The 113,683-nt window shown below is 36.1% G+C and overlaps 1 protein-coding gene across 2 annotated transcripts; it reads right to left on the bottom strand.

The window, feature by feature from the left end:
• Positions 1–11,496: 11,496 nt before the first annotated feature.
• On the bottom strand, positions 11,497–104,788 carry MICU3 (mitochondrial calcium uptake family member 3). 2 transcript variants are annotated; one of them, XM_028852366.2, is made up of 15 exons: positions 103,960–104,788; positions 69,530–69,683; positions 64,074–64,105; positions 56,091–56,169; positions 52,226–52,273; positions 48,616–48,698; positions 46,905–46,976; positions 43,357–43,395; positions 35,145–35,240; positions 28,873–28,973; positions 28,100–28,271; positions 19,641–19,749; positions 17,541–17,698; positions 15,383–15,451; positions 11,497–13,846 (listed from the first exon to the last, which is right to left on the bottom strand). In XM_028852366.2, the coding sequence occupies exons 1-14, from the start codon at positions 104,338–104,340 to the stop codon at positions 15,383–15,385; spliced, it is 1,593 nt and encodes a 530-aa protein (XP_028708199.2). In that variant the 5' UTR covers positions 104,341–104,788; the 3' UTR covers positions 11,497–13,846. The 2 variants fall into 2 exon arrangements, with proteins under 2 accessions (XP_028708199.2, XP_028708202.2); XM_028852369.2 differs by lacking the exon at positions 35,145–35,240.
• Between the last annotated feature and the right edge of the window lie 8,895 nt (positions 104,789–113,683).

Genomic DNA, 113,683 nt, shown 5'->3' with positions numbered 1-113,683 from the left:
AACATATTATAAAGTAATTAAAACAATGGTTACAAGAACAGCCAGATAGTCCAAATGAAGAGAATAGTTTATTTATTTACATCCCCCCACAAGGAGTATGTTGAAATAGATTTAGGTATGTAAAAATCTTTTTAAATATTTAAAATATAATTTGCATGATATTAGGTGGCAAAAAGGAAGAATTATTCCGTAAATAGTGCTGGATAGGTTGGTTAGATATTTGTGGGTCAAACAAACTAGGTCCTCATTTTTTACCATGTAACAAAATTAGTCCTAGGTGATTTGTTTTAGTTATATGCAAAGAAAATACAAACAATAAAATATATGACAGAATATTTATTAAATTGGAAGAGGTATTTCTAAGCTTAAAAGCAGTAAGGAAATGGGAACTAAAAAGATCACATCCAAATACATAAAAATGAAAACCTTAGAGAGAGAGAGAGAGAGAGATATATATAAATAAAACTGAAATAATACATTGGAAGAATACATGCAACTTATAGGACAGCCAAATGATCTATATATTTGATATACAAAAAGAGTGAATGAATAGATTTAAAAAATATATATGGCAAAAGACAGAAATAGATAATCCATAAATAACAAAAATCTTAATGGTAAGCAAAAAATGTCAATACCAAAGGGGTTTATTTCTAGTTTCTGTTAATAGTGGAGCAGTTTGATTGGACTAATCCTCCAATTAAAAACAAACAAACAACTAGATAGTGCACTTTCCCCATCATAACCGGAATACATGGGTTCAGGAATCAAAAGTAGGATGTAAGAATGGCTCCTCTATTATATTTGTCTTGGTCTGTTTCTGCTGCTATAACAAAATACCTTATACTGGGTAATTCATAAACAACAGAAACTTATTTCTCACAGTTTTAGAGACTGGGAAGTCCCAGATCAAGCAGATTCACTGTCTGCCAAGGGCTTGCTTTCTGCTTCCAATATGGCATCTTCTTGTGGCTCTTTCCCTGGAGGAGGGGGTGAACAGTTCCCTTGTACTTCTTTTACCAAGGCACTAATCTCATTCATGAGGGCTCCACTCTCATGACTTAATCACTCCCTAAAGGCCCACTTCTTAATACTATCACATTTGTGATTACATTTCAACATATAAATTTTGGGAGGTCACCAACATTCAAATCATAGCAACACCTAATAACACACTTGCAGAATATTTCCTTCTTCTTCTGGCATCTTTGAGCTCTGTCATTTCAGAGATCTGAGTTCTTAAAGGGAACATGGCTCCACCATGAGACACAATGATTCCACTGAATTGGAGAAAGATTTCCATTTGGCTATTTTGGACTCTTCATGCTACTGAATCAACAGGCAGAAAGGTGGATTGCTCTGCTAGGTGGAGTGATTGATCCCTACTGCCAAGAGGAAACTGGGTTGCCTTTATACATTAGGAGCAAGGAAGACTATGTCTGTAACCCAGGACACAGTTTGGGGTGTATATTAGTACTCCACATGCAACAGAAAAGTGTAGTAGAAAAGTACAGCAACCAAAATAAAAGGCAGGATAATTGAGGACTTGGAACTTTCAGGAATGAGAATTTGAATTACTCTACCACGCTCTGGCTGAAGGTGGACGAAATCAATCAATAGTAGAAGAAGGAAGCCATAGGTAACAATTATGACCTTGTGACCAACTGCAGCAAAAAGGGCTGTAGTCATTTTGCGTATTTCCTTTTTGCTTTTCATATGTACTTAAGTATATATGCTCACATTTTCCTCTTTTTGCTCCTTTTTATTAAAAAAAATTTTATATGCAAGTTGCTAGAGGTTAAGTTCACAATTAGTCTTTGGGCAACAGGCTATCCAGTGGAACTGTGATGATTCTGAAGGGCAATTAATATAGCCACAGCACAGTATGCAATGATTGTTGCATCTCCTCATTTTGAAGATGATGAGTATCCTGTTAGGTGAAACGTGGAGTTATTATTGTATGACATTCAATTGTGTATAGAAGGTATATATGGACCGTGAGCACTCATAGGGGCAGACTATGCTGTTTGATTTATTTCTTTTTAGCTCCAAATTCACCATATTTTGGCCTACTTTGTAATAAATGAAGATAGAGTTTGTAAATATTTCTCCTTTGCTAGCCAGGCTAGTGTTAAACCTTTTCAGTAGAGGGTTCTGGAGGGATGCTGGAGGAGGAAGGGATTTTCCTTTCCTGGTTCTGGTATGGCTCACTCTCTGGGCTCTTGTAGGGTACACTCCGCCCCCCCCTGCATGCTAATTCTGTGTGCTTTCTCCCATGCTGCAGGCTGCAACTTTCTCACGTGTGCTGCTGGAGATAGGGATAGGGTATCTGGGATTTCCCAGATAGCATGGGCCTGCACACCAAACCAAGTCGCTGCTCCTCACATCTTTTCAGCCCTAGAATCCCAGAGCCATCCTGCAAATATGCTGGGCTCTTAGAGAGGGCTGCTTCTCCAGATTTCGGTTTCAGCAGTCCCCAGCTACCACTCGCTCCCTCTGACACTCAGTGAGTTCACTCTAATGATTTAAGACTCCACTTTCTGTGGATGGCTTCCCTGGCACCCCAGAAACTTCTAGCAACTCGCAGTTATGCTCCCACTTACGAGGCACCTTAGTGACTTCTCCACTATCCAGTGAATCAAACGTGTGCCCTTTCCAAAGACATCTGGACTTCAGCCCTAGTTGGGGGAAAGCTCTATATTGGGAACTCTATCTCCGTCTTAGCCATAATGGTTGCTCCCGGTATCTTATATTTGTTAAAATTATCTTAACTTTCACTAGTCAGTTTGCCATTATTCCAGTCATTTCTTACATTAAAATTTCCCTGTTTAAATGGTGGTTTTTGTCTCGTAACTGGACCCCAACTACTACATCTGGTAATACTCCTTGCCTTGACATCATTTTGTCTGATGTTAATACAGCCACTCCAGTTTATTACTGTTTACACGGCATCTTTTTTCTCTATCATTTTACATGTACTCTATCCATGTCTTTATATATAAAATACATATTTTCTAGACAGCAGATAATCTTCATTAAAAATTGGTAACATCTAAGTTTTAGTTGGAATGTTTAGTGAACTTACATTTAACATAATTATTAATTTGGTTGAATTTATGTAATCACTTTGCTATTTTATTCTATTTGTTGTACCCATTTTTTTGTTTCCCACTTTTCTGCCCTATGGGTTAGCCATTTTAAAAAATTATTGCATTTTAACTCACTTATGGTTCTATGGGTCACAATCTATATTAACTGAATACTATGCTACAGCACATACAATCTTACAATAGTATACTACTACTTACCCCTTTCTGTCTTTTGCGATATTATCAAATACTTTAATGATAAACTTAGCAATGCATTATTTTCATTTTACAGAGTCAATTGCTTTTTTTTTTTTTTTTTTTTTTTTTTGGAGACAGAGTCTTGCTCTCAGGCTGCAGTGCAATGGTGAGATCTCGGCTCACTGCAACCTCCACCTCAGTGAGGTGATTCTTGTGCCTTGGCCTCCTGAGTAGCTGGGATTAGAGGCACGTACCACCACGCCTGGCTAATTTTTGTACTTTTGTAGAGATGGGGTTTCACCATGTTGTCCAGGCTGGTTTTGAATTCCTGACCTCAGGTGATCCACCACCTCGGTCCCCCAAAGTGCTGGGATTACAGGTGTGAGCCACCACGCCTGGTCTCAATTGCCTTTTTATACATGTAAGGGAAAACACTGTATATTTTACTAAACATTTATCATTTATGTGGTGAACTTTATTATTTTGTATACATCAAAATCTCTGGCTAGTTTCATTCCCCAACTGCCTAAAGAAGTTCTTTTAACTTTTCTTGTGTGCAGGTCCGCTGGTTACATTCTCTCTGACAATATTTATTGGAATATCTTTATATAACCATTATTTTAAAAGGCTGTTTTACTGAATATACTATTCTAGTTTGACACTTTTTTCTTTCCACTCTTTAAAGATGTTATATAATTATCTTCTGTTCTCCATTGTTACTGAGGAATAAACATCATTACCCTTGTATATATCTTTTGTCTCTGAAAAAAAATTTTAGTTTTTTTTTTGCTTTCTAGCCATTTAACTAGGATATGAACAGGTGTGAGTGTGTTTGTGGTTAAACTTCTTGAAACTCTGACTTATACATTTCTTCAAATTTGGGAAGAATTTTGGTGAGTACTTTTTCAATTTTTCTTTTACTCTCCCATCCTCTTCCCCTCTCGTTGGTCTCCAGTTACATTTACGCAGTCTGTTTTGTATGGTTCCATAGTTCACTGAGGCGCAATTATTTTCTTTTCCTTGGTAGTTTTTCCTCTTTGTGCATCAGTTTGGATAGCTTGTATTTCCCTGCCTCTAAGTTTACTGATCATTTCTTCTGTCTCCAATCTTCTATTAGGTTCATAGAATGAATTTTTATTTCAAGTATTGTATTTTTCAATTCTAAAATTCTCATTTGGTTTTTATAGTTTTCATTTTTCTGTCTGTAATTACTGTCTCCTTTCCTATTATGCTATTATTTTTACTTAAAAACCCTTGAACATGTTTATAATCGTTGTTAAAGTTTTTATCTGCTAATTCAAATATGTGGGTCTCCTCTGGGCCTGTTTCTATGAATGACTTTCTCCCCTGGTTAAGGGTCACATTTTCCTGCTTAGCCTATATAATACTGGCTTACTCTATAGTGGATGTTGTGGATACTACACTGTTGACAACAGGAATTTGCTGTCTTCCTGTACAAGTACTGAGTTTTGTTCTGGCAGGTAGCTGTAGTACTGACAGGATAGCTTGATCCTGTCAAGGCTCAATTTTAGGATAGGTCAAGAGTTGTCTTTACTTTAGAGGTACAGTAGCCTTACCCCTAACCTGTGACCTTTACCGCATGCTTGGGTTGTTGAGTTAGACCTTTGCACGCTGGCTAATTTGAACTCTGATGGCTCCCAGCAGTATGTGACCTCCAGTGGCTGTTTTCTGCCGTGCCCCAAGAAGTCTTGCCTTGCTTATGTACAGCTCAGTATTCAGTCAGACTTAAGAGTACCCCTATGCAGATTTTTGGTGCTTCTTTTCTGCACAGCTCCCCTTCCCTAGTACTCTGTCCCATACATTTCGGCTACCTGAGCTATTCTTAACTCTGGTCCCATTTCTGCCATCGCATGAAACTCTTTTCTGTCTGGGCTCCACTTACTTCTGCTGTCGTTTGGAAAGCCCTCCCAGGAAGAAAGCCAGTGAATGTAGAGGTCCACCACATAGTTTTCCCTTCTTTCAAGGATCAAGGCCCTGAATTATTTACTGTACAATGTCGTAGTTGTTTATGGTAGGATAAGTCTGATAGTCATGGCTCTCCAATGGAGGTTTTGATTTCAGCAACTGCTTATTTCTAGAAATTCTATCTCATATCTGTTTAATACCTACAGTTTTCTCATTTTGTATAACCATTTTTGAAATTTCAAAGTTAATTTCACACATAGCTTTTCTGTATGTTGTATTCAGTTCCAACATCTGCATTCTTTGCAGTCTAAATTTATTGTTGGCTGTTAATTTTCACTCATAGTGGATGGCTTTATCTGGATTTGGTAGAATTCTTTAAAAGTTTATGCTTGATTATCATCTAAGACTCTTTTAGGATAGCTTCTTCTGTTTCAGTCTGGGGTGTGTGTGTGTGTGTGTGTGTGTGTGTGTGTGTGTGTGTACACTAATCTCAGGAACTTTTGGGATTCTCTTAAAAGTTTCAACTCGGAAGAGGGGGTCCCATTCAGGTCCTCTCCCTCACTGCTGTTTCGAAGCTCAATATGCTCACATACTGTCAGTAGAGAATTCTCACTTGAGGGCAATCTCTCCTCTCTATAAAGCCCGCAGGCTCCCAACCATTCCAGTTCCAACCACCTGTGAGCTCTGTTGCTCTAGCTGAGGAGACTCCCCTTATATGGTCTGGATCTTGGTGACTGCTAGCAAGTCCAATTCAGGCTCTAAACTGATAGTTTCCACTCCTGGCTACTTGGGACTCAGCTCTTAGATTTTTTTAAAAAATTATTTTTCCCTCCTTTTTGATTTTTGTTTTTGAAGGGAAGAAATCACTGGACACTAAAATGGTTCAGTGTATGTTGTACTTGGGGTTTAGCTATTGTGGAGCAGAAATTAACCTAAGCTTTTAACACCTCACATATCTGGAAGCAAAAACACATGTGTTAATTTGCTAAGCAGTCAAATAACAAAAATAAAAGGCAACGCCTATCTCTATCTGAATTACTAACATACATCTTTGTGTGGCAATTTACCACTGTGAGAAACTGAATTATTAGCATAACCTATTTAGTATTTCCTTTTACTTAATTTACTTTTTAGTCCAAACAGTGAAGGATACTTTCCATAGACTGAATCTTTGTAAATTTTAGAAAAACATATTTAAGTTGACAAATGAAGGCTGACATTTGGCTATGCTTTAATAGGCTGAACACCAAGCAAATCCTATTTCTTTATTTGTTCATTTTGCAATACGTCTTGACATCACCTTCCCCTCTTTCTTAAATTTGCCTACTTAGCAGGGCACAATGCAGTTTTGATGTGCAATCTGATTTCAAAAGAATCTTTGTGACAGCTAATCTTCTGTACACTCACTGTAATTAAATATTACAGCACAAATGGTACATAAGATACTCACTTTCTTGAGAACCTCTTAGCACCAAACAGCAATGACACAAAAAAGTATAGATTTTCAGGGTGCTTTTTATAGATTTTTCAGCTTAAACGTTTAACTCTTATAGCACCTAGAGCTTGCAAAAGCATGACAGGGCATACACTCAAAATATCTTTACTGTCTTTTATTCTGTCCTAAACTCTCATTTTACCTCAGTTTAAAATCTGCTAGCAGACTAATGTGCTTACCTTTAAGCTAATTGCTTCATTCCTAAAAAATATGCATATAGGAAATGCCAAACTGAATGAGATTAATAATCAAGCTCAGCTGTCTCTGATGGTAAATGTGACCAGAATATACTGTGTCAGAGAGTCTGGCTGCCATCTTGACCTTTTTTAACCCCGTAACTGATTCCCCCTGATGTTCCCTGATCAATTAATTCCTTCTCCAGTCCTACCATCCAAACTTAAACTGTGTGGTAGTTCCACAAATTTACAATCACCATAATACTTTTATTCTTTCTTCAAACCATTTCTTCCCACTTCAAGTAGTCGTCTAACTCTAGATTTGGTGAATAAATTCACCCAATACATGGCCTTCAGAATTTATTCCCACTTTTACCAGACTGAGATCCTAAGTTTTAAACATGTACTTTTCTTGCTGGGCGCGGTGGCTTACGCCTGTAATCCCAGCACTTTGGGAGGTCGAGACGGGCGGATCATGAGGTCAGGAGATCGAGACCGTCCTGGCTAACACGGTGAAACCCCGTGTCTACTAAAAATACAAAAAATTAGGAGGCTGAGGCAGGAGAATGGCGTGAACCCGGGAGGCGGAGCTTGCAGTGAGCCGAGATTGTGCCACTGCACTCCAGCCTGGGCAACGGAGCGAGACTCCGTCTCAAAAAATAAAATTTAAAAAAAAGTGCTTTTCTTAAAAAGTAAACATACCCATACTAAAAACACTCTGATAGTTCAATAACAGCTCATTAAATATAACCATGCTCCCATCTTCAAAGATAACCATTCTTAAGTTCCTTGTGGGTACTTCCAGATATATCTATGTCTAACTATAGAGTTAAATACGTTGTTTTGGATGCCCATTTTTCCTCACTCCCTCTTGAAACCATACTATAAGGACAGAAAAGGATTTTTTTTTTAAAGTATAGTTTTCTTTCTCAAGGACAAGAAAACTAGAAGAGAGTACAGAGCCAAAATTTTTAAATTGCAGAAACATACGGTAATAAACTCATAGACCATAGAGAACTTAAATGCCTGCAATAGGGAGACACCTTGAAAGTGGCAGACTCACCCTGCAGAGTTCCTCAAAGTCTTAAGTGAAGGATTCAGGTGCCTCTGAAGGTGGTACTATAAGAAGGATTGATTGAAACTGTTTAGAAAGCATTTAGATTCCAGACTCCTCCCTGCCTGAAACACATTCCCCCTGGATCCCCCCTCCTAAACACATCAGCAGAAAACCCTTCAGTGTTCAAACCAGAGAGGTGTTTTTTATTGTTGTTGTTGTTGTTGTTGTTGTTGTTTGAGACAGAGTCTTGCTCTGTTACCCAGGCTAAGTGCAGTGGTGTAATCTTGGCTCACTGCAACCTCTACCTCCCAGGTTCAAGTTATTCTCCCACCTCAGCCTCCCAAGTAGCTGAGACTACAGGTGTGCACCACCACACCCAGCTAATTTTTGTATTTTCAGTAGAGATGGGGTTTCACCATCTTGGCCAGGCTGGTCTCGAACTCCTGACCTCATGATCCACCCACCTCAGCCTCCCAAAGTACTGGGATTACAGGTATGAGCCACCGTGCATGGCCATCAGAGAGCCACTGTATGCACAAGAAGAAGAGAGGAGTGGAAGTTGGGGGTAACATAAGAAAGGGGATTAAAGATTTCTTTTTCACTCTCAACTTTGAACAAAATAGCAGCCAACCTTTAAACTACCAGGCAGGAGAAATCTGGTCAGTCAAAAAGAAAAGACCTATATATACTGATAGTCAAAATTCCTCATATGGAATGCCCCAGCTAAAATAGCAAAGAATAAAATCCATCAGTCAAAAAGTTCATCTCAGTCACAAAGTTTCCAATTTCTTTGTAAATATGAACATATAGCAAAGGATTGCCTGATATTTGAGAAGTATCTCTAATAAGAGAAACCCAAAATACAAATGTGAAAAAAACAAATAAGGCAATGAAGGGAGTACAAGGAAACTTTAAATAAACCAAAATAATCAGAGAGATTAAAAGATAATAGATGAAACAAGAATGGGAGAAAATAAAAAAGGAAAACTCAGGAAAAAAGAATATGATGAAATAAAAAAACCTCAAGAAAACAGATGGAAGATTAAGAGGAAATCTTTAAAAAGTACAATAAAAAGACAAAGACATGAACAGCGGAAAAAAAAGATGACAGGCTGAGTACAGGAGATTCAATATCTGAATAATAGAAATACCAGGAAAACTGAGCAGAGAAAACAAGAGGGCAGGAAGTTCTGAAACAAATAATTACAATTTCTTTCCAGAATTGAGTGCCATGAGTTTTTAGGTTGAAAAAACTATTGAGTGCTCAGCACAGACATCAAACAAAATACCTTTATCGAGGTACCTTAATTTGAAATTTTGGAATAGTAGGGACAAAGGGAAGATTCTACTAACTCCTAGAAAGAAGAAAAAAAGGAAATGGATCAGAATAGCATCTGATTTCTTGGGAACAAACTGGAAGCTGGAAGACAGTGGGGCAATGCTTTCCCAATTCTGAGGGAAAAGGTGTACCATTCTCTATTTCTATCCCTGGACGAGCCGTCACCCAAGTAGGAGCGTACAATAAAGGCATTTTCAGCATAATAGATCTCAAAATTTACTGTGCAACCTTTCTCAGGAAATATGGAGGCTTATGTTCCACTCCGAAAAATAAAAGGTAAGAAACAGGATGACCTAGGCAATAGAGAGGGTTAAATACAATCTTGAAGAGAGAGAGAGGGGAGATCCTAAAATAACAGCTCTGGGCCAGGCCTAGAGGACAACCATTCTAGATGGGACAGTAGGATGGAAAGCTCTAGCAGGCATTTCTAACATAATAAAACCTTACCTATTACCTTATATATTCAAATATATTAACCATGCATGTATAGTTCTGGTGACCAGTCTGGGAGAAGTTAATTATAACTAAGTAAAAGGTAGACAAAATATTAGGCAAACTGAAGAGGAGAAAATTATTAACTCTAGGGAAAGTAAGAAGATGTATAAGGAAGCAAATATAGTAACTGAAGATGACATAATAATTAACTCGAGTTATACTCTATACTGAAAGGATAGTGGAGGGGAAACATGTCTGTGTGTCTTGGAGGGGGACTTGAGTAAGGGAGACAAATCCTTATCTTCCATTGTAGGAAGTCAATAGTTAATAGGCTAAAAATAAGACCAATCAAAAAAAATGTTGATATAAACATATTATCTTGAAATATGAAGGCAGACACCAAAAGAAACTGCCAAAAGATTTCAGAGTGCCTCTGAGAAGCACAAAAGACGGATGGTGTTTTTTTTTTAAAAGACTATTTAGAGTTGTCTTTTAAAAATATATACACATAACTTTAATAAAACTAAAATATAGTTCTATGCAATCAAAGTGTATTCTAAACACAAACTAGTAGTACAGTACACATTCTTTCATTCCTTACTGTGCTCCCATTAAAATATTTTACAGATCATGTCATATAAACATAAATGGATCTCCTACTTTTTTCAGTTATTATTTTAATAGTTATATAGTATTTCATTGAATGAATATATTTATTGACATGCAAATTTACTAACCCATGTTTTGGGATATGATAGTCCCACAAGTAAAATTTTGAGATATTTCTCTATTGCCCTCCAAAGATGTTGCACCCAAACTTACAGCTCACCAGAAACATTCGAGAGTTCTAAATTGCCCCCGACACTCAAGAGTATACATTATAAAACTATTCTTTCCATCTGCAAGGTGAAAGGATATGTTGTCATTTTAACTTGCATTTCTTTACATTTATTTTTCCAAAAACTGTCTACTCAGTCCATTAAAAAAAAAAATCTATCCTCATTCAGATCCCTCTCCATTCTCTTATCTTTTCTATTTTTCATAAGTACACCTCTTGCTCTTCCTTCACAGTGTTGGACAAAATTTGTCTTTCCCAGAAAACTTTCTCTGTGCATACAGTCACAATTATAGGTATATTCCTCCATTTTTAAGATGTGTGCCAAAAATACTGATTATGCTATATAGAGAATTACAAATAAAGTATTTCACAGAATCTAAGACAACATTGCAAGGTGTACTATTATTTTATGAACTACTAAGAAAGTAAAAATGCTACCAATTTTTTGACAAACCACAGTGATTTCTTATCACTTAGAATTTGTATTATACTTTCTGAATATTATGGAATTAATATTTTTATATCTTTTGGAAGTAAAAGCACTATATTTTAAAAAGTGTTAATTTACTGTATGACTATAAGTAGTAGGATAATAACTACTGTATTCTGAAACATTTCTAGTTGTTATCTTAGTAAGATGATACTTACAAAATTAATATTCCATTAAGTCACATGTAAACTTTCTGAAAAGCTTTCCAGTACCAATGACCATAGTTCTATAATTTAGGAATTCCTGCAATATACTTTGAGAGGCTTTATAGCTTTGTGATTTACTTACCTATAAAGTTGTTGATGAGATAAATGTCATTGGCATATGTTGCCACAGAAGAGGGAATAAAATCTAAAGAGGTTTAGTAACCCATAAAGATTTCCAAAGTTTGAAGGTTACATTTTCAGAAAGTCATTATTAGTCCACAGATACATATAAAAGCCAAGTACAACGTTTCTTGATTCAAGGGCAGGAATATTTATTTTAAGATAATGTAAGAACGTAAGACAGGTTGCTTTGCAATTTATAATAAGAACAGTAAGTTGGAACTTAAGCTAAATAACTTTATTATTATGAAATGATTCTGAGAAGTACCATAAACTTTTTATCATGTATGCTTTCTGTAAAAAGTTTAATGTGAATTTTATGTATAACTAAATTTTTCCAAAGAACAGTCTATAGAACGAAACACTGACAATAACAGCATACATGTAGTTGGTACATTATTTCCAAACCATTAGCAAATTTTAAATTGATATAAGCAACAATTCAGTGAGATATTTTTATCTCTCATCTTAAAGGTGATAAAGTTCAAGAGTGAAAACATGAAGGAAATTACTGTAATTTACCACTTTCTTTTCTATTTTATCAGGATATTTATTTATTCACATTTTAATTTATGTTGCAGCCCTACAAATGTTTTCATCCACTCACTCTGATAAGCAATAAAGAATAAAATAAAGATTGCATATGTACAGTGGTATTCTTCCTTGGGAGAATGACAGAATTATAAAGGATTTCAATGGGCTAATTTAATTTTTAATCTATATTTGCAGGATTTGCCATGTATGCAACATACTCTAACTTATAGTCAAGGATTAAAGGAAACAGCATCTTTTTCAATTACTTTAGGTACCAAATCATACTGAGAACATTCAGTGTAAGGTACAATAGACCTGAGGTATGTTATATTAGTTGGCAGGCATTTTCATTTAGTCAATTAAATCAACTGTCAAAGAAAGTGAAATTAAATTATTATACTATATGGGATCCTTGAAATTATGAATAATATATTTTAAAGCTACTGTCATAAGTAATATTGGATAAAGAATGTAAAAAGTCTAAATACAAAATCAGTGCTAAGAGTAACATTTTCTTGGAAATAACATTACTTTTACAAATAAGCTGATGCAGATCAATTTCACATTTAATAACTTATAAAAACAAAGTCAGTGTTTTCTATTTTCATATGCAAAAGCAAAGTAATAGTTGGGAGTGTATGTAACCTACATTAAATATGTCTTAGAAAGGAAGATAAATGAACTTATCTTCCATATGTGATATGTAAATATATTAATTTAGTTGTTCTATTTTTGTGTAGTATTCTTGTATAAACTAAGCATTTTTAATTGAACAGATGTCTATTAAGTATTATCAAATTGTTTCTCTATGTACAAATCTAATTTTGTTGTGATTCAACAGAAAGTTTTTATTTTCCCTTTTAAGACATATTCTTTTGAAATAATAATTATATTTAAATTACTATTACTGGCTGTTTAGCATCACTTTTGCATGTGGTCCTTTTGCAAGAAACAAAATATTAGCTTCTACTTAATATATACATCAGTCTTATAAACCATTTTATATTAGTCTTTTACAATACTCATTTGATGCTAGACATATATTAACAATATGCAATAAGTTACAGAGTGTAAGACATTATTTTCACTAGTGTTATTAATGTGTACCACCTACAATTAGGAGCAGCTTCATGTTTAAGAAGATAATGACAATGACAATGATTACTGTTACAACAACTACCACTGCTTCTACTATCAACACATGACTTTTTTGGGGAAAAAAATTCTACACTTTAAATTGCTTTACTGTATACATAAAAGAATAACAGACATTCTGTTGACTTTGGCAAATGAACAAAAATTTTTAAAAACTTTATACAAGTCAAACAACATATGTTAATTACGTACTTTTAAAAGTTAAAAGTACATGTAAACAATCGTTTTATATAGTAGCTTAATTTCTATTTGTTTTCAAAATTATCTCAGTGTAATTAAAAACTGGGAAAATAACAGGAATTTAATAATAATTCTAAGGGTCTTATAAATCTCAAGCAATATTCATCTCCAAAAATAAGTTCACAGTCCAAAATCAGAGAAAATGCAATGTTCATTTTTAGGCGATCAACATTCCATGAGTCATAAATTATTTTGAAACGAGGCAAACTTCTAATGAATAAATTAATAAATAAATATTGAAAATACATTCATATGTAGTCACCGGAAGTATTTATGTACTTCTGAAGGGAATGAAAAAGTGCAGAGTTCAGCAAATCAAGGCAAAAACTCGGCTTGATTTTATATATATAACATTTGTAGTAACAAGATGCATTTTATCTGTTTTATATTTAAGAATTCAGTTCCAGAAAAAATATCAATTTCATAGCATTCACCTTTTCCTTCATCCTCTACTTCTTCTGACCTCAGACCTGCTTCCACTCTGAAAATTTTGCTTCTTGTTATTTGTCACACCGATAGTAATCCTTTAAACTTTGTTTTAGGAGTATCTAATTAAAAAAATAGTAACACAAAAGCAGTATTTATTTAAGACATAATTCTGAGGTGATAGTGTTAATCAAATATTCTTATAATAATATGAAACAGTAAGGAACTCAACAGAAACACCCTACATAAAGTATAAGACACAAAGACTTAAAAGCTGAGTGTTTTGTTTAGTAATTTGTGCAATCCTCAGTCTTAGGCTTAGAAAAAGGCAGCCACTTCCAGGTATGGCTCTATGCACTATTACTTAGAATCGGTGAAGCCAGTGTGATACTACTACAAGTCGGTCGGGGGCACTACCCGTGTGGACATAGCAGTCAATGGTCAATGGTCCTCCTTTTTTTTAAACGTTTAGTTTAAGAATTTATAAGGCAGTTTAAAATTCCTTAAAATGCAGATTAGGAAGACCTGACTTCTTTTGTTAACTCAGCTACAAGGGTTACCACCCTAGACAAATAAGTAAGCCTGCTTGCCTCTAAACATTTTAGATGAGTATTTCCCAAAATGGGCTCCATAAAACAACAGATCCCACACCTAATTTGCAAAATGCCGAATACTGCCATTTCCTTTTGGCAAGACAAAATGAATAGTAGCATATTACAATCTAATAAACTCTGTGGGGAAAGAAACTTATTTAACCATTTTTATTATATTTCTTAAACTTGACTAAGCAACTCTTTTTTTTTTTTTTTCCTTTTTAAGTATGCATTGATGTGCTGAAGAACCTCTTCGGGAAACACCTCTATCTATCTATCTATCTATCTATCTATCTATCTATCTATCTATGCTTCAAGCTTGAGAAAAACAGCAAGAAACATATACATGAATATACTTGCAAACATTTTTAAACAAACAGCAAAATCTCCATTGCAGAAATCTAACTAATAAAAACCCACAACTGACCAAAATTTTATAGCTACAGTTGACTTTTGAAAGAAAAAAGAAAAAAAAAAACCCTCACTTGGAGATTGGAAACAAGTTTGATGCATTTCTTTGGGTCATAAATAATACATAAAATGTGGTAAAGAATAATAAGATATAATAAATAGGAAATAATAAATGAATAGGATAGAATGAATTCTGGTTTTCCACTGACTAGCAAGTTATCCTATGCGAGTTACTTGTTAAACATTGATTTTTCTCTGCTGTTAAATGGGATATCTGTGAGAATTAAATGAGATACCACCTGTGGAAGAATACTTAATATAATGCCAGACAACTAAAATAACTAAAAAAAAAAGCTGTTATTTTTTGTGGATGCTCAGAATCATGATCCTATAAAACAGTCGCAAATATTCTTTGGGTGCTAATTATCCTATATTATACAAGTCCAATTTGGATTTATTACATTGTGTCTGCTCACATACAGAACTTCAGGTTTAACGTAAAATTTTTCCATCAAGATACTCTAATCACTTAAAAATTAAAAATAAATTAGATAATTGTATTTCTTTCAGGTACTTTCTAAATGTTATAACAGAAAAATAAATTATGATCCCTACTGTTACTGAACAAATTTAGACAAATAGAAGCTAACATACTTATCTGCTATGAAGTTCTTTCTTCAGGCAGGATTTGAAAGTGGGATACTTCTGGACTGTTTTATAACCCTGTAGAATAGAAGACAAAGTGTGCAAATGTACAGAAAGACAAATGCAGCATGATTTCACTTATATGTGGAATCTAAAAAGTCAAACTCATGGAAGTGGAGAGTAGAATGTTAGTTACCAGAGGCTAAAGGGTTGGGGGATTGGGGAGGAAAGGGGAGAAGTTGACCAAAGGATTCAAAGTTCCAGTTAGACAGGAGGAATATGTTTTTGAGATCTATCGTACAGTAAGGTGACAATAGTTAGTAATCATGTACTTCACATTTCAAAACTGTTTTTAAAAAGTACATTTAAAATGTCCTCAGAACAAAATAAGTATGTGAGCTGATGGATTTATTAATAAGTTTGATATAATCATTCCACTATATATAATCAAAATATCACATTTACCCCATAAATACATATTTATATGCTACTATTTGTAGATTAAAAATAAAAATTAAAAAAAGTGCAAATGTAAATAAAATGATAAAGGCCACAGATATGTAATAAATAAAAATAAAAATGTAACACTTAAGAGAGCCAGTGTCAAACATTTCTAGCGTACTTTATATTTAATTTGACTTTGCTACTCTAAAATTTTTGAGGCAAAATAAATGATTTCAATGTATGTTGTTTCAAGTACTTCTGGCACCATCGAAAATGTTGACAACTAACCACCAGGTGGCAGTTAAGTACACAGCATCTTTACTCAAGTAGCTTGGACTTAAAAGTCATTAAAAATCTGTAAAAACACTGTCTAAGATGAATCTTGAGGTTTTAGATATATAACTTTTTCTCTTTTAAAATGTATAATACTGGCCAGGTGTGGTGGCTCATGCCTGTAATCCCAGCACTTGGGAGGCCAAAGGGAAAGGATTACTTGAGGTCAGGAGTTTGAGACCAGCCTGGCCAAAATGGCAAAACCCTGTCTCTATTAAAATATTACCCGGGTGCGGTGATGCACACCTGTAGTCCCAGCCACTCAGGAGGCTGAGGCAAGGGAATCACTTGAACCTGGGAGGCAGAGCTTGCAGTGAGCCAAGATCACGCCACTGCGCTCCAGCCGGGGCAACAGAGCAAGACTTTGTCTCAAGAAAAAAAAAAAAAAAGTATAAAACTTAGGGATATTTTAGAAAGAGGGAAGATTGAATATTCTAGTTCTTAATTTTAATAGAATATTTTTTCTCTTTTTCTATTTGGGGCACATCCATAATATGTTACATGTGTACACATTTACTGATTCATACTATATTTCTAGCTTTAAAACGTGTTTCTTGGGGAAAAAAATCACTGAATTTCTGGTAATTAGTTTTTACTGTAAGATTTCAATAGACAAAAAATGTTTAACTTATTTTTCACATTAAAAAGTACTGATTATGCAGTAACAAAAGAGTGTCAAGCTACCTAGAGGTAATCTGTCTCATCTAAAATAAGAAATAGTGGCCAGGTGCGGTGGTTCATTCCTGTAATCTTAGCACTTTGGGAGGTCGAGGCAGGAGTTTTGCTTGAGCCCAGGAGTTCAACACCAGGCTGGGCAACAGAGTGACCTCGTTGCTACTAAAATAAATTATAAATTAGCCAGGCATGGTGGCATGCACCTATAGTCCCAGCTACTTGGGAGGCTGAGGCAGGAAGCTCACTTAAGCCCAGGAGCTCAAGGCTGCAGTGAGCTATGATCATGCCACTGCACTCCAGCTTGGGTGGCAGAGTGAGACCCTGTCTCTAAAAGAATAAAATAAAAATAAAACAAAATGACAAATAATGATATTTATTTGTATAGTACCAAGTCCAAAAAGCTAATATGCAGACTAAATTTTTTGAAAATATTTGGTAACATTTTTCTTCCAAAAACTAGGATGAAGACATTAGATTGAATATGAAAGTAAATTATTATAAGGTCAAACTGATTTCGTATTTTTAGAAAAGAATTCTCTTTTATCACCTCAAATTGTTTTTTAAGGGAAGTAAGACCTACGTTTTTTTCTTTTCAAATAAAGCATTCATGTTTATATCCTTAAGAAATTAAGACGAATTATTTTTCACCTAAGATGGATTTATTTCCCTCAGACTTTAAAAAGGATATCAATAGGTTTAAAACGTATAGGTTTACCCGGAATCCTCTATGGAGTCTGTCTTTCATAATTCCAATAAATTCTTTGTAACTTAATTGATCATCTTTGTCAACATCAAAAATCTTGAAGACGGTGTTCACTAAATGTGGTGAAAGTTTGAGTCCAGTAGCTACATAGACGGCACGTTTAAATTCATCTAGATAAATGTCACATAGAAAAAGAATAGACTTATTATTTTTACAGTATGTGTTAATTACTAGAAAGGCTGTAAAAGAAGTTGTTTTCTAAATGTGAATCATAATCTTAGGCAACATGGCTTTCCATTAATCATGCTGTCTTTCAGGTAATAAAAATTTTTGTGGTTTAAATGAAAAGAGCCAAGCATCAGCTGTATCTTAGGTTAATAATGCATTCATATTCAATGAATGTTTAATGAGCACCTACTCTCAGTGACAGATACTTTAGAAGTTAGTAAGACGAATAGGTTTTCAAGAAACTTACGGTTCAGAAGGGAAATGAGACCCTTGCCCAAATAATCATTACACGGGGCCACACAAAAAGTACCAATTAAATGCTATGAGAATCTGGAGATGAGTGATCGCTTCTGTGTGTAGCGTGGAGCAGGGAGAAGGGAGAGAAAGGCAGTGGTTAAGAAAAGGCTGTGATTTTGTCTTTGAGCTGAACACAAAAGGACAATTTCAGTTTATAGGGATGACAGAAATGGCAGATGAGATAACATGAATGAACCAAGGCATGCGGGGAGGTGGAAGGGCATAAAGTACTTTCAGAAAACAGGGAGGCTGGTCTGGGTGGAGCCGGGGACATCTAGGATACGGAGAAGCTCTGCACAGGCACTTTGAGGCAGGGAACCAGAACGTTCTTCAATAGGCAATCGGAAAACTTAAGAGTTTTCCATTGCAGATGTGTCATAGAAAAGTTAATTTTTTAAGGAAGATTATTCTGTCAGGTGTGTAGGAAACATCAAAGAGGAAAGTAATTAGTAGCAGGATTGTCACTTTGGTGGCTACTGCAATATTCCTTTTAAAAAGTAATAACCTGAATAAAGATACTTGTGGTGGCAAAAAGAGATGGATGTATTTCTAGCGCCTGCAAGACAGGCGACACCATCAACTATTTCATTTCCCGGTTCTAAAAAACAAACATCTTTTCTATTCTGAACCCAGTAACCAGATACTGATTTGTTTCTTCACAGGTTGATTAGGTTTATCACAGCAGTAAAGGTTAGTCTATAGAGGCAGAGTTCCCAAAGGTTTTGGCTTTAAAACACTAAAATGGGTTGAGCATATGTGTTATTTGAACATCCAAACTACAGAAAGGGTAAAATATAAAATTTTTCACGTTTCTCTTATTCAATGAATAAATGAATAAGGCCACATAATGAAATCAGTATCTATGGTTTTGGGAAAGAGATAATTATCATCAGCACTTAGGGACTACAGTTTGGCTTCTCTCTAAAACATAATAAAAAAAAAGACTGTCCTCTGGGGTTTAAGCTTGTGCATTAACATACATTAGATTATGGGAGAGACAGGTAAAATCACCTTAAAGACAAACAAAGTCCCCATATGGCAGGATGTTTTAAAAAGGACATGGCCATGAGGGGAGGGAAGGTGATCATGGCCACAGGATCCTAGGAAAAGGGCTTGGCTTCTTAGTCCACCTACAGCCAAAGACAGCTGGCTCTGCGGACACCAGCATTCTGAATTCTATGACCACTGTATTTCTTTGAAAATTACACAAAACTGATACTCAGTTTTACAGGTTAGTTGGGTAATGTAAGTCCATGGCTGAGAGGTTCCTCTGCTGAGAAAATTCCAGTTTCTGAGTCGGCAGGCATTAAATTAGTAAAATAAATACCATCCTGTGAGAACAGGGCATGACCAGCTGGTTCTTCCAAAGGTAGACGCAAGTCCCTCAAGGTCACCCAGTGGCCAAGAGGTTTCTTCCTCATGGCTGTTTTCTGACAAGTACCAGAACTGACTTGTCATTGAAAGTATACACCGGACTTTCACACAAGTTGACGGGTGATATGTCATATTTAATTAATTGGTTGACAAAATCTATAGAAACAACATAGTATTACTTCTTGCTTTTAATTTTTGTAAATGATTACTTACCTTGCCCTATAGAACGACTTGCAAAGTTATACATATTCAAGGCTATTGCAAAATCTTCTAGGTTGTTTAAAAACTGGAAAAATGACCTGAATTCATCAAATGTGATGCCCTGTATTAGGAAAGGAAATGAAAATACATTTAGTATTGCCAAATTTATTAAAATAAGTATCTACACGTAAGAGAAAAAAACAGATAAAGCATTTGCAATGTGTCTTGTAAGTAAACATTTCTAGGGCACATTTTGGAGTTGTTCTCCAACTGGAATGTAAAATTCACTCAGACTTAGTTACACTGGGTAGTGCTGCCTGCTACCATTACAATAATAGGTAAAAATATTTTTTAAACACTGTCCAATCAGCACAAAATTAAAAAAAAAAAAGCTCCAATAAAAAAGAATTAGAAAGTTTCAATTTTGAAAATTCTCTATTTTAGGCCTGATTTTTTTTTAACCTTGTAAGGTAAATACAAGAAAAAAAAAAAAAAACAGAAAAAAAGCCATAAAAAAGTTTGCCCTGCACATGTATTCCTCAAATGTGATTCAGCATCAGCATTAGATTATGAATGTCTTTATAATGACAATGCAAAATCAAAGTGCTGACTCCATGCCAACGCAGTGTATTCACACTTGTCCCTGTCACTATAGCACTGCCAGGGCAGCAGCAGGAAGTGCAGTGACCTCAGAGATACAGTTCTGGGTGCCTCCACACTGGGCTGCTGTGGGATCATGTAAAAGACCGGTGGTCAGGGTGGCCTCTTCTGGAATGTCATGTGTACAAACTGCAATTATTGCCATTGCTGTTACTTCAGTTGAATAGGGAAAGTCTTTGAAATAAGTACCATGTATCTCAGCGAATACACATTTGGACAAGAGGAGCTGCATTTAGGTAATGTGTTCTCCGCAGCAAATTAACATAATTAAGAAAGAGCACAGAGAGAAGATCAGAAGGCCGCGAGTTGAGACCTAACAAATTCCTATTTAATATGAAGGTGAAAGGGGAAGGGACAGTAACAAGGCTGTGTTGGAAGGCCGGGGAAAGAACCACAGGGGTCTAGTTCCATATAAGCCAGGTACTGATTAGATCAAATGGTTTATTACCTAAACACCCAGCTTTTGATACATGTTACTTCAATTACAACTCATCTTTTACTTGCAACGTGAGAATCCTTACTGTCTTTTCTCCTCACATTTTTTACTTTCCTTTCCTTACATTCATTTAATACCATTCCAATCTTGGATCCTGCTTTGTGACCCTATCCCACCCGTCATGTTTTCTGCAGAAGGCTGTTTGAATGTTAGGAGAGCTGCACCAGAAAGGGTGTCTTGATGTGGAGAGCTTGTTGCCAAAAAAACTGGTCACTGCTGTGGTTCTGCACCAGTTTATGCTGCGACCTGCTGCCATAACAGCAGTCTCTGGGTGACAGGCTACTGTTAGTAGGAGTAAAACACACGAGGATGGGATCTTTTTAAATAAAGGGAAAACAAAAATATCAATATATTGGGGGGCAGGCATGAAATTAAGAAATAAATTTAAAAATGATAGACTATAATGTTCAATGTCTGAACTTAACAGATTTTTCAACACATGGTTCTCATGTTTGGAAAGAGGTCATATTCAGAACATACATCATTCTTTTGTATAAACACTTCGTGTTTAGAAATATAAAATTATAAAATAACAAATGGGACATTTATTTTGATGGAGGTAATTTAAAGCAATGTTTCTTAATGGCCAAGAGGGACAGACAGTCTGGGAGAAGGGCAGACAAAAGGGGTGTGGCCATTTCTAACAATGATAACTGAAAACCTGAAAGCATCAAAAAACACATGGACTGAGAGTACAGAAATAAATATCTATGGTCAACTGACTTTCAATAAAGATGTGGGTATGGTTTGCCTCTGTGCCCCACCCAAATCTCATCTCAAATTGCAATCGCCATGTGTCCAGGGAGAGAGGGCCCTATAATCCCCACATGTTGAGGGAGGGAAGCGACTGGATTATGGGGGCGGTTCACCCCGTGCTGTTCTCATGATAGTGAGTGAATTCTCATGAGATCTGATGGTTTTATAAATGTCAGTTTTTCCTGTGTGTTCTCTCTCTCCTGCTGCCTTGTGACGAAGATACTTGCTTCTTCTTTGCCTTCTGCCATGAGTATACGTTTTCTGAGGCCTCCCTAGCCATGTAGAACTGGGTCAATTAAAGCTTTTTCCTTTATAAAAAGATGCCAGTCTCAGGCATCTCTTTATAGCAGTGTGAAAATGAACTAATATAGATGTCAATACCATTTATTGGGGAAGGAATTGTTTCTTCAATAAATGGTGCTATGACAAGTGGATATCCACATGCAAAAGAAAGAAGCTAGACCCTAACTTCAAACCATTTATGAAAACTAACTAAAAACAGATCAAAGTTCTAAATTTAATAGTTAAAGCTATAAGACTTACAAAATAACTAGACAAAACTTCATGGCCTTGAATTTCCAACAACTGCTTAAATATGACACCAAACACATAAGGAACAATATAAAAATAGATAAATTAGATTTCATCAAACTAAAAACATGTACATTAAAGAACACTATCAAAATTAGCTGGGTGTGGTAGCACGGGACTGTACTCCTAGCTACTTGGGAAGCTGAGGCAAGAGGATCACTTGAGCTGAGGAGTTTGAGGTTGCAGTGAGTATGATCGTGCCACTGCACTCCTGCCTGGGCAACAGAGTGAGACCCTGTCTGTAGAAAACAATTAAAAATAAATAATAAAAATAAAGTGAAAAGACAATCCACAAAATGGGAGAAAATATTTGCAAATAATATATCTGATAAGACTCTAGAATTCAGTTTATGTAAAGAACATGTACAAAGCAGTAACAAAAAGATAAACAACCTAATTTTAAAATGGACAAAGGACTTGAAAAATCATTTCTCCAAAGAAATGGCCAATAAGCATATAAAAAGATGCTGAATATAATTACTCCCCGGGAAAATACAAATCAAAACTACATGTACACATATATTCATAGCAGTACCAGTCACAATAGCCAAAGGCAGAAATAGCCCAAATGTCTATGGAAGGACGAATGGATAAACAAATTGTGGTATGTACATAAAATGGACTATTATTATTCAGCCATAGCAAAGAATGAAATAGTGATACATACTACAGTGTGGATGAACCTCAAAAACACTATGAGACCAGGTATGGTGGCTCACCCCTGTAATCCCACTACTTTGGGAGGTTGAGATGGGAGGATCACTTGAAGTCAGGAGTTTGAGACAAGCCTAGGCAAAAAAAAAAAAAAAAAAAAAAAGCCAGGCACAGTGGTACATGCCTATAGTCCCAGCTACCCGCGAGGCTAAGGTGGTAGAATCACTTAAGCCAAGGAGTTTGAGGCTGCAGTGAGCTATGGTTGCACCACTGCACTCCAGCCTGGTGGCAGAGAAAGACCCCATTTCTTGAAACAAATAAAAGTGAATAATAAAAATACTATGAAAGAAGCCAAACAAAAAGGCTACATGCTGTATGATTCCATTTATATGAAATATCTAGAATAAGTAAATCCACAGAGACAGAAAGCAGAGTGATGGTTGCCAGGGACTGAGGAGAGAAGGAAATGGGAAGGGTCTGCATCATAGGTACGGGGCTTACTTTTGGTATGAGGAATATGGTTTAGAAGTAGAAGGAGGTGGCAGTTGCACAATATTGTGAATTCACTAAATCCCACTGAATTATTCAGTTTAAAACAGTTAATTTTTTGTTACATAAATTTTACCTCAATAAAATAAAAAACAAAAGACTAGGAAAAGACTAACTCGAAAAATCCAAACAAATCATTACAATATAGTATTGACTAAATACAAACACATTCAGAAAACATGGTCTTATGAGGCTTTCAAGTGTATATAAGCCAGGTTTGTTTTCAGCACAAAATTCATGCTGATCCCATAAATTATGCCACAATACATACCGTTCAAAGTTAATTGGTAACTGATGTAAATGGCAACTATATAATAACTTTCAGAAATAGAAATGAGTTTAAAAGGTTAGGAGAAATAAATCCAAACTCCGAAATTTACTGGCTGAATGATCTAAGGTAAGCCACTTAAATCTTTCTGAATATCCATTTCCTTAAAGCTTAATAACAATAATTATACTACTTTCTTGTTAACATTTGCATTACATGGTTAGTATGAGAAGCCATCTTTCCATCCCTCTGGTCACTATCTACATTATCTCCTAGATAAGTTTACCTAGTCCCATGGCATTTAAAAAATTTTTAAATTATTTATTTAATATGACAATGTATTCACTTCTTCAAAATTCAAAAGGCCCAAAGATTGTATAGCACAAAATCCCCCTTCCACCCTTAGCCATGTAGTTTCTTTCCTTAGAGGAACCATTTTCTAGTCCCATGAATCCTTCTAGAGTTAGCATGTTTTTATACTCTACAAATGGCTCTAAATCATGCCCTTTTCACACTTAGTATATCTTGGAGATAGTTCTACGCTAGTAAAGAATTTCTTTGATCTCTTTTCAGCTGCACCATATTCCATTCTATAGATATATCATGATATATTTGATTAGCGACTTACTGAAAGACATTTAGGCATTTCCAACCGGTTACTATTACAAACAACATTATAATGAATAACCTTGTACATATGCCACTTCATCATGAGTGAATATCTCTGTAGGTAAAATTCATACAAACAAAAAAGCTTCAAGTTCTACATTTTAAAATACCATCTATCCATCAATTAACAGGAGTTCAACATAATATATATATTTGCATACATATACATAAAATATATTTGTATAATGAAATAAGCAAATTATACAGTATGTTAGAATATGAAAATGCTATGGAAATAAAAACAGATTAAGGTAGGAAGGAATAAGGAATGCCAGGAGAGGGAGTATCATTTATATAATAGGTTATATATTATTCATATAATAGGCTATTATTTATATATTAGAAAGGGTAGGCATCATTGAGAAATAGCATAATGAGCCATGTGGCTATTAAGGGAAGAACATTCTTGTCAGAGGGGAAAACATATACAAAGCCCCAAGACAGAAGATTTGAGAAACAGTAAAGAGTTTCTGTGGTTGGTGCAGAGTGAGCGAGCAGGATCAGAATATAGGAAGTGAGGTCAAAGGTAATGAGGGAGCAGTGTGTGTAGGAGCCACTGTAAGGATTTTGGCTTTTACTTTGAGAAGAGTGGCGATCTTACCGTGGTATGATCGAAATCACAGTCAAAAGCATTTCCGTGAATGCTAAATGCTGAACAGATTGCAGGGAGGCAAAGTTGGAGGATGATCTGGGAGGAAATTCCAATAATCCAGGCAAGACAGAATGATTACTCGGATGATAGCAGTGGAGGTGGCTAGGAGTGGTTAAATTCTTATACAGGTAGTATCAATAGGATTTGCTGATACACTGATTATATGTAGAATGTGAAAAGAGGGAGTCCAAAATTTTGGCCACAAGAACTGAGAAGAACCGAGTTTGTATGAACTGAAAGAGGGAAGATGGTTTGTGGAACAAGTTTTATGGGAATGACCAGTAGTTCAGGTTTGTAACCATTAAGCCTGAGATATCTATTGGATCTTCAAGTGAAGATGCTGAGTAGGTAGTACAATGTAAAAGCCTGAAATTCAGGGGAGAAGTTTAAGCTGCAGACAATGTGGAGGTTTAAACACTAATGACTACTAATCAGTCATCCTGACTGTACCCTTGACTGCTAGATTCACATATCCAACCTGCCTGCTTAATTTTTCATTTAGATAACTATTAGGAATCTAAAATATGACTGCTTCCTAAGAAAACTCTTGATTCCCTCCTAACCCTAAATTCATGGTTTTGCTTAGCTCAGCAAATGGCACTGTTTCAGCTTGTGGTTCAAGCCAAAGCCCTAGGAGTTCTTGATTCCTTTTTCTCTTATAATGAAATATAATCCATGAACAGGTACTATCGGCTCTACTTTTTAAATGATCCAATCAATATCTGACCCCTTTTCCCTACTCTTACCCTGGTCCAAGCCATGCTTTTCTATTGCCTGGGCACCTATAACAGTATCTTAACCTGTCTCTTCCTTTCAAACCCAGGCCACCTAAAACCTATTCTGTTATGTAGCAGCCAAGATATCTTTTGAAACATGAATCAGATATCTGGTGCATGAATTAGACCACATCTAAGTGTCACAGTTGATTGTCAATACTTGTTGAATATTTGCTGAATGAGTATCATGCCTATGCTCTAAAGCAAGGTTCACAAACTTCTTCTGTAAAGGGCCAGAGAGTCAATATTTTCATTTTCACTGGCTACATGGTCTCTGTTGCCTCAACTTTACCATTATGGTGCAAAATCAGCTGCAGACAGTATATTAAACGAACGAGCATGGCTGTGTTCCAATACAATTTTACTTACAAAATTAGGAAGTCGGGTAGTTTGCTGACTTCCTGCTTTAAAGTTTAAACATTATAATGGCTTCCCATCACTTTTAGAATCACTATTTGAATAAAGACTAAACTTCTTACCTTAGCCTACAGAATCTTAAAGATTTGACCCATATCCACCTTTCCTTACTCATCTCCAATTTTCCTGTCCACTTACTTTAACTTTTGGCATTTTCTCAAATAAACTGAGCTTTTCTGTCCTCAGGTCCTTGGCATTTGCTGTTACCTCTACCTGGAAGACTTTACCAGAACTTTGCATAGCTCATTCTTCATAGTCTCTCCCCAGAAGCTACCTTTTCACTCTTCAGCAAAGCCCTTCCTGACAGTCTACTTTCTTTTCCGGTCCCCATGACTCTTGCTCCCTTTCATAACATTTATCAGAACTGAAAGTATATCTTTTTTTACTTGTTTATTTTGTCTCTCCACTAAGATATATTTCCATGAGAGAAGGACTTTGCTTATGTTGCCACTTTAGCCCCAGTGGTTGGAATAAAGCCAAGCAAATAGTAGATGCTCAATAAATATCTGCTAGGTAAACAAATGAAAATGAAAGTAATTTAGAAATGTAAAGTGCTATTCAAATATTAGTAGCTGTTACTCTTCTGGAGAGAAGGAGATGAGAGATGGAAAGAAGGGGAAGAGTTAAGTAGGTGGAAGGAAGGGAAAGACATAAGTGGAGCGTGGTAAGAATATCATTGGCTTAGAAAGCCTTGGATTTGAATCCTTGGACAAGGGTCTAAGTATCTGAAAGCCTCAGCTTCCATTGTTGTAAAAGAAAGATGCCAAAGAATGCTGTCAAGCCTAGAAGGCTGCTCTGAGCATTGATGAGATAATGTAGAAAAAAAAAAATCAAAATCAATGAGAATCAATTAATTTTGGTTCACGTGCAAAATTTTCCATTTCTACAAGTAATCATTTGTGGTGCTTAAGATACATCTAGAAATTGGAATTGTTCAGAAACTGAATTTAACTTTAAAAAACTTAACCTTTTAAGTTACAGATTTTAATGTTTCCATTTAATAAAAGCAAAAAAAAATGCAGATTCAAGGCCCTAAGTAATACCCCAGTAGCTGGAAAAATTGCACTACTAGGGTAGTACGATTTTCAATATTTATTTTTAGGGAAGTACCTATGAATTGGAAAAATTCCGTTTTACATGGAAAACAGATAAAAAGTACTCTAATTCAGAGATATCGTAAACTAATTGCCAAATGTAACAAGTCTTTTTTTTTTTTTTTTTCCATTCCTTAGAGGAAATGGAGAACTGTTAACATTGTCACAGTGTATCCATTCTAAACAAAGTAAAACTATTTGCAAGTTTTTCTTGGATGATTAACCTGATCCTTGTCTAAACACAAATAGAAGGCAATATATCTAAAACATCCCACGCTTGAAGAGGTACTTGTAACACTAGTTCTATTTGGTTGCAGTGATGCATTCAAATACCACTAGATAATGCAACTGTTCAGAAGCGCTGACAACACATTTGTTACTAAACAAATAGACAATCAGTTGTCCCAGGTTCTTAACCATTCCTGCCATCCAAACTCTTTGAAAAACTTCACTTCAGCTGATGATAAGATCACTCACTCATCAATGGTGGTCTTCAAATGACCTTTTATTAAGGGTGTTATGGAAAGGAATAGAGTGTGACAGAAATGATGTCAACATAAACTTTTTTATGAGGTGATGTTTAGGTAGTAGTCAAAGCATATAGCTAAGTGGAATTCTCCTGAAAAATGATATTGTTAATTTGAATAAAACAATTGGTAGTAGCCTAAAGGAGTTTCGAAATACCTAAGAAAAATGTGGATATGTACCCAGAATTTACAATTAATTTATTTTTGAAAGTGTAGCCACAGCACTTAGGACACAGAATGAAATATATCCAAGATATCTTTTAATCCACAGAGAAGCAAAAGAACTAACAAAAGGGCAATGTGTTTTATAGGCACATATTACAAAACAGTAACATAACCAACTAAATATGAGGATGAGATACCTTTTCTTCAGGTATACTGTAACGCACATTTTCTAAAAATACTGACGTATTTTCCACATTTGTATATCGTAAAAGAATATGAGCAAAATCTTCTTCACTGATGGTATTCATTCCATTAGAGTAGGAAAGGAATTCTATTTCTAGAACTTCTGTTTGGAGATTATCCATGAATCTATGACAAAAAATGTAACAAAGAATAAAAAGATAAATAAAGAGTTATGATAACAGGAGATGATGAAATACTCACTGTCCCAGGAAAGGTTACATGGAAATAATTGTATGATGACACAAAGATTAACAAAGTTCCTCCCTGTAAATGAGAATGAAAAGAGCACAGGATCTATGAGGCTTTACCACTTAATGGTGGTAGCACCTGGGGCAAATAACCTAGCCTTTCAGGGGTGTAGTTTCCTCATCTATAACCTGGGGATAACAAAGTACCTTGCAGAGTAGTAATGATACTTAAACTACTTGTTACTATCACTGCAGCTTATTGAGACAAGGAATTGGTAACATACTTTCTTCTGACTATATAGAAGACAACAATTCAGATATCTGGAATTTTAAAAAATCGTTCAGTAACTTCCTGTTATAATTATCAATATAACCACTGGTATGTAGGTACTATAAATGTGGGTATTTATTATACAGAGGATCTTATTTAAGATTAAAGTAACAAAGGAGGTGAGTATTGCTGTACTAGACAATGTCTAAAGATCCTTCTGATTTCAGTAGGCTAATAATTTTTAATAAAAATATAAAAATAAGCTCACCTATAAAAATCTTCAAAGTTGAGCTCAGCTTTTCCTTTCTTTCCAAAAAAGTGTACAAGAAGTGTAGTATCTGTTACTAAACTTGTGATGTCATCAGCACGCTTAAAAATAAATCACAATTTGAAAGTTAGCTTCAATAAAAGAAACAGAATAGGGATACCCAATATCTCTCAAATAATTTTGTTATCGACATACAAACATCAAGAATGTAAATATATTAATATTGGAATGAAAAACACAGGCACATTAATACATGCAATTATAGTTAAAATAAAGCTCACATTTTAGTAATCGAACTTTGAATGAAACTGATCTTTGTACTCAAAAAATTTTGAAGGTATAAGAAATGTTCAACCTCAAATTATGCATATAGCAGTCTATCTTTTAAATTATCTAAAATAATTGAAATCCTTTAATAATCATCTAAATATTCTATTTTTATTCAAGTAATTCAGTTTGGATTTTCCTAATCAATCTGAAAAATTATTTTTTTTAAATGATGTTCCAAAGAGATATTGAATAAATGGGGCTGACACAAGAATGGTCCCAAGCTTCACAAAACAGCTTCCTTTAACCATTATATTCTGTAATTACGATACTTTAATGGATACTGTATTTGGAAACAGAAAAACTAAAGTAATAATATGATCTTAAAAATTTATATGATCTACAATTTTTTCAAAGTCTTACATAACTTGTCAAATGGATAAAAAATTAATTCCAGAGACTTTTCCTTTTCCACTCAACTTAATAAACTGAGTTCCAAGTATTTTCTTAAAACTGCTTGGTTATAGTCCTTATAAAGTATAATGGCCTATGAAAATCATCCACCTTCCTTTAATGTAGCTTTATAGATCTTCCTTTTCTCTCCTTCCCTTCCTTCCTTCCTTCTCCAGTTGGCCATTAACTCATTTCATAAACTTAGGTACAAAAAGCATAAAATTCAAAGGATTGTAACTTTCCTATACATCATCCTAGGAAATGTGAAAAAAAGAGTTTAAATAATCCTATTTTTTATTCAAGAAAAATAGCTGTAGATAGGCACATAGTTTTATTACTTTTTGTCCAGAACCCTGATAGTACTCCACAGAAAACATAAGACAGAAAACAAATACTTCTCTACAAAGGATCAGTCTTCTGTGGCTGCTGACCAAAAGTCTCATTCATCCATACACTAAACTTTCATATTCCTTGGATTCCTCACAGCCCCTCTTCCTAATCTTTCATAAAGATGGCAATTTTATCCTTCATAACATTTGTTAAATCTTTATTTCCTTTCTCCATGGACCAAATCTGCTTCTCTTTTAATGATTAACATGGAGTAACAGAGACCACATCTGATTTCCCCTGCACATGTCCCCTTTTAATGCATTAAAATCTGTTTCTAAAGTGACTAATTATTCACATTTGTCTTAAAAACTCCAGCATGTAGGGTATCTATACTTTAAATTATCTAAAACTGTTGACATTCTTTAGTAATCGTTTAAATATTCTACTTACATTTAAGTAATTTAGTTTAGATTTTCCTAATCATTCCAGCATATAACCTCCTTATCATTGGTTTGGTAGATCTCTACTACTACTACTCAGTTTACTCTGCTGAGAAATCCCAAGTATCCTCCATAGCTGGGATACCTGAGAAGTTGTCTACAATAAAACCAACTTCTTTGAGGATTTGATAGTGGTTTGATCTGTCTGCCAGGAGAAAAAAAATACAGCCAGGTAGCCAAGTGTCACATACTATGTTTTAAATGCATCTTCTTGAACAAGCTTCTTATGAAAGTTGAGGAATATTAGTGGTGCCAGTCTTTTGGGGATCCATAAGTGAGAGGAGACTAGTATAATTGGAGTAGCTCTAAAAGGCATTACTTTCCCCAGAACTTTAAGTTGAAGAGGCAGCCTGCTCTAATAGAACAACATTTAAAATCAGAAGACCTGGGTCACTGACTTTTTTTTACCTTCAGCTTTCTTATCTATAAAATGGGAACAATCCTAACCATAACAACAATTTTGCGGATAAAGTTAAAATATAAGCAATCAAATGTTCTTATTAGTAGTCATAAGACGCAAATAACTTTTGGGAAAAAAGAAATCTGATATTAATTATAGGCACTCTTTTTGTGATTTAATAGAGTCTAGCTTAATAAGTTTACTATCTTATTTATTATCAGTTTAAATTAGTAGGAGGAGGAACTATTTCAGAGGTTATTCCACCCCCGAGTGCAGCATAAGAGTAGAGGCTCTTGCCTCTGTCCGGAAGCTAGAAGAATGGGGTGAGAGGAAAGGAGACAGAGTAGATTAGAAGGGGGAAATGGTGGTTTTGAAAAAGTTGCTTACTTCACAAATAGCCAGTATTGTGGTGAGCAAATAAGATGGTTTAAGAGTCAGATTGCTGGCTTTGAATCCAGACACTTCTCATTATTTAAGTGACCTTACAGAAGTTAATCTGTTGAGGATATCACTATCTTAAGGAATAATAATAGTATCTATCCCAAAGGCTTGCGGTAAGGATGAGGTAACACATTTAAATCATTTAGCCCTGTGACTAGTGTACTGTAAATGCTTACTAAGTGTTAGCTGTTATTATGTATTTTTATCAAATATATTTCAGGACACTGAAAAGGGACTAGACAAGACAGAAAAGATAAGAACGTTGAGGCCGGGCGCGGTGGCTCACGCCTGTAATCCCAGCACTTTGGGAGGCCAAGGCGGGTGGATCATGAGGTCCAGAGATCGAGACCATCCTGGCTAACACAGTGAAACCCTGTCTCTACTAAAAATACAAAAAATCAGCCGGGCGCCTGTAGTCCCAGCTACTCGGGAGGCTGAGGCAGGAGAATGGCACAAACCCTGGAGGCAGAGCTTGCAGTGAGCCTGAGCTTGCAGTGAGCCGAGATAGCGCCACTGCACCCCAGCCTGGGCAACACAGCCAGACTCTGTCTCAAAAAAAAAAAAAAAAAAAAAAAAAAGGAAAGAAAAGAAAAGAAGAATGTTGAATCGTAATAAAAAAAGATTTTTACATCGTACACTCTTACTTCTTTTTTGCTGTTGAAATTACATATTATATACATCTGGAAAAAAAGCCTTAAAATGAGTGGTTATAGGAACACCAAAAGTTAGTGAATTCAGATAACATAATTAAGGAATGTTTTCTTACAGTGTGAGATGTCCTTTTCAAGACACAGTATACTAAAATAAGATGGCTTTGTCTTATACAGGTTTTAAATAATGACCTCATTCAGCCAGTTTTTGTCATGCCCACTGAGCAGAGATCTTCACTTAACAGTCTTTCAGCATCAAAATCTTATGAGATGTATGTTGCACTTATCCAGATAATCCAGATCCAGTGAGGCATAAGTAACAGTGACAACAGAGAGATGAAAATGAAAATGGGGAAAACTTTTCCCCCACTCAGAGAAACAGAGTACTGCTCAGTCACTGAAAACTATACCAGTGTCCTTGGTATCCTAACAGTGTTACATAACTTACATCACCCAAGGATTGAGATGAAAATAGAGACTTTAATCCTGTGATTCTTGTGCTTATTGTTAAAATAAACTGAATTCAGGTGTTTTCATAACAAAGGGAGAAAAAGCCACAAAAGAACCCCGTGGACCATTTATACAAAGGACATTATCTTACTTTGCTTTGATTAAAAACTATTTAAAATGATTTCATCAAAAATAAAATAAACAAAACTTGCATGAAATATATCAAACTATTAAAGGGCTTAAAAATATTCTTTTAACATGTTTTTATTGATTATAATGTGATAACAACCCTATGAAATATCCAAAGACTGGAGGAAATCTTCAAACTTTTCATTTTGTTAATAAAGTTTTTGAATAACCTATTGAAATTTACCAAGAATATGTAATTGAACGCAAATTGAAAGCAAAATTTTACATTTCATCTGTAGAACTCAAAACAGTATTTACAATTTTGACACTGACAGACTGTATTCAACAGTTGCATAATATACTCATCATACTGCACTAAGAATTTATTATATATGATCTTGGTTAGAAAGTGGTCTTAGCTATGATACTCAAATTTTCATTACATGGTTTCACAGTAATTGGAGACACAGAGTTTTACTGTAATTTTAAAAATCTATGGTTAGAAACAGCTCCAGACTAGAATATGAGGGGCTAATATCCAATTTCCCTGTACTATTTAGAGATTTTATCTCAGTAATTACATATTAAATATATAACAAATAAATACAAATAACAAATAGATTTCCAAGCCTTCTTTCTGAACCAATTTGAATCCTGAAATACTAATACTGTAAACAGTTCTGTATTCCACTGGTATTCACAGTAACCTATAAGGATTTATATAATTAGTTGTAACTGAACTGTAGTTAATTCTCAATTATTATTCTAATGTGGGAGGGTAGTAACAGATACTCCCCAAGTAATTATTTTATTTGGAACACGATATTTAAGTTTTGTTTTCTTTTCCTCTTTTTCCTTTCTTTCTTCTCTCTATCAGATTTACTTTCAGGGAATTTGATTCAATTCATTCATTAATTTAGCAGCTTAGAATCAGTATATGGATTAATTACAGCCAATAGTGTGCTGTCAAACTGAACTGTCCAGAATTAAAAAAAAAAAAAAGGCCGATTTGTAATGTTGGCCAGTTTCTGTGATATTCATATTCCTATTACAGCCACTTTCAAGTACCAAAGGGGGTGTCACACAGTGTTGAGTTGGGAAGAGGTGTGCAGAATTAATTAGCTCTGTAAAAGCCCACCAGCTCCGGCCTATCTACAATAGAACCATATACACTTTCCAAAGATCTTAAACAAATCATATAATTCTCTGAGTACACAGGACCTGACTGGTTTTCTGATATTAAACTTACCAAGATTTAAGTTAAATTCAATCTCTAATTAGCAGATTTTGTCTAACTGAGAATGTCTACCAGAGTTAAATGGGATTAAGATGGTTGGAGGCTGGAAGGTGGATACTCTAGTATGGGGAGAGACAATGATATGACCGTTGATTTGAAGCATGGAAGCTAGGACACAGTTGACTTGTAGGGACTCTAAGAGGTAATGTTCCCAGTTGCTCTTATTTTTAAGCGCTGACTACTACAATGTACCTATATAAATGATTACAAAATAAAGTGCTTCTAAAATATCTGTAAATGGAACATCTGCCATGTCATACCTAAACATGGTTCACTTTTAAAAGGTAATTTTAAAAGGTAATTGTTGGTCATAATTACATCACAGTTATATATCACAGACATATTAAACATAGGACAAAATACTTTATTTGCTTTGGGACTTTAAAATTGAGCAAGGGTGACAAAATTAACATTTTGAAGTGTTTGCCCTAGTCTAGATATGTCAATAGAGTAACACTGTAATACATGGATAACAGAAGTCACAACTGATTCCAGTTTACTTCTCCAGATATTTTTAGGTATAACTTTTAAAAGTTAAAGTCTAGAAAAAGAAATGAGAAGCCCACTTTAAAGAGAAAGAGATAATGAAAAATAAATCTCAGTATTTATGAAAAGTCTTTTCTGGTAAGACTGCTAGCTGCCTCTAATAAAGTTCTTAGGAAAAATTCTTAATAAGAAACACAAAACAGTGTTTCTAAGATACGGCCCATCTTGAAAAACTAGAAATCCCTATTGACAGTGTCGTAAGAATGGGATAATGGAAGCAGTCTACTCCAATGCAGCAGTAAGATACAGATCTGTATGAAATTCAAAAACGGTAATAAAACTGAAATAAGGTCGGTCTGCTTTTTATTTTCACTATGCACTGGCAATCTTAATGTCAAGGTAAAATATTCCTCCCTTCCTTGACTGGCTGTTCCTACTACCATACCTTCTCAAACTCCCATACCCCGGGCCCTTGGTAAGCCACTCACTATCAATACTGGGAAATTTGTTTAAATCTAACATAATTCTAAAGAGTCAGGTATCTTTTATTGGGGGAAACATTTCAGCACTTCATGTAACATGGTAAATTGTAAGCTTAAAAGATTCAGTGAAACTTTAGAATACATATATTCTAATTTCTACATAGAGATCCTTACGTAAAAAAAAAAGTCATTTCCTTTTAATTAAGTTGAACTGTCAAAGCTGACGTATTCAAATACACAGTTTATATACAGTAATTTTTGCTGTACTAAAAAAATGGAAAATGTAACATACATGTTGGGTTTCATCACTGTGACTCTAAAATGAAATGAGGACTAGATTAACAAGATGGCAAATAGTACAAGGACCTTGTTGAGGCTTAATTATACCTCTGCGAGGTCTGAAAACAGTGCTTGGCTTGTGTTACGTCTCAGTGTATCCCAATAGCTTCTGGAGACAAGTTCCTCAGCATCTGTTTTAAGAACCTGTAGAAGTTTTAAGAAGCACAACTGAAATCTAAAGAATAGTCACAAAGAATGATAATTTATACACTTTAAATCTAACCAACCTTGCAAAGGAAACACATTAGCTTACCTTTTTTTCTTGTTTGTTTTGTTTTCTGCTGTGCACAACAGTATTGTATTACACTGCTGGTAACTCACATACTTTCAAAGGTGTAATGGTATATAACCACTATTTCTAAGTACAATGTAGCTTTGTCGAAAAGAATCAAATTCTCCGATCTCTCCTTCTGCCCTTCTACTGAAACGTGTATAACTTCTAAGAAAGGGTGAAAAAAATTCTATTCACACTTTGTGTGAACTAAATTTGTTTGGGAAAAATTTTGGCAATTTTGTAGCAACCTATTAAAAGATAAATTATTGTTGGCTATCATACATCTTGCTGGTATATCAAAGATTCAAAATAACCTTATCTATACTTTACAGAAACAAAGTTTAAATTCATCCCAAGCTTGTCAAATATAAAATAGGCTTGTTTTAAGTCAAAGCACTCAAAACTACTTGAGATTTGGCAGGTGTTTCTATTGTGAATGGTTAAGGTACTTCTTATTCTTTTTTACAAGGACAGGATACTAAATTCTATCTGAGAACAGGGTGGTCTGAAGGAGATACCAGGAAGTGTAGATTCAGAAGTGCAGTCAAATCACTCTAGGAAGATGTCAAACTGCAAGCCTAACTTGGATCCCCATAAACAAAAATAATTAAACCCAGTTTCTGTCAGGATTTATCAGGGAAGATTTCACAGTTTCTCAGGTGATCTTTTGGTTAATGTGAGATGAAATGCTGCATGGTGTACTCATGAGTGACTGGATGAAAACAGAACTTTTCTTTCTTTCATTTTGCCTTAATCTTTAAAAGTCCAGTGCTACTAAAAAAATTATATGCATCTAGGAATTATTTCAAAGGTCCTCTAAGTTTTAATTCACTATTAGTAACTAGAAACACTGCCCACTGCCTATATTTTAATAAAATCTTTATAAAATGTTAATAAAGTATTATTTAGCAGGAACCATTTACATAACACAGACATAAATATTACTGTAACTATAAATGTAGCAAATTGACAGAGAATCTGCATCACTCCCTTTATATTGATACAAGCTTTAACTAAGCAGTTATAAATTAAACAGGTAAAACTAGCTAAATATAGAACTAATACAGTTCATTTTCTTTTACATAGATATGGAATAACCTCAGTAAATACCAGCTAGATCAAATGCTTGATCTGAAAATATTATTTACACATTTTGAATGTGGATGCATTTTAAAACTTCAATTCAGAAGGTTAAAATGTGATAAAGAAAGGGGTTGTTAAACCCACAAAACTAGAAAATACGGCTTACTGTGCACTATTATTAGAAGAGTAGCAGGAACGATTCACTTTGTGAAGCCATGCCTCATCCTTACTTCCAAACACTGTCCACCATCACACACACACACACAAATATATTTATAACATATTAAAAGCTAAAATTAGTTTAACCAATCATATATTTTGTGGGCAAGAAAAAAAAGTAAATATATTAATTATCTCCAAATGTTGGGGTTAGGATATTTTTAATTTTCGTCTTGCTTTCCCATATTTGAAAATATTTTGAAAATGTGTATTTATCTATCAGGATAATATACAACTTTTCGAATTTAAAAAGTCTTATTTAGAACATAACAGTTTTACAAGTGTCCTGCCGCAGAAAGCTTTTCTGGTTCATCATTTGGCCTCAGGGATTAAATTATGCTAGAATATACTACTGAATTGCTGTAACTGGATATATTTGTTTTTGTTTTATCTTACATCATCTTTTAAATAATTACAAAGTTTCGGAGGGCAGAAACAATATCCTTACAGCAACTATTGCTGCAGGAAAAAACAGCTAATAAATGAGTGATATGCCTGGCACTCTCACTGATTCCTATGTATGTATCTGTTCTGGAGACAGTTTTAAATTTTTTAAACAATTTGAACGACGAAGTTCAGAGTAAATTCTCAGAATACGCAAACTAGTAGGAATTTTTATCACCAGGAAAATATAATACAATAAGGATATTTTACATAAGCTTAAAGTAGCAATGAAAGTCAGACTAGATTTTAATAGCAAGAAATGCAAAGCAAATATAAAACCAGAACATATCTATGCATACAGGCTAAGTAAGGAAACGCTGATACAGAAAAATGCCCAGGTGTAACTGGGCACTGTGATGGCTGTGAAACAGACCACTATGATGCTTTGATATGTAAATAGGCCAATATGCCAAGACTTCCTGAAGTTTTCTCTGTTATCTTTGTTTGCTATCTGAGCTACTGGCCCCTTGACCAGATGTCATGTTAAGTGTGTAGACCTTCATTAAAAGAGGTAAAAGAATATACAGATAGGAAGCCCAGAACTTCACAAATGAAAGGCATAGGCAAAATGATGTCCTGGATGTAGTGTGTCCTGTAAGTCTGACACATTTTTTGCTTAAGTTCAGAGTCTGTTATTGATAGAACTTTCTTAAACTTTGTAGTTTTGGTCAAAAGTGCCCAATGCCTTTTTGGCTGAGCCAAAGCAGGATCCCTTTCAAGGCATTCCATGCCACATATGACTGAAAGGGAGGAAGGTAGCAAGAAAGGAAGAGACAAAAAAGGAAAAGAGGAAGGAAAGAAGGAAATAAAGAGGGAAGGAGGAAAGGAGGGAAAAAGGAAGTTAGGAGGAAAGAAGATTGATTTAGAGATGGTTAATATATCACTGTGGTAAGCAGAATAATGGCTCCCTAAAGTTCCCGTGTTCAGACAGCCAAATACCCTGTCTGAATAAAGGGTCTAAGAAGGTTCTATTCAGAGATTAAACAAACTAGGGGAAAATAAAGTAACAGTCCATAGGAACAGACAGTAAAGTACACTGTCTTTGCTATTAGTGATATTTAAACACAAACACACACACACAAATTAAAACTGTATCTTTATACTTCATGTCACCATGACAACCATGGCCCTAAAAACTGTAATCTGAGACTTGTTATTTAAAGTGACATGGGACTGCACCCCAGGTATATCATAGGAAAAAAAGAAAAAGAAAACGGAACACAATCCTCCCAGGAAGAACATATCCTTAATCTAGTCCTCAAAGAATCTGAACAGAGACAACAATTGTATGCTCACAACGCAAAACTGCTGAAGACAAAAGAACATAAGCCACCCTAAGTGAGAGCCAGCAGAAACAACAGAACCAGATGTGCAGACTTCCAACACCGAAATGGTTAGATATGAAATGCAAAATAACTTTGATAACTTTGAAAAATACGAAGCTAGATCTGAAAGGATTATTCAGGAAAAAACAGACAATCGAAAATTGTTGTACTCTTAGAAAAATAGCCAAGTAAAACTCTCAGAAATTTAACCACTGAAATTTAACATCAGATTACATATATCTCTAGTAGAATTCATGAACCGGAAGATAAATATGAAGAATGCAGCATGAAAAGATAAAAATACGGCAAACTGTTAAGGAGAAATTAAGAGGCAGAGAAGAATGAATTTTTTTTTAAATATTTGGTGTGAGTTTGCATACAGCACTACTGCTGCATACTCAAGTACCATGGTGGTTGTCTTCAGAAAGAACACCTGTGTGATGATTTGTGTTGCAAGCTGAACTAGCCACTTTTTTCATGAGCCACCACTTTTACTTGAAAGAACAACTAATAGACAAACCATGGTTATTCAGATTTCAGTATGTGGCAGACATTTTTTTGAAAATGAACCAAGCAAGAGCCTGTCACTTCAAAGTAAACAACTGACAGTATTTATTGCCAAAATAACATACTGCAACAGATTGAATGCAAAACAGCTATGAGAAACCAGCTGTCTTCTGGTAAGCCAGACATTAAAGAGATTGCCAAAAAATGTAAAACAATACCACTCTCCTCACTACATTTTTGAAGTTATTTTTCTAAATTAAAAAGTTTATGTTAACATATAATGAGTTTTTAAATTATTGTTTTAAAATAGACTAATATTTTTAAAAATCTCAGTTATAACTTCTAATTCGGTAAATATACAATATATAACCTATGTAAACAAAATCTCTTTTGGATCCTCAACAACTTTCGACATGTAATAGGATCACAGACCACAATGCTTGAAAGCCACTGTTTACAGTAAAAAAAGTGAATTAACTAGGACTACATACAACACAGATGAAACTGGCAATCATGATTTGTTGAGCCCAAGAAACAAGAGACAGAAACATTCATATAACATGATGCCAGTTACATAAACTACAAAAAGGGGTAAAACTAAACTATACTGTTTAGGATGCATAAGTAGGTGTTAAAACCATAGAACAAAGCAAGTGAGTGATTTACATAAAAGTCATGATTGTGTTTATCTTTTGAAAGACATTGAGGGATTATGAGTGGGGATACACATGAAGGGGATTCGTGGTATATGGCAGTATTTTACTTCTTCATCTATATGGTGGTTATAATTCTATCATTATTTATTTTATTGTATATTTACATTTTAATTATAGAAAATTCCTGAACTAAAATATATTTTAAAAATCAGGGAAAGTTTCATCATCACTACAGAAAAAAAAGAAAGTGGTATAAAACACTAAAATAGAGGTAGGTAGTATATTTATTCTGATAACTAAAAGAGATTTTAGGGCAAAAAACGTTTCTAGAGATCTAGGGATAGGATATAATAGAGGACTCAATTCACTAAGACGATATAAATAATCTATAATCTTATACAGGTAACAATTCAAAATATATAAAACAAAAATTAAGAAAATTGTAAGTAGAAGTTAACAAATCTATTGTAACGTATAATTTAACATACTAATTGACAAATCAAGCAGACAAAAACATTAGTAATGACATAGAAGATTTAAAACACATAACTAACATGCTTGGTAATATATATTTGTATATATTACAATCCTGTATCCCAAATTGGAGAATACACATTGTTTTCAAATACAGCTCATTTAAGAATATTGATATTGTTTTAGTCCATAAAAAAGTCTCAAAATACATCAAAGAATCAGTATAAAAACTGGTATATTTTCTGTCGGCAATGAAACTAGGAGAATTAAGAATATTATTTTTAAAAAATCCTGTAATGCATGCCAAAGTCAAATGTACTTGACTTTTGGCATTATTTATCCTTTTGAATTTTTGTACTTCTTTTCATCACTGTGCAATGATGAAATTAAGAGTTGACCACATGAGAAATATGAAAAGAATCAGGGTTATTTGGAACAGAAAAGGTTATAAGGTAACAGCTGTCTTCAAGAATACAAAAGTGTATGCTTAGTTTTATACTGTAGCAGGAAATACTGTGATGGAAAATAGGCATAATCTACTGTAAGAGTGATTAAATTTTAGAACAGTCCACTACAGGGACCACAGAATCTCTATCTCCATAGTAAAAAGCCAAGCAGGTCACTGCTTTCCCTGAGGAAACTTCTTCCTAAAGGTAGAAACTGGCTCTTATAAATTTCTTAGTTTAAATCCAGCTCTGTGATCTATACTCAAATTAGATACTTGAGTTAATTTACAACTCTGGAAACTAGCAGATAATTGCTAGTTAATTCATAACACCATACTAATCGATTTGTATAATACTTGTATCAATGATATTTCATATACATTTTCAGGCTGCTGGAATTTTTTTAACTGTAAATGAATTTCCCTTGTTTGCTTGTAGTTTATGAAAATAACTCCTTATTGAGCAAATATTTTTCTAGTATAGGAAATATAGTTTATCTAACCAAGTAAACTCATAAGGGAGTCGAAAAATCCTGTAACATTTAAGACTGTATGTAAAAATGACATTGTTACATCACTTTATCGTGTGCATTTTACATAAAAGCTGTCTTCTATAAAATGAAATAAAGAAAAAATATATTACCACAATAAAATGTAAAAATCATAATTTTTTTATTGAACAGGTATAATATAAATAAAATTTGTGATTTAAGTCTGCTTCTCAATATTATTCTCATTAATGACTGCAATTTGCATATGTAGTTTAAACTAGAGCAATATTAGCATCCATTTTCTTTTAGCAACATTATTCTAAGATGTATTTTTTTTTTAATGTATAATCACCCTATATGAAAATTTCTTATGAGATTAAGGGAAAAATAAAAATTGTCAAAGTTAGAAAAATGGTTCATACAATGATGACATATTACATTAGAAAAATAAATCATAGGTCAGGCATGGTAGCTCACGCCTGTAATCCCAGCATTTTGGGAGGCCAAAGTGGGTGGATCACAAGGTCAGGAGATCGAGACCATCCTGGCCAAAATGGTGAAACCCAGCCTCTACTAAAAATACAAAAATTAGCTAGGCGTGGTGGTGTGTGCCTGTAAATCTCAGCTTCTTGGGAGGCTGAGGCAGGAGAATCACTTGAAACAGGGAGTCGGAGGTTGCAGTGAGCTGAGATTGTGCCACTGCACTCCAGCTGGGAGACAGAGCGAAACTCTGTCTAAAAAAAAAAATCATAAAGTCTTAGGTATTGTATGGCATATGGCATTATAATCTGTGAGACTTTCATCTTACACATTCTAGAAATTTTTGAAATCATTAAGAGTAATCCTTTAAAAATTTAAAGGAAATGACAGGCTTTACTTAATGGAAAAGAGTAGTGATTTCTGTAGAAAAAAATTTAAAGGGCCGGGCGCGGTGGCTCAAGCCTGCAATCCCAGCACTTTGGGAGGCCGAGGCGGGTGGATCACGAGGTCAGGAGATCGAGACTATCCTGGCTAACATGGTGAAACCCCGTCTCTACTAAAAATACAAAAAACTAGCCGGGCGTGGTGGCGGGCGCCTGTAGTCTCAGCTACTTGGGAGGCTGAGGAGGGAGAATGGCGTGAACCCGGGAGGCGGAGCTTGCAGTGAGCCGAGATCACGCCACTGCACTCCAGCCTGGGAGACACAGCGAGACTCCATCTCAAAAAAAAAAAAAAGAAAAAAATTTAAAGTATCTTACGAGTAATCAAAATTATTTATATGGATCCTATGGACTTGGCTTGTTTCTCAACCCACTGCAGGTCCATTTTGTATAACGAGGAAAAACATCTTGGGTTTAGTTTATGGTGATCAGCCTCCAGTAGCTGTTTAAATCTAAAACAAAAGTTAGTTTTTATAGTTGGGAATTTTGATTACCTATCCAATATAGGAGGCAACACACCTACTTTTAGAATTGTACACTACAACTAGAATACTTTTAGCTGGATAATATTAAATCAAATCAGTGACCCTGAATTCAAGGGCTCCTATGATGGAATCTGTATAAATTGAGGGATCCTTGTAGGAGGCTTAAGGATCCTTGGAGAAATCAAGTGAACTGTACATGTTTACATTCAAAAAGGGCCATGGCCTGTTCTTCTTTAGTAGCTGGGCTAACCAAAAGTGCTGACTTTCTCAGGAGAAAAGAAAGAAGAAAGCTCAGCATAAGAAGAAGAGTACAACTAGAAGTTCATCTACAGAAATTCACAATTTTTTCAAGACAAGTCTGAAAGTCATTATCCTCTTTAGAAATAATATGATAAACTGATATAAGCATATCAAGTAGCAGCTTACACCAGATTATTGTGCAGAGCAGAGGAAACGGCAGGAAACAAAGGCTTTGAAAAAAAATTGTGAGCAAAAGTGAAAATGAAAAAAAGTCTATCCATTAAGACACTTCTTTATTAGAACTGAACAAAGACTGTACATAAGATGGATAGATCTGGTTCATAAAATACCTGTGTTCTGCAGGAACATAGCCTGAGAATCTGCTCTCTCTACATAACTCTTCAAATACTGCTAAAAAATATAAAATTTCAATTATTATGTTTTAGTTGTTGTACACTTACCTTTTCCTTATTTCAATCTAAAGTTAAAGATACATAATTATTCTGCATATTTTAGTCTTTGCATAAATCCAGGAATGAAATGTAACATTAAGGCTTCACTGCACGTATTGTATTCAATAAATTCTAAAACATTCTACGAATAAACAGCAGCTATAGCTTTATATAAAGAAATAACATTATCAAGTATAACAGGTGAGGGCTATATACATAAAGAACATTTAAAGTATTGTACATACACTATTAGTAGGAGAATGGTATCCATAAAGTTGAAGACGCTGACATACAGCACAAAGGGCCAAATGAAGTGTCATATTTCAGAATGAACCCAAGTACAGCAAAAGAAAAAAGGAAAAAGACGACAAAATAATCAATTAGGAAGGGCAAATCATTATGCTACATTTTATATACACACGAACAATACAAGTGGGATAAATGTTAAAGATGAGTAGCAAAGTTTTAAAAATCTCAGATAATTAAACATTAAATGAATTTGTGCTCATTTCAACCATTTCATTATAACCTTCGAATAGAACTACTGCTTTGAGTAAAACACGTTGCCCTGAAGTATGCAGTTTGATTTGGACATGTTTCCGCAATGCTACATGGCATAGGGGGAAATCCAGATGCAGCAGTATGGCAGTGGAAATGGTAAGAGAGACCTGTGCTGGAATCCTGCTCTGCTATGATCAGTGCTGTGACATTAGGCACATGAATCTCTCTAAGACTGTTTTCTCATCTCCAAGCAGGTATACTACTTACCTGGTAGAACTGTCATGAGGACTAAATGGGAGTAACATTTACAATGAGCACAGCATGGAGCTTAGCACATAAGGGTCCCAAGAAATGTTATGTTCATTTCCCTTTTCCCTTCTGAATCACAGTTTTATTTTGGCATATGAAAATTTTTAACTTTAGTTTTGATTTAATTTTTATTTAGGTATGTTAAGAATCAGTTTAAAGTAGCTGCATGGTTCTACTAATTAAAGAATAACTTTAAGTGTTACTACTAGCTAACCTTTGTGAGTGTTTATTACATTTCACATGGTTAAGTGGCTATGTGCTTTAACCTCCATACCAATCACATGTGGTCATCACTCCTAATGCCCCCACTGTACAAATGAAAAAAACAGAGGAACAGAGAGGTTAAGGGCATTGTCCAAGGTCACCCAGGTAATGAGTGGCAGGGCTAATATTCAAACCCCAAAAATCTGGTTCCTGAGCCTGTGCTATACTGTCTCTCTTAGGTAATTTATATATTTTCACAATAAGCTAAATTTTAACTACCTCAAAACTCAGCCAAAATATTCTAAGAATATGTGGAATCATATTGTCATTTCTATCACCTTGATAACATCACCTTACACTTTACATATTCTTTTCTAAGTAAAGTAGTATAACTAAAAAAAATTTTATAACTAAAATCTTTGATAACTAAAGTAATATAAAATAAAACCTCTCTGGTTCAGATTTGCATTATTTAAAATGTGACTAACTAACAATGTTAACACTAATTATCATTATCGCTAAACACAGTAATGACTATTTGGAGAGCTGTATTGTAAAGTGCTGTTAGTTTCAAAGATTAAAGTTCCAAAGATTAAAGATTATTTCTGAATTGCTTTAAGGAAGAGTTCTGATAGCTAAATTACGAAAGTAAGATTTTAGAAGCGCTATTTAAGTTATATAAAATGAATACTTCTGACATACCTGTGGCTATCAAAGACTTTAGTAAGCATTCATTTATAAATAAACAAATTATATATTATATTACTTAAAAGTTATTTTAATCTGTTCTTTAAATCTCCTTCCCCACATATTTGAAAGGGAATGGTTCATAAACCCATATAAACATAAAATAATACAATTTAGGGTATGCTGATATAATTTAGATTTTATAATTCAGATGGATTTTCCCTAATTAAGTTAACGAGGTTTTACTCTATCACTATCATAAAATATTTGCATTAAATCAATATTAAATTTCTTATACCTTGGCTGCAGTGATGCTCAGAGCCAAATTTTGTACTAACACTGTAGGCTTTCTCAGTGTGCATTGCCTGCTATAATTTTTCCCTTTTTTATCTCCCTTTATTACTTGATGGATTTATTAATAAATGTTAATGATTAGAATAATACTGTGTTTTTATTGGAGGATGCATAAGTCCTCTCTGGAAGTCGTATAAATAAACAAATAAATAAAACAATTATATTTATATCCATTGAAATACTATCTACTTTATCATTAAAGTATATCAATAGATTCATTAACATTATTCAACCTCCTTAAATAGTATTTTATTAACAACTTGCCTATTCAGTCAATTATAGTTAGAGGAAATATATCAAAACTAAAATAACTGTTTACTCATTTAGTATATTATTTACAAGAAATAAAATTTAAGAAAGCATTCAATTCTCTAGTGTTCTTTGCTAACACTCTAAACAGTTGCAATTATGGGACTATTCATGTAGTATTTATTAATTACAATTTGAAAATCATGAGACCTGAATTAAGTAGAGAACTACTATTGCCCCTTTTAATACTTAACTAACATTACAATCAACTCTTTGATTTTTTTAAGACTGTCTTCCATAAGCTTTATCAATAGTATACTGAGGGATGTTCAATGACTACTGAGAATTATAGCATGGTCAAATATCCTACAAAGCAGTATGTGCTACACAATCCTGATAAATCTGCTTTTATTCAACTAAATATAAATGTATACTTCATAAATATATTGGGATTGAATATAGCACCCATCTGCTATAGATAATCTATGTTAAGCAAAACCTAATATTCTTTTAAAAATGAGAATAACAAAAATAAAGTTTTAGCTCTCTGAAGTTAATCATCTGAATTCCATGTAGGACAATTAAACTACTGCACAGGGACATCAATTTGCAAATGAAACAAATATCATTTACATGCCAACAAAATTCACTATATTTCTGGTTATCTAAGTATCAAAGAAGTATGTCATAGTGGATAAAAGTGAAGTTTTGGAGCTGGCCAGACACAGGTTCAAATCTTTGGCTTTGCCATTTAATAACTATGTAACTTTGGACAAGATGCTTAACCTTCCCAATTATCAGTTTCCTCATCTATAATTAGGGATAATAAGAGAATTGTTGGATAGATTACATGAGAAATGTATGGAAAGCACCTAGTATAGTGCCTGATGGTAAGGCCTTAGTACCTGTTTGTTATTTTTATTGTGTGAACCTGGCCTATGGTCAGGCTGAAATACTTCAGACAAAAATAAAACTGGTTAGGAAGATGGAGGGTAATGTTGCTTGACTCTAACTTCAGAAAAAGACGAAAATATTATATATCCTAGAAGAAGAATCTCTAATATACACATCTAAGAATGCAAGAAAACATATTATTTCCTTATATTTGTTTCGACAGTCACATTGTTGTATTACCACTAAATTCTCTCACATTATAATTAAATCTTTGCAATTCACCTTTAAATTTTTACATGCATAATGATCTGTATTAATCTATTGTATGATATACCCTTCAAATCTCACAGATAACGATATGGATGACAATGATTTAATGAATGATTATGGATACGGATGTTTAATATCAATATTTGAAGTAAATATTGATATCAATGCATATAAATACTGAAGCAATTTTTCTACATAAAAACTTTACAAAGTTTTCAAGAAGGGGACAGCTTCAAAGTTACAAACTTTAATTACTGTTTCTTAACATGAATAAAATAATTGTTGCCTAGAAAACCCACCTAAAGCTACTATAAAGTATTCTTACCAGCACTGCACGCTTTTCTTCATCTCCTTTAGTTTCTCTCTTTTCATTTTTTTTCCTGAATATCTCTTGAAGCTGACGAAGAAATCAATCAAGAATCAAATATCCAACAAGAGTTTCTGGGCACCTATCTCCTATTCTGGACTAGGTATATTCCAAAAACAAAGAAAACAGCTTCATCCACCAAGAACATTTAAACTGCTATAGATTTATTTTCTGATATCAGTTTTTTTCCCCCAAGAAAATCTATCCTTTGGTATCGGTAACCCATAATTAAGTTAAATGTACTTAATATTACAGTTTTACTTTATCTCTAAAATGCAGACATCCACACAGGCAACTTCCAAAGGACTGAATTCCAAAAGCTAATCTTCTACTTTAAGTCAGGGGGATGGAACTTGGCAGTGTGGACATAGAACGTTCTGTAGAAAAACAGGCCCATTCTGAAAGTTCCTAAAATACAGTTGTGCACTATCATAAGAAAGCAACACTAACCTTGGCCATTTTCGGATGGCAGAAACACATCTATAGCTATTGTAATCAAACTGAAAACCGCCATCTCCCCATCACTCTGCAAAGCACTGGAATGAAGGCTCCAGCTCCAGCGGCTTGGCTCAGGGACTACACCTGGGCAAGGGCTGCGTGGGCGAGAATTTAAGCCTTCTGATAAATCCCAGTAATTAGTCTGCTTGTTTCTCTTTGAATGGCTACTAATTAGCTTCTGATGAGGATTTTTATATTTTCTCTTTCCTACTAAGAAAAAGAATGATGTCACAGACTTCCTCTGAGTTTCAGCTTCTGAAGTAAATATGAAGCTCTTTCAGAGGTTTTCTGAGGAATTTTTAACAGCTACGTTACAAAGGAAAAGTAGAAAATAAAATGGCTGTTTAGGAGGTAGGGCCATAATTTAAAAAGAAAACAAAAAAAGGAAAGAAAATGGCTGTTGATTTCCCTTCCTTTTTACTCAGAAAGTGTAGGTAAAGACAGAGTGTAACATACATGCTAAGAGCAGACCATGTTACTCTAAGGAATAAATTAATAGTATTTTCTATTTCAGAGAAGAAAACACACGAGGCATTTTGCCACAAAAAGAGATGCAAAATACATAGGTAAAAAGAAAGAGAAAAATTCTGGAAGGAGATTGTGCGAAGTTGAGGGAGCAACTGACCTCCCTGTCAGACCAGTGCCAGAGCTGGACCAGTCAAAGAAATGTCAAAAGGTAAATACCTAGGAACTATCAGCCTATGGTCAAACATAACATAAAGGAACAGGGAAGTGGGGACAAGACTGGAATACACGGCAGGAGTAAGTGGAAGAGAAAAGAGAAACAAAAATCATGAATCCTATATTGAGAAGGAAGAGAAGTTCCTATGGAAGGAGTTGTGCCTAGGTGGATGACATAATGGGGACTGATTATTAACTGGGCATATATAACCTGAGGACTGTCTGTTATCCACCCAACAGAAAACACCTGATACATTTCACACTTTTATGTAAAAACAACGATAATCATTATCATACACTGAATGTAATTTATATTTGTAAAATGTAAATATTGTTCAAAGTACCTGAGTATATACTTTATTAAATAAAGGCAAAAGTATACATTTTTCACTCTTTTCTCTACAGTAGTATTCCCAAGAAGGCAAAAACATAAAAATATAAGTAAGCAATATTTAATTATTGATAAAAACGCAGCATATAATATACATACCACCAAAAACTCTTTTTTATCCACCATCTCATTGCCATCGGTGTCAAACATGTTGAAAGCTATTCTGAACCCTGCATGTGGCTCTGCCAGAAAAAACAGAGAAGATATTCACAAAATGGAAAAATGTATTTTAAAGTACAAAATCCATATTAGTTGTAAAGTTACTCATATTCTATACAGAAAATGTTTCTTTAACCAAGAAATTAAAAGTTAACATGTTATTATTGGTTAAAGATAATAAAAAGCATATAAAAGTATTTATATTTCTGCTTTATACATTAGTACACTTAATAAAAATTGCTAATACACTTTACAAGCACTTCTGTGATACTTGTTGCATAGCACTGAGAAAAAATTTGAATACTTTCCTTATTTCTAAAAATAAACACTTCTCTTTTTTATCCAAAGTCTGTTAGTTTGTTTAAAAGGGAAATATCAACTCATCACATTTTAAATATATTCAGTATGTTCAGCTACTTAGTGCGGCAGAAAAAAAAACATGACACAATGGACTAGTTCCGATTCTCGGGAAAATTATAACTAAAATGACCTATGAAAATAAATGTTAAGCATAAGAGATTAGAGTTAAAACTTCTAGAGGCTTCAACAACAGAAATATAAAACAAAAGAAGATTGAATATGTAATCACCAATTCCCCCAAAATACAAGGAATAATTGCTTTTCTGAAAAAGACTTTGACATACTATGAAGTGCTTCAATTTCATGAACCTTAAAATAATAAGGTTCAATCTCTTTCTCCTTTTCACTTCTAGAGCATAAAGGAGAAAACTTGGACAGAAGAAAACTTGAAAGTGTCCTTCAAAGAGCGGCACAGTGGACGTGCCTTTCTCAAAACACTGAATCTTTTCTTTTGAGATGTGGGGGGAGGGGCACAAAGTTGAAAAAGGGACCCCCCACAGATACATTTGCTACCACCTGTTGTGAAATCTTGAACCTGCAAAAGAGGCACAGATAGTGTCCTACTTTCTTAACTGGTAACAGTTGTCTCTGAAAATAACAGAAACAGAAACCAGTCCTTTATGCAAGCTCACTTCTTGCATGTATTTTAGAAATCTAATACAAATTTACACCATCTCTAATAACCAAGTTTTACACTTTAAAAAGATCTTGAAAATACAGGAAAGAAGTCTTCCTTACAAGCATTGTTTGGAGGGAAAAACACAGTACAAAGTAAAGAGAGAGACACTTACAGACAGGTAACCAGGATTATGCAGCCCACTTCCTGCCAGCCCTCTTTTCACAGTTTTCTTAGTTCTAATGTAAACAACATCCCATAATTTTTCAATTCAAACTCCTTAGAAGCTTCGGTTGGTGAGTCCTGAATTCCAAAGAAGTTTCACAGCACCCAAGGATCCTAAGCTTTCTGTGCCAAAACCCACTATGTATGTTTTTTCTGACACTCCTAAACTATACCCTTGTCCCGTCTCAACAAGTAGCTTTCCTAGTCAACGCTTCGTATTCTTGAATTTCACTCCGCTGGTTTAGGTACTTAATTTAACTTCTAATATTGCAACCATGATTGTTCTGGCAAACAAGGTAACTTTTCAACACATCTATGAGTTGCATCCACTCTAATTCTCAGGGTAGCATCATTGACTGGACTTGCTTCATTACCATGGCTTTGCAGAGTGGATCAACCTCAGGTAGCCCTATTACAAAATGTACAATACTACCCCCAGCCCTAACATTTTAATTTCATTTTAAGTCTGAAACTGCCACTGCAAAATTATAATGGAGACAGTGAAAGAGATCTGACTAACCAACTCCATCTTGCTTTAATCTCCAAGCTATGTTTGCTCATTCAGTTGCTTCTTGTTTAGTTAGGCCAAACTAACTTTGGGAGGAACTTATAGTTTAAAAGAAAGATGATACGAGCCCTTTCCTGTAACAAACCCCCTTCTTGACTAGGGACTAGATTGCCTTTGTAGGACTAACAAATTAGCCACAAGATTAGAAATTATGGTTTAGGAGTCACGCAGCTGGAGCTACAAGATTCTGACCCTCCCTGAATTGCTCCTGGGGGTAACATTACTATTGTAAAACCTAAGACCTGTGCTTGAGATATTTTGCAGACCCCACACTTGATGGATCAGCTGGCACTACACAGAGCGATAAACTGGCTCATCTGGTCTTGTGGTCCTCAACCAGGAACTGACTCAGCATGAGAGAAAAGCTTTGACTCCCTATGATTTCATCTTTGACCTGACCAACCAGTGCTCCTGACTCACCCACCCCCTACCCATCAAATTATCTTTAAGAACTCTGATCCCTGAATGCTCAGGAAACTAATTTGAGTAATAATAAAACTCCAGTCTCCCGCATAGCCAGCTCTGTGTAAATTACTCTTTCTCTGCTGTAATTCTCCTGTCTTGAAAAATTGGTTCAGTCTAGGTAGTGAGGAAGGTGACAAGTCCAAGAGAAAAAAATAAAGATGTATGAGTATATGTACACATTCCTTCTTCTCAAAACTTACTGTAACTGAACTCAATGTTAACATCATTCCTCACTAAGTTACACAGTTAAGAATAACACAGTGGTGTGAATTTTTTAATCAAAGAAGTACAAAGTATTTTTAGACTTGTTTCTAATGACAGAGGTTTATTGATGTTCTTGTTTCCATGCATCTTCCCAAATCTCCACAACTGGAAATTCCACTAGCAATATTCTTTGATGTATTCCTTTCTTCATTCATTCACTCACTACTTTTTGGGAGGGTACCATGTGCAAGACATTGTTCTTGATACAGAGATGAACAAAAAAGATAAAATCTTTGCCATAATGGACCTTGCATTCAAGTGTGGGGAGACAAACAAGAACATGTAAACCAATAATACTTTCAAATAGTCTGATATAAAGAAAATGAAATGCAGCAAAGAGATATAAAGAGAGAGGGAGCTATTTTAGAAAGGCTGGCCAAGTAAGGATTTGCTAAGTCTTCACATTTGAAAGGAAACTTGAATGATATTTATTATCATAGGGATCTTGAGGATAAGTACTGATGGCACAGAAAGCAGAAGGTATAAATTCCTGAGGCGGCAATTCAAGGAACGGAAAGGCCAGGTGGCTGGAACCCAGTAAACTATAACAAAATTGTCTCCATTAAATGCAAAGAAATTTAACTGAAAATGTAGTAAACCCTTCATATATTTCCTAAGAAATGCTGCACATGAGAGGAAGAAAATAAAAGTTTTGGATGTGAATGTCAGGTATTCTGATAGACTCGATAGTTAAGAGACTCTCTCACATCAGTCTTGCAGAAAATATGACTCAAATGAGTACAGTAGGAAATTTACAAATTATTACATGTCATGACCTTTCGAGTCTGAGGTAGATTAAAACCACAAGAATGGATACATAATAGTAAATTTATAATTTATTAGCATTTATTACTACACCATAAGCTGTAGCATTTAACGTTTTTGACTCTTCACAGTGCTATGCTTAGCATTTTTCTGTGGCATTAAACATGAATTTTGCAGAACAGTATGGATATTGATTTTCAAGAGTAAGTGAATCTAAGATCTGCTTTCCAAGATTCTGTTTAAAAAATAAAGCTGCATCCAGAAATAAATTTAATAAGTATACTTACTTGTTAAAATACATAAAAGAAAAAGATATTCTGTGTAAGAAATCACACCTACAAGAAAAATAGTATCAGTTATATGTATAAAATGTTGTTTGAGAAGCAATAAATGCTATAATGAGCTTATAGTTTAAAAATAGATGCTATATATTATTTTAAATGACAATTATTATTATAAAATCAAAGCGAAAGAAGCAACAAATTTAATTTTACTTTACTCGTTCCACATGCCTCCATAGATACTCATATAAAATCATTATGCTGTCAAATACATTGGCAAAAAAAGCAAAATTATAATGCATAGCAGTAACTTTTAAACTTGTTGCTAGTTTCTAATGTATGACTCTTAACATAAAAAAGTTGTCAAGTCCAACAACAGAGGTTAAAGGAAAAAATAAGTAAAAATAAAAAGGTTGGAAATGGTTAATGAACACTGCAAAGTGCTTACTTTTTATTAACACTTGGATAAAACATTTAGACATTGTTACTTAGAAATTTGATATTTGTTTTGCATTTTAAGAATAAAGGTCTATAGTTACCACTTTTCTGCTTTCAAATTATCTTCAATGCTTCTATTATATGTACTTTAAGGAGTTTTTATTGTAATTAAATGTCTTATACTTTCTGTACATCACATCCTGAGTTCTCAGTAACTCCATACTTACAAATTTTAAAAGGAGTCCATTTGAAGTAAATAAAAAAGTGCATTCTGTTACTTGAATTCTTGCTTTTGCAATACAAAACCCAAAACCAGATTTAGTGCTTGAACTGACCTTCCAAGCAGATACTGAGAAGATTGACATCAGGAATCTGTATCTACAATACTTATTTAGATATCAGATAGTTCTGATGCTTGGTAAAAGGGTATAAAAATCCTTTAAATAACCAGATTGTGAACTTTAAAACTCCATTTTATATGATGTTCTTTGAGGCTGCCTTCTTTGTTACAGAACAAAGAGAAGAGGAGCCACTGTCAGGCAGTTTGTCAGAGACATGAAGGGCACTACCCAGGAAGCCCTGAAAGCATTCATTCCCTTCTTTTGTTTATACTAGAATATTGTGACCTATAGACAGATAGTTCTGGTTGATTGCCATGAACGTTATGGGAGAAAGATTCTGGAATGGTCAATGTATATAAAGATACAATACTTAAGAGTCCACAGGGATCCCTCAAAAAATGAAAGAAAAGCATAAAAGAAGGGGCAAAAAAAGGAAATGAGTTGGGAAATGGGCATGCTGTCGCCACAATCCTATCTCACTGACTGTTGTTCTAGTTGACCTGGTAGAATACACAAGAGATGCTGGTTGGTACAAAGAACTTCAGTAACTGCTATGCATCTTTTATTTGATAGTTAACTCAAGACTTCCCTCAAGTAAGCACTACTTCATAGCAAGTGTCCAGACCATGACTATCATGGTAGACACTTCTTTGCAGGACCACATGGTGATTGAGGTGGCTTAAACCACAGGGAAGAAAAATGAAGTGAAACCCATGATACACTATAATTTAATAAAAATAGTCAAGGAAAAGAGAAACTACTACTGAAGATGAACTGTATATTTTTAACGCTTTCCAATTATAAAAACAGAATACTATAAAACTTACTCTTCAATTTACTTATGGCATCCAGGATCAAAAAAAAAAAAAAAGCTAGGCATATAGTAATGGTGTGATCTTTAGAAACAGAGGATAAGAAAGATGCCAACTAGGTTTCTTTTGAAAATTCAATCAAAACAAATTTTAAGGGAAGTTCCTTAAAAGGATTACATTGTTTAATTCCTATACATGACACATTGCAGTTGGCTGTTATAATTAAGTCTCTATAATACATGTTTTCATGAATGCGTATCAATTTTTTATTATTTAAATGTATAACATTTTCTCTAGAGGTAATACTTTACATAGATAAACTTTTAATTTTAAAATTAGTCTTTAGCCAGGCATGGTGGCTCACACCTATAATCCCAGCACTTTGGGAGGCCAAGGCAAGAGGACTGTTTGAGTCCAGGAGTTCGAAACCAGCCTGGGCAACAAAGTGAGACTTTATCTCTACAAAAAATCAAAAAATGAGGGGGGAAGAATTGCTCGAGCCCAGGAGGTCGAGGCTGCAGTGAGCCATGACTGCACCACTGCACTTCCGCCTGGGTGACAAAGCGAGACCCTGACTCAATAAATAAATAAAATAAAACAAAGATAAAAATAAAATTATGTCTTCAATAGCTCTAAAGGTTTAGTCTTAAAATTTCTCTGCCACTTAATCACTATTTAAAAAAAGCAAGGCTCTTCTAACTTCTCTATTTATTCTAACTTCTCTAATGATTCTAAAACTTTCTGGGATCATGTATTACCCTGATGATCTAATTAATATGATACAGATACGCACTGTACTACAGGGTGTAGCTATTTAAATTTAAAATACTTAAAATCAAATACAACCAAAAATTAAGTTCCGCAGTTATGCCAGTCACATTTCAAGTGCTTAACAGTCGTATGTGGCTAGTAGCTACCATAAGAGACAGCACAGAAACAGAGTATTTCCGTCATAGTGGCGCAGAATAGATTCTATCCCCTGGGGAAAAAAATGCAAACATGTGTATAACATGAGAAGGATTAGGATATGCCTAAACCTAGGACTTCTAGATTTAACCTTCCCCTTAACTAAAAGAAGGCTTTTTCTTCCATGCGTTATTTTTCTCAGATTATATTTGATCCAATTTGTATTTTCCCATGAGGTATATATATTAAGAAAAATGTTTGAAATTCACCATACTTACTTGATCCTTCTGAGCTTTGAATTTTCCTCATCCTATTATCTCACCCTAAGATCTGAATGGCAATCTTTAAGACAATATTCAGGAAAAAAATTTCTAAGATTTTTTTAAGACACTTTGGCCTAGGTTTCTTGAAGATTTAACAATCTTACTTATGAAACACCTACAATAAAAGATACGGTGTCTCTTCCTTTCAGATTATATGTAAACCATGTGGAAGCAATACAAACTTTCTAATTCTACTTAAATAAAATATATGAATTATAACTACTCCTTCAAAGTATTTGTCTTCAGGCTGAAGTACATTATTTTCAAACCAATATTCGTTAAAACTGATGAAAAGGGAAAATATAACTGCTTAGATAATTTCTTTAATATATTGCATATTCCTGTATTTGAGGATACAAAAAATATATTTCCAAGAAACATTACTTTTTAAGATTAAAAAGACTAATACATTTTTTCTACAAATGTGTAAAAAGGTACACTGTAAAAGAAAATTACAATAAAAGCCATATAATGTGATTGCCAGGAAACGTATAAATTAATGAATTAACCTAATATTGATACTGATAATAGAGTAAGTTGAAACAGGTACATTTGCAGTAAGTATTGGCCTTTAAAGGAAACATGTCGAAACTAGGCTGTCAAAGGACGTATCCACTAAATTTTTCCTGTTGATTAGTTTAGGAGCATCTGTAATTCTCTCAGAGCGAAATGGAAGGAAGAAAAATATACCTTTGAAGATCTAGTATTTTTGTAAAATGTTTTCTTTGGGGAAATAGAGAATAAACTTTTCAATATGGTTAAAGAACAATTTGTTAAACTATGTAAGTCCATTTTGTTGTAAAAAAATTTGGAAGATACAAATAATATATAAACAATAACATGAAAACCACCCTTAATGAAGAGTGGAATTATCCGAGAACAACATTAATACTCAGAAATGTTAATATTTTGCTGTTTTCTTCTTTAGTTTTTTCTCTATGCATACACATAGATGTAATTTAAAAATTATTTTAGGTACGGGAAAATATGCATATACAAATAGTATACATAATACAGTTTAAAAAACGGACACGTACTAAGGTTAACTCACCTCTTTCTTTAAGATTTCGAAATAGCTTCGATGAGCCTTTCCAAACTGGTGGTGTTTCTGCGAGCATTTGATTTAATTCCTATGACAGAAGTTATTATACTATTGATGAATTGGTAAACCACTTGCTTATAAAATAGATCAAAAACACGTTTAAATGTCCATGCAAAATTCTCCACTTAAAAGACCTGAAACATGGCATTATTTATCCTATGTTATGCCTGTGGTTCATTCAAGCACACAACACAGTATTTGCCCATGGTTCAAACATAAAATAAATGATGAAGAGGCTACATTAAATTTAATTACAGCTACCTAAAATTTCAGATAAGATGAATAATGGGAGGTTATACATAAGACAACCAAATCAAGATAAAACAGTGAGTTTAAGTTCTGGAGCCAATCATAAAGGAATCGTTTTAGGAAAACCATGGAAAAATGTGAATTTCCATATCAAGATCAGAAACGGTCACATCACCTGGCTTCACATAATGTCTCTTCTTTGTAACACATTTGGATTTAGAGAGCTTCGTGTAGAGGAAGTAAATGAACAAAGGATTATGTTACAAAGGAATGAAAAGTATTTAATGGTTAGTGACTTAGAGAATGATAACATTGGATGAAACAGAAAGACAAGGGTACTGCATTATTGTGGTCACTGTTTCGTCACTGTTTCAATTTGTTTCTAGTTTTAACTTAACACAGACTTCAACTGCTGCTTAGCTTTTTCTTTTTTAAAAAAGTCAAAACTATCAGTGCTGCTCGGAAACTATTGGAGAACTTAGACATTTGAATCATTACTCATATGCTAAATCAATTTTGAATTTATTGTGTATAGTCAGTTAAAAACACTAAGTGAAAACTATAATTTGATTAATCTTGAAGAAAAATGATTAAAAGATTTGGTGAGATAACTTGAAATAATTTGAAATAATAAAATTAGTCTGCTTAGAAACACATTAGACAAACACAGAACCCACTTCTATTTTCAGATCTGATCCCCACTCCTCAGAGCATGTGGTTCCCCAATAGTTTGAGCATCACACCTGGGAGTTGGTGCGAAACGCAGAATCTCAGTGCCCATGCCAGACCTACCGAGCCACAACCTGCATTTTTAACAAGATCTTCTAATTTTTACACACATTCAAGTCTGGAAGGCATTTCAGACAAACCATTCTCGATGCAGCAGTACCTAAAAATGCTTTCTGACATTTATAAATCATATTTGTTTAACTGCAAAGCTGAGCTAGCAGAAGTATAATTCTTAGTATGTCAAAGGCAGGAACAGCATTAATTAGGGGATTTATGGACACCGTGAAGCCCATATGCGGATTCTTGTATTTGTTTTCTTCATGTTTCTATATCTGCACTGCAGGTAAAATATGCCACTAAATAATCAGTGCATCTGATTATAGAATAGCAATGGCACAGAATAATTCAGCTCCAAATTGTAATGAGAAACTGGGATATTTATTGTTTAGACAACAGTAAACTCACATATGATTAAATAAAATATTCTGGGCTGGGCTCAGTGGCTCAGGCCTATAATCTCAGCACTTTGGGAGGCCGAGGCGGGTAGATCCCTTGAGCCCAGGAGTTTGAGACCAGCCTGGGCAACATGGCAAAACCCCATCTCACAAATAAACAAACAAACAACAATTAGCTGGAAATAGTGGCGTTCATCTATAGTCTCAGCTTACTCAGAAGGCTGAGGTGGAAAAATCACTTGAGCCCAGGAAGTCGGGCTATAGTGAGCCATGATCACACCACTGCACTCCAGCCTAGGCAACAGAGCGAGACCTTGTCTCAAAAAAATATTAAAAAATTTTAAAAACAACATTCTGAATAAACTTTATGCAGCTTAGTTTATACCATATCTATTGTAACTGTATAAATATTAACTAATCTTTCTCCATTTTAACTGGTTCCATGTCTTCCAACCTCATCTGTTCTAGCTTAAACTCAGCTACAGTGTAAGACTGAAAAATCATAGCTACCTTTTATTGTGTGCCCTCTATGTGTTTGGCAATAGGCTCATACAATAACTTCATTCTAAAAACAATCCTCATTATGCATATTTTAACAAGACTTAAAGTGGATAAGTAACACCCAAGGTCACAGAACTACTAAATGACAAAGCCCAGATCCTTATTGACTCCAAGTAGCTTATTTTAGTCATAATCTAGTTTCTCCTGGTCTAAATCATCCAATCAACACATTCATTTTGTCTTCTCTTATTAACTTTAAGGACTTCTAAAATTTCTTAAAATCTTTATATTTCCACTCATGTCAGGAATCTCTCTCCCTACTCCCAATTCCCAGCTTGGTTTCATATGTAGCAGCGCTATATTACAAAGAATTTGGTCTTTGCCCCTGGGTCCTGGGAAGGAGACTCTAAATCCTTCGTTCATACCTGAGTTTGTGCTAAGGAGATCACTCAGGAGGGGAGCTGCTTACCAGAAACAATAACTGTGATTAGAGAGCTGGGGCTTTAGCGAGCCTGACCTCTGGGGAGAAAAGAGAGGCTATAGATTAAGTTCAATCACATGGCCAATAATTCAATCAATCATGCCTATGTAATGAAACCCTAACAAAAATTCTAAGCACTAAGCTCAGTGGCGCTTTCTGGTTGTTGAACACGCTGTTGTGCTAGGAGGGTGACACACCCCAACTCCATGTTCTCAAAGAAGGCATAGAAGCTCTGTGTTCAGGACCTTCCCAGACCTTGCCCTCTCTCTTCAACTGGCTGGTCTTATTCTGTATTCTATCTAATAAAACCATAACCATAGGTACTGCATTTTTTGAGTTCTATGATTCATTCTAGCAAATCATTAAACCTGAGGGGAGCTGTGGCAACCTCCTAGACTTGTAGACAGTAAGACCACAGTGTGGGTGGCCTGGAGCCCCCAAACTTGCAACAAGCATCTGAAATGAGGGCAGTCTTGTTAGGCACTATGCTTAAACTCAGAGTGGTTAGTGTTAGAATTATATTGTAGGTAGAAAATAAATATTTGCTGAATTAAATTCAGTCTCCTAGAATTATAGTTGCCTTTTAAAGGAGTTACACAATTTTCTTAAATAAGTACTATTTAAAAAAATTATACAGTTAGTAGCTATATATTATAGAAAAATTAGTAAATACAGAAAATAAAAACTAATTGTAACCCAGGGATGACAAACTTAAGTTTTAGAGCAAACTTAATTGAGTCTCTAGGGGTGGCAAGTTACACATACACACACACACACACACATATTTTAACATCATTTTAGTCTGATTCTCTAGCTAGGCATATTTATATAGTATATGGTATTTATATAGTATTTTGTTAATATTTGTTGCTGCAAATATTAAATCATTCTCTGCATACTGTTTTATAACTTACCCTTTGCATTTAATATATTATCATGAGCATATATATTTTCCTGTCAAATATTCTCCATTTTCATGTTAATGGCTACACAGAAGTTGTCTATAGTAGCAGTTCTGAAAGGCAACTCTTCACATTCTTAAAAATATTAGGGACCCAAAAGAGATACTGTTTTTATGGGTTATATCTATCAATATTTAATTTATTTGAAAATAAAAACAAATTTTTAAAACACAAGAATACACAAACACACATTCCATTAGTTGGGAGAGCAATGGCATCATTACCAAACAGCCTCTAGAAAACTCCACCACAAACTCATGAGAGAATGACAGTGAATAAAACAAGTATATTCTCAGTATTATGATGAAAATAGTTTTGACTTCATGGACCTTTGAAAAGGTCTTTGCAGTTTAAATGACTGTCAGTTAATATTATTTTGCAACTTGCTCTTTTACTCAACCTCGTTTTCTAGTTCTACTCATGTCAATGCACATAGTTGTAATGTATTTTATTCATTTTAACTCTGTATTTCTACACTTATCCTGGGTTTCTCTATTTCATAAATCTTTCATTCACTTGCCTAATGATTGACATTATATCATTCCCAAATTTTTGCTATTACAATTGATGGTTCAGGAAACACATACAGCAGCAATCCCCATCCTTTTTGGCACCAGGGACTGGTTTCTTGGAAGACAATTTTTCCACAGACCAGGAGCAGGGAAGGGGAAATGTTTTGGGGATGATTCAAGTGCATTACATTTATTGTGCACTTTATTTCTATTATTATTACAATCTAACATACGATGAAATAATTATACATCTCATCATCATGTAGAATCAGAGGGAGCCCTGAGTTTGTTTTCTTGCAACTAGATGGTCCCATCTGGGGGTGATGGGAGACAGTGACAGATCATCAGGCAGTAGATTCTCATAAGGAGCACGCAACTTAGATCCCTCACATGCCAGTTCACAATCGGGTCTGGGCTCCTATGAGAATCTAATGCTGCCGCTGATCTAACAGGAGGCGGAGCTCAGGCAGTAATGTGAGCAATGAGTGATGGGGAGTGGCTGTAAATACAGATGAAGCTTCACGGGAAGTGTCAGGGGGGGATCTGATATATAGGATTTCTGTGGCAAACATGAAAACATTTCTCTAGTATGCATTTCTAGAAGAGAGATTTCTCATATGCATTTTCAACATTATTAGGTATTGCCAAATATCACTCAAAAGTAAATATACCCCAGCCTGGGTGACAGAGCAAAACCCTGTCTCCACTAAAAATACAAAAATTAGCTGGGCATGGTGGTGTGTGCCTGTAGTCCCAGCTACTCAGGAGGCTGAGGTGGGGGGGTCACTTGAGCCCAGGAGGCAGAAGTTGCAGTGAGCCAAGATAGTGCCACTGCACTCCAGCCTGGGTGACAGGGACTGACTCTATCTCAAAAAATTTTTAAAAAGTAAATATACCAATTTACATTCTCACCTGGTTCCTTCTTGTTCTCCTTGCTGCTAATTGGTATTGTCAGATTTCTGGAAACTAACAACCTGGTGGGTGTGAAATAGTATCATATCATTGGTTTAATTTGCATACCCTAAGTTACTAGTAAGGTTGACCTCCTTTACATATATTCAGCGGCCATTGTAGGTACTTTTGTCTATTTTTTTCTATTTAAGTTGATTATCTTTTTTATAAAGATAAAAAAAGGGGTTCTACATGACTGCAAGACACTTACCCTCTTCTGTTAATATGCTGCATGCATATCCTCCCACCATCATACATCTTTTAACATTGTTTACACTGTCTTTTGATGCTAAACTTTGAAATATTTAATTTAGTAAAAATTGCTAATAATTTCAAGTTTTGCTTTGAGTCTTATCTAAAAAAAAAACTCTCGTGCCTCTCATTTTGATTTTACTCTTATAGAATTTTTGTCACAAATAAGAACTTAATCCATCTGAAATTAGTTTTTGTATATGGTAGTAAATCTGAGGCCTAATTTGCCCCCTCCATGGAAAAATTATTATTCAAACATCTATGATTGACAGGTCAATCTTTTTACCAATGATTTATAGATCTATCTATATATGCCTGGATCTGTTTCTGGATTCTATATTCTATTACCTTGATCTAGTTTTAAAAAATATCTTTGCAATGATGTAATACTACTTTATTATAGCTCTATTTCTAATCTTAATATGTCATAAGCCCCATTATTCTCATCTCAATGGTTTTTTTTTCCCTCTTTCCTTTTTGGAATTGTTCTAAATATTTTGGGGCCCTTACTCATCCAGATTAATTTTAAAGGTTAATTTCGAATCAATTTGGTTGGGATTTTAATTGGAGTTACAGTGCATTTATAGATAGATTTGGAGGATCATTATCAAAAGGAAATGGCTTATTACCAGTATGAACATGATATGGTTCTCCATTTACTTGTGCTTTTAAAAATATAATTTAATAATGTTTTGTACATCTTCTGTTATGAATTGCTTTTAAGTACCTAATAGTTCTTGTTTCTATGATGAAATGCATTTTATTCAATACTAGTTTCTAATTGCTCTCGCTGGTGTGGAGCATCTTATTAACTTTGGTTTACTGCTCTTATATCCAGTAGCAATCTTGCTAAACTTTTATTAAATTTAAACAAATCTAAAATGTATATATTTTTACATTTTTCTTCCAATCATATTCTATTCTATGCCTCTATTCTAATCCTTAGAGCCTCTTCTTTTTTTCATACTACATATTATGGTCTCAATTGTGCCCCTCTCCGTCATTCATATGTTGAAGTCCTAAGCCCCAGTACCTCAGAATCTGACTGTTTTGCAGAAAGGACCTTTCTTTAAGGAGGTAGTTAGGTTTTTATATAAGATCATCAGGATGAGCGCTAATCCAATATGACTGATGTCCTTATAAGAAGAGATTAGGACACAGACATACCCAGAGGAAAGACCATGTGAAGACAGAGGAAGAAGACAGCCACCTAAAAGCCAAGGAGAGAGGCCTCAGAAGAAACTAACCTGCTGACACCTGGATCTCAGACTTCGAGCCCTCAGAACCATGAGAAAATAAATGTCTGGTGTTTAACCCATTCAATCTGTGATATATTGTCATAGCAGCCCTAGTATACTATACTAGCCCAGACTTTCAGTAAAATGCTACGGAACAGTTGTGATAGCAGGCATATTTGCATTGTACAGTAGCTCCCCCTTATTTGTGGCTTAGTTTTCTACAGTTTCTGTGACCCTAAGTCAACTGCAGCCCAAAAACATTAAATGGAAAGTTCCAAAAACAATCCATAAGTTTTAAGTTGCACACTGTTCTGTATAGCATGATGAAATCTCACACTGTCCAGCTCTGTCCTATACAGGACGTGAATCATCCCTCCGCCCAGTATATCCACGCTGTATACGTTACCTACCTATTAGGCACTTAGTAGTTCTCTTGTCTACGACATTGAAAAAACATAGTATATACAGGGTTCAGTACTTTCCACATGTTCAGCATTCATTGCCAGGGGTCTTAGAGCATATTACCCACTGATAAACGGGGATTAATATACCTAACTTGAAAGACAATGTCTCTCAAGTTCCACAAATGACCATGAGCTGTAGGCTTTTGGAGGATTCCCTTTAACTAGTTAAGGACATTCCCTGGATTTCTAATATTCTTTTTTAAAAAAATAATAAAATCATACCTATAAAAGTATAAAAGGAATATATATGCAATTTAAAGTTAAGAAATAGTGAAGTTAAAAAATAGAAAATTATCAGTACTTTAGAAGCCTCTTTGAGCCCATTACTGATGATATTCCCTGCTATCATCCTGAAGACGAATACTTTCTTGAATTTAATGTTAATTATTCCTTAGTTTTTCCGCGTATGAATGTATCCTAAATAATATGATTTCATTTTCCCAGTTTTGGACTTTATACAAATAGAATTATACCTTGTATTTTTGAACTGCTTATTTTGTTTACCATTATGTTTCTGAGACTTGCTTAGTTAAAGCACTGTTATAATTCATTTGTTTTCACTATTGTGTAGTATACTATATGAATAAATCAAAATTTATTTATGGTATAGTATTGATATATTAAAGTTTTGGGGCCATGATATATAATCTATAAACATTCTTATGAACTTCTGTGGCATATAAGCAAGAATTTCCCTAGGTATATACACTGGTGTAAACTAGATACCAGTGTATTTAGTAAAGAAATTACTAGATCACAGAGTCTATTCAAACTCAACTTTACAAGGTACATGTGCATGCACTATTGCAGAATTTAAAGGCAGGTATGCATTTACTAGGTATAGGGTAGACATATCTTCAATTTTAGCAGACGATGCCAAATTGTTTTCCAAAGTGGGTATACCAACACATGAGATTTACCAGTAATCTACATTTTCACCAACCCTTAGAAACGTCCACCTTTTCATTTTCTGACAAACTGGAGGATAAAAAAAAGGGAACCCTAATGTGATTTGATTTGCAAAAAAATCATAAAATATATAAAAATATGTAATATATTTCATGAAATATATAATTATATATACATATATGCATGCACATATAAAATTTGTGTATATCCACCAAGAGCTTTAACTCACCTGTTTGGAAAGTGACTTCCAAGTTTTGGCAACTAAAATAAACAAATGTAAGATAATTAGATAATAAATACTTCATGGAATATCTATCCATATTTGCTAACCATCTACAGCCACAACTTATGACAAAACTTTTATGTCTAAAAGGCAAGGTTTTTTTTTAACCTCAAAATTTAGACCTGTGATATGATCTTATACATGTTATCTACTTGTTTTATATACTATGCACCGTTTATAGTAAGTATCAGTGACACAGGAAATATTTCTCCACAGCCCTATCATCTTAAATTTGGGCTTTCTGGACTAATAAAGTAAGTTAACTTTCTCCATGTTAAACATCATGCGGGCTTAAAAGTACAAATAATGATACTTACAAAATATTCAAACTAGAATATAAAATAATATTAACATAGATAAACTATAATTTTAAGGTATTACTTGTGATCTTTGCTGTACTAGTGCTCCATGACATAATTCACAGGTCAGGTCTCTCTAGAATGAAGAAGGATTGGGAAAAGAAAAAAAGAAAGGAAAGGGAGGCTAGGTAAAGTGATGGGGAAACTTGTCCTGTTCTTCCCTACAACTATTCAAGAAGCATCACTAAAGTAAGAGTGTTGTAGCTGAATAAAATGTCAGGGATCACTTTCTTTTTGTGATTCCTCCTCACACCCCCAAAGATCTCAAACACTGTAAAACTTATAACATTGGGAAAAATGTGTAGTCAGTATTGCTATTTCCTTTGCTCAGATTTGAACACTGTAAATATTTAATGCCTGCCTAGGAATTAGCACCAGGTTTACATATGACTAAGTTCTGTAATACAGCTATATTAGGAAACTGGTAAATATTAATTACTTCAGCTACATTACAATAATGCCAACCAACATCTTTTTCTACCTGGCAATGGGGCTATTTCTATATAATTAACAATATATCAAATTCAAAATTACAAAAAAAGCAATTTTTGTTATGTAATTTTTCTTTATTAGGCAACAAAACAACTCAATTTAAAATCAAAAAAGAAGAAATATGTTTCTAATGATAGATTTCTTCTTTAAGCAGCAACAACATCCTTCCTCTATCCAAGATAGTTTATACAAATGTATAATCAAGTGATTCAAATAACAGGTCTACAAATTAGAATTTAGCATATAACCTTAAGTATGATACTGTCTATGTTTATTTTACAAAGACACTTCCCTTTTAACAATGAACAGAACAATGCAAATAATATTTATTATTCTGTTGCTCTTAAAATATAGCAGTAAGAAAAGAAGAAAAATAAATGGTAGAAAAGTACATGCATATGCTCTTATGCAATGCTCAGAAGACACTTATCAAAAGAGGAAGTTAGACGTACTCTTGAGTTTTGCAGGGTCTATGAGATTTCCATGGTAAATTATTCACAAAAGACATATTCATTCTGTCGGAAATGTCACCATGTTCAATATGATTAGCTTTTTAAATAAAGACTAAAGAGCCATTAAGATTGTTCTTCAAAGGATTTTCTGAATTCCTTATTCCATATGAAGTTACTGCATATATAAATATAACTTAGGTGGAGAAGGACTTCAATTCTATTGGAAATATTATTTCTTAAGCTGTAGGTTGATGTTCATTATATTTTTAATATGTTTTTGCATGTCTGAAAAATTTAATTTTTTTAAAAATCTAAATTAAAATAATTCTTGATACTATGTTGGAAAATAATTACTGACTTTAGTTCTAGAAAAGAAAGTCACCATTTAGGTTCTATTTAAGTATGCAAAATAAGATTATAATGCAAAATCATAATCAGATATCTCAACATTTATTTGATCTATAATTTTTAAGCAAATATTTACACAGCGTACCATTTTTTTCCCTACTGAACGTCATCATAAAATGATATCAAAGACTTTTAAAAATCATGGCTATGATTTTAAACAGGGAAAAAATGGTATGCCATGTAAATATTTGCTTAAAAATTGTCACAGCTATGGGCTGCGCATGGTGGCTCACGCCTATAATTGCACTCCTTTGGAGGCCGAGGCAGAAGGATCACCTGAGGTCAGGAGTTTGAGACCAGCCTGGCGAACATGGTGAAACCCCAGCACTACAAAAATACAAAAATTAGCCGGGCATGACAGCAGCTGCCCGTAATCCCAGCTACTCAGGAGGCTGAGGCAGGAGAATCGCTTGAACCCAGGAAGCGGAGATTGTAGTGAGCCAAGATCACCCCCTTGCGGTCCAGCCTTGCTGACAGAGCGAGACTCCTCTCAGGGGGAAAAAAAAAAAATCATGGCTATGAATTCAAATGATGATGATGATGACGACCTATCAATATTAAATGTTTACTGTGTGCCAGGTACTATACTAAGCATAATTAATTCATTCAATCTTCAAAAAAAAAAAAAACTTCATGAGGCTGTTATTTTTAAAAATGAGGAAAGAGAAGATTAAATAACTTAACCAAGTTTTCAAAGCCAGTAAGTGCCAAGGTTTAAACACAAGTCAGATTTCATTATGCTACAGTTTTAACGTTTCTGATTTAATACTCAGTACATGAAACATTTTTCTGTTCTTTTTCTTTTCTAAAACCCCAACTTTCAAAACAGGCTTTATGAATATCTCGATCTTTTGTGATTGTTCTTAATTATGTTTGAAAAGTGCTGGTTAGAAATTGACTGAGGTTGTGGTTGTAAAATACCCTGTATAATTTTTTAAATAATAAAAACCAGTTTTTTACTCTTAAGTTATGGTTTTAAAATACCTATGAGAAGAATCACCACAAAAGTTATTTCCAAAAAGCAAAACCCAACAGTGTGCTTCCAGTGAATGTATTGTGAAGAAAAAAATTCTAGAAAACAATGAAGTAAAATTTTTTCAAAATATGAAACTGTGGTCAGGCACAGTGGCTCACATCTGTAATCCCAGCACTTTGGGAGGCTGAGGCAGGTGGACCGCTTGAGCCCAGGAGTTCAAGACAAGCCTGGGAAAACATAGCAAAACCCCGTCTCTACAAAAAATTTTAAAAATTAGCTGGTGGCATGGTGGCATATGCCTGTAGTCCCCGCCACTTGGGAGGCTGAGGTGGGAGGATCATTTGAGCCTCGGAGGTTGAGTTGTGATTGCGTCACTGCACTCCAGCTTGGGGGACAGGGCAAGACCCTGCCTCAAAAAAAAAAAAAATTATAGATTATTAAGTATTACTTAAAGAACAGCTTCAAGTATGTTTGAAAAAATTATAGAATTTGATATAAAATTCTATTTAGCATCTAAGAAATTCCTTCCTTCAAGAAATATTTATTGTGTACCTATCGTGCCAGGTAACCATATTCTACCTTGGAGTTGGTTGTTTCTGTATCTTATGTCATCTTACAATATTGTAAGTTTCCTGAGTGCACAGACTTTGCATCCCCCTCAGCACACAGAAAAGAACCTTAATACAGAAGTAGTCGTATAAATATTCCATACATTTTTATTTAATCGATTTGGTACAACATGGATTCTTTATATTTATTAGCAAATTAGTATTAAATCTATACTAACTCACAAATAAAGAATCTACAGTGTACCAAATGGATTAAATAAAAAGGATATAATCCTTATCATAGCCTTAAAATCCTAAATAAGAAAAAAAAAAAAAAGGAACTCTAATTAAGTTTTCGCCTTTCCTATCACTATATGGTCCTACATATTCCCAAAGTGGCTACTATTACTATACCATATACTGTCTTGATTTCATGTTTTAGCTTATGTAGCTTACATTTCTTTAAATGCTACTCTCATAGTTTCTGGTTAAAATCTTTTCTTTTTAACTTAAAATCTGGCACGATCAAAAGTGTCTACTTCAAATTCCATTCCAGCTACCTTTCAGTTCCTTTCTCTTTTGCAACCAAATATTATTGTAAGAGGGTCCTTTACACTCATCGTCTTCATTTCTTCATCTGCTACTCACTCCTGCAATTGCCCTAACGACTCCACTGAAACATCATTTTAAAAAACCATCAATAACCTTCATGTTATTAAATCTAGGGGACATTTTCCTGTCCTATCTAACTTGAATTCTCAGTAACACTGCACTCAATTGGCAATTCCGGCTATTTTACTTGGCTTCTATGACTACATACCCTTACGATTTTCTTCCTATGTCTTTGGCCACTCTTATGTCCCCTTTCCTCATCCTTTCAAAGCCTTTTGTCCATTCATCTTTTAAAGAGCAGAAATTCCTCAAGGCCAGGTCTTTGGTTATCTATATTCTCATCCTATACGGCTTCCCTAGGCAATTTCATTCATACACATCATATGAATTAGCAATAATGCAAAGATGAATCCTAAATATATACCTGAATCTATTCTTTGATATCCAGTGGAAATAATCCAAAGAATCAAAAATTCATTAAAAGTTAGTATGTCAGGTAGCCAATTTGCCAAATTACTGAGTATTTATTTTAAGGTTCGTTTTTGCCATATTGCTGACTCAGGAGAAAAAAATGGCTATAATTGTTCTAGTCTAAAAGTATTTGTGTGACAGTTTAAAGCAGATATGGGTCAAATGACTGATTATTTGTTATACTGATTTTTTGTGAGTGATCTTTCAGTGAACTGAAATGAATTATTAAAAAAAAAATCCAGCTGTATCCTTTTACATATCCAGGGTATCTCAAATAGATCATGACCAAAATTGAAATTGTGATTTTTCTCCTCAAACCTGGTCCCTACTCCCATCTATCCAGGTAAGCCAGTCAGAAACCCTTAGTTCTCATTATTCTTTTACCACCATCTGTAGAGACTTCTGAAGCCTCAACTATCACCAGTCAATTGTGATACAGTATCAAAGGACAGTATCTATAATTATCTAAAAAGGCGATTAAAATACTCTTTTTTTACTGTCTATATCTGTGAGGTAGCTTTTCTTCATATACTTCATGGAAAATAACATATTGTAACAGATCAAATAAAAAAGCACATATGAGAATACAGCTGTCTTCTGTTAAGTTAGATATTAAGAGATTTGCAAGAATGTACAGACTGCCAAAAAGTTTGAGAACTATTATTCTAATATATGAAAAGGTGAGAAACAATTAAACTATTAATATATTTACACTGCAGGAGCGATGACAAATGCAGAAGAGATACAGGTAGAATTCTTGCCCAGTGCTAACCTCAAAGCCAGTCCTCTGAACTACTCTGTTCAGATTTGATATAAGAATGAATAGGCAGAATATGAGTCTTTTATAAAAAGTATCAAAAGTAAGGTGGTGTTAAGCTGAGAAAGATAGAGCAATTGAAAGTTTCTGAAAAGAGACGTGAGTAAGAGTCTGTAAGAAATATCAGTCTGTAACACTGAATAGCACAATATCATGTGAAATACCACATTACTCAGTTCTTCTAAAAAACTTATACTGTTCCATACATTTACAAGCTAGTGATAAAAAAATATACAATTATTAAGATAATTTCAGAGGTATACTTACCTTTGGGCTCATCTGTTGTAACTGCCAAAATAAAATCATACGGAGTCATGAATAACTGCCCTTCACATTCTATAGAAGCAAATAAACGAAATCGCCTCTCCCGAGATGTGGCACAGAGGTCTAAGTCTTCAATGTCTGTTCTGCCAATAGCAACCTAAGTTAAGAAAGCAAATAAATTTGGATCATGTGAAGTAATACCTCCCTCTAGAAGATAATTTTAATTATGTTGAAAGTGAATTAACAGAGTAAACGAGGAAGTGTGAAAATAACATCTTTTGAAAAACGTTAATCACTTTATAAATAAATAATTCACATAAATAAAATTAATTAATATTCGAAAGATTCTACAATAAATATCATTAAGAGCTTAAGGATTTTAAACTGGCACTTTGAAGAAGTGATTTGTGATGTTTTTGGTTTATTTCTTAAGCTTCAGTCTTACAGAGCATTAAATTATGGAGCCAGTGGTACCTGTAGAAGGAACACCAACACCTGCTGAATTCCTACTCTGCACTCTTACAGGCCAATGTAGTTAATTACAAGTCTATTCACTAACATCCATTAATTTTCTAAAAGAATAAAATAAAATCCCAATAGGCTACTTGTAACTACCACTAAGGAAACCATTTAGCGGTAATATTTAGATTAGAAGTGAAATTGCTAATTCTAGGTCACTACAGTATAGTGACCATCATTGGTCTGAATTTTACCTAGAACTCCAGTTTGCTGAAAATTAATAGAATTAGAAAGTGTTTGTATATGGGGTGAGGGGTCTCTTTTCCTTCAAAACCTTTCCTTGTAGATAATTTTCCATTGTTATTTTCTCTCTGAAGTAACTAAAGCAAATTTATTTTTTTAATAAAAGGATTTATTTTCCTAATTACAAGAGAAATGCTAAGCTCTTACATGTAATTGAGAAGACAGAATTTTTAAAAAATTGTTAAGTATAATTTTGTTTTCTTTTTGGCAAAAAAGTAGGATTTTACTATACATGCTGTTCAATAACCTGATCTTTTTCATTTATCAATTATCAGCGCCATTTTTCTATGTCACTAAATATTCTAGTAGTTACTGTATAAAATTGGAAGACAGAATATAAAAATTTATAGATAGAACTGTTTTTGTTTTCTTTAGGCAAAGAAAATGGGATTATACCATATATATTGTTCAGTAATCTGACCTTTTTACTTACTAAAACTTTAGGGCAATTTTCCTATGTCACTATTCCTGTAGAAGACCATTTTTGTTAACTGCATAATATTCCATAGTAAATGTTTATAGTGAAACATAAACAATTCTACAAGGTTATTCAGTTGATTTCTAATCTTTAGATATTACAAAACAATGGTATAATGACCAACCTTGAAAATATTTAGAAATATCCATAAATAGTTCCTCAGGATAAATTTTTTTTTTTTTTTCTTCAGACAGAGTCTCACTCTGTCACCCAGGCTGGAGTGCAGTGGCATGATCTCAGCTCACTGCAACCTCCACCTCGTGGGTTCAAGTGATTCTCCTGCCTAGCCTCCCTTAATCCTTAGGAGTGAAACTGATAGGTCAAAGAAGACCTTTTAGTCAGACTGTCTTCGGGGAGTTTATAGCAATTTACACGATTGTCGGTAACACACAAATTGTATTTTCCCATATTTCATAAAATTATTTCTTACAAGAAAAAACTGTTTAAATATTTAGCACCTTGAGAAGCCATAACAGAAAAACCCATAGAAACTTTTGGCAAGAACACTACTTTATTTCTAAGTTACACCTTATTAAACAAAAAGCCAGGCAAATGATTAATCTTTTCCATCATTCTGAAGACTAAGACTTCTCAAAACATTACAGTTGTAGTCAAATAAAAACTGGAAAAAAGTTTCGCTCCCCACTTTTAATGGCATAAGAAATGAAATTTGTGGTGTCTGTCTTTAAGGAATGAGTATCAATCTATATGGAAAGACAGAATACTAGCTGGAGAGACAAAAGGCACAGAGAAATGGAATGGGTTAAATGCAAGCAAATACAAGACAGGCGCTATACGTCGGGCTTAAAAAGAAGGCTTCAGGAAAAATTATAAATTTGAATGCCAAGAAAAGATATGAACATTTGGGGTTTCTACAGCATATCTGAAAGATGGCCATAATCTTCCCGGGCAGAGGATTAACATTCATGGAAAAGTGTAGTAAAAGGATGGTGAGTTAATGATTTCTGAATGCCAGACTAAAGCCCTGGAGTTTAGTCTGATAGTAAACAAATGGTCTTAGGAGATTCTTAAGTGAAGCAATGATTCAAAGAAAATGGTGCTTTAGAAAGATAAAGCAACCTGGTACCAAAGACAAGTTGGCTCAGCAGTACATTGATAACAGTTGCTCAGGTATCCAAAGGTATTGGAAAATTGTTTTGGCTCTGTCGTGGGTGAGACATGAGATACTGAACAGCTCACAGGTAAAAATGACCAATAATCTCCCTGAATAGTCCCTGGGTATCAGACTACCATCTTAGTCCCCTCGTACACGCATATCCCAGGGGATTCTTCTTCCTCTCAAGGTGGGAAACCAATCTTGTCTGTGACTAGAGCTTACTTTTCTGCCTTTTTCTTGCTAGGCCCATTTCGCTGGGCCTAGGTGACATCAATCAACCATGATTTATCACCAGTGAATTTCATGGAGACCACTCAGCCTGGAGCTCCCACTGTTTCTGCACCATGATCTGGATGAAGCATGCTTCGGTCTACCATTCTGCACCCCAAGTTTCTGCCTATAACATCTCTATTTGCTCTGACCTAATACAGACTTGATCTGTGGCTTCCGTTTCTACCTGGTGCTACTACTGCTCCTGAGATGCCTGTTTTCTCATCAAACTTTCTTTCCTTAAGCATAGTCTATCAATCCCCCAGCTTACCAAACCCGCCTGACCACTGCAGCTGGGAATGTGATCCACCTTCTATGAGCTAACGCTGACAATTTCTCCTCCTCCTTTACCTCTACTAACAGTCAACTAACAAAGTCTGTAGTCCTCTAATTTCACACATCAAAACCACTGCCACCACCTTTGTTCAGGGACTCATTACTACCTCCCTACAGTTTTATAGTAATGCCCTAACTGTGATTGTTACCTCTAATCCATCCTATGCTGAAGTGAGAGAAAACATGCAGAACTGTAGAAAAGTTTGCATTCTTTAACCACCTGAGCAAGGGTATGAGAAGAAATCTCACTAAGCAAAGCTGAAGGTTTTCATTAAAACTCCACTTTACGAATCCACTCCTGTTGTCTTAGCAATAGTATTAAGTGGGGCTTTTGACAATGGTATTAGGTCCGTGCCCACATTTATATCTACCACCACTTTAAAGGAAGGTCAGGAAGGAGTTTGGAACGGGTTTGTGCCCCAGGAAAAAAAAAAGAATATGTATAAAAGAGATAACCAGAGGCCTGGTGCTTAAAAGGGCTTGCCAGTACCACCAACTCATTGCTTCCTCCATTGTCTCTGCTCAATTTAGTGTAATAAAGCACATAGTCTAATAAAACACATTAATACCACTCAGATGAAAAATGGACTGGTTAAAAGTAAGTAACGGCCAGGCATAGTGGCTCACGCCTGTAATCCCAGCACTTTGAGAGGCCGAGGCAGGCGGATCACTTGAGGTCAGGAGTTCGAGACCAGCCTGGCCAACATGGTGAAACCCTGTCTCTACTAAAAATACAAAAATTGGTCTGGTGTGGTGGTGCATGCCTGTAATCCCAGCTACTTGGGAGGCTGAGGCAGGAGAATCACTTGAAATCATTTGAAACCCGCAAGGCAGAGGCTGCAGTGCACCAAGATCATGCCACTGCACTCCAGCCTAGGTGAGAACGCGAGACTCCGTCTCAAAAAAAGCAACAAGTAAACAATTTCCCCATGATAACCCAGTAAATTCGTCTGATCCCAGAATAGTCTACTTATCATCAACTAGGAGAACTCAGCTCGTCTGGTGGGAGAATGAGACGGGATGGAAAGCAGAACAGGAATACAATACTTGTGTTGGTTTTTAAGTTCTCTATTCTCTTCTACAGACTTATTTGTCTCTTTCTACTCAAATACCATACTGTTTTAATGACTATATCTTTTGAATATGTTTTGACGTTAAAACAAGACTGTACCTTACTGTCAATCTTTTTAAAAATATATGTAACGACAGATATGTAATTTTCTATTCAAAGTAAACTTTGAAATCAATGTATCAAATTCCTATTGTACAAATCCTACTAGTATTTTGTTTGAGATGACATGAAATTTGGGAAAATTGATAGTCTCACAATATTGATTTTTCCAACCTAGGAACACAGATGTCTATTTAGTCAAGTCTTCAACTATGTCTTTCAGTAAAGTTGTGTAGTTTTCTTCATATAAATTTAAAATATTTTGGTAGATTTACTCCTGAGCATTTAATAATTTCTGTGCAATCTGAATCGGGAATGGGATCTTTTATTCTATTGTACTTTCAGTTGGTTATTTTTTATGTGTGGAAAGGCTATTAACTTTAGTATATTTGCTTCATATCCAACTATCTTAATAAATTCCTTCATTAATCTTAACTTTTTTCTCAGATTTGCTAAGTAGGTAATCACAAATTCTTTCAAAATGGTGACAGTTGTAGCTTGTCCTTTTCAGCATTTATATCTCATTTTCATTGCCTTAATTGCTAGAGTTGTAGGTCTATAAAAATGATGTTGAATATTATCAGTAATATTAAGCACTCTTGACTTTTTCTCTGTTTTGAAGAGAACGCTTCTAATGAACTGCCAATAAAAGCAATGTCTGCTGTTAGTTTTGATAATTATCTTCTACCTTTTATCAGGAATTGGTATTCATCTGGCCTCCTTTGTTCTCTGAAAATGAGTTTAGAGTTAGAATGGTCCTTAGAGATCATTTGGTCCTGTTTCTTCACCTTTTTATCAGAATAGAAACGTAAATACTAGTCCCCAAACAAATATTTAAAATGTGTTGGGTGAGTAGCAGCATAAATAGGAATCCTCAAACAAAAACTCAAACTATATTGGACAAAACTCTATTATTTGCATTCTTTTAAGTCTGTATAGTTTCTAAGATGAATATTTAATGTCAACAAATGACTTAATGTAAATTCATTCACTCATTCAACAGGTACTTGCTGTGTGCCTATTACATACAAATGAAATATTATAAAATAATTAGTCAATTGGAAGATTACCAACATTAACTAAAACTGTTTTAGGACAAAAACAAGTAAATAAGCTTGGTTTAATCATGTTCTGCCTACATACACCTAACTACTTTCAAACACTTCAAGAATCCATATGCTTATTTCTCTGTAGTTTGTCAATAGACTGTTTACTTAGAGAATGATCTAATGGCATAAGATGAATAATTTATCGTTTGTTACTATGATACAGTTCTGACCAAGCTAAACTTCAGAGTGCATAGGAGACTGACTTGGAGCAGTCCATGAAGTTCTGCTGAGTATACTCCATCTACTGGAACCTCTGAGAAAGAGGCAGCAGCTTGCCAGCAGACTATCAAAGTGTCACAAGGAACTCAGACCTTTCAGAGATTTAGCTTTGCTTCTGAACTTTCCAACGTTAAAACAAAAACAAAAACAAAAAAAAACCCACACTCTCTGAAGTTTTAACATCACAATTACAAACATTCAATTAAAAAAAAATAATAAAAGCGGAACAAGACATTAAAGCAGTTTACTAAACCTCTTGTGAGTCTTTCTTGCTTACAAATGACAATGATCTTGTATCACATTCATGTTCTGGACCTTTTAAAAAACACACATAGCCATTTCACTGGAGCTCAATGAATCTGTGGTTCTGTGATTAGGGGTATATCCTTATATTACTAGGAATAGGTTTCATTGGCTGATCTACTTCATTTTTAAGTACCTGTTTTGCTTACCTAGATCCAATATATCTTTTAAACATTTATTTCTAATTTAAAAATCCTACTAAAATCAACTGAAACATCTTTCATTACTATGCATTATTTCAGTAAATGGTACTTTTGGCATCACAAATTGCCAATGCAGTAAAAACTTGTCAGTAAGTATAATATGTCAAAGGTCAATAGGGTACTTTAGAAGCCGAGGCGGGGGGATCACCTGCAGTCAGGAGTTCGAGACCAGGCTGGCCAACATGGTGAAACCCCGTCTCTACTAAAAATACAAAAAAATTAGCCAGGTGTGGTGGCAGGTGCCTGTCATCTCAGCCACTTAGGAAGCTGAAGCAGGAGAATCACTTGAACCTGGGAGGTGGAGGCTGCAGTGAGCTGAGATCACACCATTGCACTCCAGCCTGGGCAACAAGAGTGAAACTCCGTCTCAACAACAACAACAACAACAAAAACGAAAATGCCTTTCAAAAGTGGTAACGTAGGAGGAGATCATTTGCAAATGGGTAAGGAAGAGACTGAGAGGAGTTAGAGAAGAAAGGAATTATATGAGAAAAATTCTTAATTTCTGTAGATTATAACTTATATTAATTACAACATATTAAGTTATAGCCGATTATCAATGTTAAAAATTTGCTCTAATTAAAAATTCTTAGAGATTGAATATAATTAATACTGTTTGAACCTTGAATTATTGTTTTCATATGAGTTTTGGAACCAATCCTGTTCCAAGTTGGAGGTAACCACATACTCTCAGGCCAGAGATCAAGGTGTCGCCTGTTATGTTCTGGGAACAAGAACTGAGCTCCTGATTTGCTCCCTATCCTTAGAACTAACCCGTCCCTGATTTCCCAGTGTCTGAACCTGGGTTCCTGTCAACCTGTGCCTGAGACGTCTTCCTCCTGCTCCACAGGTTCCCTCTGGAATTGCAGTGCATGCTTACCTACCCACCCCAGGACTTGCTGTTACGCTGCTACTTACCAGATCTCCTTAATGCTTCTTTCTAAACTCTGTCTGTTTAGAGCTCTGCTAGTTATCAACACATTCAACGGTTATTTACTGATAGAGCTTCATAAAATCAACTAAGCTAATACTAACCAAACTCTAGGCTTAACCTGTTGACAGAAACAAGAATGAGTCTAATTTGCATCAGAGCACAGGATAAACTCTGGAAACTATAATGGTCTCCGCCATGGCCAGCTCCAAGAATATTTTAGATCTACTTCAGTTCCCTGCTTAAATTTGCAATTTCTCTGGCGATGACTCCAATACTTTTCCAGTTATTGCCAAGGAAATGAATCCATGGTGTTCCATATCAAATGAAATATGTGATTCTTTTACTCAGACTCTCAGGAAGGCCACATTCCAGAAAACTGGTGCTGCCACACCCTCTCTACTGTATAAGCTACTGCTCCACATCGATTCCTAATTAATCACATCCCTTGCAATAGCACACCTTAGACCCTGACAGCTTTCCTGTAAGCCAACACAGTATCTGGATAAATCTTAGTGATTTCCTTTATATATCCCTATTATATCACTTGTACTCCTTTCCTCCATTCACACCAGGTTGCAATTATCTGTTTATCTATTTGTCTCTTCCATTCAATCATGAATTCCTTGAGCCCTAAGTTCTTGCGAGAAAAAGAAAAACATAAATATCACTTGGAAGAGGTTCAAATGAGCAAGACTGAGGAGAGCACTACATGGAGGACTGCAGGAGCAGGCAGCAGTGGAGGGAACAAGAAGCCAGACAGGAAAGGTATGGGAGATGCAGTGTATGATTCATTTGGCACAATCCTAAACCACCTTCAAGACCCAGACTACGGACCTCAGCCAGGAACAGAGGAGATTACAACGAGGTTCAAGCAGCAGGCAAATTGACTGAAGCCCACTACTCAAAGAAGAGATAAGTAGGTAAGAGGAGCCTTGATTCAGGAAGAAGAAATGTAGTCCCTGCGGAACTGGCATAAGGTGACTGGGATTTTTTAAGTGACATTCTAAGGTAGGAATCTGAAACATGGGATTGGGATAGAAGACTGGGGCTAAATCACAGGGATCAATAAGTTACATTAATAATGTCAAGTGGCCAATTAGCTATTAATCTAAAGTTCCTTATATTCTGTGGCTCTTAGTGTGTGTGGTGAGGTTGAACCTACAGGCAGGCAGTTAGGTGAACTTTCGTACTAGGAGAACTTAAAAGACACGTCTAGCTGACAGTTAATTCACCTCTATTCAGAAACAATCATCTCTCTTCTCAGTGATCAAGACCTTCACCAATTAATCCCTTCTCTACTGTATTAGACAGTGTAGGCTAATTTCTCAAATGTAATGGCTCCAACACAACACAAGTGTTTGTGTCTCTTTCTCATATAAGAGTTCTGAGAGAACATACTAGGACTGGGGCTGGGAGTTGGATCAAGGAGCTCTGCTTTGTATAGTCATTCAGAGACCGAGGCAGATGATGTCTCTGTCATTATCAACCAAGGGAGAGGGAAAGAAAGTATGGGAGAAGTTCATGTGAGAAGCTTTTATAAGCCAGGCCTAGAAGTGGTATAAATCACTTCTGCTCACCTTCAACTTAAGAGAAGGTAAGTCACACAGCCACACTTAAGTGCAAGGAATGATGGAAAATGAAGAAGAGTTGGACATCTATACCCTAACTATTACGGAAAAGGAGAAGAAATTGTGGCCAACAGTTTGCAGTCTCTGTCATACCAACTTCAGGTAACAACATCAGGGACTCATGGAATATAAAGGACTAAAAATAAAAACATTAGAGTAAATTTAAGAAAGACTTGGAGAGACTCACTTCCAAAACCAACCACATCTGTAGAACTAAAAGCCTCATGGCAGGTAACACTTCTAAACCACCTTCATCAATGTTTCAGGAAACACTAAACTGCTGTGATTCACTTAGGTTGACAGTTTCATACATTTTGGCCTCTGCAGACTATATCTCTCTTCCCAAATTCTTAGACATAGCCACCATCGGCTTGAAATTTAATATTTGCACTTGTATGCTCCCTGGTCTTGTTTTCCAAATTTGGCAAAATGCTTCTGTAACTCTGACTTTTTCTCAAAACACTGCAGTGAGATTAAGAAAACGTTTGGGGCTGGTCACGGTGGCTCATGCCTGTAATCCCAGCACTTTGGGAGGCTGAGGCGGAGGGATCATGAGGTCAGGAGATCGAGACCATCCTGGCCAATATGGTGAAACTCTGTCTCTACTAAAAATACAAAAATTAGCCAGGCATGCTGGCGGGCGCCTGCAATCCCAGCTACTTGGGAAGCTGAGGCAGGAGAATCGCTTGGACCTGGTAGGCAGAGGCTGCAGTGAGCTGAGACCGTGCCACTGCACTCCAGCCTGGCGACAGAGCAAGACTCCATCTCAAAAAAAAAAAAAAAAAAAAAAGGAAAAGAAAAAGAAAAAGAAAACATTTGGGTCTGGTCCTCAGTCCTTGAATGTTGACAGATGTTGAATGTAAACAAATGTTTTTTGCTCTTCCTCCACAAACCTACCCACGTTATCTAAGGGAGACTGAACAGTAAGTATTATTACTAACCTACAGTTTAATTTACAAAAACCAACTCAACTACCTATAGGTCTTCACATTTTGCTCTATAATTATACAACTGAATTATTCCTAAACTTGGCAGCAGATTGTTATACTCAAAGTATCTAACAAAAATAACCAAAAAATTCTAAATCTAAAATCTAAGTAACAGAAACAAAATATAAAACTCCCTGCAAATACATATATGTACATAAACTTAAGTTTTAAATCCTAACAACTTCACTTCTTTCATCATATAGTAAAATCCATTCTGAAAATACAATATAATCATCAAACTTCAAAGTAATGAAATCACGGCATGTATGATTTTGTCAAACATTACCTATTAAATGCAATAATATTACAATTTCTTGGCTTCATATGGGAATATTCTAACTAGATATGTGAAACTTTTTATAGTGCTATTTTTCACCAAATAGGAAAATAAAGACATTGTAAAGTTCAAGGTGAGGTATCACTGCAGTGTTTTTAGATGTGGAAAATTTTGCTGAAATTGAACTTTTTTTCTATCAAAAAGACCTTGCAAAGCTCCTGCAGAAAACTGCCCAAGCACAGACCACAGATTTGGCACATGACTTATCTTATTTATAAGTGTGAGGCCACACAGTAGTAACATGAAATCACAGAAATCGAGAGCTAAACGATAAATGAAATTTGCCATTTCATGTTACTCCTTCTAGAAAATTACACCTTAGACCTTCTAGGAAATTATTTTACGGGAATTGTCTGACACCCTTTTCACATTTGCTAAAAACGTTTAGGGAATCTTCTTTCTACCTCTAGAAAGCTCTATTTCTTCTGTTTTACTGAGAACTTGTGAGCTATTTATGAGAATTTATGTGGAAATAATAAAAAATATACATGATTGCTTCATAAAAATTAACTAGTAATTCTTTTTAGGTAACTGTGTGGATGCTGTAAGTCATGCTGACAGAACTAAGATGATAAGCTTAAAAAATGACAAAAGTTTCATTTTTAAGTTACCTCATCTTTCCAAGAGAAATAAAAATACAGTGTCAATACAATTACCCTCTCTGGAATTTCCAAACTCAGACCTTTGCAACAAGTACTTAGATGTTACTTGTTAAGGTAGTGAGGCTAGGGCCTTCAGGCAACAGAGTACATCATTAGCCTTCCTATGAAAACAGAAAGCAAAGGTTCACTGCCAAGGCACAGGCTCACGTTACTTCAGGTCAGCAATTCAAAAATTTACTCGGTGGTAAGGTCTAGTTTTCCCAGGGAGGCAAGATTAAATGCCAGATAAAGGATTCACTACTTGACAATTAGAGAAACTTACGCCTACCAGCTGATAATACCCTAAAAGAGGCAATTCAAAACAATTATATCAATTATCTAAACTGCATAATACCTTACTCTGCATAATACCTTACCTTTTAGCAACCACGAAACAGAGAAATGACAATGAACAATGAAAGAAGAAAAAACTAAAACCATTTGTATTCACCAAAATTATTTAGATTACTCATCCTTATTAGTTTCTTAAGACACATTTGTTTTATACTAAATCAAATCAAAAATTTTAAAAATAAAGAATGATTTTAAAATGTATTAATTTCATGTAGGGAATGTGCACTGCTATTAGGATTTACCTCATGTTGGCAACTGTACCAACATTTTTATAAAACATCAAAGTAAACAATCTTGTAAATTTATATTTCTACACTATATTATCTGGGCAAGAATCTTATGGACTTGCATGGGATTCTATTCAAGTAGCTAAAAAAGATTTTCATGGAAGTATTACATTTGGTTTTCCCAAATGGCTTCAGGCCTATTTAAAGGCATATTGAAGACAAAAGTAGTAGCATGTTCTTTGCTTGCTGGGTGGTCGAAAGGTTAAACCTCAAATTCCCAGTGTGGGAAAATCCCAAGTACTGTAAGTGAAATGTTTTGATGCTTAGTAAATGTGTCTGTGTGGAAATACACACAGCTGAAGACAAGCCAATAGTATCTCCCTGGCTGAGATCAAAGATTTTAAAAGTTGCTAGATAAAACAACTGACCATTTATAATTTTTAAGGCCTCTAATTGTACAACAATAGTTACCAGACTATGGGAAGGGTGAGTGGGGGTTGGGGAAATGAAGACAGATTGGTTAATGAGTATAAACATAGTAAGAAGAAATAAATTCTAGAGTTCAATAGCACAGTAGGGTCACTATAATTAATAATAAAATTCATATATTAAAAAAGAGCTAGAAGATATGAAATGTTCTTGACACAAAGAAATGATAAATGTTCAAGGGGATGGATAACCTAAATACCTTGATTTGATCATTACATGCTGTATTCATGTATCAAAATATCACACATACCCCATAAATACATACAAATATCATGTATTATGTCAAAAAACAAAAAAAAAATTAACTCTCTACTTGTATTATTATAGTAGCTTACATTATAGGGTTATTTCGAAGTTTTTAAAGTACTTTCACATACATCATCTCATTATTTAATTGAAAGGTAATATAAATGAAAGTCTTTCTCTCTAGAGGCAGTATAGCATAGTGGTTCAGTGTGTAGACCTCCTCTTTTCCTGCCTATTCAAAGACTTTGGTTCAGCAATACTACCCTGGCCCTGCCAACCTATTTTTTCCTCTTCCACTGTATACTTCTCTTCAGCTTACACACGTTCCTATTCCTCCCACCTTAGAAAGTACCATGTCCCACGTCTCTATTTAGCTACCTTTTTGTTCTCCTCCCAGCCATTTTTCTCCTTCCCTTTACAGCAAGGCTACTGGAGAGTGTTGTTTACATTTCCTCTCATTCTTTTTTTATCTTACTCCAGCAAGGCTCTCTCCTCTACCATGCCACCAAAACTGCTTGTCAAGGTCATCAATGACCTCCTTGTTGCTAAATCCAAAGGTCACTTCTCAGTTTTCATCTTATAGCATTTGACACAGTTGGTGGCTCCTTTCCCCTTGAAATAATTTATTTTCTGTTTCTAAGATTTCACTCTCTTGCTTTTCCCCCTATCCCTCCGGGTATTCCTTTTTGGTATTTTTGCTGGTACTTCCCAACTACATACTGCCCTAGGGCCCATCCTTGGACCTCCTTTCCTCTTTTAAATCTACAATTACCCACTTGATGATCTCATCTAGCCTTCAAATATTATAAATATGCTGAGAAACACAAAATTTATCTCCTGCATTCCACAATATAAATTCCATGAATGTAGCAATTTTTTGTTTACTTGGTACACTTTAGTTTCCCCAGTCCTACAAAAGTTTTTAGCTTCTAGCAGGCTCTCAAATATTTGCTGAATAAATGAATGAGTGAAAGTGGGTGTAAAGCTTACTATAATTGTTAAATTGTGATTCCTTTAAAAATTAAAATATAAAAAAATTAAAACATAATATTAAAAAACCAATAGCTATGTGGTACTAATTCTGCAGTCGACTTCAGAAAAATATGAGGTGGGGAGGGCCATGTGATAAAACATGTTCAATGAACTGTCTTTTTTGGAATAAAAAATTTTCTGATACTCATTTTTCCTCAAGTTTCAGATGTATATAAACAAGTCTTTGTTATGTGTAACCAATTGAAGACCAGAAACAGGATGTATGACTTTCAAACTACTAGAGGGAGAAAAATAAGAAGAAACAGGACCATTCTAATGCCAGGTGATAAAGAAGTAACACATGCTCATAATAATACAGCAAAAATAAATGCAAACATGTTCTCAATCACAACAAATAGGACACGTTTAAACTCCCCCAATGAAAAAGAGCAATCACCAAAAAGATATTACACACATGAACTAAACAGCTTAAAATTACATAATGCAAAAACTGTTAGAGAATGGCAATGAAAATTTATCAATTCACAATCATGGCTGAGACTTGAATAGATCTCAACTAGAAATGGACAGATCAAATAGAGAAGCCAAGTAAGAAAAACGATCTGAGTAACAGAATAAGGTGCTTGTTAATTTTGTTTTTAATAAACAGGAACTACATAAACTGATCATTGATCAATCTTCACAAAAATATCAATAAAAATGTTAATTACATCAGTGTAATGAAATATTAATAAAGTAGTATATTTTACAGTCGTGAAAAGTAAATTAACTACAAGTACGTGTCAATATGTATAAATTTCCTAAATATAATATTAAATAAAATAAATACATTATAGAAGGACATATTATTTTTAAAATTTACAAAAATATGTATATATTGTTCAGGGATACAGCACTTGTAAGAAAACTGCTTATTACTTATTAAATGTAGAAGTAAATCTTAGTGTACCATTCTGAAAGATAATTTTAAGTTTCTATTAACATTTAATAGCTATAGACCCAGTAATTTAATATTTGCAGGTACTTAAGATCCTTGGATAGTCATTGCAGCATGTTTCCAATAGTGAAAAATTGAAACAATCAAACTTTCCAGCAGCAGGACAATGGTCAAATAAATTATGGCACACCCATGGAATAGCTGGTGACTATGAAAAGGGGTATGGTAGATCTAGAGGTACTACCATAGAAACAGTCACAAGATGCACACTAGGGTGAAAAAAACAGGTTGTAGAAAAATGGGTAAAAAAACAAAAGTTCACATTTTATAGGAATATATGTATGTAAAGATGTAGATAAATTTTGGAATGGAGTACTATTTTTTAAAAGGCAAACAGAACATATATTATTAGTGCAACTGTACAAAAGAGTTAACTTAATCTACAAGGGCCTTCAACAGGGTCACACAGGCAGCAAATGGATCTGGGACCAGAACTTGAGTACTGCAACACACAACCCAGTGTTTTTTCACATTACACAGCTTGGTATACTGGAATGAAAGTATACGGGTTTTGCAATCCTTCCGGCCTATGTTCAAATGCCAGCTTCATTCCTTCCTAGTTAGGTAACCTTGGGAAAAATAATTTAATTTCTGCAAACTTTAGCATTTTCAACTATAAAATGGACAAATAAATACTAAGCCCACAGACTGTAAAGATTAAATGAAAACTACATGCAAATACTGCCTCTTCCCTTGGCCCACAGAATCGAGAGAATCTGCCTCTTGATGTACTATTAACTAGCTAGGTCCAGAAATAGTGTTTGGCTCCTCAACTTCAGGCCCAAAGTTTATAAATATCTAGAACCTCTGTAGCACTACGAGTTAGATATTCTCCAAACACGTGAGAGGAGATAAAACTATTCCAACTGCCTGGCTGCTTCTTGTGGGTCTCACTGCCTCATGCTCTACCACCCTTCCCTCAGTCTTCGTGGTTCAGTGTCCCAGGATATAACGGAACACTAGGCATAAATGGGTTAAAATTTTTACTTAAAGAGTCTTGTTTAGAAATTTAGTCTCATCACCTAAAAGTCTGAAATGTTCCCAGTCTGAAATATTCAGTTACCTATGAAAGAAGAGAAAACGACTGACGTTCAAAGAAATTGAGTTAAGTTATCTATCCCCGAAATACAGAACTGTGTACTGTTTATTTGCATGGATCCATAATAAGCTCATAAATTTCCAGCACATTACGGAGTATACGCACCTAGACCAGGTTCAAAGACATAGGTTGGGTGCACTGTTCACGTCTAAAAATCTCAGCACTTTGGGAGGCTGGGGTGGGAGGATCACTTGAGTCCAGGAGTTTGAGACCAGCCTGGGCAACACAGTGGCAACCTGTCTCTACAATTTTTTAAAACATATATTGCCTGGGTGTGGTGATGTATGCAGTAGTGCCAACTACTCAGGAAGCAGAGGCAAGAGGATATCTTGAGCTCAGGAGGTTGGGGCTGCAGTGAGGGGTGATCACACCACCATACTCCAGCCTGAATGACAGAGTAAGACCCTGTGTCAATAAAACAAAATGAAATACATAAGTGGTAGTTGTGGAGAAGATTCTATTCAAAATTTCATCTTGAATTGTAGCTCCTATAATTCCCAAGTTTCATGAGAGGGACCCAATGGTAGGTAACTGAATCATGAGGGTGGGTCTTTCCGATGCTGTTCTTGTGATAGCGAATAAGTCACACAAGATCTGATGGTTTTATAAAGCGGAGTTCCCCCGCACATGCTCTCTTTCCTGCCTCTATGTATGATGTGACTTTGCTACTTCTTTGCCTTCTTTAAGGCCATTGAATTTCTATTTCATTTTTCTGTTGTGTTTCCTTTTTCTTATTAATTTGTAGATCTACGCATTTAGGATATGTAGTCCTTGTGAGGGCTATGTACTATAAATATCTTCTTCCATTCCAGGACTTCTTTTTATTTTATTAAATATTTTAAATGAAGTAAATATAGTAATATTTTCCATTCTAGGTTTTGTTTTTTATTTTGTTTCAAACACCAAAACATACATATTCCTCTAAATATCTCAAAGTTTTACTTATCACATGTAGGATTCTAATCCACCTGGATAATTATGACATGAAGCAGGGATTTTGGTTTCCCCCATTAAACACTTTAACTCATCATGCCTCACTGTCTTGTGTATCAGTTGTTCACTATTTGAAATCCACTTCACTGTAACTTCTTTTAAAATAATAATTATTGTTGCTATATACAATCAATGGTTAATAACTGCTCTCATCTTTACTTCTTTCTTTGTTCTCCATTGCTTCTTGAATTTCACCCCTTTTTATGTTAATTCATTTCATTTCTTCCTGATACTCACTCTTCAATGGTTCTTTCAATGATGATCTGATACTGGTAAACTCTCAGTCTCTTATGAAAATAAATTTATTTTGTTCTCATTCCTAAATAACTTTCCGAGGTATAGAAGTCTAAGTGGCAATTATTTTCTCCCACTTTTGAAGATATAGCCCACTGTCCTCTGGCTTCTGTCTGTTGCAGTGCATTAGTCTATATATAATCAGGCCAACTACAGTCCCTTTGTAGGAAGTCTGTCTCTTTTTATCTTTGATTTTACAGTTTCACTTCGATGTGACTAAATATTTTTATTTATCCTGCTAAGGACTTATGAATCTGAAGATTAATGTCTTTGTGCCTTTCTGGGAACTTTTCAACCATTCTCTCTTGGGATACTGCCTTTCTCATTCTCTCTCCTCCTCATCTGTAACCCCTAATAGATGAATTTTAGACTGTCTCAGTCTATTTTCCACATTTTAAAAGTATTTCATAATATTTGACATATCTTCATTTCTGTGTTACATTCTGTGCAGTTTCTTCAAAATTATCTTTCAGATTATTAACTGCTGCTATAGTTCTTATATGCTGTCTAGCCTACTTGGCTTCCAATGGCTATATTTACATTTCTAGAAGTTCTATTTTAATCTTTATAGCAATCTGCTTTTTCATGCTAATTTTTAATTGTATCTTCAATCACTTTGCATATACTTAATTTACAGACCCAACCAAATTATCCGATTATCCAGATGTTAGGAATCCAATCATTGAGTTTACTGACTCTTGATCACAGAACTTCATATATTTTGTACTTTGGATTACGAGCTCATTCTCATCTAGATTTTATCCATAGGAATCACATATGGCCAGTGTTAAGGGCTTTTCCTTCCAAAGAAGTTCTGCATTTCTTTCTGCCAGCTATGCCTGCTCCTTCTCTGCTTGGGTAATGTAAGTTCTAACTCTGAACCTATATGAGGTGGTATGGAGCCATGTGTATACATTCTCAGGAGACTCTTCTTTCCTATTCTGAGCGCAGGAGGAAATTTGCAGGTTTCATGTCATCAACTTATACCAGACATAACATTTTTCCTTCTCCATCCTTTTGATGAGAATTCTGGCTTTCAGTAGGTGGCATCTCACTTCCAACTTCCCAAGGTCTAGTTTCCTGTCTCCACATGAGCACTAAAGTCCAAGAGCCTAGAATTCCATGAATCATGACCCCTCTCCTCCCCCAAGTAAGTCACAGTTCACACACCATTGTAGTTATTAGTTCCTTCTTTATTTCTGTCCCTGGCAATTTCCCTCAATTTCTTATAAGTACAGTGTGGTATTTAGTTATATTTAAAAGATTTTTATGACTGGTTCTGTATTAACAAAACCAAAAGGATAAACCATTTATTTTATCAGATAGGTATTTGTAAACGCTTAAACCATGTTTTTCCTCTGCTCTCAGACCAACACAATCATCACAGAAGACTTCTGTGACCAAATGTGAGGTGGGAGGAGGTTCTCCCCATCACCAAGCAATCAATCAGTTCTGCAGCAGCCACCAACTGGGTGTCCTCCAATCAATTCTGACACTGTACCTGGAGATAGTGCTAGATCCCACAGGTTAAGGGCTCAGTTCCCAAGACTGCCCTCTTCAGTGAAATTTACAAGTCCTGGCCTCCAGAACTTCTGACTGGCTTCAAGATGGGGTTCACGTGATCCCTCTTTGGATTCAAATAATTTGCTAAAGCAGCTCACAGAACTCAGGGAAACACTTATTTACATTTATGGATTTATTATAAAGGATACTGCAAAGCATAAATATGAAGAGATGCTATGGTTTGGTTGTGTCCCCACCGAAATCTCATCTTGCATTGTAGCTACCATAATTCCCATGTGTCACAGGAAGGACCCAATGGGAGGTAACTGAATCATGGGGGCAGGTCTTTCCTGTGCTGTTCTCATGACAATGACTAAGTCTCACGAGATCTGATGGTTTTATAAAGAGGAGTCCCCCTGTACTTGCCCTCTTGCCTGCCTCCATGTAAGATGTGACTTTGCTTCTCCTTTGCCTTCTGCCATGATTGTGGAACTGTGACTCCATCAAACCTCTTTCCTTTATAAATTACCCAGTCTCGGTTATGTCTTCATTAGCAGCAGAGAACAGACTAATACATATGTGTAGGATAGAGTATGGGGAAAGGGGCAAGCAGCTTCCCTGCTATCCTGGGTATGCCACCCTCCAGGAACCTCAACATGTTCAGCTATCTGGAAACTCCCAAACTCTGCCCTCTTGGATCTTTTTATCAGGACTTCACTGGTGACTTCTTATGAGGTCTTTTTATGGGGACTTCATAGGCATGACTGAAACATGGACAACCATGTTGAAATGTGACTGGATAAAAAAGGTATGATCTAAACCCAGCAGACCTGTCTGTTCAGATTCTTCTTGACCTCTCTGTGCAGCATTCCTTCCTCCAAAGTATGGGGCAGGATGCTCCCTGTAATGAGAGTCTTATGATCCTCAATCAGATTAGAGTCCTGCTGTGGGAAGGTGAAAGGAAGGCAGGAGAAAGTCAGAGAGAGAGTTTGTTTACTGTAACAAGGACTATGGTAGTTATGAGCCAGGAACTGTGGACAAAAACTTATGTTATCTATCTATCTTATAACATCAAAGTATCCCATAATTTATTTTTGAGCATTTTCATTTCGTTTAAAAGCCACTTTCTCAATACAATAGGCTTCATCTAACAAAGACTAGCAGATATCTCCCATTATTCATTCTCCAATTTTCCGTTAAAAAAAAAAAAAGAGCCCTGCTTTTTAGCCAGACATATGAAATAAAGGTTACCTTTTTCAGGCTGTGTTGCAGTTAGACAGGGCCATTTGACCAAGTTTTGGCCAGTGAAGTACAGACAAAATTGTTTTTTGAGAATTTCTGGAGGACCGATTAAAAGGTGTTCCCTTAGCTCCAGGAGCACAAGTAAGGAATGGCAGCATCATGATTTTTATTCAGGTCTCCTGACCCACCCCAAGCACAGATAAAATTGTTTTTTGAGAATTTCTGGAAGGCCACTTAAAAGGTGTTCCCTTAGCTCCAGGAGCATAGGTAAGGAATGGCAGCATCACGATTTTCATTCAGGTCTTCTGACCCACCCCAAGCCAACTGCTCTTTATTACACCAGCTTTCACTTATTTCAGCCTATGTTATTTCCTTAATCATTGTAATCTCTGAGACTCAAGCTGCTGTAGAGGGCAATTGTAAGTAGAAATAGGCAAGGAGGTCACTGTAAAGTGAGGACATGTGGAAAGGGAAAAGGAGGAAGATCTATATTTTCCCAAGCATAAGCGAAACAACTACATGACGATCCACACTGCTTTTGGACTAGGATGTAGTACTGTGAATCAGTCAATCAACATACCACAATGTTTTCACCAATTTTTCTAGGTTACATTCCTCTGATCCCTCTGTCTCCCAGTGCTTTGCTTTTCAAAAAAAAAAAAAAATTTAAAATTCCTAGGGAATTCTAGGGAGCTACTCTGCTCTCCTAAAATTAAGAAAACACTGCTGAAGAAGATACTTGAATTACAGAGTACCATCTAAGAATGCTACTTTCTCTGTAGATCCTAGAGGCTGCTTCCTGAGTAAAACCTATCACCAAAATATATGAGATATGTTTTCATGACTTCTGTATTAGCTTGTAATCAAACAATACCCTCCTGAGTAACTTCTGCTCTTATGTATCTGACATTCAGATAATGAACTTTCAGGTTCATATCCTTCCCATTTTGACCACTCTACCGAACATCAACGTTCAACCCAATCTACAGCTTTAACCATGTTTCAAATTCTGCTGTGTGAGAGGTGTGGGTACAGGAACAAAGACACAAATTGTTGTTCTCCTATCACTTGCTAGCAAAAGGCAAGAACCTTAAGTGTGCCTTCTTGCCTAAGGTTTTAGAAATATTTACAACTACTATAATTCAGAAGAACTTCAGGATTTTAATTATTTGGTGACATATATGTGGGCTATTTTTCATAGTTCACTACTTAATGCACATTAGAACCCAATATTTGTTCTTATAACTCACAAAATTTAGAATATTGAATCAAAGTATGAAATATATATTTTACCTTTCTCTCCAAATAGGATGTCTTGACTTTGATTTGTTAAGTCCATATTATAAAAGACTTCAATCAAAACTCTTACCTGACTTTTATGAAGATCAACAAAGCTGGCAGGTAGAGAGAACCAGACAGACATATTTGATAGCACATCTGCACAGTACTGGACCAAAAGGTTACTAAATGTATTCTTTAGTATGAGAACATAAAATCCTAATGTGACCCATTTATTTGGATAGAAAGCAGTCTGGAGGAGGTCATGTGACAACAAAGATTGAGTCCAGAAAGGAAATAATGTTTAAATCACACTGATCTTCATTCACCCCAAGCCCTGGTCCAAAACCTGCCTATCACTGTCCTTATGACTATATTTTTAAGCTTCATGGTAGTAATGTCTCAAAACCTTTCTCAATCTCCTGGGGACAATGTACGTATATGGACAATTACAAGTAACCTCTCATTGTCAGATTAGTAAGAATAATTTTAAAGCAGTTGAAAGAGGTTTAGATGATATTATTTTAAAATAACTAATTTTAATAGGTTGGAGCTAGCTTAAACTGTACCTAAATTATAAGGACCTTGGACCTTTCTGATCCGATGTGAAGCCAGTTAGAAAAATTCACTTTGAATTGCTACAAGCAGTTTAAACCATCTATTACATCCTTTTGAGGAAAAGGGACAAACCAAATATCTCACCTAGTCAATACTTACAGTGTCAATTGGACAGATACCATCCTTATCAGACAGGAAAAAAGGATTGTTTCGAAATTCTTATATATACACTTCCTGTACTCTAAATTCTAGAGATAGAGTTTGAGTATTAAAACGGTTAAAAGACAATTAATTAGTAAATAGGAAAAAAAGCAGAAAATACAGATTCTACTTTTCTAGTTTAGAAAAATAACTTTAATGAGCAAAAACACTACTACGCTATGGTAGCACTACTATGCTAACCAATTAAACAATTCAGCACTAAAGTTCCATATTTTACTTAGATTACATAATATATTAATACATCAGAGAATAAAGAGGTAAGGACTTACTTAAAGAAGAAAGGGAAGAAAATAATAAATCTAGAAAATCCTGTTTAGTCTAAACACAAATGACTAGGCATATTTTTTAATGCTAGATAATGCCATAAATTGAGATGGTTTGATTTTTTAAACACATTTTTTCTTTATCACAAGACTGTTTATATAAAATAAAGTTACATTCTCAGTGTTTGGCACAACAATTACAGGAGAGCAGTGAGATCTAATATTATCCAGTTAAACTTGTCTATCAAGTTTAAACAAAAATAACAAAATCTGTATTGTATTATAAGTTTGGTGCATTTGCTGTGTAAGTTAAATATTGCATCATGAGTTAAAAAAAAAGTACTAATTAGATCAGATTACTAAGGTTTACACAAATCAAAAAAGAGATAACATCAACAACTTATAAATCAAAACAGTAAAACTTGTGACCAGGTAAAAACTGCATTTCATGAGCAAGTTAAAAACCACTTTGTTAAAAAGCTCATACTGAGACTTGCAGTTACAAAAAATGAACAAATGTAAAGATTTCATGGTTTTCTAGTTTTTTTTGCAATGGCTAAGTCAATCCTCCACTTCCCCCAAACGTCTATCATAGTTACTCCGCATATTTCTGTATCTTGCTCTGAGAAGATGACATCACCTCCTATTTCACAGAGAATATAGAAGCCGTCAGGCAAGAACACCTTCAACTACTTACCACTAAGCATATATACAGTGTCCTTGCATCCCATCCTCCTGTCACAATGGAAACAGCATCCCTCCGATTATCTAAGATTAAACTCTTTCCTTGTGCTTTAATTTTTATCTCCTACTCCCACCTGGGTCCTTATCAAATCAATTATTCTCTCTTTCCTTTAAATTTAATCTTCTTTTTTCTATCAGCATTTAAACACAATCGAGGGTCTTCCATCTTAAAAAAAAAAAAAAAAAAAAAAAAAATTCCATGTCCCTCAGGCTACTATCCTCTCTCTTCTTCAGAGCCAAATTATTGATATGGCTGTCAACACCTCACTTTGTCCACGTTACCTTTTCTTCACGTTTACTCAGCTTATCCAACTGTAATCTGATTTTCACCTCTAATGTCCTCACAAAATCACCCATGACTCCCTTGTTGCTAAATCCAATGCACACTTTCTATTTCTATCTCAGCCGACCTCCTTGGGTAGCTTTCAGTATAACTCACTGCTTCCTTTCTGAAAGTACAGTACTATCTTTTTTCGACTTCCTAGGCCCCCCTGACTTTTTTTTTTTTTTTTTTTTTTTTTTTTTTTTTTTTTTTTTTACCTGTCTGGACTCAACTTTTCAGCTTTTGCAGACTTTCTTTTCTCTGCCAGTACTTTAAGTCATGGATGCTCACCAGAGTTCTCTCCTTAGATGCTTTTCTCTTCTCATTCTACATATTCTGAACAATGTCATCCACTCTTAGATTTTAATACGTGATGATTCCCAAATCTATTTCTATAGTAAGGGTTTCTCTCCTGAGCTTTTGACCTATGCATCCAAATGGAAATTTACCTTCAGCTGTTCAAAAGACACCTTGATCTATTGTACAAGTTACAAACTTATCATCCATGCCCATCATTCCCAACCTGTTTTTTCTACTGAGGGCCTAGTCTCAGTGAATTGCAGCAAATCCACCCAGTTGCCCAAGACAAAAACTTATTGAATAACACCCTTGATTCTTCCATTTCCCTGACCCTAAAACCCTAGAATTTTCCATTTATTATTTTCAGACAGAGGTTGGTCGCTGGTAATTGATATCACAGAAAGTTAACCTGCAGATACAGTAGGACTACCACATATAATTTTACATATGCCACTATCTAAAAATAAGAAAAACCTTAAAGCATTTGACAAGCCACTAATACTGAAGTCTAAGGATGCCTCTAAAGAAAGTGAATTTTTTTTTCTCATATGTTTATGGGGAAGAAAATAAAAACATATAATCTCTGCATTTGCTATTTCATGAAACTGTAATTAGTTACTAAATTCACCATTACCGCTAAAGCTACTATGACTCAGTATCCAATCATTAATCCTCATAGGTAACACAAGGTAACAGACATCTATTATTTTCCCCTTCTGCTAGAGTATTTAGATGATCTTCTGACCTCCATAAAGTCCAACGCAAATCTACATGAATGAAATGATTTTGTAAAAGCAAGATTTCGAAAGAACTGTGGTAATTAGAAAAACTGTAATTTATTTCTGGATTTTTAATTAATTCGGTCATTAAATAAGGATTTATTAAAATCTTTTTAGATACAAGACTTATCCGTTATAGCATGGGTAACGAAAAAAATCTTCCGCAAAACACTGAAAAATGCACGTTATGCACATGTACCCTAGAACTTAAAGTATAATAATTAAAAAAAAAAAAAACACTGAAAAAGTTTAAGGTTAAAAATACAATAATGGGGCCAGGCACGGTGGCTCACGCCTGTAATCCCAACACTTTGGGAGGCCGAGGCAGGCGGATCACCTGAGGTCAGGAGTTCGAGACCAGCCTGACCAACATGGAAAAAACCCGTCTCTACTAAAAATACAAAAAATAGCTGGGTGTGCTGGTGCATGCCTGTAATCGCAGCTACTCAGGAGGCTGAGGCAAGAGATGCAGTGAGCTGAGATAGCACCATTGCACTCCAGCCTGGGCAACAACAGCGAAACTCCATCTAAAAAAAAAAAAGGAACAATGTAAGATGATGTATACCTTAATTAGCTTGATTTAATCACTCTACAATATATACACATATCAAAATATTACACTGTGCCATAAATATATAAAATTATTTTATAGGGTTAATGCCATTGTTTAATGATCTCAAATGTTTTCTTTAATCTTTGGGTAGAAAACAGCATTCATATCTCAAAAATTACTAGAGATAAATTACATATTCAGTCTGTAAGAGGGCAGCTACATATTACTTAGTAGTTATAAAATAGTCCTGCCCCAAATTATGTATGTATAACCCTATAAATAGGACTATATGTGAGAATCAATTAAGAAGTCACATTAAACCCAAATATTTAATAGAACTGAAAAGTAATCTCTACTCAAATCATTGTACGTGAATCTATTAGATGGTCAGGCCATTATAAGGCATCCAGACTCTCGTGGACTTGTGACAAGGTGATTAAAGAAACTAAGAGAGGGGATCAGCTATTTAGCTTCTCATACAACAATGCTATTCCACATAGAATTAGCTTACCTTCAATTTCATGTGTATGTAACTTCCCTTACTATAAAAAACTGGGACTTTTCTCCATTTACAGGTATATACATATACTGCAGGTTCAGTTCCACACCACCACAATAAAGCAAATATTGCAGTAAAGTGAGCCACATAAATGTTTTGGTTTCCCAGGGCAAATAAAAGTTGTGTTTATGCTACAATTAGCCTATTAAGCATGTAACAGCATTATGTCTACAACAGTACATATCTTAATTTAAAAATACTTTATTGCTAGAAAAGTGCTAATGATTATCTGAGCCTTCAGCAAATCAAAATTTTTTGACACTGAAGGGTCTTGCCTTGATGTTGATGGCTACTAACTGATCAGAATGGTGGTTGCTGAAATTTGAGGTGGCTGTGTCAATTTCTTATTTATATATTTTCATTTTTATTTATTTATTTATTTTGAGACAGAGTCTCACTCTGTCACCCAGGCTGGAGTGCAGTGGCGCAATCTCAGCTCACAGCAAGCTCCGCCTCCCATGTTCACGCCATTCTCCTGCCTCAGCCTCCCGAGTAGCTGGGACTACAGGCACCCACCACCACCCCTGGCTAATTTTTTGTATTTTTAGTAGAGACAGGGTTTCACCATGTTAGCCAGGATGGTCTCCATCTCTTGACCTTGTGATCTGCCTGCCTCAGCCTCCCAAAGTACTGGGATAAGACAACAATGAAGTCTGCCACATCGACAGACTCTTCCTTTCACAAAAAAAAGATTTCTCTGTAGCAGGTGTAGAACTTCTCCAAAACTGGAGTCCATCCTCTCAAACCTTGTGTATTAGTATGTTCTCATGCTGCTAATAAACACATACCTGAGAGTGAGTAATTTATAAAGGAAAGTGGTTTAATTGACTAACAGTTGCACATGGCTGGGGAGGTCTCACAGTCATGTCAGAAGGCGAATGAGGAGCAAAGTCACGTCTTACATGGCAGCAGTCAAGAGAGCATGTGCAGAGGAACTCTCCTTTATAAAACCAGCAGATCTTGTGAGACTTATTCACCATCATGACAACAGCATGGGAAAAACCTGCCCCCCGCCATGATTCAATTATCTCCCACCGGGTCCCTCCCATGACACGTGGGGATTATTACAATTCAAGGTGAGATGTGGGTGGGACACAGAGCCAAACCACATTATTGCACCTCTGGGACCTCTCAAATCACATTTCAAAACTGATTATGCCTTCCAACAGTCCCCCGAAGTCTTAACTCATTTTAGCATTAACTCAAAAGTCCACAGTCCAAAATCTCATCTGAGTCAAGGCAAGTCCTTTCTGCCTATGAGCCTATAAAATCAAAACCAAGTTCGTTACTTCCTAGATACAATGGGGCTACAGACATTGGGTAAATACACCATTCCAAATGGGAGAAACTGGACAAAACAAAGGGGCTACAGGCCCATGCCAGTCTAAAATCCAACAGGGCAGTCAAATCTTAAAGCTCCAAAATGATCTCCTTTGACTTCATGTCTCACATCCAGGTCACGCTGATCCAAGAGGTACGCTCCCACAGCCTTGGGCAGTTCTGCCCCTGTGGCTTTGCAGGGTACAGCCCCACTCCCGGCTGCTTTCATGGGCTGGTGGTGAGTGTCTGTGACTTTTCCAGGTGCATGGTGCAAGCTATCAGTGGATTTACCATTCTGGGGTCTGGAGGATGGTGGCCCTCTTGTCACAGCTCCACTAGGCAGTGCCCCAGTGGGAACTCCATGTGTGGGCTCTGACCCCACATTTCACTGCTGCACTACCCTAGCAGAGGTTCTCCATGAGGGCTCTGTCCTTGCAGCAGACTTCCACCTGGACATCCAGGCGTTTCCATACATCCTCTGAAGTCCAGGCAGAGGTTCCCAAACCTCAATTCTTACTTCTATGCACCCAAAGGTCCAACACCACATGGAAGCCTCCAAGGCTTGGGGTTTGCACCTTCTGAAGCAATGGCCTGAACTATACATTGGCCCATTTTAGCCATGGCTGGGACACAGGGTACCAAGTTTCAGGAATGTACAAAGCAGCAAGGTCCTAGTCCCAGCCCATAGAACCATTTTTTCTTCCTAGGCTTCCAGGCCTGTGATGGGTGGGGATGCTGTGAAGATCTCTGACCTTGCCTAGAGACATTCTATCCATTGTCTTGGCCATTAACATTTGGTTCCTTACTTATGCAAATTTCTGCAGTTGGCTTGAATTTCTCCAGAGAAAATGGGTTTTTCTTTTCTATCACATCATCAGGTTGCAAATTTTCTGAACTTTTATGCTCTGCTTCCCTTTTAAACATAAGTTCCAATTCTAAACCATATATTTGTGAATACATAAAACTGAATGCCTTTAACAGCACCCAAATCACATCCTGAACAATTTGCTGCTTAGAAATTTCTTCCAACAGATACCCTAAATTCTCTCTCTCAAGCTCAAAATTCCACAGATCTCTAGGGCAGGGACCAAATGCCACTAGTCTCTTTGCTAAAACATAGCAAGAGTCACCTTTGCTCCAGTTCCCAACAAGTTCCTCATCTCCATTAGAGATCACCTCACCCTGGACTTTACTGTCTACATCACTATCCAGGATTTTGGTCAAAGCCATTCAACAAATCTCTAGGAAGTTTCAAACTTTCCCATATTTTCCTGTTTTCTTCTAAGCTCTCCAAACTGTTCCAACCTCTGCCTATTACCCAGTTCCAAAGTCACTTCCACATTTTCAGGTATCTTTACAGCAGCACCCCACTCTTACCAGTACTCATTTATTCTATTGGTCTATTCTTACACTGCTAACAAAAACATACCCAAGAATGGGTAATTTATAAAGGAAAGATGTTTAATTGACTCACAGTTCCACATGGCTGGGGAGGCCTCACAATCATGGCAAAAGGTGAATGAGGAGCAAAGTCATGTCTTATATGGTGGTAGGCAAGACAGTACATGCAGAGGAACTCCCCTTTATAAAACATCAGATCTTGTGAGACTTATTCACTATCACAACAACCGCATAGGAAAAACCAGCCCCCATGGTTCAATTACCTCCACTGGGTCCCTCCCATGACATGTGGGGGTGATTATACTTCAAGGTAAGATTTGGGTGAGACACAGAGCCAAATTATATCACCTTGCCACTGCTCTATAACAAAGTTCACAGAATATTCCAAATCTTTGTTGTCATTTCAACAATTTTCACAGCATCTTCACCAGGATTAGACTACATCTCAAGAAACCATTTAATGTGCTCATTCACAGAGGCAAGTCCTCGTCTGTTAAAGTTTCAACATGAAATTGCAGCAATTCAGTCTTATCTTTAGGCTCCATTTCTAATTGCAGTTTTCTTGCTATTTCACCACCTCTGCAGCTACTTCTGTCACTGAAATCTTGAATACCTTGAGGTCATCCATGAAAGCTGGAATTAACTTTTCCAAACTCCTGCTAATGTTGATATTTTTACCTCCTCCCATGAATCACAAATGTTCTTAATGGCATCTAGAATGGTATATCCTTTCCAGAAAGTTTTCAATTCACTTTGCCCAGATCCATCAGAGGAATCACTATCTATGGCAGCCATAGCCTTATAAAATGTATTTCTTAAATAATAAGATGTAAAAGTCAAAATTAGTCCTTGATCCATGGAGTACAGAATGGATGCTGTGTTAGCAGGCATAAAAACATTCATCTCCTTGTAAATCTCCATCAGACCTCTTGGGTGACTCGGTACATTGTCAATGAGCAGTAATATTTTGAAATGAATGTTTTTTTCTAAGCAGTAGGTCTCAATAGTGAGTTTAAAATATTCAGTAAGCCATGCTACAAACAGATGTGTTGTCATCTAGGCTTTGCTGTTCCCCTTACATAACACAGGTAGAGTAGATTTAGCATAATTCTTAAGTGCCCTAGTGTTTTCAGAATGGTAAATGAGCACTGCCTTCAACTTCAAGTCACCAGCTGCATTAGACCTAACAAAAGGGCCAGCCTATCCTTTGAAGTTTTGAAGCCAGTAATTGACTTCTCTGTAACTATCAAAGTCCTAGATGGTATCTTCTTCCAATAAAAGGCTATTTCATCTCTATTGAAAATCCGTTGTTCAGTGTAACCACCTTCATCAATTATCCTAGCTAGATCTTCGGGATCACCTGCTACACCTTGTACATCACCATTTCCCACTTCACCTTGCACTTTTATGTTATGGAGACAGCTTCTTTCCTTAAACCTCCTGAACCAATCTCTGCTAACTTCCAACTTTTCTGCTACAGCTTCCTTACTTTTCTCAACTTTAAAAGAATTGATGATAGTTAAGGCCTTACTCTGGATTAAGCTCTGTCTTAAGGGAATGTTGTGGTTTGGTCTTCTATACAGACTACTAAAACTTGCTCCATCTCAGCAGTAAGGCTGTTTTGTCTTCTCATAATCTGTGTGTTCACAAAGAGCACTTTTAATTTCCTTCAAAAACTCTTCTGCTGCATTCACAACTTGGCTAACTCTTTGCACAAGAGACCTGTCTTTTGGCTTATGTGGTATTTCAACATGCCTTCCTCATTAAGCTTAATCCTTTGTAGCTTTTGATTTAAAGTGAGAGATGTGCAACTCTTCCTTCCACCTGAACACTTAGAGGCCATTCTAGGGTTAGTAACTGACCCAAATTCAGTATTTTTGTGACTCAGGGAACAAGGAGGCCCTAGGAGAGGGAAAGAGACTAGGGAACAGCTGGTCCATGGACTAAACCACACATAACATTTACTCTTTGCTGTCTTATATGGGTGTGGTTCATGATGCATGGTACAATTACAACAGCAAGGTCAAACATAACTGATCACAGATTACCATAATATACAATAGTAATGAAAAACTTTGAAATATTAAAAGAAATATCAAAATGTGACACAGGAACATTAAGTAAGCATATAATGTTGGAAAAATGGTGCCAACAGATTTGCTTAATTCAGTGTTGCCCCAAACCTTGAACTTGTAAAAAATGCAGTATCTGTGAAGCACAAGAAAATGAAGCACAACAAAACATATGCCTATATGCATCTGGCAAATTCTTCAATATTCTGGGTAAAAGCAAGCATATCCTCACATCTCAAGATATGCTGCCTTGAGAAAAGAGGCTGGAAAAGATATAAAGAAACATAATAATGTATGACTATTTGCGATTATTATAGATATGAAAGAGATACAAAATTTGTCTAACTAGTTTTCCACTCCAGAGTAATACTCAAATATGTTGCTTGAAGCTTCTTAAGGTGAACAAATCATAAAATAAGATCATGTCTTCTGTACAATTAAGTAAAACACTGAAGTATGTTAAGCAATCTAATCATTTTTTTATTCTGGGCCTGAAAAACAAGGCAGTTCTAGAACAAAAATTTTTCCCACTAATAAAAATAGTGCTTTAAGGCTAAAACTTTGAGGTTCTAATCAGAATCATCTCTTTATAATATATATAAAGGTCAAAACCATAGTTCACTAAAAAATTTGGCAACCCAAACTTGCACAATTAAAATAAATACAGTGCCACGTGACCTGATCTCCCAAAGCCTAGAATTTTGACCTTTACTGAAGTCATCCCAATTCAAATGCTAAAAATAACTGTTTTAGCTGAACAAAATATTAAACTCAATTCTCAGTGTATGTTCCATACAAATATTTAGCATGAGCTTATTTATTCAACAAATAGATATTGTGCCTATCAGGCTACGACGCTTACCAGGCAATGAAGATATAAAGGTGACAAAGATGAACACAGTGCCTCTCCTTAAGGGGCTAAGACAAGTAAAGAAGACAAACAATGACTAAATAATCACAAAAAAGTCATTATCTGAAAGTAGAGAGAGATATTTCAACAAATCTATGGAGTCAGGGAAGGCCTTCCGAGTTCAGAGCCAATGTCTTTGACATAAAAATCTTCAAAGGCTATCATATAAGAGAACCGTATTTCTGTAAATTACTGCTGGTCACTTCCATCAGTTAAATTATTCTGATAACACATACAGGTTAATTTACATGCCAGGCTTATGCTCAGCAGCATATTATACTTAAAAGAGATTTTATAAATCAGAAGTTCTTAGCTATAGTTTTAAACATCAAAATGAATCATTTCTATCACTTCAGGAAAATCAAAAATAATAAATGGGCTGGATGTAGTGGCTCACGACTGTATTCCCAGCACTTTGGGAAGCTCAGGCAGGCAGAACTTGAGGTCAGGAGTTTGAGACCAGCTTGGCTAACACAGTGAAACCCTGTCTCTACTAAAAATACAAAAAACTTAGCTGGTCACGGTGGCAGGCGCCTGTAATCCTAGCTACTCGGGAGGCTAAGGTGGAAGAACTGCTTCAACCTGGGAGGCAGAAGTTCCAGTGACCGAGATCACGCCACTGCACTCCAGCTTGGGCGATGGGGCGATGCTATGTCTCAAAATAATCATAATCATAATCATAATCATAATAAATGAAGTGGCAGCACAGGTTTAAAATAAAATTTCTTCTTCTTTTTTGAGACAAGTCATGCTCTGTCCCCTAGGCTGAAATGGTACGGTACAAAAATAGCCACAGCAGCCTTGAATTCCTGGGCTCACGTGATCCTCCTATCTCAGCCCCACTGAGTAGCTGGGACTACAGGCACATGCCACTAAAATAATATTTCTGAAAAATGGCAGACTGACCGCACGATTCTCTTCCAACATCTTCTTCCCCTAACCACATTAAATTCACAGTAAACGAGTATAAAAAGGTAAAAATACAAAAGAGCTAAGATAGAGAAAAGGAGGGGAAACTAAAACACTCAAGAGAATTTATAAAATTTTTACAAAATTGAAGAGATGGAGGAGTCATACTTGACTTAAGAGAACAGAGGCACTACCTGAGTTCTGCAGAGAAGACCAAATGGAAGTAAGGTATTAATATTTGCTATACAGAATCCCAAAACGGACAAGGCCTTGGGAACTATGGAGCTATGGAGTCAGAGTAAGTAGTGGGGCTAAAAGCAGAGGATGAGATAACAATACCTAAATATATCATTAGATACTCACCAACATACATGCTCTTACATATATGTGCACACGTGTCTGCTTCCAGAAGACTACTGCACCTCCCATCTCTCCTATTTTTTGTAGAAGTTCAACAGCATCAGAGAAAAAGAGCTATAAAATACTGACATTTCAATGCTACATTAATAAAATGCCCAGATCACCAAACGAAAGGACATGTTATGCACAGAGACCTTCTGAGAGGTTCTCAAGTAACAGACGGGTACCAACCACAAATATGTGAGGAAAACCTCCAAAATGAAAGCAAGAGCTTATAGAATCAAACAGAAATAAAAAGGAACCTGGAAGAAACAAAGCAATGCACAGAGAAGGCCAAACAAAGTTATAATTTATATCCTTAGAAGTCAAAACGAAGTTATAATTTATATCCTTAGAAGGCAAAACAAAGATATAATTTACATCCCTACAGCAAAAAGAGAAAATATAGCAGCCATGAAGCAAAATAGAATGCTATAACTCATGAACATCAGAGAACACAAAATCGTTCTTTGAATTTAAAAAGTAGAATAGCAGAAATAAAAAAAATTCAGTAGGAAGGTTGTAAGATAAAGTCCAGGATATCTCCTATAAAAACAAACAGACGAAAAGATTTTTAAAAAATGAAATATAAGAATGATTAGAATTAGATTAGGATCTGTCAGGAAATTTAACTTCAAACAAACAGCAGTTCCAGAAAGAGAGAATAGAAAGAGGGAGAAGAGAAAAATCATTAAAGAAATAATACAAGAAAATTACACAGAATTTTTTAGACATGGATTTCCATATGGAAAGGCCTCTTAAGAACCCAGCACAATCAATGAAAAAATATCCACACCGAAGCTCATTACTGTGAAAATTTCAAGTACCAGAGATAAAGAGAAGATCATAAAAGTTTTTGGAGAGGGAAATACAAAAGACACGACAATCAGAATGCAGGACTAGAGGCTAGGGAAGGGTAAGGCACAGGACTTTAGCATTATTTGACTTCTAAAACAATGAACAGAAATTTTCATAAACACTAAGCAATAATAACATAAGTGCACAAAAGTAGACAATAAACGAATAAAAAATATAGAGAGAGAGAGAAAGAGAGAAAGAGAGAGAGGGAGATTGAAAGAGAGAGAGAGAGATGGAGTTTCACTCTTGTCACCCAGGCTGGAGAACAGAGGTGTGATTTCGGCTCACTGCAACCTCCGCCTCCCAGGTTCAAGGGATTCTCCTGTCTCAGCCTCGCCAGTAGCTGAGATTACAAGCGCCCACCACCACGTGCCCGGTTGATTTTTGTATTTTTAGTAGAGATGAGGTTTCGCCATGTTAGCCAGGCTTGTCTCGAACTCCTGACCTCAGGTGATCCACCTGCCTCGACCTCCCAAAGTACTGGGATTACAGGCATGAGCCACCGCGCCCAGCCAAAAAATAAACGTATTGAACGTTCTTTAGTAGTACCATTGTTTTAAATATACTGTGTTAACTCATTTAACTCTCATAACACCCTAGGAGACTATTAGCCTCATTTCACAGGTGAGGAAACAGACATTGACAGGTCAAGTAATTTCTCCATAATGACACAAGTAGCAAGTGGTGGAGTCAAAGTTCTAGTTTTCCGAACGTGGTCTTTTTAAAAACTGTGCGATACCATCTCTCAACTGTAAAAGTAAAATTAATTTTAAGAAAGAAAAGAAAATACTACTTGAATTCCCTACCTTGCTGATCTGTTCCCAGCTCAACTATGGTTAATTAAAAGTTCTGTCATCACGAATAACGCTATGTTCCTTGCCAAGCCACAAAAGAGTATGTGTATGTGTGAAGGGGGTGGGGGTGGAGGTTTGAGGGTATTTCCTAGTATTTTGAATATTCATTTATAAAAGGACTTTACATTATGTGCTTGTGATCTGCTGATGGTCCATAAAGCAGATTCTGTAACCTAATTGTACTGACAACCTCCACCAAAGGAACGATGAACTTACATCAGATCACCACTGTGTATTACGAAAAGAACAAAGGCTATATAAATTGCATTAAAGTTAAAAACAGCATAGCTCCCTGTTTCCTAAATTATTTTCATCTACGCCTTTCACACTCTTCGAGTCTTGAAAGGAAAATCTCCCTAGACAATTTTCCTAATCATTTACATGACTATTAAATATACTGATGTGACAAAAAAAAATCACGCTCCTTTACTCACTGTTGCCTTTCACACACCTTTACCTTATATTATTAACTACATAATGACAGTTGAACATTTTTATGTGACTTTCTTCTGAAGGAGTTAGCGTCATTCACAGCCTCCTACATTTGCTATCCTATCCATTTTGTGTTTTATTGTACCTACTAATGGGATTCTGGCTTTAGTCGGGGAGGGAAAAAGAGAGAAATACATGTCTCTTTTTGAACAATTTTTTTTTTTATTTTCCAACCTGGTAACATCATCATTCCTTGGGTATAAGGAGGTTAGCATGCAGGTTTAGCATTTCCTTTCTTGGGACTAACAAATTCCCATATGCTAATGCAGTGGCTTTTGAGATCTCAGACCACTGCTTCGAACCTCATCCTAATGCAACAGACCTCCTGGGTCATTTGCTGTCGCCCTGCGCAATCTAGGTGTTCCTTTTCCCCACACCTACAACGGTCCACTTTTCGCCTGTCATGGCCTTCATTTCTGAATCTTTTTTTGTAAGGGGGGAGGGGTGTTGGTTTTGGGTTTGTAATGATACTTGGTAGCTGCAGCCACCTTTAAGGTCCTGATGCATCAGTGACAGCATGACCTGTCTTCCCAACACGTGGGTGACCGGATCCCAGGCTGTCCGGCCTAGGTGTCAGCCTCGCTCACGGGAAGTTCCCCACCCGCGGCCACAGCGCCCGCACCGTCCCCACAGTCTCCGGGGTCCTGCGCACCCGGCACGAAGGTCACAGCCCTCGCGAAGGTGTGACGCGCGCCCGCGCACTCACCGTCTCCTTGGCAGCCGCCACCGGGATGGGCAGCATCCCCCGGCCGCGGGGCGGGTCCTCGGGCTCCGCGACCGCGCTCTCCGAGGGCCGCCCGGTCGCCGTCGAGCCGGCCCTGGGGTCCCCGTATAGCTGGTAGCACACCAGGCCGACCAGCCCCCCGCCGGCCGCCGCCGCCACGCTCAGCTCCCCCCAGCGCCGCCGCCGCCTCCACGCCGCCTCCGCCACAGCCCTCTCCTCATCCTCCCGGGAGGAGAAGGTCCGGCCAGGAAGGCCCGGGGCCGCCCCCGCAGGCCGCCCCCACGGCCCAAGGAGGGGCTGGTGAGCGCAGAGTGGAGGCGGCAGCCGGGGTGGCGGCCACAGGAGCCTTCGCAGCGCAGCCATCGCTGTGACTGCCCACTTCAGAGCTGGGAGGGGGCGGAGAACGGACGGACGGGCGGGGGTGGAGGGGGGCGCCGAAGCCTCGCGAGAAGTCGGTTCCGCGAGCTTCGCGGCCGGCCGGGAGCTACACTTATACTCGCTCTGCCACGGGGACCCGCGACGCCACCGTCAGCGCAGGGGACTCCAGGCTCGGCCCGGGGAGAGCCTAGAAGAGGCGGCGGATCCTGGCTCTGCTCCCCGGCCCCGAACCCCCAGCCCAACCACGCAGTCATAAATTACCGCGCCGGCCCCGGCGACACCTGGCTACGTGGCAGCGCGACACCTCGGGCACAGCCGAGTCAGCGGAACTGAGGCGTGACAGATTGCGGGGCTGCCGGGCGCCCCAGGCTGTCTGGGGCCCGCGCCGCTGCTACGGGCGGGGTGGGTCTCCGAGCGGGGGTCAGCGCCCGTCTGGGACGCTCACATCTCCTAACGGTCTCCTGATCTCCAGACTCAAGGTCGTGAACGATTTGCAATTGTATCTTCACATATATGACAAAAATGAGGTATAAGCATTTGGCTCAAGTCATAACGATTGCAAATTAAGGCAAACACTTTGACGACTCAAGGGCAGCTTCCGGACTTTTGATGGGAGAAGGCTGATGCTGTTTTTTAGAAGCCATTAGCACACCCGAGGTCACTTAATTCAACAAATCGGAACTGTCTTGTGTCTATAAAACGAAGGATTTAAAAACTTCTGTGAATAAGATAAAACCTTGAATGATACCCTGATTTTTGAGGGAAGGGCTGTTGGTATAAATATAAAATACAGAAACGATAAGCGTATTGTGTCATCTTTTTGTTTTTGCTGTACTTTTTGTTTGCTATATTGTCAGTATCAGTTTTTATGAGAAAGTGTAGGTGAAGTTCCTATCAGTTTCTCTCCCCAGACCCCGATTTCGGTAACTTGAATTATGTTAGCTTTCTTCTTCATACTATGGAATAGTGCCGGGAGCCCCTAAAATATTGTGGATCTAAGGGGATAGACAACTAAATACAGTGGTCTCAGTCGGGCTGCAGTGACAAGAGAATACAAGATCAGTTGATTCTGGCAATTCTTATAAAGACTAGAGGCTTTCAGAGGCGACTAAATGAGTTTTTTTTCTGGCTCATGTCCTGCAATTTCTGTTCCTAACACCTTGCATGTAAGTAGCCCATCAGGTACACCCCGTTACCTCTTGTTTTAATAGAGGTTAATAGCATTTTGCTTTCTTAAAGCTGCTAAAAGTGGTAAAAAGAAAAATCTTCTGTAGCAGATGAACAAATTGTGTCTATTTTAAAACCCGTCTCTGGGTTTTTTTCAGTTTCAGCCTGTTGGTTTTATGTAATCAATGCCTAAGGAAGACTCGGTGATAGCTTCTTGCTTTATCACCAAATTTTCCTCCATTTATGCTTTCTCTATATTCTGGAAAATGTTAGTTTCCCCAAATTATTTTCTGGGTAATAATTATATATATTATATGTAATATAATAATTATATTGACAGGGCGCGGTGGCTCACGCTTGTAATCCCAGCACTTTGGGAGGCCGAGGTGGGCAGATCATGAGGTCAGGACATCGAGACCATCCTGGCTAACGCAGTGAAACCCCGTCTCTACTAAAAATATAAGAAATAAAAAGACAGGCGTGGTGGCATGCACTTGTAGTCCCCACTACTTAGGAGGCTGGGGTGGGAGAATCGCTTGAACCCGGGAGGTGGAGGTTGCAGTGAGCTGAGACTGCACCGCTGCACTCCAGCCTGGGTGACAGAGCGAAACTCTGTCTCAAAAAAAAAAAAAAAAATTATAATAGTTCTGACATTGTTTACCTTGAACTGAACATGATTTCCTGATTTTCTCATAAATTCTCGGTGTAGCCTAATGCCGGAATTCTTGGACAGACTGATCAATTTTTATTAGTTGCATGTTAAAAGCTGAGTAGCTCTAGGTGAAAGAGCGAGTCTCCGTCTAAAAAATAAATAAATAAATAAATAATAAAAAAATAAAAAAAAAAGCTAAGTAGCTCTAAACAGGATTAGGGAGGTAATACAATAACATCACATTACAGATGAGGAAAATGGCGTTCTTCATCTAAGGTGACAAATACACATACGTATAGATTTCTATGTAGTTTCTCTACAGTTTTCTAAATTTGATAGAGCTCCTGCAAACAACTTCTCTGGTTAGAAGCTAAGTACTGATGTGAGAAGGGCTAAGTTTAGGTGTGTAAAGCAGTCAGAGAGCTTTGGATAAAATATCTCTCACGTGCAAAAGTAACTTTACTAATAATTTTCAACAGTACCTTCCCTCTAAAGGCCAAATTTCCTTAAGAATAGTTACTGTTTTCTTCCCACGTTTGATGCTCTGTAACTATAGCTACACAAAAATAACCAAATTCCCTTGTTATGTGGGTATTTTTCTCAGTTTAATTCCCAGAGGAAAATTTTTAAGAAAATGCAATATTAGGAATTTGGAATCTTTTTTTTTTTTGAAATTTCAGATAATATTGTTGGAGCAATATAGAGTCAGCCCAATATCCCTTACCTTTTATGTCATTTCTACTGGGCATTAAGAATAACCCCCAAAATGCCCCTACTCCACAGTAAGAGCCCACACCTTGAAAGAAATATCCTTAACATTCACTATGGTCTAGATAAAAAGAAATATTCTGAAACATTAAAAATGTTTAAAACAGCGGGGATTAAGCCAAAAAGCGTTTTTTAGGAAAGCATATACCTCGGTGGATAAGTAATAAATTAGAAGTCAAGAAATCTGGACTCTAGCCTTGGATTTGCTACATTTTAATTATAATGCTTTGGAAGCCACAGTCTCTAAAATAGTGGAGTTGAAATCAGTGATCACTTCTGAACGCATCTTTCTAATGAAGTAAAATGCTCCAAGTATATCAGTAAACCATAGAAAGATACTTCATAGCATTTTTCATATATCATTTCTCTTCTGAAAATCTACAATTGGCCTATGATTGCTTTCTTCTTTCAATTTAAAATTCCATCCCCTGACCACACAGGCTAACGTCTGTAATCCCAGCACTTTGGGTGGCCAAGCTGAGCTGATCACTCAGGAGTTCGAGACCGACCTGGGCAACATGGCAAAACTCCATCTCTACAAAAAATACAAAAATTAGCCAGGCATGGTGGTGCGTGCCTATGGTCCCAGCTACTTGGCAGGCTGAAATGGGAGGATTGCTTGAAGCGGGGAAAAGGAGGTTGCAGTGAGCCATCATTGAGCCGCTGCATTCCAGCCTGGGTGACAGAGCAAAACTCTTTAAAAAAAAAAAGAAAAAAAAAATTTCATTCCCTTATCTAATTATTTTAAGGTTCTACTGCATTTAAAATTGCAAATACATTAGTAATTTTGAAAAGTTTGAAAATGTAAAATATAAGTGTAATAGGCAGGAATGTCTTGTTTAACAAAACTTCTATTGAAATAGACTGCTTTCCTTATTTTGGTCATTGTGACTTCCAGATTCTTGACTAGTTAAAAGAGTAGCAGTTATATCTGAGATCTATATTAGGGCACATGAACCGCCCCATCTCCAGGTCCACTCAAGTCTACCAGCAGAGAGCAAGGCTGCAACCATCTTCGTCCCTCTTGGGAAAGTTGTGATCAATTTCTCAAATTGTCTCCCACCTTCGATGCTGTCTTCCTTAGGGGACAATTAACAAAGGAGACAGTGTTGGGGAAGGTATGTTCTTGTTCTGTTTTCTTCAAAGTGCTAGCCACCAGCAATCTGGAACTCAATTCCTCAGCATCCAGGGCTATGGAAACCAAGTTACCCAAGACACTGAGGGTCTGTTTTCTGTTTTGATGAGCTCTCACTCCCAACGACTGTGATCTGCCTCTCACCCTTTTTCCATTAGGCAAAGCCAAGCTGAGTCTAAGCAACATGAGGCCAGGGCATGCATCTTTTAGCCCAGTTCCTGGCACACATTAGGACCTCAATTATATTTACCAAATGAAAGGCAATATCTTGAGAAGAGGGGAAGGTAGAGGCCAACACAGGAAGGCAAGTTAGGAGACAAGAAAACACAGTGGGGCATCAGACACTAAAGAAGGTGACAAAGCAAGCAGCACATCAAACAGGAAATGCAATCAACACAGATGGGAGGCCAAAGGGAAAAAGCAAGGGATTGGCAAAGAAGGATCAGAGACAGAGTGTGGGCTGGGTAAAGTGGCTTACACCTATAATCCCAGCACTTTGGGAGGCCAAAGCAGGAGGATTATTTGAAGCCAGGAGTTCAAGGCCAGCTAGAGCACCATAGTGAGAACCTGTCTCTACAAAAATTAAAATTAAAATTAGCCAGGAGTGGTGGTGCATGCCTGTAGTCCCAGCTACTTAGGAGGCTGAGGTGGGATGATTGCTTGCACTAGGAGTTCGAGGCGCAGTGAGCTATGATCGCGCCACTGCACTCCAGCCCCTGGGTGACAAAGCAAGACCCTCTGAAAAAAGATGGGGGGAGAACAAAGTATGATCACGGAGAAGGCTTGATTCAAGAACAAATTTTGTGATTTCAAGATTCTAGCACTGAAATTATCCTGTTACATATTGTTTGGCGGTATACTCTTGAACTAGAGCCTGAAAGCAATAGGTTTCCCCCAAGACTCTGACTCTGTCCATTCTTTTTTTTTTCTTTACTTTTCTTTCTTTCTTTCTTTCTTTCTTTCTTTCTTTCTTTCTTTCTTTCTTTCTTTCTCTCTTTCTTTCTTTCTTTTTTTTTAGATGTAGTCTCACTCTGTCACTGGCATGATCTCGGCTCAATGCAACCTCCGCCTCTTGGGTTCAAGCAATTCTCCTGCCTCAGCCTCCTTAGTAACTGGGACTACAGGCATGCACCACCGCATCCAGCTAATTTTTGTACTTTTAGTAGAGACGGGGTTTCACTATGTTGATGAAGATGGTCTCGATCTCTTGATCTGTGATCTGCCCGCCTCAGCCTCCCAAAGTGCTGGGATTACAGGCGTGAGCCACTGTGCCCAGCTGACTCTGTCCATTCTTTTGGTTCTCCGAGGAAAGTGCAGCATCATCCATAGCCAAATGTCACTGACTTGACTGGCCACACCTCCCCTTTTGTTCTTAGATCTTTCACTAGTGACAATAACCAAGCTGGCAGTTGTACACATTTAACTACCTAACTTCCAGACCAGTAACACCCTCACTTTGATTACTACATCTATCCAGTCTGTTTGACATAACTTCCAGGGACTTTGTTGATGGTGTCTCACTGTTCAATTCCTGTTGTTTAAGTCCCGCAATCCCCTGTGTCTTTTTTCTCCATTTGGTGGTAGTGACTTCTTATGTACTTGGGACACAGGCAATAGTGGAACGGACTTACTACCAGCAAAGCCTCCCACCCCAAAACAAGGAAGCTCTTTCTCAATTGTCATGTCCTATTTTCAAGTCTGATGGTGATTAAAGTTTCTATGCTCATCAAAAGGTGTCTTCTGGTGCAGAATAACCTCCTACTAACATAATGATCACCCATTACACAAGCATGACACTTTGGTAGCAAAATGTTATGGGATCTTTGGGGTGTCGTTTTCCTGTCCAGAAACCTCTGTGGCCAATGGTGCCTTTGCCTGAGTTTTGCTTGGGCCCGCTGGGCTAAGCAGTATCTACTAGAGCTGGACATATGCATATCATATCTATGACCCATCAATTTCACTTTTTAGGTGAAATACTCATGAAAAAAAATGAGTACTTACGTCCATCAAAAGACTTATAAAGAAGGCCAGGCATGGTGGCTCACTCTTGTAATCCCAGCACTTTGGGAGGCCGAGGCGGGAGGATCACAACGTCAGGAGATCGAGACCATCCTGGCTAACACGGTGAAACCCCACCTCTACTAAAAATACAAAAAAATTAGCCAGACATGGTGGCGGGTGCCTGTAGTCCCAGCTACTTGGGAGGCTGAGGCAGGAGAACAGCGTGAACCCCGGAGGTGGAGCTTGCAGTGAGCCGAGATCACGCCACTGTACTCCAGCCTGGGCGACAGAGCAAGACTGCGTCTCAAAAAAAAAAAAAAAAAAGTCATATAGAGGAATATTCATAGTAGCATCATTTCTAATTGGCAACAAACCAGAAACTATTCATATATTCATCAACAGTGGCCTGGATTATTAAAAAATGTGGCATATTCACATAATCAAATGATATAAAGCAATTAACATTACTGAATTGCAACTACATGCAATCACTGGGATAAATTTTAAAGCAAAAGTGAGGTAAAGAAGGCAGACACAGAAGAATCAACTGTATTATTCTATTTTAAAAGCTCAACAACAACAACAAATAGATATAAATAATGTTAGCGATTAGGATGGTGGTTTCCCTAGGTGCAGGGAAGTGATCAGAAGGGAGAAAAAGGAGCTTTGGGAGTTCTGTGTCTTGATCTGGGTGCCAATGATATGTGTATTTACTCTATAACTATTCATAGAGCTGTCCACTTACAATTTTTATAACATTTTTATATATGCAACACTTCAATAAAAAGTTTATATAAAAGAAAACATAGATTTTCTTCCTAATGCTCTTATACTAATGTGTTATTTACTAGAGGACTTTGCTCAGTTATGAACTCTGCAACTTAGAAGGAATGTGTAGAGCTTGAAAAGAGTTCAACTAAGAACAATAAAATTGATTGAAGAATTGGAAACTAAAGGAAAAGTTACATAAGCTTGATATAGCCTGAGGAGATTTAACCAAGGAGTATTTTAATAAATTTCTTTCACTACTTGAAGACTACTAAGAAGACACTATTAGTGATTTTTCTTATTTATTAAGGAAAAGGCCCAAAGGAACTTGGTATTTTAAGCAAACAGTGTAGTGTTTCATCTTCTTTAACTTGCAGCATTTTCTCCTCTGAAATGTCCACATGGACAGACCCAGTAGGTATGTGGTCGTAAGGCCTAGTGCAACCAGTACATACACTTGTTTCTGGCTCTAACCCCAGACTGTCAGGTGTTGGATGGGGAAATTGCTTCAAGAGCAGATAACCAAATAGAAGTGCAGTCTTCAGAATGGATGGAAAGCTCAGCATAAAGAGGGAGCCATTAGAGACATCAAGAATAGCCTAAGGTTAGTCAGTGTACATACCTGCAGAAGTTTAGTGGGATGGCCGATCAGTTTCATCCCCTGCCAACTTCAGTTGATTGGTATTAGTTATCCAGAACACTGTGCTAAGCAAAATTATCAGGCCAGGCCCAGAATTCACAGAAAAAAGTAGGTGGGTATCTCTGCTAAGATTGGGCTACCAGATTGGGACTGAGTTGAGTTGTTAAGTCCACCACGGTTCTTTGGAAATGCTCTACTAAGAGAAGATAATGCAAACAACAGCAGGAATGGAAAATCTCAAAAAAATATTCAAATGTTTTTGTAATATGCACGGGAACATTTAATATCTACCCTGTAATGTTATAGAAGACCGAAAAGAATTTAGAGATAGCTTAGTCTGGGAATTTTCTAATCTTTCTAAGTTTTTGTTGGGGAGTGGTGGGCGTGGGGTGAGGAAGGGAGTGCTTAGTAAAAACTGTTTGTCAAAAGAAATCTTATTTCTTAAACCCCAAAATACAAAGTAGATAACAGCACAGTGTCTTTTGTTGAAAAGGAGGGAAATCTGGACCTTGTCCATTTAAAGGCTACTTTTCAGCTCCCACAGTGGAGCCTGAAGTACCTTTGTAGACTATTGGGGCTTAAATGTCCCTAAAATATACACTCTTTCAATTTTTACTGACGAGGAAACTGAGAGGTTGCCAGGTTAAAGAATTTTCTCTGAGTTATACTGCCAGAAATTGAGCCTAGATATTCTGCCCTACATCTAGATAGTTCCTGTATTAGAATAATCAGAAACTGAGAGAATTTAAAACAGTTTTTCTTAAGGCACACTAATTTGCAAGGAATAGAAAAGCAATTACATTAGCTCGAGTAAAAGACATATTTTAAGGATAAAATTGTATAGAATCCAGAGAAAAGTGGTACTATGAGGTGTCAGGAGGCGTGTTAACCAGGTCAGCTCTAGGGACCTACATCACAAGAGCTCAAGGCCATTCATTCTAGCACACTGCTGTGAGCATGACTTGGCTACTAATTCCACAAGTCTCTATGAATCTTAATGCAAATTCTAAAGAGAAAGCATTAGCTTGGTCTGGCCTATAAACGTTTTCTTCCTTTGTTAGTTTTTCACTCCTAGGCCAGCCAGCTGTGTCTGGGAGGAAAGGTGTGGAGTCATACGGAGATGCAGTTTCTGGGAAAGGGAGAACAACTTCCCTTAGAAGGCCCTGTGGACAGGTACCAGTGGTGTGCTGGTAAAGTGTTAACAATGGGTTCTGGGCTAGAAGAGGTGGGGAGTCCCAACTTGTAGTGTTTTCAGATTTCCATGGCATAAATACTCCCACCATGGTGATTTCAGGCTACCAGTATGACATTACTGATTGCACAGTTGGGAAGAGATGCATGGCAGCATATTATCATGTATAATTTCCACGATCTACATCATATAAAAGACAAAATAGATAATGGTAAAGTAAAAGTGATGTTTTTAGTACTTATTACATTTTATAATATATTTATCAAATAAATATAAATTATATTAAGTTTAATATAATTATCTAATTGTAAGTTTACATAATTTAATTTTTAATAACGTCTCTAACAACTGGCTCAAAAACTCCTGAAAATTTAACAATCAGCTCTAGTGAGTTAGTGCAAGTTGGCTCCAGTCCACCAATACGGTATTTAAAGATCACCATCTCTACCTGAGTTTGGAGGCTCTTGAAGACTGCTTCTGACATAAGAAAAGGACGGGGTGAGTGGGACATATGACTAAGCCAAAAAAGATTAGGATTAAGAATTTGCGTTTATGGAAGGATCACTTGCACCCAGGAGTTCAAGGTTACAGTGAGCTACATTCACATCACTGCACTCCAGCCTGAGTGGCAGAGTGAGACTCTGTCTCCAAAAAAGAGTAAAGAAAAAAAAAAAATACGCCAGACACAGTGGCTCACACTTGTAATCCCAGCACTTGGGGAGGCCGAAGCAGGGAGATTGCTTGGGCCCAGGAGTTTGAGACCAGCCTGGGCAACATGGTGAAACCTGGTCTCTTAAAAAAAAAAAAAAAAAAAAAAATTTGCAGGGCATGGTAGTGTGTCCCTGTAGTCCTAGCTACTCCAGAGGATAAGGCCAAAGGATCCCTTGAACCTGGGAGGCAGAGCCTGCAGTGAGCCAATATTGTGTCAATGCACTCCAGTGTTGGCAACAGAGCCAGACCCTGTCTTAAAAAATAAAAAATAAATACAAATAAAAGTAATAAAGA

This window comes from Macaca mulatta, chromosome 8 (genome assembly GCF_049350105.2).
Source record: "Macaca mulatta isolate MMU2019108-1 chromosome 8, T2T-MMU8v2.0, whole genome shotgun sequence".
Classification (NCBI taxonomy): Eukaryota; Metazoa; Chordata; class Mammalia; order Primates; family Cercopithecidae; genus Macaca; species Macaca mulatta.
The sequence above is the reverse complement of the archived record's forward strand: the minus strand, read 5'-3'. Positions and strand labels throughout refer to the sequence as shown.

Excerpts from the sequence above, each read along its gene's own strand:
- MICU3 (XM_028852366.2), bottom strand. The coding sequence starts at position 104,340 with ATGGCTGCGCTGCGAAGGCTCCTGTGGCCGCCACCCCGGCTGCCGCCT. Across the intron at positions 69,684-103,959 it reads TGGCGGCTGCCAAGGAGACG|GTTGCTATTGGCAGAACAGA; the intron begins GTGAGTGCGCGG and ends TTCTTAACTTAG. Across the intron at positions 35,241-43,356 it reads ACCATTCTCCTACTAATAGT|GTTCTTAAAACAGATGCTGA; the intron begins GTATGTACAATA and ends AAACTTCTACAG.